General features: G+C 46.4%; 2 protein-coding genes and 1 pseudogene across 8 annotated transcripts; 2 read left to right on the forward strand and 1 right to left on the reverse strand.

Moving 5' to 3' along the window:
* Window positions 1-5,482: 5,482 nt before the first annotated feature.
* On the reverse strand, window positions 5,483-99,512 carry SNAP47 (synaptosome associated protein 47). Of its 4 annotated transcripts, none has more exons than XM_079772070.1 (5): window positions 99,362-99,512; window positions 79,147-79,692; window positions 38,585-39,075; window positions 24,026-24,150; window positions 5,483-9,202 (listed from the first exon to the last, which is right to left on the reverse strand). In XM_079772070.1, the coding sequence occupies exons 2-5, from the start codon at window positions 79,644-79,646 to the stop codon at window positions 9,056-9,058; spliced, it is 1,263 nt and encodes a 420-aa protein (XP_079628196.1). In that variant the 5' UTR covers window positions 79,647-79,692; window positions 99,362-99,512; the 3' UTR covers window positions 5,483-9,055. The 4 variants fall into 4 exon arrangements, with proteins under 4 accessions (XP_079628196.1, XP_079628197.1, XP_079628195.1 ...); XM_079772071.1 differs by having other exon boundaries at window positions 79,147-79,687; window positions 99,194-99,485; XM_079772069.1 differs by having other exon boundaries at window positions 99,194-99,484.
* On the forward strand, window positions 89,760-92,871 carry LOC307100342 (beta-1,3-galactosyl-O-glycosyl-glycoprotein beta-1,6-N-acetylglucosaminyltransferase 3-like; annotated as a pseudogene). Its single transcript has one exon. The product of its transcript is annotated as a beta-1,3-galactosyl-O-glycosyl-glycoprotein beta-1,6-N-acetylglucosaminyltransferase 3-like (transcript).
* Window positions 99,513-99,601: 89 nt separating the features above from the next.
* JMJD4 (jumonji domain containing 4) lies at window positions 99,602-108,270 on the forward strand. 3 transcript variants are annotated; one of them, XM_079772067.1, is made up of 7 exons: window positions 99,603-99,909; window positions 100,020-100,105; window positions 100,358-100,523; window positions 102,648-102,773; window positions 103,114-103,360; window positions 103,883-104,029; window positions 104,357-108,267. In XM_079772067.1, exons 1-7 carry the CDS (start codon window positions 99,818-99,820, stop codon window positions 104,666-104,668), a joined length of 1,176 nt encoding a protein of 391 aa, XP_079628193.1. In that variant the 5' UTR covers window positions 99,603-99,817; the 3' UTR covers window positions 104,669-108,267. The 3 variants fall into 3 exon arrangements, with proteins under 3 accessions (XP_079628194.1, XP_079628193.1, XP_079628192.1); XM_079772066.1 differs by having other exon boundaries at window positions 99,604-100,105; window positions 104,357-108,264; XM_079772068.1 differs by lacking the exon at window positions 100,358-100,523 and having other exon boundaries at window positions 99,602-100,105; window positions 103,200-103,360; window positions 104,357-108,270.
* Window positions 108,271-128,874: the final 20,604 nt, after the last annotated feature.

A 128,874-nucleotide genomic window follows, 5' to 3' on the forward strand; every position in this document is an offset into this window, starting at 1 on the left:
AGCTCTTGGTTTTATTGATTTTTAATTGTTTTTTAGTTTCTATGCTATTTATTTCTTCTCTAATCTTTTTTACTTCCCACTTTCTTACTCTGGGCTTTTCTTGTTGTTCTGTTTCTAGTTCATTAAGTTGTAGGGTTAAATAGTTTATTGTTAATTTTTCTTGTTTTTTGAGGTAGGCCTGTAGTGCTATGAACTTCTCTCTCAGGACTGCTTTTGCTGTGTCCCAGAGATTTTGTGTTGTTGTGTGTTCATTTTCATTTGTTTCCAGGAAGTTTTTGGTTCCTTTTTTCTTTTCTTTTCTTTTTTTTTATCTCGCTGTTAACCCATTCATTGTTTAATAGCATACTATTTAGTCTCCATTTGTTTGAAAATTTTGGGGTGTTTTTACTGTATTTGATTTCTAATTTCATCCCACTGTGATCTGAGAAGATGCTTGATATGATTTCAGTTTCCTAGAACTTGTAGAGACTTGTTTTGTGTACTAACATGTAGTCTATCTTTGTGAATGATCCATGTGCACTTGAGAAGAATGTATGTTCTGCAGATTTGGGGTGAATTATTCTATAAATATCAATTAAATCCATCTGATCCAGTGTGTCATTTAGAGTCAATGTTTCCTTGTTAAGTTTTTGTGTGGAAGATCTAAACAGTGAAGTCAGTGGGATGTTAAAGTCTCCTACTATGACTGTATTATTGTCCATCTCTTCCTTAAAGTCCTGTAGAAGTGGTGTGTTGTTTTTGTTTTTTTTTAAATATATTTAAGTACTCCTGTATTGGGTACATGTATGTTTACCAGGTTTATATCCTCTTGTTGGATTGATCCCTTTAGTATTAGGTAGTGACCTTTATTGTCTCTTGTGATGGCCTTCACTTTGAAGTCTATTTTGTCAGATAAAAGTATTGCTACTCCAATATTTTTCCCATTTGCATGGAAAAATTATTTTCCATTCCTTTACTCCCATCCTGTATCTGTCTTTTGTCCTGAGGTAGGACTCTTGTAGACAGCATATAATTGGGTCATGTTTTTGTATCTATTCAGCAACCCTATGTCTTTTGATTCAAGCATTTAATCCATTTACATTTATTATTAAGTACTTATTTATTGCCTTTTTAATTCTGTATGCATAGGTTTCTGTCTCCATTTCTTCTTCTCATTACAGCAGTCCCTTTAGCATGTCTTATAATGCTGGTTTGGTTGTGATGTACTCCTATAGCCTTTTATTTTTTATTTTTTTTGACCGGGAAGCTCTTTATTTCACTATTTTGAGTGCTAGCCTTGCTGGATATAGTAATCTTGATTTCAGATCCTTGCATTCCATTACCTTGAGTGGCCTGTAGAGTTTCTGATGAGAAATCAGGTATCAGCCTTACTGGAGCTCCTTTGTAGGTAACAGTTTGCTTTTCTCTTGATGCCTTTAAGATTCTTTGTCTTTAATTTTTGGCATTTTAATTATGATGTGTGTGGGTGTGGGCCTGTTTAGGTTCTTCTTGCTTGGAACTCTCTGTGACTCCTGAACTTGTGTGATAGCAAATGACTGCATGAGAAAGATGACCTCTGCAGCATGAGGGGATGTCTCAGCACAGGATACTGGGGTGTCTGCTTTCTGAGCTCTAATCCTTGAGCACCCCATCCTGGCTTCTTCTCACACAGCTTCAGTCCACTCTGCCCTCCCTCTGCTGGAGCACAAGGTGAGTGGCTGCCCAGGGAATTCTGTGTGTTGGCCCTTTAAGAGGGTTCCTGCATTCCCAGCCATCTCTCCCTGGTGGACAGTAACCCCACTGCTCTTCACAGCCAGATGTGGGTATCCTTCTCAGTTCTGGTGCCCTCTGCTGGGGGCCCTGGCTTGGGGATTAGACCCCAGAGTTCTCAATGGCAACCCCCCACAGTTGAGATATCCCTCTGGAACTTCAGTGCTCTCTGTGGAACCCAGCCAGGCCTTTCACACCTCCAACCCTCCTACCAGTCTCTATGCTGTCTCCACTTTCTGTTTTCGGTTACCAGGGTTCTTTCTAGCAAGTCTTCTGTTGATTATTCAGAAACTTTTTCTGTATTTTAGTTGTAATTCCAATTTGGTCCTGGGAGCATGTCTGTGCAGTATCCATTTACTCTGCCACCATTTTTAAACACCCTCTCTCCTGGAGTTTTGCACTCAGTCTTGTCCACACTGAGCCTCCAGCATTTATCAGTTATAGTTCAGGGTTTCCTGCCCCAACACTAGTTCCCCAGGACATTTCTGCTCATGGGTTTCTCTCTGGTAAGTTGTGATTTTTTATAGGTTCACCTCTGTCTCTCTAGTTGTAGGGGTTTGCCCTATGGCCTCATTTCTTAAAGGATCAAAGAAGAGTTGTTGATTTTCAGTTTGTACAGCTTTTAACTTGTTAGGATGGAGTGCAACTTCCCAGATCCTCATATGTCAGAACAAAATAGGAACTCTGGTGCTCTAATTTTCACATTTTTTCCTCTTTCAAGTAGGAGCACCCACCTCTATATCTGGAAATAGCTCATTTTTCTGACTTCACAAACTTGGAGAGGAATTCTGCCCCAGGATGGACTGTACTATCACCCATGTTGGACTTAGAGATTAAAGCTGATGATATATAGGTGAGATTTTTGGACAAAGATCTGATGTGTAATAGTTGAAAATTTTGGAGATGTTGGGATGGAGTAAATATATTTAATATGTGGGATGAATGTGAATTTGGCAGGAATAGAGTATCATAGGTGGAATTGTGCTCCCCAAAATATATATGTCCAAGCCCTAATTCTAGGAACCTGCAATTTGACATTAATTTGAAAAGGTGTCTCTGCAGATGCACTAAGGTTAAGGTTCTTGAGATGAACAGATCATGAGGAATTATCTGTTGGGAGGGAAGATTCTGAAGTCAGTGGAGAGTGAAGAGCCAGGAGATGGGGAGACCCCACCATGCTGTGGGGTCTGTGCACAGTGAGGGCTGTGACATGGAGACCCCATCATGCTGTGGGGTCTGTGTACACTGAGGACTAGGTGACAGGGAGACCTCACCCATGGTGATGTTCTTGTGTTGGGCAGTGTGATAAAGCAGAGCTGAGCAGGCAGTAAGCTGAAGGCAGCCTCAGGCCAGTCTGAGATGCCCCATAGGCAGAGTCTATTTTTCATGATCCAGAGGTGAGAGCTTGGATGAGATCCTATCACACACAGCTGCTGTCCTAAGGTACCAGCACCTTAGGTGATAGGATGTGATAGGATGGCAGCCACAGCTTCAGGATGCATGCCCACATCCGCAGGAGCCCTGGGTGTGCAGTGGTCTTTCCTCATGACCGCACACTCTAGCAATGCACAGTGATGAGGCTGCTGGTTCAGGAGTTTCTCTCATTTTGGTTTGTGCTGGAGAGACCAGGACACCCTGTACCTTCGACGGCATCTTCGACGGCATCTTGAAGGTACAGGACACCCTGTACCTTCGACGGCACCCACAAATCCCCCCATATTGCTCCTACCTTGTCAGGGCCATGTCCCACATGGATAAGATCACTGGGAAGAAAGGCGTTGTGTGAGTTCAGCAGGTAGCTCCCACCTCTGGTAGGAAACCAGTTAACTCTGAGATGGTCCTTGAATAGGTGGGTTTGCACCTGTAGACTCTGGTATGTATGTGCACCCTGAGCAGCTTTGGACTGTCCTGGCCATATCTCACAACCTGGGACCCTCCCTTTTCCTTCTCACCACTGTCTACCCTGCAGGCTCGCTCTCCTGAGTAGTCGGGACATATCGTGTAGATAGAGGACAGAAGCTGCCAGAGACTCAAGCATGGACCCTGGGTGGGTGCAAGTGTCTGTCCCCTCATCTGTAAGAGTACGAGTAAACAGACCTCCCAACTGGGGATCCTCTGAGCATTGGAGCAGACATGAACATCTGATTTTCAGATGAAGCACTTAGTGGGTACAAGGAATGGGCCCTGTCTGACCCGCTCCCATCATCCTTTTTTCTAATCTTCACTCCCTAGTGGAGTGTCTTAATGCTGTTGTCCCACATTCAGAACCAAACCACCCTCTGCAGCAGCGGTCGCCAACTGGTGGTCCGTGAGGTCTGAAAGATTGGCGACCACTGGTCTGGCGCATCACTTCCATTGGAAAATGCAGCCCAAGGCCCAAGCTACTGCATCCCAGGGACCTCATGAGGCTGTGCTTTGTGTTTGTCCTCACCCCCATGGTGCAGGAGCCCAGCGATGGCTGCTCCAGCACCCTTTTCCAGGGCATCTGCCCCAGAGCCTCTGGACAAGGGTTGGCCTCATTAACTTCCCAGCAGCAGCTGCATGTGCCGGACATGGAACAAAACGAGCACTGAGGCAGTGGGGCAGTTGAGAGTATGCAAAGGAGGAGACCCCCCAAGGCAGCAGCCTCAAGCTATTGGTGCACATCCAGGGACACCCACCAGGCCCAAACCCTCCTTTGTATCCAGCTGGGCTTCTGCAAACACACGATGGGCACGAGCCCTGTACTCATCTAGGAAACATGACCCTGCTTGAGCATACGGTACACTTCCCTCCCCAGGATTTTACCAGGTCAGGGAAGTTTTCTGCCATTATTTCTTCAAATATGTTCTCTATTCCCATTCTCCCTTTCTGTCTCTTCTGGCAAACCTGCTGTTCGAATTTCACGTTGTTCTACAGCTCCCTTAAGCTCTCATGTTTTTTAATTGTTTGTTTTTTTATGGTTCTCTGATTTTTTTTTAACCCTGTCTTCTAATTCACTGATTTGATCCTCATCTTCCCCTAGTCTACTGTGTATTCCTTCCAATGTGTTCTTTATTTATGCTGTCATTCTTTGTTTTCATAGTTACTATATTTTTTTCTCATGCTGTTGAGCATCTTTACCATCATTACTCTGAACTCTATACCAGATATATTTCTTATCTTCATTTCATTTAGCTCTTCTTCTGGAGAATTCTCTTGTTCTTTCATTTGCAGGTCTCTCTGTCTCCTCCTTTTGGCTGCTTGTTTGGGTTTGTGACTATGCATTACATAGATCTCTTTCTCCTCTCAATATCTAGTGCAGGACAGTATAAAACACTGTTTCTGACTAATTAGATCAGGCAAAGCCTCAAAGCCTCCAGAGACCACCTCAGCTTGCAGACTGATAGGAAGGGGCAGAGGTGGGGATAAGAGATGGTGAATAAAACTCAAGGGCACTGAGGAGCAGGTGCTGCTTAAGACTCAATGGGAGACCGTGCTGGAGAATCCTGTGGTACTGGTACCTTAGGGCAGCAGCTGTGTGTGATAGGATGGCAGCCACAGCTTCAGGATGCGTGCCCACATCCGCAGGAGCCCTGGATGTGCAGTCCGGGCCATAGAGCACAGCCTTGAGCCAGTCTTGCTCCTAGCTCCTGGCCCTGTAGCCCAGGTCTCTCTGTCCGGGCTCAATGGCCTTCACTCTAGAAACTATACATGGGCCTCTGTGGCTCTCCCAGCGGCAAGCAGCTCCTGGTGCCTGAGAATGGATGCTTCCCCGCTCCGCCTCACAGGCCTGCTTCTCACTGAGGAAGCTGAGGGCAGGATGAGACCAAATGATCCTCTGGGAAGCAGGACCACCCTTGCCTTCAGAGGAGCTGGAGGACCAGCCCTGTGGCTTTTAACTTTCAAAATGAATCAGAGAAAATTGCCTCTTCGACAAGCCCATTGCTATTCCACGTTTCCAAAAGGGTGCCAAAAGCTGGAAATATGTGGATGTGGAGATCAGTTGCAAATGTGAAACCTAACTACAATTTGGGTGTCTTTCAAGTTTTACTAAAACCTACAGCTAATAATTAAACTGGCAGCAGTGAAAGGGGTGGGGGCTCCTCCCAGGTGAGGCCGTGGGGCCTCGGAGGGGCTTCTTGTAAAGTGGTCTCACGCCAGGGTAAATGCCTCAACCAATACAGCTGCCTCCTGGAGAGCATTTTACCCAACCCCAAACCAAATCAAACCCCCACCCTGATTGCATACAGTCGAGTTTTCTGTGGTTTTTGGAAATAGCTCAAGGACTGATGGGTTTTTGTTTTTTCTTCTCTCCTAAAATTTCTGTGTGCTGATTTGGGGCATCCAGGGAAGATCACTTGTGAAAACCAGCACGGGCCTTTCCTCATTTGCCCCCCGCCCCTTCCACTTTGCCCCTATTCCAAGCTCTGCCTTTAACAGGAATGGGACCAAATATCTGCAAAGCTCTGGACAGCTAAGCACAGCCAGAAAATGAGGTGGCGAAGGTCTCCTGGCCGCAAACCTGGACTGGCATTGGCATTGGCATTGGCAGCAGTGTCATGCTGAGGGCTCAGGCCACTCTTCAGTTTGGGGCTAAGAAGGGCAGTGAGTCACCCTCCAGGACAGACATTGCTGAACTGTGGCTGTAGCCTTGGAGATCACACATGCTGGGCAGGTGAGCAAGCACAGCAGCCTGCTCCCCTGTGGCCTGCATGCTAAGGACCTACTTGAATTTTCACTGGTTGAAAGAAAATCAAAACAAGAATAACATTTTGTGACACATGGAATTCCAAGGTAGTTTTATTGGAACCAGCATACCCATTGCTCACAAGTCCAGGCCGTCTTCACGTAAACAGCAGACCTAAGATGTCGTGACAGACACCAATATGGCTCCAAAGATGAAGCAGTTACTCCCTGTACTTTTACAGAAAGTCTGCTGACCCCTGCCCTCAGCTAACAAAAGAATCAGCCCCCCTTCTTATTGATTTTTAGAGAGAAAAGAAGGGAGAAAGATAGAGAAGCAGGGGGAGCGATAGAGAGAAACATGGATGAGAGAGAAACATCATCGACTAGCTTCCTCCTGGACATCCCTGAGCCCGCAATCCAGGCATGTTCCCTGACCAGGAATCAAACTGTGACCTCTTGGTTCATGGGGTTGATGCCCAATCACTGAGCAACACCAGCGGGGCAGAATCAGCCTTTTCTGATGAAATGTCAAGAGTCGTTTCATTTAGTTGCATTCGAAGGACTTGCACTGTGTCTACCTTCAGAGAGAGAGTAACTAAGCTCACATTAAGTTTTAGGAACTGCAAACACCTTACAGGGTGACAACAAACTTACAAAATACTGACAGGGTAAAGGGCAGATTTTGGTGCAGGAATGATGCATGTGAAGAGCTCAACCCCACACATAGGTCCGACATCAGTGTCAGAGGGTAAGCTCCAACTCAGGAGAGGGAAAGCAGGACCAGAGACACCCTGCTCTATGCCAACTAATGATGATGATAATGGCTCTAGAGGGTCTAATGACCTGATCCGCTCGGTGGGAGACATCAGGGCACGTGCTATCTGGATGCAAGAGATCACTGGGCTGCCTGCTAACCTCCTTTCTCCGGTCTAACATCTGAGCATCATAAGGTCCGCTCCCCTCATGTTTTCCCTAGGGTGAAAGTGTAAGGTGAAGACAGTGCACCAGGTGAGGGCGACAGTGAAGATGAAGACAGAGAACTGGCAGTGGGAGCACTGGAGGGTGAAGTTGCATCGTCTTGGATGTGCTAGTCTAAGGAACTGGAATTTGTGCTCCTAGGTGGGGGGGGGGGGGGGGGGGTCAAGAAAGATAAGCATTCGTGCACCTGGTGTGGAGGGGCCAGGAAAGGGGGAGTTAGTGCACCTGGGGTGGGAAGCAGTGGGAGGTAGAAGTGAGCACCTGGGTGGGGAGCAGGGGCTGTGCGAGTTCTTAGTGTCAGGGTTTTTGGTGCTTTTGCCTCAGCTTGGCAACTGTTAGTGGGTTTAAACAGGTAGGTTTCTGTGGTTTGGGCTCGAGTCATCAACTCAGATGGATTTTCTGCTACTGGAAGCTTCTAAGTGCCTCAGGAGGGAGTGTAGCCCTGCAACACCCTGACCTTGTACTTCTGGCCTCCAGACCTGGAGAGCACACTCCTGTTGTCGTATACTCTGTGTGGACTTGCTAAGGTCAGCTCAGAAATCTAGCACTGCCCAGGGCAGTTCCCTGAACCCACCCAGGACTCCGAACACAGCAGCACAGGGCCTGAAGGTGCCGTCCCAGGAACTGTAGACACTCCTCAAGATCTAAGGAGCCTCTCTTTGTACAGCCTCCCAGGATGCTATTTCAAAGCGGTCTGGGAGATGCACGCTCCTCCACTTTCCCCTCATCCCCCAAGGGGCCCGCTCATGGACTCCAAACCAAGCAAAAAGCAGCATCAATGTGTATCCGCACAAAAAATCCTAACACTAGCATTTCTCTTTTGTTTCTGGATAGAAATGGGGCAGTAAAAGCAAAAATCAAAACCTCTTAAACAGGTGCAATATGTACTATTTTCACCGTTGGCTAAAAACTGGGCAGTGAAATAGTATTTCAGGTGTTTACTAGTATATGATGACCTTAAGGTATGCTAGACTCTTAGCTTCAGTTAGAAAATGAAAATACAACCAAAAAGAAACTGGCCTGCCACCAGAGAGATGGAACAAGTGAGGGTGGTGGGTCGCTTAGCGGCCCAGAGGGGAGCAGGCTCAGGCATGCGGTCCTGGAGAAGGGATTGTGCCGATACAAGGTACACCTGCAGTGCTTAGACCCGCAGTTAGGAAAAAGCAGATTTTATTCACATAGGCTTAAACCTTCCTTTTACGCCCAACAAAAGTGGAGAAGGATGATAATGCAGCTACTGGTGATGCTGGAGACCTGGGATAAAGCCATGCAAAGTGGTCCCTCAGCGCTGGGTGCAGACCAGCCTCTGAATGAAGAGCCACCACGCAGCTGTGCAGGGCTCACCGGGGCTCAGCCACGTGCCTGAGTGCATGGGTGCTCCTGACGGCACCAGCAGCTCGGGAGGCCTTGGCGGGAGGCCGTTTGCTGTGTCCGCAGCAGAACTCCTCTCCTGCAGCTGCACCTTCAGGGCCTGCAGAGGGCCCCTCCCTCCGCGGCTGCCCAGGGCCTTCACAGCAGCCTCTGTCCTGAGGCAGGTATGCCTGAGGCAGGACCAAGTTTCTCTCTGGCCCTGAGAATGACCTCCTGTGGTCGTCATCTGAAGGCAGCATGCAGGGGTTGAGGACAACATACTGAGATGCGGTTCTCATCAAAAGCTCTCACCTCTACCCTCCCTGTCCTTCTAAGTCAGTTTTTTCACTCGTCGATTGTGCTTGTCAATGGTTAAGGTTGCCCGGTCCACGGCAGTGGTGATGCCCTCCAGTGCCTCGTCCTGTCTCTCCAGCTCTGCCTCGGCATCCAAGGCAAGACCCTTCAGCTTCTCAAGGATCTAGAGAGAAGCACAAAGACAGGAGGGGCTTACTTTCCTTAAACTCTCAAAATAGACAATACTTCTTTCCACCATTTTTATAATGCTTAAGGAATTTTATAAGTCAGTGGGGATAACCCACCCTCTGTCCCACGATGGAGCCAAGCCAGAGCTTGGGTGTGGGTCTCAGCTCGGCTCTTCCACTGACTGGAGAACTGTTGGAAGATGATGCATTTGCCCCTGGCCTTGCTCCAGGCACGGGCAGCAGTCTGATCTCAAGTCCCTGGGGCATTACAGTTCCAGCCCACAGTATGCTGTGTCACCAATGCCTTACCACATCCATGAGGAATTCCAGCGGTAGTAGAGGGGCGACAGACACAGGAGAACCAGAGAGCTGGGGCCGACAACTAGGATCCAAGTTCCAGCTCCTGCCCAATCGTTATGTTAATTACCTGTCTGCACCCAAGTACCTAACTGAACACTGAAGCTCAAAAAACAATATGTAAAAAGAAAAGCAAAATCCTTTTGTCTGTGTGTTTGAAATATTTCACATACAAATACAAAAGGCAGAATAGAACATAGCACTAATAATTCAAATCACATAGCACAACCCCCCACCTCCCGTCCCCCATGCCCTGAGCCTGAGAAACTGAGAAACAAGGGAACTAACCAGGAAGCACAAGGCCTGGGGCTCCAGGAGGTAGAGAAGGGACCAGGGTGAGAACACACAGAGGGCACAGAAATGCCACAAACCACAGCGATGCCACAGGGGAGGCTGGTGGGCACCCACAGGGTGTAGTCTGCACTGAAGGCCCTCCCCCACTTGTGACTCATGCGTGTCAGCCTTCATACCAGTAAGAGTGGTAAACCAGTAAGAGTGGCCGTTTTATCACAAGTCTACTGAGACAAACTGCATTGTGAAATGTACTTTAACTATATTCTTACTTGAGCCTGGGTTGAAACATTTAATATTCTCAAGCTGACAAAAGGAATAGTTTTAAGAGAAATTATAATGACCAACTACTTGCTATAAATGTTAATGCCTCTTTTAGGGAAACTTTCAATCACTGGTTAGGCCAAGCAGCAGGAACACAGAATAGCAGTATGAGAGACTGCAGAGCCTTGCTTGTCCCAGGGGATCAACTGCCATGTCACAGAGATGGATGTCAGCAGTTATCAGCCTGGACGACCACCCCAAAAGACCCCAAGTCTAATCCTATATAATAAAACCCCAATATGCAAATCAACTGAACAGTGGGACAACCGGTTGCTATGATGTACACTGACCATCAGGGGGCAGACGCTCAATGCAGGAGCTGCCCCGTGGTGGTCAGTGTACTCCCACAGGGGGAGCGCCACTCAGCCAGAAGCCGGGACTCACAGCTGGCAAGCACCGCAGAGGTGGTGGGAGCCCTGCCTCCATAGCAGCGCTAAGGACCCCTCAGGGGATATCTGGCAAGAGATCCCGGACTGCAAGAGGGCGCAGGCTGGGCTGAAGGATCCCCACCCCCGTCCCCAGTACACAAATGTCATGCACCGGGCCTCTAGTATGTTGATAATACATCATGCCCCACAATGACAACAGCCCCGGGTCCCACCAGGTGGTCCAGGACAATGCTACCCCCAGGGAGCAGAGTGAATGGCCCCATATAGAGTCAGGAGGCAGGGACGGTACCTGGGCTGTCACATGGCAGCTCTACACTTAAGAGTCACAAGAAATGCCTGATCACCTGGCCACCACCCACTGCCTGGGGGGACTGCTTCATCAGGTTAACAAGAAACAGAGTCAAGACAGGATGATGACCAGAAGGATAATAAGATTAGCCAGGAATGAGGAGGCTCCAATGAGGTTACAAATGGGAAAACTGTGAGGTGCTGTGTGGTACCTCAGCCAAGCCTCAGCACGCTCAGCCGGCAGGTGCCCAGTGCCACCCCATCTGTGGAAGGGACAGGGACGAGCAGAGCTGAGGTCATCCCTGCAGTCACATACAGGTTGGTGGCAGAGGCAGGACTACCCCACATCTCTCCAAGCACAGCATCGTCACTGGATCTTTATCCTGAGACACCAGTAGATCATAACGGGGCCATCCAGCCCAGGCACCACCTTTCTGCACCCTCTGGGAGCTGGTGGAAACTCCATCAGTTGAATCACTTGAAAAACTGGACAGCGCTTTGGAAAGTATACCAAAGGGTCAGCCGGCTCTGGAGGGGCTGGGCTGGATGACCTAATACAGGAGGTCTTTTCCATCTCTCATTCAAATGATCTCACAGGGCTGAGGCCCAAACAGCGTACTAAAAAAATCAGAGCTCACCACCATGTCATGCAGGTCCTTTCATGACGTTTTCTCTGGTCAACTATTCCCTCCTAACTTACCTCCATTGTTAGTGTGATAAGTAGACTGCTCTATCAGATACTTGTACAAAATGTTCCCTGGAGATTGGCCTTTGCTGCACATGTGCAGCTGGTTTGAAACCCCGAGGTCTTTCTCCTGAGCTGAGTGATCAGGCTGCACAGACCCCTACAGCTCTCTCTGCACCCTCTGTCGTAAATCATATCAAAGTGTGGTCAAGTTCATTTCCAGTTGAACTGTCCTTCAGGCCCCGGACTGTAAACAGCCACCCTTGTGCTGTGCTGTGCTGAGGGTGGAAACGGGCTCAAAGCAGGCAGCCACGGTTCCCTTCAGTGCAGCTCAGGACAGAGAACTTAGAGAAGAGTCCACCGAAATCCACATCCAGACCAGGCCTATCAGACAAACACTGTGAGTGACTCTGGTGGCGCCTTCCCTCCACCCCAACAACCACTCCCACAGAAAATTAAATTGGCTTTAGAATGTGCACACAGATTTGCTTTCTGTTTCCTCATTCCCTAGTCATCCTAAGTAAGGCTGAGTTATGGGGCCTGGAGGTGTGCCTAACTATCCTTTCTCTGTTAATTCTCAAAGTCACTCTGCTTCACAAACTAGGCTGAGGGTGCTGGGTGACTTGTCTGTTTCCTAAGCTCTCAGGATGCATCTCCTGGTGTAACCCTGACATGACTGTCACACAGATAATAGAGGTCACATACCAGGACACTGAGAGAAATCGAAAATATCCCTTAAGAAAAAGGCAAAAGAGCCACCACCAGGATTGGCAAGCCATTTGCACACCAAGGGAGGACTGTGCCAGCTCATAGAGCCCTCAGCAAAAGTGGCAAGAGGTCCAGTATAAGGAGAGCCACACTTGTAATTTTTAAATTTTTTAAAACAGTCAAACTGCAGTTCTTTAATATCTCCCATGTTGAATAATTAAGTTCTTAACCGAGTTGTTTACAGAAAATAATGTCATGGTTGTCGAACAAAACTTCGGTTCTTGACCTGACAAGCGACAAATGAGAATGAGCGAATATGAGTCAGTTTACCGCTAACTTCGCGTTGTTAATATCTCAGGAAACTGTGCTGTAAATACTTTCTAATGGAAAAAATAATTTGGTTTTGGAACGAATCACTTCTCAAAGAGCCTTCTGGCCCTGGCCGGTTGCTCAGTGGTCAGAACATCGGCTCTCAGACCAAAGGGTCATGGGTTCAATTCCCAAAGGCACGTACCTTGGTTGCGGGTTCAATTCTAGGCCCCAATGTGTGCAGGAAGCAATCAATTGATGTGTCTTTCTCACATCAATGTTTCTCACCCCACCGCCCCTCCACTTTGTCTGAAAATCAATGGGAAAAATATCTTCAGGTGAGGATTTAAAAAATTAAATAAATAAAAAAGCCTTCTGGAACTAATTAAGTTTGAGAACCAAGGTTCCACTTACTCACATTTTAAAAACTAAAAAATGAGTGTAATTCATTTTAATAATATATTTTATTTAACCAAATCAACTTCACATATAAAATTGATATAATTATTGAGATATTTTATAATCTTTTTTATATGAAGTCCTAGCAAGCTGGTGTGAATGAGAAACAAAGGAAGTAAGCATGTGCTATATATATATATATATATAGCACATCTCAACTTGGACCAGCCATTTTTCAAGTGCTCTATTGTGCCACATAGCATTGTACCACATTGCCACATGACAGTCCCTGAGTGTCCTACATGTCCCTCGGCCGGCCACTTTCCTTAGGAGGATGAATCGACTGCCTCTTTCCCAGTCCACAATTAAACAGTGGCAAAAGCAAGAATACCTACTTCCCCGAGTCTATGTTCAAGCAGCACAGTAATAACAGGACCATACCATTTATTTTGTGAGCAAGAACAGCTGACATGCCTAAAGAAGTTGAGCATTTTACTGAGTCTGTAGTGCAAACAAGGGCTGGTTCCTGCCAAATTTTTTGATTTGGAAAATGTCTCCTGGAGGATGGCCTTACCTAAAGCACACATTCTATGCAGCCTGTTGAGACCCTTAGATACTCTGCCAAAAATGTACTTGAAATTAATTTTGCAAAAATATTAGAGAGATCTTTACAGCTACTAAGTGTACAAAAATAATTCCTGAGTAAACCTCTAAATTACTATACCTCAGAATACTGGTCCTGCGTCTTTTTCCTTTAAGACAGGGATTGAAGTAATTAAATGTCATTGCATGCATTCCATATAACATGGGATGGAAAGAATGGAGAATAGGAAGACTGGCCAAACCTTAAACACAGTTGTTACTTCTGTGGCCCAGGATGACAAGCTGTCTAGTCATCTACATAAGACGCCGCCAGCCTCTAAATATTAGCTGGCCTCTCAGATGGGCCCTCACTGGGTTCTGAGTCTAAGACCAGGCTCAAAGCGGACTCTTCGAGTCCATGTGACACTGATAAATAAACCAGGAGCCTTCTTTCCAGCCTTATTCAGACCTCTGTTGAACTATCTGGTTTAAAGGGCATTGAGTTTTACAAGAAAATAACCTTATAAACTCCAAAGAAATACACAGTGCATTTAGTACAGGAAGACACAAACACACATGTGCCAGCACTGCCCGGGCACAGGGTCATGAAGAAACAGGAGCACTCGGTTTCCTTAGCGCGAGGGTCACAGGCGCCCACAGAGCCAGTGCAGGAGGCTCGGTCCCACAAGCAAATGCTGGGCCCGCTCACCCACGTCAGTGATTAGGGGTGGGGCAGCCAAGAAGACTCAGGCAGAAGTGGGAGGCACTACATGGCCCAGGGCAGAGCAGACATTACTGGAAGGGTAAGAACCTCTACTTGGGTCACATACTATGGCGCCTCCATCCTCCAACACCACAGATCTCAGGACTGCAGCACAGGCACTGTCTGGGTCAACACAAGAACAGATATGGAGGCATTTTAGCCTTCTAACCACTTCCATTTTGTTTCTAAAAACAAAAAATAAGTTATGGAAAAATAGCTTACCCAGTAGAGTAGGTCCACTCACCAAAACAGACGTGTTTACACGTCTGTGCCTCACCAAGCCATCGGAACCCTGAGCTCCGCTGTGAGCTGCGCCCTGAGGGGCTGAGGCATGTGTGTCACTGAAGCAAGGGAAGAGCATGGTGCACAGAAGGAGAGCCTTGACATTTCCAAAATATCTACAAAATTCTAGTTGTTGTCTCAACTTACAGTCAGGAAAAAAAAAAGTTTTGCTCTACTTCATGATAAAAATCCAGGATTCTGAATATTACTATATTAATATTAAGCACTTAAAATGAGTTTAGTATTAGTTAGATTGTCTGCCCTCATCTTGTTATTAAGCTGACTCATTGCAAGACTGAATTTTCTTGCAGTGAGAAATTAGCAACCATTTAAGAACAGAGCTGGGATAAATCAAGCTGTCTGCAACTCCAAATAGTTCTACCAGTTGGGGCCATTAATATGCTATAGAGAAGGGTAAGAGGGAAAAATTGGCTTCTAGCACAGCTAAAGTTTTAGAGGTTGTAAAGAACATTCTGGGCTACAAACTGTCACATTCAACACTCATAGACCACCCCCCACCCATGTCCCATCAGATCCCCCTGCTGCATTCCTGGGCCCGGCACAGGGTTCTCTTGTAGGGCCCCCTGCGTGCTCCCTTTCTCATGCCCCCTCAGGGCAGAGGGTAGAGCTGAGCACAAAACCCGCTTGATGAATCAGGGCTGCAACTACACAGCAGGGAGTGGTCAGTCCTCAGTTATAAACGGCCTCTCCAACTCAAACACAGGTGAGCACCTCCCATGACTGGAAGGGGTCCTGGGAGCCAACCTGCCACCAGACCCTAAACAGAGCTTCCCATGACAAGAACCAGGTTTTTAAGAGAACAAAGAATCCCCACCAAGTAAGACACTCAATTAACTGAAGGTTCCTTTTACATGTGGAAGTAAATGCCTCGGTGGGGCAATTCTCAGAGTATGAAACATATGGAAAATGTATTAAGTTTGTGGCTTTTCAGAGCTGACAGGGTCACAGTCAATCAAAGCCCCACTGACATATTTGTCTAGAGCTCACGAAACAATTCCACCCCACACAGTGCAAGCCTCCTCACCTCATCCCTGCACAGCCTTGAGGAGGAACCCTGTCCGAGAAAATGCGACAGGAACACTGAGCAAACATGCAGCTTGCCGAAGGCCACACAGCTAATGTGGCAAAGGTACTCTCTGGCCACCTCAAGCCAAGTCTCCAACAAATAATCCCCAGACCTCGTGCTATAGATGGGACAGACAGACATATGCTGCTGAGGACACAAGGTTAAGCATTCTCCCCAACACTAGCTCACAAACCATACAAACCAACTTCCCAGCATGAACTAAAAACCACCTAATACCTGCTATTTTAAAAAGTTAATAAAATGACATTGGTAATGGATAAGACACCCAGACAAAAGATCAGTAAGGAAACAAGAGGACGTAAACAACAATATGCATCAACTGGACCTAACAGATATGTACAGAACACTCCACCCAAATCAGCAGAACACACACATTCTTCTTAGGTTCTCCAGGACAGACCATATGGTGGGCCACAAAACAAGCCTCAGACATAAAAAAGACTTAATAAAAAGTAAATTTCCTTGACACAGTGGAATGAAACTAGATATCTAGAAAACTAGAAAATTCACAAATATGTATAAACTAACATATTCTTTTGTAAATCCTTACCCGAGGATATTTTTTCCATTGATTTTTTAGAGTGGAAGGGAGACAGGAGGAGGAGGAAAGAGAGAGAAACATCAACAGGAGAAAGACACATGGATTGGTTGCCTCCTGCATGCTTTGAAACTGGGCCAGGGATTGAACCTGCAACTCAAGTATGTGCCCTTGCCCAGGAATTGAACCCGAGACCTTTCAGTTTGCAGGCCGACACTCTAACCACTGAACAAATTGCCAAGGGCTAAATTAACATATTTTAACCAATAGGCCAAAAAGAGAAATGAGTAAAATTCTTTGAGACAAATCAAAACACACCATACTAAAATACTAGCAAACCAAATCCAGGGATTTATCCCAGAATACAAAGGTGGTTCAATGTAAGAAAATCAATCAATGTGATAAGCCATGTTACTAGAACACCATCTCAATTGATGTGGAAAAGACACCGATAAAACCCAACATCCTTTCATGACAAAATCAGTCAGAAAATGAGGAACAGGACTTCTTCATGAACCTAAGTAAAACTGTGGACACTCAATGCTCAGTGAAGCCACCAGGTTGGTGAACACACTGATGTGCCAAGAAGAGTGGCACACCACTTCTCCTGGGGAGGGCACAAAGCTCCAGGTGGGCCCCTCCCAGACTTCACCCCAGATGTCTCTTAATTTGGCTGTTTCCAATCTGCATCCTTTGTAGTCATAAGAAGAGTGAACTCCTAAATTCTGTGAGTAGCTCTCATGAACTATCAAGCCTGTGAGGGTTCATGGGAACCCCCCTACATTTGTAGCCCATTGGTCAGAAGGTGGACCCCAGTGCAGCTGGTGTCTCAAGGAGGGGAAGTCTTGTTGGGGGCCAAGACCACTGTGGAGTCTGCTCTAACAATGGGTAGTTAGTGCCAGGATTGAATTGCAGTTCACTACCAGGGCTTGGGACCAGTATTGCGTCAAAGGGCATTATCAAGAAAGTCAAAATACAACCCACAGAATGAGACAAGTATCTGCAAACCACAGATTTGAAAAGGATTTAATATCTAGAATATGTAAGAAACTCCTACAACTTAAACAAAGAGACAAACAGCCAATTAATAAAGGGGAAAAGAACTTGAATATACATTTCTCCAAAGAGGACATACAAAGGGCCAATAAAGCCATGAAAAGATGGTCGACAATGTCAGTCACCAGGGATGTGAAATCAAAACCATAATGAGATGGCTCTTCACATCCACCAGGATGGCTATAACAATTTTAAATTTTTCAAAAAGGAAAGTAAGTGTTGGTGAGGCAACATTTTGAATGTAACTAATACCACTGAATTGTACACTTAAAATGGTTAAAATGGCAAAATTTGCATTATGTATATATTTTACCACAATAAAAAACCATGGTTATAATATATGTAATACATATTCATTACATACAATCCTATCTAATAAAAGAGAAACATGCAAATTGACTGTACCTCTGCTATGCCCAAAAGCCACGCCCACCAGCCAATCAGGAGCAAGTATGCAAATTAACACAACAAATATGGCAGTGGCCATGGAGCTGGAGCAAGCAGGAGGCTTGGGTTGCCCCCAGCAATGGAGGAAGCCAAGCTTCCTGCCCGCCCTGGCCGGCCCTGGCCTCCACTCAAGGCTACAAAGTTTCAATTATAGAAGATAAATAAATCCCAACAAAGATGGAGGCAGCTACGGAGCTGGAGCCAGCCAGAGGCTTGGGTTGCCCCTGGCGATGGAGGAAGCCAAGCTTCCCACCCTCCCTGGCCTGCCCTGGCCTCTGCTCTAGGCTACAAAGTTTCAATTATAGAAGATAAATAAATCCCAGATACCAGGGCCCCCACTTGGGTCACTGGGGGTCGTGGCCAGCCTGCAAACCACCACAGGCCCCTCACCCAGGTGCCCCACGCCCCAAGGGAACCCCCACCTGATCCGGGACACCCTTCAGGGCAAACCAGCTGGCCCCCACCCGTGCACCAGGCCTCTATCCTATCTAATAAAAGAGTAATATGCAAATTGACCATCACTCCAACACACAAGATGGCTGCCCCCTGTGGTCAAAGACGGCTGCCCCCATGTGGACACAAGATGGCTGCCACAAGATGGCCAGCAGGGGAGGGCAGTTGGGAGGGACCAGGCCTGCAAGGGAGGGCAGTTGGGGGCGATCAAGCCTGCAGGGGAGGGCAGTTAGGGGTGACCAGGCCGGCAGAGGAGGGAAGTTGGGGGTGACCGGGCCTGCAGGGAAGGGCAGTTGTGGGGGACCAGGCCTGCAGGGGAGGGCAGTTGGGGGGGACCAGGCCTGCAGGGGAGGGCAGTTAGGGGTGACCAGGCCTTCAGGGGAGAACACTTAGGGGTGACCAGGCCTTCAGGGGAGAGCAGTTAGGAGCGACCAGGCCTTCAGGGGAGGGCATTTAGGGATGACCAGGCCTGCAGGGGAGGGCAATTAGGGGCAATCAGGCTGGCAGAGTAGCAATTAGGCATCAATCAGGCTGGCAGGGGAGTGGTTAGGGCCATGGTCAGCAAACTGCGGCTTGCGAGCTACATGCGGCTCTTTGGCCCCTTGAGTGTGGCTCTTCCACAAAATACCAGGCCTGGGCAAGTCTATTTTGAAGAAGTGGCATTAGAAGAAGTTTAAGTTTAAAAAATTTGGCTCTCAAAAGAAATTTCAATCGTTGTACTGTTGATATTTGGCTCTGTTGACTAATGAGTTTGCCGACCACTGGGTTAGGGGGTGATCAGGCTGGCAGGCAGAAGCGGTTAGGGGCAATCAGGAAGGCAGGCAGGAGAGCAGTTGGGAGCCAGTAGTCCTGGATTGTGAGAGGGATGTCCCAGATTGGAGAGGGTGCAGGCTGGGCTGAGGGACACCACCCCCCCCGTGCATGATTTTCGTGCACCAGGCCTCTAGTATAACCATCCAAAGCCAGGCACTCAATAACAAAATAATCAAACACTTGATTTTAAGACTTGAGGATCATATAAGTGCAGACTGAGAAGACAGGAAAATGTTCCAGGGAGAACAAGTCATTCTTTTAATCCTGCCCCCCTCGTCCCACCCCCTGCAGCCATGCAGCTGCTTTAGAAGAGGCTCACCCGGACGCTGGTATGGTCTGGAGTTCTGGAGGTCCTTATCTGGCAGGTCCCTTCCTGTCCACAGTGCCCAGGGCAGTGGAAGGGACAGAATGCATCCCAAGATTCATGTGCACGGGCATCTAGACCATGTAGCCCAGGCTTAGCCATGGCTTCTATGTGAGGGAGGTCCCCCACACCTGCACAGCCTTCTGTCAGCTGCAAGGGACACACAGCCACATGCCTGGACAGGCCCTCCCACTCTGAACAATCATTGCCACAGACAGCATGGGTCTATGCTAGATAGGTGACCACATTCAATGTGACAAGAGCTCTGACAGCTGTTCGGAAATTTCAGAGGGACCACAGCAGGCAGGGTGGGGTGGGGGGTGTTGCATGTCTGCTGTCCTTCAAAGCAGTGCTCATTGTTACCAATGACCTAGTTAACCAACAGAGCAGACAGAAAAATCATGAATGGATATTTAAAAAGCTTGGCACTTTTTGTAATTCAGCTTTCATTTCATCATGGTAGTTTCAGAAGTAGACAGTGGGGACTGGAAGCCAGGGCCTCGCCTTTCAGTGGTGGCGGCTGAGGCCAGGGAAGGAGCAACCTGCCTGGGTCTATGGGCCAACAGGGCAGGGCCAGGAGCAGTGCCAGGACCCTGATTCCTAATGCAGGGCTCATCCTAGGGCACATGTCCTCTTATTAAAATGTCAAAGGTGTGTGGATGTCAGAAGTTACTAAGCACCTTTTCTCAGTTAACTAGAATGGCTTAACATTTAGAAATGACATAGGATGTGATGTAAGGAACATCCTATATAATAAAAGGGTAATATGCAAATAGACTGAACGGCAGAATAACTGGTTGCTATGACGTGCACCAGGGGGCAGACACTCAATGCAGGAGCTGCCCCCTGGTGGTCAGTGTGCTCCCACAAGGGGAGCACTGCTCAGCCAGAGGCCGGGATCACGGCTGGCGAGCACAGTGGTGGTGGCAGGAGCAGGCCTAAGCCATCAGTCGGACATCCCCCAGGGGCTCCCAGACTGTGAGAGGGCACAGGCCGGGCTGAGGGACCCCTCCCCTGAGTGCATGAATTTCGTGCACCGGGCCTCTAGTTTATTAATAATTCACAATTAAAGTAACAGATACTGTCGAAACCAGTCTGGCTCAGTGGATAGAGCGTTGGCCTGCGGACTGAAAGGTCCCAGGTTCGATTCCGGTCAAGGGCATGTACCTTGGTTGCGGGCACATCCCCAGTAGGGGGTATGCAAGAGGCAGCTGATCAATGTTTCTCTATCATTGATGTTTCTAACTCTCTATCCCTCTCTCTTCCTCTCTGTAAAAAATCAATAAAATATATTTTTTTAAAAATAAAATAAAATAAATAAAGTAACAGATACTGAAATAAGTGGCCCAGCTCATTGGTAATATCTGAACTGGTATCAAAGCCATTAAAAAAAACAACAAAAAAACAACAACACAGTATCATAACCACACCTCCTCTCCCAATTAATAAATGAAATTAGCACTCTGGAGAAGGTTCAGAAGGCAAAGGACAAGAAGAGAACCTGAAGAGGTATTCAAGTCTGAAATTATCCCACCACTCCTCACTCAAAAAATCCTCAGTGACTCCAAGCTGCTTACAGGACACACTTCTGACTCCCTGCCTGGCAGGAAAGTCCCACTGTCTGTGCCACACCCCTTGCAGGTCCTCCCTGCCTGTCCATCCTCGAGGGTCCCCCAGTCCAGCCACACTGTGGCCCTCTTCATGGGGAATGACAAGGGCATCAGCTCAAGTCTCCTGTCGTTGCTGTTTTCAGTGCTGGGGCTCACACAGCGCCTTCCCTGCAATCCACCAGGGTGGGAGCCTGCCCCAAACCTGCCTGGATAAACCAAAATACCAGACTCGTGCCAGCTTCTCATCTGGTTCTTTCCTGGTGAAAGAGGGAGGCAGGAAGAAGAAAGACCAAATGCAGGACAAGACAGAGGAGTTGATAGGTTCAGAAGTTATAAAGAAAATGCCATGAAACCGAGATGCCCTCAGAGGAAGCCAAATGTGGTTTGGTTTTGTCATCTCCAAATGCTGCATCAAACATGTGGCAGTGACAGACTGTAATAAAGAGCCACCGTTCTGAGGCAGGGGAAGTTGGCCCATCCCACATTAGACAGGAATCAGGGCACACTGCCAAGCCCGTCCCAGCCAAACCACGCTCTCCAGCCCCCACAGGGGTCCTCTTGCAGTGACGCAGCCATGGCCACCACAAGGAGCTGCCGCCCCAGGAAGTCAGGCGCACCATCTCTCAGCACCAACTGCAGTTTAAGTCACCAAGACCCAGTTCACATGACTTTAATAGCATTTGTAGCAGAAACCACAGCTGAATTGAGGATGCGTGTGCATTTTTTTCTCCCCAGAAATTTAACTCATTCCTCCATATGCTTGAGTTTCATTACACAGTGAGATCTCCTCTCTAAATAAGGAAACATGAGATTAACCTCTAAAAGATCATCTCTTGAAACTAGGCTCTCCCTGCAGGAGGGAGAGTGAACAGCTGACAGTAGAAAGCCCTACCCCTCCCGCAGCAGCCCTGTCCAGTCACTGGTTACTACTTCCTCAGCCCTGAGGCAAGTCCTGGCTCACTTGGCCACTGTTTCCAGCACTAATGCACAGGCTCGCTAATAAGACTCATTGACGACAGTCAGGACCAACTACACAGAAATGTGCTCTCAGGGGCTGTGGGTGCATTTATCCTGATCTCTCCCATCACTCATGGCTTTCACAGGAAGGGTCCTCTCAAATTGCACAGCCACCTTCAGAATTAACAGATAAAATCCCTACATCCCCCATCACAAAGCCACAGGTTCCTTCCTCAGCCTCAATAACGTCATGGGGGGAGGGGGCAGCTTCCAGATCCCACCAGCCTGAGACCATGCTCCCATCCACTCTCAGGAGCATGGGCACGTCAGCCTTTATAGATCAAGGGCTCTCAAGCCCAGAGCAGACAAGAGCCACGTGTTCTGGAAGCAATTAGGAACCTGCCACACTTGCTAGTAGCAGCTATAAAGCAGCATTTCTATGTCATTACAAAAAGTGACTAAGTTAGACCAGGAGGAAAAAGTGACAAAACATGTATATTTAAATTACCCCACAGTAAAGATGAACACTTTTTTCCCCAAAAGGAAAGGGCTAAGCTTAAGGACTCTATGCCTGGGCAGACACATATCTGTTACTTTAATTGTGAATTATTAATAAACTAGAGGCCTGGTGCATGAAATTCGTGCACTCAGGGGAGAGGGTCCCTCAGCCCGGCCTGTGTGTGCGGCACCAATGAACTGGTCTCTCCAAAGCAGAGCTGGGTCTGATGGGGCTGTAGAGCTATATACTGACCTACAGAGAGCATACTGGTCACCCTGGGGAAACCAAGTCAGGAAGATACAAACTGCAAAATGCTGATTTCAATGAATAAACTGCAAAGGAAAATGAAAAGATGACAGAGGCAAGCTATGCATTAAGGTGTTTCACCGGGCTCAGCGCTCAGGCCTCATGGGCTCCTGAACTACAAATGCACAACACACTCCTGAAGTAGGATGACAGGGAGATGTCTGATGACAGCAGGAATTACTTTTTATTTTTTCTTAAGGTAAGCATGGTATGACATTGGTTTTTATTTATTTACTTATTTTTATTTATTTTTTCAAAATATATTGTCATTGATTTTATTTGATACTTGTTTATTGTCACTTTAGGTAAATAAATAATTTAATATTGCTTCATAATGATATATGATCCAATTTATCCAAATGTCCAACTTTTTTAAAAATATATATTTTTATTGATTTCAGAGAGAGGAAGGGAGAAGGAGGGAGGGATAGAAACATCAATGATGAGAGAGAATCATTGATTGGCTGCCTCCTGCATGCCCTCTACTGGGGATTGAGCCCACAACCCAGGCATGTGCGCTGACACTCAACCACTGGTCGGACATAATGTTTTTTTTAAAAACAGTTATCTTTTAAAGATACATACTGAAATATTTAAGAATAAAAAATAATGTCTATGTACTTGCTTCAAAATTATTTAAAAGGGTAAAAAAGCCATTTTATTGCCCAGCAATAAGATAGGGAAGACAAATTAAAAGTATTTCTATCAAATATTATTTAAATTTCAACTTCCTGGATACAAAATAACCAGTCTCTTCAGAATCTAGTTGAGCACTTGAGAGAGATGACAGAACAAATGCCCTCAACTGGACGCACACACACACATGTACACACACAAAAAACAACTCACAGCTCACACACAGTACACATATACACACATGTATACTGCATAAGTTTACACACATACACAGACTCACAGCATACACATAGCACACACTCACAGCACACACACACGTACACCCACACAGCACACACATGTACAGCGCACACATGTACACACATGTACCGACTTAGCACATGTACACATAGCCCATGTGTGTGTCCATGAGCACTCATGCACACACGTGTATACATATGTGCATGGGTGGAAGCATAGGAAGGCTGTGCTGTCTGCATGCACAGAGCACAAGGACTCGGGATGGGCACTGTCTTTCTCAAATGGATGTCTCAATTGGGTGTTTCAGCAGCTCCTATGGGTGAGAGGCAAGCACAAGCCAGGGAGAATCCTTTTCAGGCAGGAAAGAGAAGAGAGTCACCTGTAAGGGAGGATGGAGCCCCCAAATGCATGTTACCTGTCTGAGTTCCTGAGTGTCCTCCTCAGAAATGAGTGGCTCGCTCATCTGTAGCTGAAGCAGCCTGCCCTCCTGGCTCCCCGAGGAGGGCTCTCGGTGCCTGGCACAGTCCACGGGCCTGGACGCTGAAATGCAAGTCAAACAGCAGTGACATCTTCCATAATGCACACAATGCAGAAGTACTCACGACTTTACAAAGATCGTTCCTGCTCTCTGGGCCAAGGACATCTCTCCATCTGCAGTCTCTGTGCCTGCTGGTCCCCTCCCTGAGCCTCTGCTAAGCTGAGCGGCTGTGGGGCCTGCCCAAGTCTTGCCTTCCACTCCAGTCCAGGGTGGTTTCCTTAACCCACCCCGATCTCAGTGGAACACTATAAATGCCTGGGGTCTGGTTCTATAACTGGCTCTAAGAAAGGCTCCTATCCAGGAGTAATCATTTTCTTAATGAGAGAAGACTACAGATTTAAAGTTTAAGATAGTAGTTGTTGAATCCTCAGAATCCCTCAGGACGCTCTGGGTCTAGAGAGCACTGGGATGGCCAGCTGACTGGCCAAACGAAGGTAACTGTGGAGCCACAAGGGAGGGAAAGTCTGAGAGCACAAGGCCAGGCACTGCTCAGAATGGGTTTCCGCTCAAACAGCACCTGCCTGGGTAATGTCCCCGAGGAGCAGAAGGGCAGCCTGAATAGAGGCTGCTAATCAGGTGGCTCACAGCCCCTCCCTCGGTGTGCCACCTGTCCTTTATTTAAAGAACTGACTCCACTTGAACCCTGGCCCTGGGAACCCAGATAAGGGCATCACTTAGAATCTGCTGCCTACTCTTCTGCACAGACCACCTCAGGTACACAGTAGTTACTGATTAAGATGCTGGAGAGGAGAGCAGGTGGCAGAAAGTGCACAGATCTGAGAACCAGCACCAGATGCTCCAAGCAGCCTTCTCTGCTTTAGTGGAATGGGGGCACAGCAGGGTAACAGGTGACCCCCACCTCCTTCCCCCAGCGCCCTAGTGGTGGTGAGCAGAGCCGCCTTTCATCAGAGTGGCTTGGACAGCTGCTAAGGAATGGAGAAGCAAGCCTGTCTCAGTAAGGCTCTCACTGGGCCTGAAGGGCTGAGGCCTAGCTGGTGGCCTTCAGGACACACCGACTGCACAGGCTTCTCCTTGGTGGGAGAGGTCAGCCACCCCTAACTTGCACACAAAAATGCCCCCGCTATTCTTTTTTTTTTTTTAATATATTTTACTGATTTTTTTTACAGAGAGGAAGGGAGAGAGATAGAGAGTCAGAAACATCGATGTGAGAGAAACATCGATCAGCTGCCTCCTACACAGATGTGCCCGCAACCAAGGTACATGCCCTTGACCGGAATCGAACCTGGGACCTTTCAGTCCGCAGGCCGACGCTCTATCCACTGAGCCAAACCGGTTTCGGCTCCCCCGCTATTCTTACTAAAAAAAAAAAAAATTCTTACAAGAAGAGTGCCTGGCCTCAGGATAAAAGCAGGTTGAGATGAGACAGGAAGCAGGTGTCTCAGGGTCCCGGGAAGAAAAGGGCCCAGGCCAAAGGAGTAAGCTCAGGCAACAGAGGAGTAAGTCTGCCGGAGCAAGACCCCAGCCCTCCCCCAGCCCATCTCTAACTGTGCGAGTGAGAAGCGCATCCTGTACAGAGCCACCACACCTGGACCACATCGCTAGGTCTGAAAAAGTTGCACAAGACAAAACATTACTGCAAACCATGCACTCGAATATCTGCTGTTCTAGGCCATTCTTTAGGGAAATGCTAGTTGAAGCCCTTCTAAACAATGTCATAACTTGTGTTCTATACTTGCTAAAGCCCCACCTACTCCAACATCCTGGGGGGCTTGTTCATCAGAACGGTCCCCATTGTTCCTATGTGGTCTAGTGTCCCTCACTGGGTCGTCACATATGAAAAGTCCTTTTCTAAAGTGTCGGTCAGCAGCAGAGCACTGTCAGAGCTGGGTTGGAAGCTATCATGGCAGAACAGAGGGCGTATCCTACTAGTTATTACTAGCCTAAAGGAGAGGCCACCTTACGCATGACGTTAAAGCGTTACCTGTGATGACACAATGGCAAAGTGTACTTCATAGGCCTGTGAGAACAGCAGTTCTCTGGCCTCACTCAGCATGCACCTGTGCTCAGTCTGTCCCCTACCCCACCCCCAGCATGCTGGCCCCACCTACCTCTCCACCCCACACAGGTCCTGCACTTGGCCCTTCCATCTGCAGCAATCCTAGTGTTATTCCATTTGCACACCTTTTAATGAACTTGCTTGGAACTGCCCTGCTGTTTATTTTTTCAGCATCACTCCAGGATCTCTCTGACTAGCTTCTGTGCCCAGGACTATATTCTGATGTCCATTTCAACACCTATAGCTATATTACTGACAGAGGCATACTCTTTTTGAATGTTTAGCCAAAGAGTATTATTACAACCAGAAAGCCAAAATGGAGGATATTTCTTCCTAGAATATACTAAGTCAGAGATGTTTTTCAGGACAAGCCATGGGCTCAGTGGGATCCCGCCCAGCACAAGGCTTTGGCCACCCCCAGTGCTGTGTTGACACTGGAGCTATTGACTCAGTTACCTCAATGCTTTGAAATATCTTCTGAGAAAAATTAATTTGGTTCAGTATAAGATGGTTTTTTACTCTAAAGTCATTAATTATCTCTTTTAACCAAACTAAGCACACATTGTTCCGGCTAAAAGGAAACTTACAGATGATTTCACTTCCCAGGAAGGAGGAGACATCAAGGAGGACCTGACTGAGCAGTAGGGGCGGCACCAGAGGGCAAGTGTGAGGCAAGATTTCCATGGGGTGAGTGAGCGGGTGACCAGGTGTCTTTAATTAGGTGGTCAGGGAAGGACTCTCTCAGAAGGTGACAGTCAGTAAACAACAAGGACAAAAATCAGTTCCAGAACCCTTAATAGTGCCAGGCATGGCCTGCTCTGCTGGAGAAGGATCTGTGGGCTTCCTCCCACACCTGTCACTCCAGGACCATGAGACAACCTGGGAGCATGCTACAACTGCTAAGAACGATCAAGACCACCAAAGCAAGGAGAGTCTGAGTAACTGACACAGTCAAGAAGGGTACAAGGACATGCGCTGCCTAAACGTCACGTGAGATCCTGAAAGAGTAAAATGTAAAACAATCTGGATAAAATATGGACTTATGAGAATAGCAACGTATCCGTATAGGTTCATTAGTTATGACAATAAAGGACACTAATGTCGGGTGACAACAAGAGTGTGGAAGACATGGGAACTCTGAACTATCCTTGTTATTTTTTCTGCAAGTCTGATACTATTCTAAAATTTGAAAGGTTATTTAAAGATACTATGCAGAAAAATAGCACTTTGCAACTGCTCTTCCCTAAGGTGGAAACTGCCCACCTGTGTCATTCAGGGCCCTCACAGCCCCACACAACACATTACCTCAGAGGTCTCTGGAAAGTTCTACTCACCCAAGGCAAATACCTGTCTCCTGTTACTAGACTGCCACCTACTGGCCACATATTTTACCCAAATACCTCATCAAGGAGAGGAATCCATTTCTGAGATGTCAGTCACTGTTTCCACCTCCACTGTCTGTGCAGTTTCCAGTGTGGAACAGCAAAGACAGAGGTGATGGCAGACACAACACAGGCGACAGTGAGAAATTGGCCCTCATCACTAGGCTTGCAGAGGACACAGAGAAGTTTCTAGCAAGTCAGATGCCATCTCGCTTACTAAACTCAACATGCTGGCTTCTTCCAAACGCATCACTTCTCATTACCTGAGCCTCTCCAAACCCACAGCTGTAAGGTACATCTACTCTGTGAGGTAGGGTGGTCTCGCAAAGGGAGAATGGAACTTCTTGCTCAGAGCAGAAGAAGACACTCTGCAGGGATCCCTCCCACCCAGAGGCTAAAGTTAGCACCGAGATGAAAACCCATCTGTCAGCTCATCCCACACACATTGGATCCATTACCGTGAAAGGCCAGGCCACAGCTATTCAATCCAACCCTAATCTAGGTGTTTATGGGAAAGTGTTTGTAGTGTGGATAGAGGAGGCCTACAATCATTGACTTTAGGTAAGGGAGACTGTCCTAGATAATGAGGTGGGCCTGATACAATCAGTCGAAAGGCTTTAAAAGCAGACCTATGGCCACCTGGAGGAGGAAGATGATGCTCAGCCTGTGGTCAGCAGTCTCAGCCTGTGCCCAAGAGGTCCAGCCTGCCCTTCCTGACGACAGGCCTATGGAACTTGCACTCACCTATCTTCCTACAGTCTGCCTGTGACTGCAGAGGCCCTGGACTCGCTTCCTGCTCCTCTCCAGCCCTGTCTGCCACCTGGGCTCTAGCGTCAGAGCCTGCCATCCTACCTTTCGTGGGGTCCCTGACAGCAGGCCCAGCAATTTTGTGCAGTGTGACCTCTGTGCTACACATAGCGTGCTCGCATCTGCTATCTCATTCATTCCATTCTGTGCCCTATTTTCTATCAGAAACCCCATGCCCAACAACCCACAAAACATGGTGGAGCTCTGTCACAAGGAGGGTGTAGAGGGCCGCCTGGGAAGACACATGGGTATTTTCCTTAATTATCGTCAGCTGAACTCAGGGTGTAGGCAGAGCCACGCCCTGGGAACATGCTTCCCCAATGAGGCTGGACATGTTAATCAGTCCTGACTTCATAGCAGCCCAGGTGTCGGCAGAGGCGGGACTAGATATGTAAATCTAGGCCTATAAAAACAAACGCGCTGTGTGGCTCGGGTCGTAGTCGTTGCAGCCTCTCCACCAGAGAGAATGAATGGTGTCCCACCCAGCTCCCAGCTTTAAATCTATTTCTGCGTCTTCTTTCTTTATTTCCATTATTTCTCAACCCCTGGCCGCCTCCACTTGGAACCAGTTAGTTCATCTCTCTTTCCATGCAGGACATGGAAAAGGGAGATCCCTGCCATGTCTGGCCCCTGCCGCATCAGGCCCCCGCATTTCTGGCGCCCAACGTGGGGCGAAAGAGGCAACAGGAGGTAAGAGGCAAGGGATCGCTCCCAAGAATTGTGCACGCCACAGATTTAAGGAATTGTAAGGTAGGAGTGTATTGTTGTGAATTGCATTAGCTGGGTGTAAAACATGGGTAATCCTCAAAAATGCTTTCAAAGATCCTGTTAAGGATAGTCAGATTCTTGATTTCTTTCTTAATTTTTGTTGTTGAAATGTGGGAAAAGGTCAGAAAGCAGTTGCATGAACGATACTCAACAGAAGGTCCAGAGAAAATTCCTATTCCTACTTTAATTCTTTTTTTTTTAAATATATTTTATTGATTTTTTACAGGGAGGAAGAGAGAGGGATAGAGAGTTAGAAACATCGATGAGAGAGAAACATCGATCAGCTGCCTCTTGCACACCCCCTACTGGGGATGTGCCCGCAACCAAGGTACATGCCCTTGACCGGAATCGAACCTGGGACCCTTGAGTCCGCAGGCCGACGCTCTATCCACTGAGCCAAACCAGTTTCAGCCCTACTTTAATTCTTGATTAAGCACAGGAGAGTTTACCGCAGACTTGTAACCAAGTAGAAAAGGATTAAAGGAATTTCTCAGCAATTGCCAATAATTCTTTATCTTAAAAAATCTTTTTCTTTCCTTAAAAATATAAAAATAAATAAAAACTGAAAAAGTAAATAAAATATAAATAGTAGAAGCCAGACCATCACTGAATCTTCCCGCTAAGAAGCAAGGAGGTGGGGGAAGGGAGACACGTGGAGATCCAATATGGACACCACTCCCCGAGAAAGCCATTTTAAAGGGCCTCATATTCCTCCATGTTTTTAAAGATGGCGGATACAGGTGGGCTTGCCAAGGCTCTTTTGAAATTTCCTGCCCTGAGGCAAGTAACCAGCAGGAAGTAGGTAGAAAGTTTACATGTGAATACCTATGGGCTTGCTTCTTGACTTCCCCAGTAGAAACATTTTTTTTTTTTTTTAAGTTAGCAGCTGTGCCAGGCCTATTAGCTGGAAACTTAAAACTTTTAAGTTCACTGATATAAATGTACTAAAATGATATAATACTGAAATGTTGATCTGAGTATGCCTAGTATAAAGTCTAGATGATAGAAGTTAATCTATTAATTGAATATGCCTTCTATTTTATTTGAAATATATCCTTAAAAATGTAAAAGTATTATTGATTTGAGAAATGCTAAGTATTTAATTTTGCTACCTAAAATTTAAAGCTCTGAAAGTTTAAGGTCTCTTTTCTTGCCATGAAGAGGTTTTAAAGCTACACCCTTTTTAATGGAGGAAGGGGTAGACCCTTCCCCCAAAAGAACAGGAAATCCAATTCCCGCCAGCAGCCATCTTTAAAGAATGTGTTAATTTGCATTTAAATGGCTACACCTTTGGTAGACGCCCTTCCCAGAAAAGGTCAAACGGCCAAAGGGTGGCTCCTTTGAAATCAGCTTTTCACCAATAGCCATTTTCTTTTTAAGGACAAGTTTAAAAAAACTGAGATACAAACCTACAAGTTTGTATCTCAGTTTCCCTGGGCAGAAAAAAAAACATGGTTTAAAGTTAATTATTAGATTTTAAAATTTATTCTTAAGAATATAAAGGTGTTATTAATCTAAGAACTGCTAGATATTTGACTTGCAAGCTCTGAAAGTTTAAGGTTCAGATTGAATTGGGAGAAATTATATAATTGTGGTAACTAAATGCCTAGAGTATAGCAACTTGTTTTTGAGAAAATAAAATGTGTTTTCTCTTAAATAATTAGGAATTCAAAATATGTTACTTCTTGGTCTGATTTTAAAAACAGGATTAATTCTGTAGAATTTCAAGAAAGACAAGCCCCAAGCAGCCTCCGTTTTGAATGGGCTGGGGTGGTTTTGGATCAGACCAAATAAGTATCAAATCTATAAGATTACTGAGTAAGTTTCTTTGCCTTTTTAGTTAAAGATACCTACTTAAGTTACTTTATAAATTAGCTTTTTAAAATATAATCAAGGTCTCATATAAATTAAGTTACATGAGAAGCCAATGTTTTTGTAAGTAATTGAATCCAAGTAATATTTAAGAACAGATTAGAAGCCACCATTTACTGCCAGACTTGGTAGCCTCCTGCATTCTTAATTAAGCTAGAGGTGGGGCAACATTTGCGGCTTGTGAATTCAGAAGTAAATTTGCTTTATTTTTAAAATGAAGATACCTACTTTAACCTTTTGCACTCGGATGTCGAGTGTGATTCTACACGGTTAGCATCGGTAGCAGGAACTGAGAAAAAAGCAAGCAAGTGCAAAGGGTTAATTACTTAAATAAATTAGCTTATTAAATTATAATCAAGGTTTTCAGCTAAATGAAAAGCCAATAATTTTATAAACAATTCTAATAAAGACTAGAAACAGCTAGTGATTGTCTGCAATGTGATTTTTGACTGTCTTTTAAAAGAACAGATTGAGCAGCCGCCATGATGGCCACATGGCTTATTGCTCGCCATCTTAAAATAACAAAGGCCAACCCCCTTCCTTTGAATCAGCCAATGTCTTTTTTTAAAATAAATCTTTATTGTTCAGATTACAATTGTTTCTCCTTTTTCCCCACCATATCTCCCCATCACCCAGTTCCCACCCCCCCCTTTGTCTTTACCTCCCTCCCCCGCTGTCCTTATCCATAGGTGTATGATATTGTCCAGTCTCTTCCCATACCCCCCACACAGACACCTCTTTCCCCCTGAGAATTATCAATCCACTCCCATTCTATGCCTCTGATTCTATTATATTCACCAGTTTATTCTGTTCCTCAGATTTTTAATTCACTTGACTTTTAGATTCACTTGTTGATAGATATGTATTTGTTGTTCATAATTTTCATCTTTACTTTTTTCTTCTTTTTCCTCTTTTTAAAGAATACCTTTCAGCATTTCATATAATACTGGTTTGGTGGTGATGAACTCCTTTAGCTTTTTCTTATCTGTGAAGCTCTTTATCTGCCCTTCAATTCTGAATGATAACTTTGCTGTGTAGAGTAGTCTTGGTTGTAGGTTCTTGCTATTCATCACTTTGAATATTTCTTGCCACTCCCGTCTGGCCTGCATAGTTTCTGTTGAGAAATCAGCTGATAATCGTATGGGTGCTCCCTTGTAGGTAACTAACTGTTTTTCTCTTGCTGCTTGTAAGATTCTCTTTGTCTTTTGCCCTTGGCATTTTAATTATGATGTGTCTTGGTGTGGTCCTCTTTGGATTCCTTTTGTTTGGGGTTCTGTGTGCTTCCTGGACCTGTAAGTCTATTTCTTTCATCAGGTGGGGGAAGTTTTCGGTCATTATTTCTTTAAATAGGTTTTCAGTATCTTGCTCTCTCTCTTCTTCTGGTACCCCCATAATTCTGATGTTGGTACGCTTGAAGTTGTCCCAGAGGCTTCTTACACTATCTTCAACTTTCTGAATTCTCCTCTCTTCTTGCTTCTCTGGAGGAATGTCCTTTGCCTCTTTGTATTCCAAATCTTTGAGTTGATTCTTGCGTTCCTCTAGTCTGCTGTTGGGTCTCTGTATATTATTTTTTATTTTGGTCAGTGTATGTTTAATTTCTAGTTGGTCCCTTTTCATATCCTCGAGGGTCTCATTAAATTTATCGGCCTTTTCCATGAAATTCTTGAAAAACCTTATAACCGTGGTTTTGAACTCTACGTCCATTCGTTTGTTCTCCTCCATTTCTTTCATTTGGGATCTGTTTCCTTGCCTCCTCATTTTCGCTGATTCCCTGAGTTGGTTGGGTAGCTTTGTGTACTAGATGTCTTATTGGTTCAACGGGTCAGCCTCCCAGTTACCTGAGGTGGACACTCTTGGTGTACCCCTTTGTGTACTGTGTGTATAGCCTTGTTGTAGTTGTCTTGATTGTTGTTGGTGTCACTGGGAGGAATTGACCTCCAGGCCAACTGGCTGTGAGGATCCGCTGTGTCTATAAAGGAGGAATTGCTGTGCTGGAAACACATTTATGGGGTGGGACTTGTTCCATTAGGGCTTTGGTGCTCACTGAGTCTGTCTCTTGAATGTGTCCCTTATGAGAGTGGTTGAAATCTGGTGTCGTCTCACACCGACCACTAGATACCCTAGTTTCTGGATCTCCAATGGGGTGCAGGTCAGCTACTGTCTGAGGCCCCCCAGCAGGAGCTACAGCAAGAACTAGTTTTCTCCTCTTTGCTTGAGTGGTTTTGGAGCAGTCTGACTGGAGCTGCAGTTTATTTGGTTAAGCTGCCACAGAACAGGCCATTTATATGCAAAAGCCGCTGTGTGGAGCCTGGGCGGGTTTGTAGAAGTGCAGGGCGGGGTCTCTGGGCGTCACTAGGCTAGAGCGTGGCAAACGGCGATGGCTGCCATCAGCCGTCTCTGCCTTTCCCCATTTCCAAGTCCCTGCGTCCCGCACTCCAGCGCAGTAAACACTGATTGCTGGGCGCATCTCTGCAAAAAGTCACTCTCACTTTCCACCCCGATGGCAGAGAGTCCAGCTTCTCCCCGTAGGCGTCTGGGTCCCCCGCGTGCCCCCAGAAACTGGATTTCAGAGTGATTGGGAGCTTATCTCCCTTCGGGTTGAAGAAAAGCCGCGCATCCAGTTGCCCGCCACCAGCCCGATTCACGCGCCTCCGTACCTCAGCTTTTCAGCGTTTGTGCTCCTTTCTCTCCTTAGTTGTAAATCTACCACTCAGCCAGCTTTCCCGTGGTTCTGGGTGGTAGACGTTTTGTCTTTTAGTTGTATTTTTGAAATTTTTGTGCGAGGCGGCAGTTTAGTTGTTTAACTTTGCCGCCATCTTGGTTCCTCCAGCCAATGTCTTTATAAGCAATTTAAATAAGTCTTCTATGAAAGTTAGTTAAGACTTCCCATGATCCCTCTGTATATACAAATAAGCTTAAGAGGATACTTTAAAAATATATTATAAATTTAAAAAAAGGAGAAATTTTAAAATTTTGAATTCTCTTTCACTAATATTTACATATAAACTAAAATTGTTGTTAAAATGTTAAATCTGAAAGTAAGTTAGCAGTCAGCCTTACTGTAAGAGTACTTGTAATATAGCTAGCTAGTCGCCTGAGAATTGAATTTCAAGCTGCAGCCCTACAGGTTGCTTGTTGTAAAAAGAAAGACAAAGATTCTTAAATGAAACTCTCTGTAGCCTGAAAGTTATTCTGGAAGGAAATAAAGAGGTTTCCTTCAAATGTCTTAAGAATTGTAATTTGAAAGCCTATATATTTGACCTCTTAAACTAAAGTAAATAATTTGTGTTTTTCCTCTCTGATAAATTTTATGTAAAGTTAAATATTAATTGCAGAAAATTAATGTCATTTATTGCCCATAATCTAGGACAAGTAAAGTTAAAAAATAAGCCTTATTTTCAGATTAATTTAAATTGGCTAATTGAAATAAGTGAATATTCATAAAAACTTAATTGTACTGGACAAAAAACTATTCCTGAAGTATTAACAAAAAGCTTTTATTGATGGTTCATCTCATAGTAAAATTGTTAAACATGCTATGAATCCAAAGCAGTCGTATTTCTGTGCAAAAATTAAAAATAAAAGGTTATCACGACTGCATTAAAAGTTTTTATAAAAGCTTCAAAATAATTAAATAAAAATGGGATTATTAAAATAATATCTTGTAAGAAATATCCTGTAAGTAAATTACATCATGCCTTAATTGCTTTAAAATTTTTTACTCAAAAATTAATTTCCATTTATAATGCTAACAGTTAGAAACCCATGAAAAACATACATGGTGTCAAAATAAGCCAAAAGAAAATTGTTTGGACAAAAATCAAAAGGATCCCAAGTCTAATTTATAGAAAAGATTTCTTTATTAACCTTTGGTCGAGAATATGTTTATATTTCCAGAAAACTCCAAGCCCATATGGATTCCTGCAACAACGGATCCCAGAGAGGACCTGATAGAACTGTTCCAGCCACAGAATAAGCAGTGGCCCACAAGAACAGAGGTGAAATAGTCCAGAAATAGAGATGGTGAAGACACCTTGCCATGCTAGCAGTCAGCACCTGTGCATTACTGCATGTTGTCCAGGACCAAGGGCAAGGAAGGTCAGTGTGCGCGCTTCCAGACCATGTGTGCACACCCTTCTGCATAGAAGTCGATGTTTAATGTTTTGTGTTCTACCAGGATCCCTGACTTGAGGGGCTTGCCTTAATTTTAACACAGGAAATGGTATTCACTACCACATTAAAAGAAATGTTATACCTCAGGAATTAACCATTTTTACAGATGGATCCAGTTCTGGAAAGGCTGGATCTACTGCAGCAGGGAAGCAAAGGTCCTTCAAACCCCTTATATTTCAGTAGAAATACAAGCTCTTATTTATGCCTTAACAGATTTTGCTACAGAGCCCATCAACCTGTAGTAATAGTGCTTATGTGGTAAGTATGAGCCAAAAATTATTGAAACAGCCACTATAGGGCACACTAATTCAGAGGAACTTTTCATTTAATTTTCAGCCTTTAAAATGTTATTAGAGAAGGACAATTTCTGTTTTATTGGAAGCAATGTCCTCAGTCTGTTATCCACCTTTCTGTGCCAACTTTAGGGGTAAATCCCTGAGGACTTAAACCTAATCAAATCTGGTAAAATGGATATCACTCAATAGTGGAAAGAGCCAATCGTACTCTTAAAATCATTTACTAAAACAAAAAGGGGGAGACAGATGTTATGTGTCACCTCAAGAGAGGCTCAGTCATGCTTTTTATACTTTAAATTTTTTGAATTGTGATGCAGAGGATCGTACAGCAGGTGAAAGGCATCAGGCCTCCTGTACAGTAGCCTCCACCGAGTTAGCTAGGTGGAAGGAAGCAAAAACCAGACAAGAGTTTTATCAGATTCAGTAATAATGTGGGGAAGAGGTTGTGTTTTATACCTTTCCAGAAGGAGCAATGCAGCCAATTCGGGTGCCAGAGAGTTACGTTCATCACCACAATGGACCCAGAGAAGCTTCTGTGTCCCTTCATTCAAAAGGACTAAGTACTGCCTGATGACAGCAAAGTAGAAGAAGAAGAAAACTGAAAGCTACGCAAGGGACTGAGGTGCCAACATGGAGTCATCTGAAGAAGTTACTGACTGAAGTGCAGCAGATTGTGGAAAAGCAAGAAGTGGAAGCTACTTCTTCAACCTTGTTCCTGCTTATGCTAGCATCTGTTAGCTGCCAGTCTTCTGCAAAGTCTTGCGCAGCCAAGTCCAAGGACTCTGAGTAAATATACACCAGCAGCAAAAGAGACTTTCTTTCATTTAGTAGCAAAAAAATGTTAACATGTCCATAGTTCTGATTTCTCTTACTGTTGTTTTGCATTGGCATTGTTTTGTTATTATTTAATAGCCAGAGTTTTGCTCTTGACATTCAAGTTTTAAAATGATAACATGTATGTAGTTTAGTTTTTGCATTGGCACTGTTTGCAATTATTTTAATATTAGAGCTTTATTCTTAATGTTTAAATTTTACTTTTATTATAGTAGCTTAAAAAACAAAAAAGGGTGAGATGTAGAGGACCGCCTGGGAAGACACATGGACATTTTCCTTAATTATCATCAGCTGAACTCAGGGTGTAGGCAGAGCCACGCCCTGGGAACATGCTTCCCCAATGAGGCTGGACATGTTAATCAGTTCTGACTTCATAGCAGCCCAGGTGTCGGCAGGGGCGGGACTAGATATGTAAATCTGGGCCTATGAAAACAAACGCACTGCGTGGCTCGGGTCGTCGTCGTTGCAGCCTCTCCACCAGAGAGAATGGATGGCATCCCACCCAGCTCCCAGCTTTAAATCTATTTCTGCGTCTTCTTTATTTCCATTATTTCTCAATCCTTGGCCGCCTCCACTTAGAACCGGTTCGTTCATCTCTCTTTCCCCGCAGGACGCAGAAAAGGGAGATCCCCGCCATGTCTGGCCCCCGCCGCATCAGGCCCCCGCAGAGGGCTGTGGGTTTTATTTAGCATTTTTTTCCAAGACTATAGGTGCCTAATACCATGCCTGGCACTGCAGTGTTCTCAGTGCTGGCGGAACCGGTGGCTGATGGTTCTGTGTCTTGTCCCTACAGAGCCTCCTCCTCTCACTGCTGAGGCCTCCCCCACGGGAAAATGCAGTGGGTGACTCAGTCAAAACTTGGGGCATCAGAGCAGCTGCCCAGCTGGACTTGTATGTGGCCTTGCCTGACACATTGGCTGCCACAGCCCACCATTCTTGGCTCTTTTATGGGCCAGCTTCTGAGTCCTGCTTGAGTGAGGGGCCAAAGAAAACCAGAAAGTAAGTTTTTAAATTAAGTTTTTACATTAACATTTCTAACATTTTGGCTCTCATGAGACCAGATCTGTTATCAAGTATATATATTTTTTGAAACTCGAAGTCATCTAGAATAACATCAACATATTCATGTGTTAGGAAAATAGGTTAAATATTAGAATTAAAACCAATCACTTAAGAGAAAGAAGAAAAGGAACCAGAATAGTAACAAACATCTCTCTTACTTTAACAGACATGCAGGAATCAAAGATACTTGTTAAAAAAAAAAAATCACATTAAATACAGAAGTAATATTACCTATAATTCTAGTATTAGAAAATATCAGAATATTTTATGACTTTAGGATTTCTTAAATTGGGCTCACAAACAAACTTAAGGGGGGAAATGGTGGATCTGACCACAGCAAAATTAAAGATTTCTGTAAGCCTGGGAAAGCACTGGCAGCCTCTCAAATCAATAAGGAATGAAAACCTAGAATATATAAAGAACTCTTGCAAATCAGACAAAACAGCAACAACAACAAAACACACAGAACAGGCAATCCACAGAACAAAACCTGTGGGATTAAAGAGCAAATAAGCATCAGATGCTCTATCTCACAATCAATGAAAGAAATTAAAATACCATCAAGATGCCACAGAATAACTTATCCCATGCTAGGGAGGACACTGGGACCCAAGAACTTCGAGATGTGTGGACATGTAATATATCTGCATGTCCTACCTCCCACACTCCACCCCACTGGCCATGCCAGCTACACCTTCCACACCTGAGACCTGCAAGAGAACACCACAGAGAAAACAAGTTTTACAGAACAACTCATGCATGCCCCATAAACTACCCAAACTATGCTGCATAGTTTTCAAAGATTCTGATACCTGAACACACACCTGGAAGGTGGTCTGGGAAGATCTCAATCAAATGTGAAGGAAAACAGGAGTGAGGGTCAGTAAGTTACTGGTAGGAGGAATGGAGACTCAGCAAAGCAGGTGGGGGCTGCTGCTAGTTAAGACCCTGAAATGCTAATTCTCAAATCAAATAGAGGGAAGAGTGAAAACACTTAACTCAGACCTTCTCTTTGTTCTGAAAGGGTCATCAAAACCCTTTCTGATCTACTTGGAAACCTCTACAGCTTTCGAGTGTATGATAAACCGAAGTGATTTGAGATTCACAGTTGGCAAGTACTAAGAAAAATGGTCTGAAATTATTTTTATTTACAACGCATCATGTTAAGTACATACCACAGGCAGACTGAGATTTCCCAGGTCTGTGCTGTGTGATGGTCACTTACCTGCCTGCCAGACTGAGTAGCCCTTCTCTGCTGGGGAAGAGGTTCCCGTGCTTCTGAGCATCAAGGCATCTTCTAAAAACTCGATCTTCTTGCTGAACTGCATTTCCAAAATGGGGATAACTTCTGGCATCTTGGCAGATATCAAACGAAAAGCTATGTCTGGCTTCCCAATGAACCGCTGGCGGATGCTAACTTCATAATGTGTGTGAACCTTAATGTCATCTACATCCTCTCTTTCAAATCTGTGTAACAGCAAAGAATTTGAGTCATGGATTTCCAACCCAGAAACAAGGATGGTGAGCCTTCCTGGTTTAACGTGAGATTCTGTTCCTTGGGAAATAACAGCAGGAATTCTGATCACTATTCCTTCTTTTCCAAGAGCTTTGGTACTAGCCATTGAGGAGCCTCCCCTGGAGTTTGTGTCTGATGGCATCTTCCAAAGCTTGAAGCTAAAGGGCCACCAAGAAGGAGATTCCAGTTCTTTCAGCAACCTAGAAGATGAAACAAAATACAAAAAACTAGGTCAAGCAATTTTTAATACTTTTTTTAACTGCTTTAGCCTTTATAAAGCACTTGTACCATTTATAGTTTTCTTTTCCACAAATACTCCATGAAACAGAAAGAGCAGAAATGGTTATCCCCACGTTTTAAGAAAAGAAACCTAGGCTAAAAGCAGTAAGGTTATTTGCCTATACTGCAGGGGTCCTCAAACTTTTTAAACAGGGGGCCAGTTCACTGTCCCTCAGACCGTTGGAGGGCCGGACTATAGTTTAAAAAAAACTATGAACAAATTCCTATGCACACTGCACATATCTTATTTTGAAGTAAAAAAACAAAATGGCAAAAACACACGCATGTGGCCCGCAGGCCGTAGTTTGAGGACGCCTGGCCTACAGTATGTATACAAAGCTATTTGTAGTGGACACATATCTTTTGACTCGAATATTACTCTTACCACACTTAATCCTAGGTAATTCTGACTCAAAATAAATCCTGTTCTTAATCTCTCGAGAGGTAATAGAATTCTGGCAGTGACCTGTACTGTCCAATACAGTAATAGGCATATACGGCTACTGGGTACCTGATATATAGCTAATGTAAGGCAGAACTGAATTTTAAACTTAAATGTAATGTGTTCCTAGCTACCATATTGGACAGCACACTCTAAAGTAACCACTAATAGATATATCTAAAAAGTCAATAAAAGAGGAAAAAAATAAAAGCAGGACTGGGAAAGCAAAGGAACAAGGATCAAATAAAATAAAACAAATAAGATGGTGGAATTAAACACAACCATATTAGTAATCATATTAAATAAAAATAGACTAAATTTTTAATTAAAAGTCAGATTATCAGCTTGAAAAAGAAACAAGACTCAACTATATCTTGTTTACAAGAGACACTGTGAAATATGATGACACAGATACATGAAAAGCAAAGGGATTGGAAAAAAGATATATCACGCTATAAGAAAACTTTAAAACAAACAGTGTACCGGGAATAAAGAGGGACTGTGCATAATAAGAGGGTTGAACCAACTGAAAGACTTGATAATATTAAATATGTATGTATCTAATAATAGAACAAAATTCATTAAGCAAAAATTGATATTATAAAAGGAGAAATAGATAATCACAGCTGTAGATTTCAATTTCAATTAATTTTTCCCTATGATTGATCAAGCAAGAAAACAAAAATAATTAGTAAGAATATAGAAATTTTGAGCAATATTATTTAACCAACTCAACCTGATTGGTATTCATAGGAACAGTATCAATTGCTGAATCATTCTTTTCAAGTGTATTCAGAACATTAAAAAAAAAAAGAGTGCCCTGGCCAGTACACTCAGTGGTTAGAGCATTGGCACATCTGACAAAGGGTCTCAGGTTTGATTTCCGTCAATGGCCATACCTGGGTTATAGGTTCGATCCCTGCCCCAGTCCAGGCGTGTGTGGGAGACAAGCAAAGTATGTGTCTCTCTCACATCGATGTCCCCCCACCCCTCTCTTCACCATGCTCCCTCCCTTCCACTCTCTAAAAATCAATAGGAAAGATCTTTGGGTGAGGATTAACAAAAAACAAAAACAAGAGTATAACAAGCCACAATAAATATCAAGTATTGAAATCATACAGAGTATATTCTCTGTCCCCAGAGAAAGAACACTAAAAGTCAATATCAAAAAGCCAATTACGCCCTAGCTGGTTTGGCTCAATGGATAGAGCATTAGCCTATGGACTCTGAAGGGTTCGATTCCAGTCAAGGGTACATGCCCCAGTTTCGGGCTCGATCCCCAGTGGGGGGGGGGCATGCAGGGGGCAGCCAGTCAATGGTTCTCTCTCATCATTCTATCTATCTCTCCCTCTCCCCTCCTCTCTGAAATCAATAAAAAAAATTTTTAAAGATTAAAAAATAAATAAAAAGATTTTTTAAAATCTTAAAAAAAAAGCCAACTAAAACATTCTCAAATAGTTGGAAATTAAACACAATTATAAATAAAGGACATAAAAATATGTGACGTGAATGAAACTGAATACATAATACACACAAAAAATGGAATACAAATAAAGCAGTGAAGCAAGGTAAATTTATTGCCCCCAAAATGCATGCATTTGAAAACTTTTTGGAAAAGTTTAAAAATCAGTGATCTAAGATTCTATTTTAAAAAGTTATAATTAAACCCAAATGAAGTAGAAGAAAGAAAAAGTAGAAATCAATAAAATTTAAAACAAAAAATATTATCAAAGCCAAAGTCGGTTCTTTGAAGCAATTTCAAAAAGTAAACCCCTAGCAAGAAATGCTCAAGAAAAAAATAAAATAAAATGCAAATTACCAATATCAGGAATAAAAAAGGGGGCACCACCATAGATCCTTCAGCCATTGAAAGGCTATAGAGTAGAGGTGGAAAACCTTTCTGCCAAGGACCATTTGGATATTTATATCATCATTCACGGGCCATACAAATATATCAACTTAAAAATTAGCCTACTATATTTGGTCAAACATTTAATTAACTCACCCCTTAATGCCCTGGCAGGGCCAGATCAAATGATTTTGCAGGCCTTCTATGGCCTGCAGGCCAGACATTCCTCACCCCTGCTATAGAGGATGTAATTAATACTCATCCGATAAATTTGACAACTTATATGAAATATACAAAACACTTGAAAACCCAATATGTGAAACCGAGGAAAGAAAAAGTTTAAGAATAAGAATAGCTGCCCAGCCAGCGTGCTCAGTGGTTGAGCATCGACCTATGAACTAAAAGGTCACAGTTCAATTCCCATTCAGGGCACATGCTCGGGTTGCAGGCTCAGTTCCCAGTGTGGGACGTGCAGGAGGCAGGTGATCCAAGATTTTCTCTCATCATTGATGTTTCTATCTTTCTATCCCTCTCCCTTCCTCTCTGAAATCAACAAAAATATATTTTTTAAAAAATAGCTCACAAAGAAATTGAATCTGTAATTAAAGAGCTTTCCATGGGGAATAGGGGTGAGCTATGGTTTAGATGGCTTCACTGATGAATTCTGTAAACATATAGAAAAAAATAATAATTGTATTCCAACTCTTTGCCCATTCAGTTCACAAGACCACTCTAATTCCTATTCCCAAACCCGGTAAGGACATTATAAGAAAACAAGAACATAGCAATATCCCTCAATAACACAGATGCAGAATTCCTTATGAAAATATCAGTAAATCAAATCTAACAATATATAGAAAATACTACATTATGATTAAGTGGTATTAATTCCAGGATGCTGATATTGGTTTAACATACACAAATTAATCATTGTCTCTCACTGGTGGAAAACCAGAGGGAAAACTGTAAGAGTTTCACAAAAGATGCAGAAAAGGAATCTGCCCCACCCTCCTGCTGATCTGTGATCCAGTCATTATGCGGTCGGTCATTATGCTTCATAGCATTAACAACCATTTCCATATTACATCGTTATTAGATAGGGTATTTGTTTGTTTATTGGAAAATACTTAAAATTTTAAGAAACGAACACATTTTTAAAAGAGCTTTGATGGGAGATATAGCCGTTCTAGGGCTCCCAGTCCACATCGAAGACCAACAATATATATTTTAAATGCCAACTTTTCTAACCAAAAAAAGTATGAGGAAACCAAAATGTGACCTATACACAGGAAAAAACCCCCACAAAAAACTAAACAATCAATAAAATCCATTTCTGAAAGCATTCATATAGTGTAATTAACAGATATAGATTTCGAAACACTTATTATAAATATTCAAGGAATTAAAGGAAACCAAGTTAAAAGGCTTAAAAAAAAGCATAATGGTGATGATTCATCAAATAGAGACTATTAATTGAGGGAAATTATATACAAAGGAATCAAATGAAAATCCTAAAATTAAAAAGTTATAACCCAACAGAGAGTCCAGGAGCACATGGTTTTAGTGGTGGGTTCTACAAAACATTTAAAGAAGAATTAATACCAATTCCTAGCAAACTTTACCAAAGCTAGAAGAGGAGAAAGCAATTTCAAACACATTTCATAAGGCCAGCATCACCTTGACACTAAAATCAAACAAGGACACAACAAGAAAAGAAATTTCTAAGCAAATATTCCAGGTGAACACAGATGCAAAAACCTCAACAAAATATTAGCAAACCAAATTCAACAATATGTAAAAAAGATCATACACCATGACTAAGTAAGATTTATTCCAAGATGCAATGATAGTTTGACAACCAAAAACCAATCAATGTGACATATACCATGTTAACAAAATAAACAATAAAAATCGTATGATCAACACAATAGATGACAAATTATCAACAAAGTGGCTATGGAAGGTTTGTACTTCTACATAATAAAGGCCATATATGACAAAAACCACAGCTAACATCATAAGCAACAGTAAAAAGCTGAAAGCTTTTCCTATAAGATCAGGAACAAGACAAGTATGAGGTATGAGATATATAAGAAAACTACTTTTATTCAATATAGTATTAGAAGTCCTAGCCACAGCAATCAGACAAGAAAAATAAAGAGCACCCAAACTGAAAAGGAAGAAGTAAAACTATTTCTATTTGCAGATGATGTGACATTATATATAAAACCCCAAAGACTTCAACAAAAAACTGTTAGAATAAACAATTTCAGTAAAGTTGCAGGATACAACATTAATATACAAAAATCAGTTGCTTCTATACACTAATATCAACTATCAGAAAAAGAAATTAAGAAAACAATCCCATTTACTATTGAATGAAAAATAAAACACCTAAGAATAAATTTAACCAAGGAAATGAAACACCTGTACAATCAAGACAATAACACACTGAAGAAAAAAACTGAAGACACAGGTAAATGTAAAGATATTCTGTGCTCATGCGTTCAAAGAAAACAGTAGTTCTGCTCTTATCCATCATTTCCTTTCTTCAGTTTATTACCCATGGTCAGCAGTGATCAGAAAATATCCAGAAATAAACATCCATGAGTTTTAACCTGTGTGCCAGACAACTGGATATGCCCTCGGCTTTATAATAGATCTCTATTTGGTAAATCTAAGCTGTACAGGAGGATGAGGTTAAAAATGGTGGCAGAGTAAGTCGATGCTGCAGAGACATGATCCCAGGACCAAACTGGAATTACAAATAAAATACAGAAAAACTTCCAGAATAATTAAAGGAAGACTCAGTGGAGGTTAACCCTGATAACTGAAAGTGGAGACTGCATAGAGACTGGTAGGAGGACCAGAGGCATGAAAGGGCTGGCCAGGCTCCCACAGACAGCAACTTAAGTTCCAGAGAGATATCATAGCTGGGGGTGGTGCCACTGAGAACTCTGGGATCTGATCCCTAATCTGAGCCCCCCAGTAGAAAACCAGAACTGAGAAGGGTACCCACATAACATCTAGCTGTGAAAAGCAGCAGGGTTGCTATCTGCCAGGGAGAGACAGCTGGAAATTCAGACACCCACTCAAAGGGCCAATGCACAAAATCCCTGTGGAGCCACTCACCTTGTGCTCCAGCAGAGTGGATTGGAGCTGTGTGAGCATAAGCCAGGATCAGAGGCTTTGGGGTTAGAGCTCAGAAGGCAGACACCCAGGTTTCCAGTGCTGAGTCATTACCTCATGCTGCAAAGGCCATCCTCATGCAGACATTGGCTATAAAGGCGGCCTTGCCTGAGGGGAAAACAGTTGACACACCCTATTGGAAAACACCTTGCCTGTGGTGGGGAGTTAAGGAGGCCCATTAAGAGTCCGAGAATAACAATTAGCCTCCAGGCAGAAGCAATTGCCCAACCCTATAGAAAAAAAAATCTTGCCATACCTGTGGATGATTGCCTGAGGGCAATTCAAGAAAAAATCCTATCAGTCTATAGACGAGGGTGGGCTCCAGAGGCTTTGAGTTTTTGACTGATCTAATTAGTCAGAAACAGCATTTGACACTGTCCTGCACTAGAGATTGAGAGGAGAAGCAGATCTACCTAATACATTGTCACGAACAGGCAGCCAAAATGAGGTGACAAAGAAACAACCCCCAAATGAAAGAACAAGAGAATTCTCCAGAAGAAGAGATAAATGAAATGGAGAAAAGAAACTTATCGGATATAGAGTTCAGACTAATGATGGAAAAGATGCTCAACTGCATGAGGAAAAATATTATCACTATGAAAACAGAAATACAGAATGACAGAGCACAAGTAAAGAACACTTTAGAAGGAATACACAGCAGATTAGGGGAAGTTGAGGACTGAATCAGTGAATTAGAACACAAGGTTGAAATAATCACTCAATCAGAGAACCAAAGAGAAAAAACAATTGAGAAATGGAAGACAGCTTAAGGGAGCTGAGGGACATAATAATCCTAATATATAAAAAGCAAGGGGCCATCACGACCGAAACAACCAGACGGATGACCCAACAGCAGGCTGTGTGGGGCGACCAGGCTGGCAGGGGGGTTAGTGAGGCATGACCAAACGACTGAACAGCAGGCTGCATGAGGTGACCAGGCCGGCGGGGGGGGGGGGGGGGGGGGGGGAGGGCAGTTGGGGGCGACCAGGCTGGCGGGGTGGGGGGAGGGCAGTTGAGGGTGACCAGGCCTGCAAGGGCGGCAGTTAGGGGTGACCAGGCTGGCAGAGGCAGTTGGGGCCGACCAGGCCAGCAGGGGGGGGAGGGGGGACAGTGAGGGGCGATCAGAAGGGCAGGCAGAGGCAGTTAGGGGTGATCAGGCTGGCAGGAGGGGCAGTTAGGGGCGATCAGGCAGGCAGGTAGGTGAGCAGTTAGGAGCCAGTGGTCCCAGATTGTGAGAGGGATGTCCGACTGCCGATTTAGGCCCAAACCCCGGGATCAGGGCTAAAGTGGCAGTCGGACATCCTCCGAGGGGTCCCAGATGGGAGAGGGTGCAGGCTGGGCTGAGGGGACCCCCCACCCTGCACAAATTTCGTGCACCGGGCCTCTAGTCTATAATAATAAAAGTGTAATATGCTAATTAGACTGGACATCCTTCTGGACAACCTTCCAGATGAAGCTGGGGCTGCGAGGGAAGCCTGAGCCCCGAGTGCTTGCTGGTGGCTGGAGGGAGGCCTGGGTCCCGGGTGCCAGAGGGAAGCCGGTGCCGGCAGCTGGGGAAGGAAGCTTACTCTTGTACAAATTTCGTGCAACGAGCCTCTAGTATTCACATAATAGGAGTGCCAGAAGAGGCAGAAAGGGACAGAGAACCTGTTTGAAGAAATAATGGCACAAAACTTACCTAATCTGGTGAAGGAAAAAGTTCAGGAGGCACAGAACATCCCAAGCAAGAAGAATCCAAACAGGCCCACGTCCACACACATCATAATTAAAATGCCAAAAGTTAAAGACAAAGAGAGAACATTAAAGGCAGCAAGAGAAAAGCAACTGTTACTTACAAAGGAGCTCCCATAAGGCTGACACCAGATTTCTCATCAGAAACTCTACAGGAAAGAAGGGAATTGCATAAAGTACTAAGATAATGAATAGCAAGGATCTGAAACCAAGATTACTATTATCAGCAAGCTGCCTACCTCAGAACAAAAGACTCACACAGTAAGAGAGTGGAGGGATAGAAAAAATTCTCCATGCAAATGAAAACAAAACAAAACAAAAAGCTAGGATAGCAAAACTCATATCTGACTAACTTCAAAATATAAGCCTTCATAAAGACAACAAAGGTCACTATATAATACTAAAGGGATATTACCCTGGTAAACATATATGCACCTAAATATATATATTAAAAAAAACTTCTAGAAAACTTTAAGGGAGAGATCGACAACAATAGAGTCATAGTAGGGAAATTTAGCACCCTGCTGACTTCACTGGATAGATCTTTCAGGCAAAAAATTAACAAGGAAACAGTGACTAAAGCAGCAGTCACCACCGGTTGGCAACCGCTGCTCTAAAAGATACACTGGATCACATGGATTTAATTGACATTTACAGAACATTTCACCCCAAAGCTGCTGAATATACATTCTTCTCAAGTACACATGTAACATTCACAAAGATAGTTGACATGTTAGGACACAAAACAAGTCTCTACAAGTTCAAGAAGATTGAAATCATATCAAGCATCTTCTCAGATCACAGTGGAATGAAATGAGAAATCAACAACAGTAAAAACACCGAAAACATTCAAACGCATGGAGGCTAAATAGCGTGTTATTAAACAATGAATGGGTTACCAACGAGATCAAGAAAGAAACAAAAAACTTCGTGGAAACAAATGAAAATGAACACACAATCATCCAAAATCTCTGGGACACAATAAAAGCAGTCCTGAGACGGAAGTTCATAGCGCTACAGGCCTATCTCAAAAAAAAAGAAAAATTAATAATAAATCACATAAGCCTGCAACTTCAAGAAATAGAAAAAGAACAACAAGAAAAGACCAAAGTAAGTAGAAGGGAGGAAATAATAAAGACCAGAGCAGAAATAAATGAAAAAGAGACTAAAAGAACAATACAAAAAAATCAATGAAACCAAGGACTAGTCTTTGAAAGGATAAAAAAAAAAAAAAATGGATGAACCATTAGCCAGACTCATCAAGAAACAAAGAGAGTAGACCCAAATAAATAAAATCAGAAAAGAAAGCAAAGAAGGAACCACCGATACTACAGATACAAAGGATTGTAAGAAAATACTATGACAACTATATGCCAACAAGCTAGACATGTGGATGAAATGGACAAATTCCTAGAAAAATACAATCTCACAAAACTAAATCAAGAAGAATCAGAAAACCTGAATAGGCCAATAACAGCTGATGAATAGAAGCAGTAACTAAAAAACACACAGCAAACAAAAGCCCGGGTCCAAAAGGCTTCACAGAGGAATTTTACCAAAGAAGAACGAACACCTATACACCTCAAACTATACCAAAAAATCCAAGAGGAAGGAATATTTCCCAGCTTTTTTTTTTTGTTTTACGAGGCCAGCATTAGCCCAATTCCAAAAACAGATAAAAATACCTCAAAGAAAGGGAATTATAGACCAATATCCCTGATGAACATAGATGCTAAAATCCTCAACAAAAGATTAGCAAATCAGATCCAGAAATTTGTTAAATATATATATATATATATATATATCATACACCATGACCAAGTGGGATTCATTCCAGGGATGCAAGGCTGGTGCAATATTCGCAAATCAATAAACGTGATACATCACGTAAACAAATAGACAAAAACCATATGATCATATCAATAGACACAGAAAAAGCATGCAACAAAATCCAACACCCATTTTTGATAAAAACTCTCAGCAAAGTGGGAATAGAGGGAGCATATCTCAACATGATAAAGGCCATATATGATAAAACAACAGTGAACATCATACTCAATGGGCAAAAACCAAAACCATTTCCCCTAAGAACAGGAACAAGACAGGGATGTCCACTTCCACCACTCTTATTCAAAAAAGTACTGGAAGTGCTAGTTACAGAAATCAGACAAGAAGAAGAAATAAAAGGCATACAAATTGGAAAGGAGGAAGCAAAACTCTCATTATTCACAGAAGATATAATATTGTACATAGAAAACCCTAAAGACTCCCCCCAAAAATCTACTAGGTTTAATCAATGAATTCAGAAACGTAGCAGGGAAAAAAAATACACAGAAATTTATGGCATTTACATACACCAAAAAAGAATTCTCAGAAAAAGAAAATAAAAACCAATCCCATTTACCATTGCAACAAAAAAATTAAGATACGTAGGATTAACATGTACTTGAAAAACTATAAGACACTGAAAAAAGACATAGAGGAAGATATAAACAAGTGGAAGAATATGCTGTGTTTATGGATTGGTAGAATTACTACCATTAAAATGTCCATACTATCCAAAGCAATCTATAGATTTAGCACAATCCTTATTACAATCCCAAAAACATATTTCACAGATCTAGAACAAATATTCCATAATTTCTATGGAACCAAAAATGATTCTGAATACCTGAAGCAATCTTGAGAACAACAACAAAGTTGGAAGAATCCAGTTATACTACAAAGCTACTATAATCAAAACAGCCTCAGCCTGGGTCCCGGGTCCGGGTGAGGCCGTGGGCCCCTGGATCCGGGTGAGCCTGGGTCCCGGGTCTGGGTGAGGCCGTGGGCCCCTGGATCCGGGTGAGGCCACGCGACCCTGGGTCTGGGAGAGGCCACGCGCCCCTGGGTCCGGGTGAGGCCACGTGCCCCTGGGTCCGGGGGAAGCTAGATCCCGGGTCCGGGCGAGGCCGTGTGCCCCTGGATCCGGGTGAGGCTGGGTCCCAGGCCCGGGAGAGGCCACGCGCCCCTGGGTCCGGGTGAGGCCATGCGCCCCTGGGTCCAGGTGAAGCTGAATCCTGGGTCTGGGCGAGGCCGTATGCCCCTGGATCCGGGCGAGGCTGGGTCCCGGGTCCGGGTGAGGCCGTGGGCCCCTGGATCTGGGTGAGCCTGGGTCCCGGGTCCGGGTGAGGCCGTGGGCCCCTGGATCCGGGTGAGGCCACGCGACCCGGGGTCTGGGAGAGGCCACGTGCCCCTGGGTCCGGGTGAGGCCACGTGCCCCTGGGTCCGGGGGAAGCTAGATCCCGGGTCCGGGCGAGGCCGTGTGCCCCTGGATCCGGGTGAGGCTGGGACCCAGGCCCGGGAGAGGCCACGCGCCCCTGGGTCCGGGTGAGGCCATGCGCCCCTGGGTCCAGGTGAAGCTGAATCCTGGGTCTGGGCGAGGCCGTGTGCCCCTGGATCCGGGTGAGGCTGGGTCCCGGGTCCGGGTGAGGCCGTGGGCCCCTGGATCTGGGTGAGCCTGGGCCCCGGGTCCGGGTGAGGCCGTGGGCCCCTGGATCCGGGTGAGCCTGGGCCCCAGGTCCGGGTGAGGCCGTGGGCCCCTGGATCCGGGTGAGGCCACGCGACCCTGGGTCTGGGAGAGGCCACGCGCCCCTGGGTCTGGGTGAGGCCAAGTGCCCCTGGGTCCGGATGAAGCTAGATCCCGGGTCCGGGAGAGGCCGTGTGCCCCTGGATCCTGGTGAGGCCGGATCCCGGGCCCGGGAGAGGCCACGTGCCCCTGGGTCCGGGTGAGGCCATGCGCCCCTGGGTCTGGGTGAAGCTAAATCCTGGGTCTGGGCGAGGCCGTGTGCCCCTGGATCCGGGTGAGGCTGGGTCCCGGGTCCGGGTGAGGCCGTGGGCCCCTGGATCCAGGTGAAGCCGTGCCCCTGGGTCCGGCCGAGACCAAACCAGAGGGAGTCGGACCTGCATTACCACCATTTGTCCACCATCCAGAGCTGAGGGGTCAGTGCCGACATGTACTCATAAGGAACTGGTGGACATTGATATTGGGTCTCAAAAGAACTGTTGGTCCAGAAAGAAACTCACTACAGACTGATTCATTTGCCTGTCAGCATAACTATTATTGCTCGTCGCACATTCAATTCTTATAAGTATATCTCTAGTGACACATGATTTTGCTCATCTAGGGGAAATGATGAACAACATAGACTGATGAACAAGAACAGAACCAGAAACAAGGAGGCATCGATTGGACTATCGGGCCTCAGAGGGAGGATAGGGGAGGGTGGGGGGAGGGGGGAGAGATCAACCAAAGGTCTTGTGTGCATGCATATGAGCCTAACCAATGGTTAAGTTCAAGAGGGGGTTGGGGCATCCATGGGGAGGGGTGTGGGATGGGAATGGGGGGATGAGGACAAATATGTGACACCTTAATCAATAAAGAAATTAAAAAAAAAAAAAAACAAAAACAGCCTGGTACTGGCACATGAACAGGCATATAGATCAATGGAACAGAACAGAGACCCCAGAAATTGACCCAAGTCATTACGCTCAATTAATATTTGACAAAGAAGGCAAGAGCATACAATGAAGTCAAGACAGTCTCTTCAATAAATAATGTTGGGTAACTGGACAAGAACATGCCAAAAAATGAAACTAGATCACCAACTTAGACCATACACAAGAATAAACTAAAAATGGATAAAAGACTTAGATGTAAGCCGTGAAACCATAAAAATCCTAGAAGAAATCATAGGCAGCAAAATCTCAGATATCTCTCACAGCAATATGTTTACGGATACATCTCTTAGGGCAAAGGAAACTAAGGAGAAAATAAACAAATGGGACTACACCAAAATAAAAAACTTCTGCACAGCAAAAAAAACCATCAACAAAATGAAAAGGTAGCCTGTATGGGAGAACATACTTGGCAATGATTTTTCTGATAAAGGGTTAATATCCAAAATATATAAGGAACTCATACCACTTAACAAAAGGAAGACAAAAATCCAATTAAAAAATGGGCAAAGGACTTAGACGCTTCTCCTAAGCAGATATACAGATGGCCAAGAGACATGTGAAAAAATGCTCAAAGTCACTGATCCTGAGACATGCAAATTAAAATGACAATTAGGTATCACCTGACATCTGTGAGAATGGCTACCATCAAGAAATCAACAAATGACAAGTGCTGGCAAGGATATGGAGAAAAGGGAACCCTAGTACACTGCTGGTGGGAATGCAGATTGGTGCAACCATTATGGAAAACATTCTGGAGTTTCCTCAAAAAATTAAATATGGAACTGCCATTTGACCCAGTGCTCCCACTTCTAGGAATATATCCTAAGAAACCCAAAACACCCATCAGAAAGAATGTATGTACCCCTATGTTCATAGCAGCACAATGTACAATAGCTAAGATCTGGAAATAGCCTAAGTGCCTATCTATAGACTAGTGGATAAAAAATCTGTGGTACATTTATACCATGTAATACTATGCAGCAGTAGAAAAGAAAGAATCTCTTACCCTTTGAGACAGCATGGAGGGACCTGGAGAGTATCATCTAAGTGAAATAAGCTACCCAGAGAAAGACAAGTATCACATGATTTCACTGACATGTGGAATCTATGTAACAAAATAAACTGATGAACGGAGTGGATTCAGAGACTTGGAAGCATGGAACAGAGTGTGGGATCTCAGAGGGAAGGTGGAGGAGGGTAGGTGGGTGGGAGGTAATCAACCAAGGACCTTGTACGCATATGTGCATGTCCCTTGGACACAGACAATGGGGCCAGCATCCCTGCCGCCTTTCACCGCTGGATGTTATGTGGGGTGGGGGGCGGGCTTTAGGAGATCAATGGGGTAATAAAGGGGACATATGTAATACTTTCAACAATAAAGAATTACTTTAAACTAATAATAAATCTAAGTTATAAGGGAGTAGAAAATAATGAATATGCAAAAGGGAGGGAAAATGGCGGCCAAATAGGCAGACCTGTGTGCACCTCATCCCAGAGCCAGAGTGGAAATACAACTAAACTGGAGAATATTCACCTGGAATTACCAACTGAGGTCCAGCTGAGGAGACTTACATCAAGGGAGGACAGAAAACACCTGGAGACCAGTAGAAAGGGCAAGGTCTTGAGGGGAGCTGACCCAGGTCCCAGCGGGGGAAGGCCACCAGGCCAAGAGAGGAGGTAGCGCTGGGCTACAGAGGGTCTGTTTTCTCAGAAGATAGAGGCCCAAACCCAGGCTGGGCTCCACAGCATGGAGCACCAGAGCCGAGACCCCCCCCCCCCCCCCCCCGGCCCATGTAACATCCAGTGGTGAAAGGTGGCAGGACTGCTGGCTGCAGCAGAGCCTGGAACCCGTAGACCAGAGCTGGTTGGAGAGAAAGCCAGTTTTGTGATTTTTTGTTTTGTTTTTTCTCTAAACCCAGAGCACAGGAGTTTTCATTTGCAGCTACTCACTTGAGGCTTTGGTGCAAGGAGGAAAGTGCGGACTTGAGGTGCTAAAGAGAAGCTGGGGTGGGAGGCAGTGCAGGGAGACAGAGAAAAGCAGTAGCCAGGATTCCTGCATTTGGTCGTTTCTATGCACCCAAACCAAAATAGCCATTTTTCCTGAGAGGAGCTTTTCAGAGGAAACAAAAGCAGAGGCCAAGCCTATGGGTTTGAACAGTCTCAGGGAGCTTCAGTGACTGGATTGGGGGAGGGGTCTTTCTCTTCACCATCCCGGGAACCTGGGAACCTGACGGTACTTTCCCCACATGGGAGAGCTGGTAGAAACTCCAGGTTTCCAGCTGATCCCACTGGGTTGCATGCAAGGATCTCTGCCCAGCCGAGAGCAGAGTAATATTTTGGGCCACTTGCAGAGGAGTTGCTCTGGGACAAGGAAATACACCAACCACATTCCTTGAAATCTGAACCAGCACCTCCCCTCCCCCCCACCCCGCCCCCCTCAAAGTTAATTCAGAAACAAAGTTTTGAGTGATTAAGATTGACAGCTGGGCAGAGACTGCGCCTGGAGAACCAAAGGAAATTTGCTGACCCAGCCCTGTGCTACTGCTAACAACCGTGCTTTAGAGGGCTGATTGTCCCCTCCTGCTTGCAGCCATGTTCTGTGGAGATGGACACAAACTGTGGATCACTTGGAGCTTCAAGCAGGTTGCTGAAAGCCAAAGGAGGACAATTTCTGAAAGTGATTAGTTAGCACCTAAATATCTCATGAAAAGCCCAGAATTGGCAGACAGAACAGTCAGCCACAGTCATCAGAAGAGTAGGATCTAAAGGGAGATGCCATGGAGCACTAAACTCAGCTGAAAAGAATGCCACTTCACTTTTTTGTTCTCTTTTTTCTTTCCTTTCCCCTTTTAAAAGCTTTTTCTCTTTCTCTTGTTTTTTTATTTATCTACTTTAACTATCTCCTTAATTGATTTGCAATTATTCTAGTCTCCATTGTTTCATTCATATATCTAGTTTTCCTCTTCCCTTTTCCTACACACAATCTCCCCCCACCCCCCCCCCTTTTTTTTTCTTTACTTTCTCTTATTTTCTTTCCCTCCTGCTGTCTCGTCATCCTTTTTTCCTTTTCTTACTTTGGGTCTATCTGTTCTCTCCTCTATTTTCCTTTAAAAAAATTTTTTTTGGCTGTTCTTCCTCTATTTTAAACTGTTTTCCTTCATCTATTCCCCTAATTCGTTATTCTTATTTTCTTTATTTCAGCTCTGCACCTACATATTCCTCCCCCCTTTTTTTGCCTTTCTTTTCTTCCTCCTTTATTTTAAACCGTTTTCCCTCTCCTAATTCCTTATTCTTATTTTCTTTATTTCAGCTCTGAACATACATATGCCTTTATACCCACCCCATGTTGTTTGTTTTTTGTCTTTTTTTGTTTGTGTGGGGGTTTGTTGTTGTTGTTTGGTTGGTGGTTTTGTTATTTCTCTCCTCATATTTTTTTTCTTTCTTTTCTTCTATCATTCCTGCTCTCTTTCCTAATTCTCTCTTCCCCAGCTTTTGTTGTTGCTGTAGGGTCCTTGTTTTAGTTCTATGTTTCTTTTGCTTCACATTTTGTTGTGTTGTATTTTGTTCTGTTCTGTCAGCACCTCCACAACAGCTCACACAATGTGGTCTGGGGTGAGCCACAGAGTCAGCCAGCCTGAGAGGCGATTCCATCCATGAATGGTACAATCACATTCAAGACACAACTACACTAGGAGAACCCAAATAACTCAAGCAAGAGATTTTTGTAGAGCAACCAGCTCAGGAGATGTAAGAAACTGCACCACTTGGTCTCACAAAGTATCTACTACATAACACCACCCCACAAAGACTGGGAGGCATAGCAGTTTGACCTAATACATAGAAACAAATGGACAGCAAAAATGGGGAGACAAAGAAATAACAACCAAATAAAAGAAATGGAGGAATTTCCAGAAAGGGAACTAAATGAAATGGAGGAAAGCAATTAATCAGGCAAAGAATTCAGAGTAATGGTAACAAGAGTGCTCAGACAATTCAGTGAGAATTACAAGCAGCTGAATGAGAAGTATAAGGAAATTAATGAGAGTATTAAGGACCTTAATGATAGCTACACCAACAAAAATAGAGGTTGAATCAACAAATAAAAATCAACTGGAAATGAGGAACACCATAGCTGAAATAACATCCTGGAAGGATTCAACAGTAGACTAAAAGAAGCTGAGGACCAAATCAGTGAATTAGAGGACAAAGTAGAAAAAAAAGACAAAAAAAATAAAAAAGAAGACAAAGTAGAGGGAAAAAACACACCCATTCAGATCATCAAATGAAAAAAAAAATTAAAAAGCAGGAAGAAACTTGAAGGCAGCTTTGGGACAACATGAAATGTAACAACATGCACATCACAGGGGTACCAGAAGGAGAAGAATCCGAACAAGGACTAGAGAACCTGTTTGAATAAATAATGGTGGAAAATTTCCCAACCTGGTGAAGGAGAGTCACTCAAGTTCAGGAAACACAGAGAGATTCCAGCCAAGATGAACCCCAAAAGATGCATAACTGGGCACATAATAATTAAAATGGCAAATGTTAAAGATAAGGAAAGAATATTAAAGTCTGAAAGAGGCAGAAAGTTACCTACAAGGGAGCTCCCATTAGACTATCAGTTGTTTTCTCAATAGAAACATCTCAGGCCAAAAGGGAGTGGCACAAAGTATACAAAATAATGAAAACCAAGGGACTAAACCCAAGACTACTCTATCCAGCAGGGCTATCATTCAAAATTGAAGGTGAGATAATGAGCATAAGCAGAAATAATAAGGCTAAAAGAATGTATTACCACCAAATCAGCACTTTAAGAAATACTAAAGGGACTGCTGTAAGAAGAAGAAATAGTGAGAAAGAGAAGAACAGAGGCATAAAGAGTAAGAATGGCAACACATAAGTACCTATCAATTATAACCTTAAATGTAAATGGCTTGCTTTTTTCTCGATTCCTTTATTCTACTCAGGATTTAATGCTAACCGTGTCGAGTCACACTCGACATCCGAGTGCAAAAGGTTAAATGCTCCAATCAAAAGACATAGAGTAGCTGAATGGATAAGAAAAGATGAACCATATATATGCTGTCTACAAGAGACCTCAGAAAAAAAGATTCACAGAGAATGAAAGTGAAGGGATAGGAAAAAATTTTCTATGCAAATGGAAAAAAAAAAAAAGCTGGGGTAGCAATACTAATATCTGACAAAATAGACTACAAAGTGAAAGACATAACAAGAGACAATGAAGGCCACTTGATTATACTAAAGTGATCATTACAACAATATATGGTAAACATATATGCACCCAATACTGAAGCATCCAATATATATAAAAAACTTCTGGAGGGTTTTAAGGGAGAGATTGTCAATAATACAATCATAGTAGGGGACTTTAACACCCCACAGACATCACTGGCTAGATCTTCTAGACAAAAAAAAAAAAAAAAAAAAAAATCAACAAGGAAGCAGAGATCCTAAACGACACATTAGATCAGATGAAATTGACATTTACAGTCAAGAGCAGAAAGTTTCTGCCATTATTTCTTTAAACAGGTTCTCTAGTCCTTGCTTGGACTCTTCTCTTTCTGGTACTCCTGTGATGCAAAAGTCCTAACGTTTCGTGCTCTCCCAGAATATTCATTCTTCTTAAGTACACATGGGACATTTTCAAAGACAGACCACTTGTTGGACACAAACTAAGACTCTACAAGTTCAAGAAGAATGAAATCATATCAAGCATTGTCTCAGATCACAATGGCATGAAATTAGAAATAAAGCACAATAAAAACCCTCAGAAACATGCAAACATGTGGAGGCTAAACAGCATGTTACTAAACAATGAATGGGTTACCAATGAGATCAAGAAAGTAATCAAAAATTTCCTGGAAATAAATGAAAATGAACACACAACAACCCCAAATCTCTGGGACACAGCAAAAGCAGTCCTGAAAGGGAAGTTCATAGCACTATAGATCTACCTCCAAACACAAGAAAAACTTTTACTAAGTTATCTAACCATATAACTTAAAGAATTAAAAAGAGAACAACAACAAAAGCCCAGAGTAAGTAGAAGGAAGGAAATAATAAAGATCAGAGTGGAAATAAATGACAGAGACAAGAAAAAAAAACAACAAAAGGTCAATAAAACCAAGAGCTGGTTCTTTGAAAAGATAAACAAAATGGATAAATCTCCAGTCAGACTCATCAAGAAACAAAGGGAGAGAAACTAAATAAACAAAATCAGAAACAAGAGAGGAAAAGTAACAACTGACCCAACAGAAATACAAAAGATTGTAAGCAAATACTATGAATAACAGTATTCCAACCAGCTGGAAAACCTGGACGAATGGACATATTCCTAGAAAAATACAATCTTCCAAAACTAAATCAGGACACCTGAATAGGCCCATAACTACTGATAAAATTAAAGCAGTAATCAGAAAAACTCCCAGCAAACAAGAACCCTGGTCTGGATGACTTCACAGAGGAGTTTTACCAAACATTCAAAGAACTAACACCTATACACCTCAAACTATACCAAAAAATCCAAGAGGAAGGAATATTTCCCAGCTCTTTTTTTATGAGGCCAGCTTTAGCCCAATTCCAAAAACAGATAAAAATACCTCAAAGAAAGAGAATTACAGGCCAATATCCCTGATGAACAGATGCTAAAATCCTCAATAAAATATTAGCAAATTGGATCCAGCAAGACTTTAAAAAGATCACACACATGATCAAGTGGGATTCATTCTGGAGATGCAAAGCTGGTACAATATTCAAAAATCAGTAAACATCACCTAGACAAGATGGACGACAAAAATCACATAATCATATCAACTGACACAGAAAAAGCATTCAACAAAATCCAACACATTTTTTTGCTAAAAAATCTCAGCAAAGTGGGAATAGAGGGGTCATATCTCAACATAATAAAGGCCATATATGACATACCTACAGTCAACATCATACTCAATGGGCAAAAACTAAAACCATTTCCCCTAAGAACAGGAACAAGGCAGGGTTGTCCGCTTTCACTACCCTTATTCAAATTAGTACTAAAAGTCCTAGCCACAGCGATCCTACAAGAAGAAAACATAAAAGGCATCCAAATTAGAAAGGAGAAAGCAAAACTCTCATTATTCACAGATGACATGATATTGTACACAGAAAACCCTAAAATCTCCCCCCAAAAAAACTACTATGTTTAATCAATAAATTCAGAAACGTAGCAGGAAAAATAATGCACAAAAATTGATGGCATTTTCATACACCAATAATAAATTCTCAAAAAGAGAAAATAAAAAAGCAATCCCATTTACCATTGCAACAACAACAAAAAAAAATTAAGATACGTAGGAATAAACTTAACCAAGGAGGTAAAAGATCTGTACTTGGAAAACTATAGGACAATGAAAAAAGAAATAGAGGAAAATATAAACACATGAAAGAATATGCTGTGTTCATGGATTGGTAGAATGAATACCATTAAAATGTCCACACTACCCAAAGTAATCTATAGAGTCAACGCAATCCCTATTAAAATACCAACAGTATATTTCACAGATCTAGAACAAATACTCCAAAAATTTATATGGAAGCAAAAAAGATAGCTGAAGCAATCTTGAGAAAGAAGAACAAAGTTGGAGGAATCACAATACCAGATATCAAGTTATACTTCAAGGCCACTGTACTCAGAACAGGCTGGTACCGACAAAATAAGAGGCATATAGATCAATGGAACAGAACAGAGACCCCAGGAATTGACCGAAGCCATTATACTCCATTAATATTTGACAAAGAAGGCAAGACCATACAATGGAGTCAAGATAGTCTCTTCAATAAATGGTGTTGGGTCACTGGACATGTACATGCCAAAAAATGAAACTAGATCACCAACTTACACCATACACAAGAATAAACTAAAAATGGATACGGTAAAAGACTTAAATGTAAGTTGTGAAACCATAAAAATATTAGAAGAAACCATAATCTCAGATATCTGAGGCAGCAAAATCTCAGATATCTCTCGTAGCAATGTGTTTATGGATACATCTCCTAAGGTGAAGGAAACTAAGGAGAAAATAAACAAATGGGACTACATCAAAATAAAAAGCTTCTGCACAGCAAAAGAAACTATCAATAAAGTGAAAAGAGAACCCACTGTAGAAGAGAACATATTTGGCAATGATAAGGGGTTATAAGGAACTCAAACAATTTAACAAAAGGAAGACAAACAATCCAATTAAAAATGGGCAAAGGACCTAAATAGACACTTCTCCAAAGTAGACATACAGTAGGCCAAGAGACATATGAAAAAATGCTCAAAGTCACAAATCATCTGAGAGATGCAAATTAAAATGACAACGAGGTATCACCTCAGACCTGTCAGAATGGCTATCATCAACAAATCAACAAAAAACAAGTGTTGTCAAGGATATGGAGAAAATGGAACCCTAGTACATTTCTTGTTTTAATGCAGACTGGTGCAGTCATTATAGAAACAGTATGGAGTTTCCTCAAAAAATTAAAAATGGCACTCCCATTTGACCCAGTGAGCCCACTTCTAGGAATATATCCTAAGAAAACCAAAAACACCCATCAGAAAGAATATATACACCCAAATGTCAATAGCAGCACAATTTACAAGATTTAGAAACAGCCCAAGTGCCCATCAGTAGATGAGTAGATAAAAAAGCTGTGGTACATTTACACAATGGAATACTATGCAGCAGTAAAAAGGAAGGAAGTCTTACCATTTGCAACAGCATGGATGGACCTGGAGAATATTATGGTAAGTGAAATAAGCCAGTCTGAGAAAGATCATATGATCTCACTCATACGTGGAATCTAATGAACAAAATAAACTAATGAACAAAACAGATCCAGAGATATAGAACCATGTACCATACTGAAGAATTTCAGAGGGAAGATGGGGGTGAGGGGAGAGGTTGATTGGGGAACTTATATGCATATATGCATATCCCATGGACACAGACAATAGTGTGGTGAAGTCTTGGGAGGGGCGGGTACTGGAAGGAGGGGGTCAATGAGGATGAAAACAACAACAAAGACAATAATAATAAGTATCTTCAAAACAAATAAATTTATTTAACTCTAAATAAATAGATAAATTGCATGCCATTCTGAGTAGTGTCATGAAATATCAAGCTGTCCTTTATAAAGGGATAAATCATCACTTTATCCAGCATATCTATACTGCACATGCTACCTGCCTGCCACTTACTTAGCAGACATCTAGATTATCAGATCAACTCTCGTGGTACTGCAGTGCTAAAGTTCAAGTCACCCTTATTCTACTCAAAAATGTCCCCAAAGCAAAGGAGTAGTAATGCTGGCAATTTCAATATGCCAAAGAAAAACCGTAAAGTACTCCCGTTAAGTAAAAAGGTAAAAGTTTTGGACTCAATAGGAAAAAAAATAAATTTTATGCTGAGATTGCTAAGAACTATGGTTAAGAACAAATCTTGTAACCATAAAATTGTGAAGAATAAAGAACTTTGTGCTAGTTTTGCTGTCCCACCTTAAACTGCAAAAGTTAAAACCACAAGTGTGTGATAAGTCCTGAGTTAAGCTGGAAAAGATTGAATCTGTGGGTGGAAGACATGAATACAAAATATGCCAAATGAAGGCAACATGTTGTGCCAGAAAGCACTGAGCCTATCTATAAAGACTTCAGCAAGGAATCCCCTTATATGAGTGACACAAAGCCATCTACTACTGTGATTGATGGATGGTTACACATATGCAGGAATAGGTTTGGACTGAAAATATAAGTTAGTGTAAATGCTGCACCTGCCAATGAAGAAGCTACTGCCATAGCTCCAGAAGAGTTGAAGAAAATGATTAAGGAAGGAGAAAGGATACCACCCAAAGCAAGGCTTCAAATGCAATGAAAACGGGCTCTTCTGGAAGAAGATGCTCAATCGAACCTACATTTATAAAAGTGTAAAGGGAGAGGGCGAGCTGCAGTGGTCTTTGGCTCCTGCCCTCAAACAGGAAGATCTGGGCTCTGGAGTTAGGGATTATGAAATCATACACCATGCTCGTCCTACAGACATGCCTGCAGAACACACCTAGTTTTGAAACACCTGCAAGAAAGGGCACAATACTTTTCTATTAATGAAGCAGATGCTTCGTCCTACTCTGAGAACCAACACAATGTCTTTACTCCCAGTGGTGGTGTTTCTGACTGCTGTGCTGCTTCCACCGTTACCTTCAGAAGGAAAGGATCCAGCCTTTACTGCTTTGATAACCACTCAAACACAAGTCCAAAAAGGTACTGTAAATACACACAATGAACTAAGAAAATCAGTCTCTCTACTTGTCAGCAACATGCTAAAGATGGAATGGAGCAGAAAAGCAAAAAGCCAATGCCCTTAAGGGGGCAAACAAGTGCACTTTAGAACACAGTAATGCAGAGGACCAGAAAACCAGTACAAAATGTGGTGAGAATTTCTGTCAAGTGGCCCTACAACAAAGAATAAAGCTTAATACTGCTGACTAACCATAGCTCTAAAAATAAGAATGTACTACCCCTATTAAAATACCAACAGCATACTTCACAGATCTAGAACAAATACTCCAAAAATTTATATGGAATCAAAAAATACCTCAAATAGCTACAGCAATCTTGAGAAAGAAAAACAAAGTTGGAGGAATCAGAATACCAGATTTCAAGTTATATTACAAAGCCACCATAATCAAAACAGCCTGGTTCTGGCACAAGAACAGGCATATAGATCAATGGAACAGAACAGAGACCCTAGAAATCAACCCAAGTCATTACGCTCAATTACTATTTGACAAAGGAGGCAAGAGCATACAATGGAGTCAAGATAGTCTCTTCAATAATGGTGTTGGGAAAATTGGTCAGGTACATGCAAAAAAATGAAACTTGACCACCAAATTACACCATACACAAGAATAAACTAAAAACAGATAAAAGAGTTAAATGCAAGTTGTGAAACCATAAAAATCCTAGATGAAACAACAGACAGCAAAATCTCAAACATCTCTCATAGCAATATGTTTATGGACACATCTCCTACCTAGGGCAAAGGAAACTAAGGAGAAAATAAACAAATGGGACTACATCAAAATAAAAAGCTTCTGCACAGCAAAAGAAACCATCAACAAAACAACAAGAAAGACCACTGCACGGAGAACATATTTGCCAATGTCATATCCGATAAGGGCCAAATCTCCAAAATTTATAGTGAACTCATACATCTTAGCAAAAGGAAGATAAACAATCCAATCAAACAATAGGCAAAGGACTTAAATAGACACCTTTCAAAAGTGGACATACGAAAGGCCAAGAGACATACAAAAACATGCTCAAAGTCACTAATCATCCGAGAGATGCAAATCAAAACAACAATGAGGTACCATCTCACACCTGTCAGAATGGCTATCATCAAAAAATCAACAAACGACAAGTGCTGGCAAGGATGTGGAGAAAAAGGAACCCTCATGCACTGCTGGTGGGAATGCAAACTGGTGCAGCCACTGTGGAAAACAGTATGGAGTTTCCTAAATAAATTAAAAATGAAGCTCCCATTTGATCCAGTAATCCCACTTCTAGGAATATATCCCAAGAAATCAGAAATACGAATCAGAAAGGACATATGCACCCCAATGTTCATAGCAGCACAATTTACAATAGCTAAGATTTGTAAACAGCCTAAGTGCCCATCAGCAGATGAGTGGATTAGAAAACTGTGGTACATCTACACAATGGAATACTACACTGCTGTAAAAAAAGAAGGAATTCTTATCATTTGCAGCAGCATGGATGGAACTGGAGAGCATTATGCTAAGTGAAATAAGCCCGTCAGAGAAAGATAAATATCAGTCATTTGTGGAATATAATGAACAACATAAAATGATGAACAAAAATAGATCCAGAGACAGAGAAGCATCAAACAAACCATCAAACTTCAGAGGGAAGGCAGGGAAGGGTGAGGGGAGGTGGATAAGAGATCAACAAAAGAACTTGTATGCATGCTTACGGACACAGACACTAGGGGGGTGAGGGCAAGTGCTGGGGGGTGGGGCGTGGCCGGGGAGAGGTCAATGGGGGGAAAAGGAGACATGTAATACTATATGTAATACTTTAAACAATAACACATTTAAAAAAAAAAAAAAGCAGTGGTACATTTATACCTTGGAATACTATGCAGCAGTAAAAAAAGAAGAATCTTACTCTTTGAGACAACATGGAGGGACCTGGAGAGTATCATGCTAAGTGAAATAAGTCAGTCAAAGAAAGACAATTATCACACGATCTCACTCATATGTGGAATCTAAGTAACAATATAAACTGATGAATGGAGTGAATCCAGAGACACGGAAGCATGGAACAGTGTGTGGAATCTCAGAGGGAAGGTGGGGGAGGGTGGGGGAGTGGGAGTTAATCATTAATCAACCAAAGACCTTATGTGCATATATGCATAACCCATAGAAACAGACAATAGGGTGGTGAAGGCAGACTTTAGTTGACATTAAAGATCTATACTGGCACCAGCAAGAACACTGCCTGCACATCCACAGCTCCCTCCCCCTGATTTCTGTTTTGCTTTTCCTCTCCTTCCTGATCAAAAACCCTGCCCGCACTAAGATGTTAACTTAGTTTTACAGGACAGGAGTCCACCATCTTCTCAGGTCACAGGCACTTAAACTACTTTTTTCCCCACCAACACCTGTCTCACAAGCTTGGCTTTTGTTGTAGCAGACAGCTGAATATGCATTCAGTTTCAACCCTACTACCTGGTCAAATGCAATTCAAAATCGGTAGGATGACAGCCACGATTTTGTCTATTGTGTAGGACCAAATAGTTCAAGTACAGTTGTACGTTATACCCAAGTTATTCGCTACTCATCTTACCATACTGGATAAGGAACTGCCTATTGTCCCAATCAAGACAGTCTAAAATACTATGTTTGTCAATATTGTCCTGTTGATAATGTTATTAGAACGAATACCTCTTACAAACAAGAAACATCTTGTGCCAACTGCCCTGGTAACTGTGACAATTAACTATGCGCTAATAGTTGCCAGTATGAAGATCTCCTTAATAACTGTGATTCCTTAAAGACAACAGCTGGCTGTAAACAGGAATTGCCCAAGGGAAAGTGCAAGGCCACTCGCCAAAATTTACTGAAATGCTCAAGGTTCACTGCACAAGACTAAGTTCACTGCTAAGTGGTAAGGGATGCACCACTTAGCTGACACACCGCAGAGGAGAAATTGCAGTCTAGTTACAAATTTGGTTCCAAACAGTTTTTCTCTTGAATCTTTGCAGAAATCTATCTCATACATCAATTTACAAAAGCAGCATAGTCTATGATGACAACTTTGGATTTTATAAATTTGGTACTTTAATAAACTGAATCAAGTTAAGGATTTTTAAAATTGTATAACCTTAAGACTTAGATCACTAGAAGTTTGAATTAAAATGAGGAATTACACTGCCCAGGCGTTTTGCTTAGTGGTTAGAAAGTTGGCCCGTGGACCCACAGGTTGTGGGGTTTGATTCCTGGTCAAGGGCACCTACCTTGGTTAGGTTCAGTCCTGCCCCTGGTTGAGGCGCATTCAAAAGGCAACCAATCAATGTGTCTCTCTCACATCAATGTTTCTCTCTCTCTCTCTCTCTCTCTCTCTCTCTCTCTCTCTCCTCCCTCCCTTTCACTCTCTCTCTCTAAAATCAATGAAAAAAATAGCCTTTGGCGAGAATTAAAACAAACAAACAACAAATTGCGTTCTCTGAAACAAAATGCAAAAACCAACTAACATCACTGACATTCCCACTACATTATTTTTTACATGTATAAAGAATGAATTCAAAGATCACCATCTACTTTTTCTTATGGCCTCCTCTTTTAAAAAGTAATCAACTCTTAGAATAAATAATTTATCTAAGCAACCACATAGATCTGATTCTTGTGCTTTATTTTATAGTATTTACTAGAGGCCCGATGCACGAAATTCATGCAAGGGGCTCGGCCCTCGCAGCCCCGGCTGCCTCGCAGCCCCACCCCTCGCCCACTGGTCATTCTGGAAAGTTGTTCAGGAAGGTCATTCTGACATCTGGTCTAATTAGCATATTAGCTCTTTATTATATAGGATAATTAACTCCAGCTGTACTCAGCCCAGATAATAATTATTCAGAACAAAATTCTAAAATATTTGCCTATAAAATTAAATTTTAAACTTTAACCAAAAAGAGGAAAAAAGTAGAATGGAGGCACCAGCATAAGAAGCATGTTGAGAGCCATCTTATTTATGGAACAGTTCCATCAATGCATCACCAGAGCACAGTACAATATGAGATTTTGAGAAAGAGATCACATTCACATAAGTTTTATGACAGCATATCATTACAATTATTATTGTTAATATCTTATGGTACCTAATTTATAAACTCAACATTATCATAGGTACGTACACATAGTGGTTTCAGGTATCCACTGGGGGTCTTAAAACATAGCCCCCACAGATAGGGGGCAACTACTGTATTGTTAAAATATCCAAACTACCTAAAACAATCTATAGATTCAAAACAATCCTTATCAAAATGCCAATGGCATATTTCAGTAATAGAACAAACAATCCTAAAATTTGTATGGAACTACAAAAGACTCCAAATAGTCAAAACAATCTAGAGAAAGAACAAAGATGGAGGTATCACACTTCTGGAGTTCAAGCCACATTATAAAGCTATAGTATTTAAAACAGAATGGTACTGGCATGAAAACAGGAACATAGATCAATGGAACAGAATAGAGAGCTCAGAAATAAACCCACACAATTAATTTATGACAAAAAAAGCTAGAACGCACAATGGAGAAAGGAGAGTCACTTCAATAAATGGAACTAGGAAAACTGGACAAATACATGCAAAAAAAAAAAAAAAAAAAACCAGAAAGGAAGAAACTTTCTTATACCATACACAAAAATCAAGTCAAAATGGATTAAAGACCTGAATATAAAACCTGAAACCATAAAATTCCTAGAAAAAAACATAGTAGGTAAGCTCCCAGACATTGGTCTTGGCAATTATTTTTTTAAGATGACAACAAAAGCAAAAATAAGTGGAATTACATCAAGCTAAAAGGCTTGTGCACAGCAACAAAAACCACCAACAAAATATAAAGGCAATCTACAGAATAGGAAAAAATATTTGAAAATCATTCATGTATTTGATAAGGAGTTAATACCCAAAGTATATAAACAACTCAGTAGAAAAAAAAATCCAATTAAAATATGCGAACAGTATTTGAATAGATATTTTTTCAAAGGAGATATACATACAGATGGCCGATAGATACATGAAAAGGCATTCAACATCACTAATCATCAGGAAAATGCAAATCAAAACTGCAATGAGATATTACCTGACACCTATTAGAGTGGCTAATATCAGAAAGACAAGAAATAACAAGCAATGGCAAGGATGTGGAGAAAAAAGAATCCCTATGCACTGTTGGTGGGAATGTAAATTGGTGCAGCCACATGGAAAACAGTATAGCAGTCCCTCAAAAAATTAAAAATAGAACTATTATATAATCCAGCAATTCCACTTTGGGATATGTATTTGAAGAAAACAAAATAACTATCCCAAAAAGATATCTGCACCCCAATGTTCATGACAGCATTATTTACAATAGCCAAGACACAGAAACAACCTAAGTGTTGATTGAGAGAAGAATGGATAAAGAAAATTTGATATGTAAATATACAGATATTATTTAGCCATAAAAAAGAGGGAAATACTGCCATTTGTGATAACATGGATGGACTTTAGAGCATTACTCTAAGTGAAATAAGTTATGTGAAATCTGAAAAATCTTAGCCAAACTTTTGAAAACCAAAAAAAAAGAGAGAACATTTTGAAAACAGCAACAGAAAAATGATTTATCATGAATAAGAGAACCATAATAATATTATGATGACCTCTATCAGAAACAATGGAGACCAGAAGTTACTGGGATGATATATGCAAAGTTCAGAAAGAAATAAAACTATCAGTGGAGAATTCCATATCCAGCAAAACTATCCTTAAAAAAAAACAAAAAAACACAAAGCAAAATAAAGACATTTCCAAACAAATACTGAAGGATTCACTGGTCGCAGGCCTGCCTCCCACAAAAAACAACAACAAAACAAAACAAAAATGAAAACGAAAACCTAAAGAAAGTTCTTGGGCTGAAATGAAATGACACCCCCAGAAGAAAACTCAAATACCTACAAAGAAACAAAGAACACTGGTAAAGGGAATCATGTAGGTATTAGATAATATAAATGTTCTTGTTTACTTTTCCTGATTCAAAAGACAACTGCATAAAATACTGCTTTTAAAATTATACCGGAGGATTAGTAACATATAAAATACCATATACCTCCTTGGGAGGAGGCTGCATGGAGCAGCAGTGGCTAGGTACCCAGCCTCACCACCACCCAGACTAGCCGCAGCCTAGGCCTGAACTCACAGGCACCCCACCACAGACCCTATCCGCACCCCAAGGACACAACCCAGACCCCAGGTGCCCACAGCAGACACTGCCTGGACCGTGCACCTAAGTAAGTGAACACCAGCAGGACACTGTGTGCCTTCAGCTGACATCTGTGGGACCTCGCGCTACCGCCACAAGGAACAGCTGCTGCCACCACAGCCACTCCCTGGGCACAGCTCCACCTAGGAGAGCCGTCATCTTAAAGGGTTTACAAGGTCCTCCTGGGGAGGAGGCTCTGGGGAACAGCAGTGGCTAGGCACCAAGCCTCGCAACCACCTGGACTCACCACAGCCTAAGATCAAACCCATGTGCACCCCGCCCCAGGCCCCATGCACCCACAGAGGTCACAACCCAGTCCCCATGCACCTACAATAGACACCTGCAGAACCTCTGCACCTCTGGCACATACCCAGCCTGAACCTGTGTGCCTGATGGGAACACAGCCTGACCTCTATGGCACCACTGTGCAACCACTGTGCAACCACTGACCCGGCAGGACTCTCGCCCCTGCCATGTACTCACCCACTGCCACTGCTACTGTGCTGCCACCACCACCCTTGAGCCCAGCTGCTCAGCTCCACCGACCGGGCTCTGGGGCAGGAAATGCTGAAGGCTAGGAGGTGGGTGTAACCTCCCCAGACCTGGACCTATTAGAACTTAGGACCTGAGGAGACTGAAGAGGCTGCAGATCTGTAGGTGAGAGGGGAGTGCTGGGACTGAGAGGAGGCCCGAGGGCACTGGCTGTGGAGACTGCGGAGCGGGTGCAGCAGTGGAAGCCTGGGGCTAAAGTACCTGGATAGAGTAGTGCTGGCACCCCACCATAGTGCACCCTGGGAAACTCCTCCTGACCAGTGGGAAGGGCCATACAGTGGAGCTCAGGGCCAACCTACACTAGAGGGGTCTGAAGGACACACCCAACATTGAATCTGGCTCTATTTCTTGGAGGAGCATGTGCTAGTGAGCAGAAAGGGGGCTGGACAGTAGGTCCAGGAAGGAGATCAGCCCTGCCCACCTAGAACACAGTGGAGGTTCCCTCTTTCCCTCTGGCAAAACAGCTGCTTCTGACGTGACCTGCAGTGACCTGAGGCAAGAGGCAACAGACTGGGGCAGGAAATCTGTGCCCCTGCAGGTGATAGAGAGGAGGTGCCAGCAAACCAGGCAGAGCTGAGGTATTAGAAGAAGGGCTTGCCCCACCTTCCTATAAGCTACTGGCACCACCCAGAACACGAGTCTGATCAAACCATCCCGGCCAAGACCAGAATACCCCAACAGAGCCCAGCACTGTCAGGGAAGGGAGTACAGCTCAGAACAGGGACAATCAAAGCGTGAGACTTGAGGCAGACCCAGCCTCTGGGCTAAGGAGTCCCCACCTGCTCGACCACCAGGGGCTTCAACCTCTAGGACCTCAATCAGGTTGCCCAGAGCCAGAAAGGGACAGTGACTCACATTGACCTGCATGAGAAAAGCTCCCAGGAAGCCCAGGATACAAACACCAAGGGACCAGACCAAACAACATCAGAGAAAAATCCAGCGAGCTCCACAAATAGTAGACCCAAAGGATTTTCAGTGTGTGAATGTGTGTGTTTTTATTTGTGTGTGTGTGTGTGTGTATTTTTGTTTTTGTTGTTTGCTTAATCCTTTTTTCTTCTATTTTCCTTGCATATCTCTCTTTCATTTGATTCTATTCTACTTTTGTATATTCTCATTGTTATTATTTTCTTATTTTACTTTGTTTTTCTTATTTTTTTTCCATTTTACTCTTCCTATCTACACTGAGTAGCCAGATTATTATGATCTCTGAATGCATAATAATCTGGCCACTCAGTATATACATATTAGAGGCCCGGTGCATGAATTCGTGAATAGGTGGGGTCCGGCCAGCCTGGCCTTAGGGAGGGGACATGGGCGGTTGGCCGGCCTGCCTGCTGGTCGAACTCCTGGTCAAGGGGACAATTTTCATATTAGCCTTTTATTATACAGGATATATACTGAGTGGCCAGATTATCATGTGTTCAGAGATCATAATAATCTGGCCACTCAGTGTATATCTTAATATGTCCATTATTACTATATTTTAAATTCATTATTATTTCATTTATTTTGTTTCCTTTTCTTTTTTCTCCCTATACTAGTTCTTTAGCTTCTTCTTTGCTTCCATATAGCCATTTCTCCCCCCATCCCCCCACTCCTCCTTCTCCTTTCTCTCTTTTTCTTTTTATCCCCTCAAAGTCTTGGGTCACATATTTGATGGACATTAAAGGAGAAACTGACAGCAATACTGTCATAGTAGGGGACTTTAACACCCCACTGACATCACTGAATAGATCTTCCAGAAAAAAATAACAAGGAAACAGAAGCCTTAAATGACACACTAGATCAGAGGAATCTAACAGATATTTACAGAACATTTCACCACAAAGCAACAGAATATACACTTTTGTCAAGTGCACATGGAACAATCTCAAAGCTAGACCACATGTTAGGGCACAAACAAATCTATATAAATTCAAAAAGACTGACATAATACCAAGCATCTTCTCAGATCACAATGACATGAAGTTAGAAATCAATTATCATAAAAAAAAAAAACTAAAAACACTCAAATACATGGAGGTTAAAGAGCATGTCATTAAGCAATGAATGGGTTACCAATAGTATCAAGAAAGAAATTAAAAACTTTCTGGAAAAAATGAAAATGAACACACAACCACAAAAAACCTATGGGACACAGCAAAAGCAGTCCTGAGAGAGAAGTTCATAGCACTACAGGCCTACCTCAAGAAACAAAGTACTAATGAACTATCTAAACCTACAACTAAATGAATTAGAAAGAGAACAGCCAGAAAAGCCCAGAGTAAGTAGAAGGAAGGAAATAATAAAGAACAGAGCAGAAATAAATAACATAAAGACTAAAAAAACAATGAAACCAAGAGCTGGTCTTTGAAAAGATAAACAATGTTGATAAACTTCTAACCAGACTCATCAAAAAACAAAGAGAGAGGACCCAATTAAAATCAGAAATGAAAGAGGCAATATAACAAGGGACACAACAGAAGTACAAAGGATTATAAGCAAATACTATCAACAGAAATATGCCTACAAGCTGGACAATGTCGATGAAATGCACAAATTCCTAGAAACATATAATTTTCCAAAATTCAATCAGGAAGAATCAGAAAACATGAGTAGGCCAATAACAACTGATGAAATTGAAGCAGTAATTTAAAAACTTTAAGCAAATAAAAGCCCTGGTCCAGATGGCTTCACAGGGGAGTTTTACCAAACATTCAAAGAAGAACTAACACCTATCCTCCCCAAAACATTCCAAAAAATCCAAGAGGAAGGAACACTTCCAAGCTCTTTTTATGAGGCCAGCATGATCCTAATTCCAAAACCAGATAAAGACACTACAAAGAAAGAATTACAGGCCAATATCCCTGATGAACATAGATGCTAAAATCCTCAACAAAGTATTAGCAAATCATATCCAGCAATATATTAAAAAGATCATGCACCATGACCAAATGGGATTTATTCCAGGGATGCAAGGCTGGTACAATATTCCAAATCAATAAACGTGATTGATCACATAAACAAACTGAAAGACAAAAATCACAAGATCATATCAATACATGCAGAAAAAGCATTTGATAAAACCCAGCACCCTTTTTTAACAAAAACTCTCAGTAAGTGGGAATAGAGGTATCATACCTCAACCTAATAAAGTTCATATATGACACACCTACAGCCAACATAATACTCAATGGCAAAAACTAAGTGTTTCCCTTAAGAACAGGAATCAAGACAGGGATGTCTGCTTTCACCACTCTTATTCAACATAGTACTGGAAGACCTAGCCACAGCAATCAGACAAGAAAAAGAGACAAAAGGCATCCAAATTGTAAAGGAGAAAGTAAAACTGTCATTATTCACAGATGGAATGATATTGTACCTAGAAAACTCTAAAGACTCCACCAGGATGTTACTAGATTTAATACATGAATTTGGCAAGATAGCAGGATATAAAATTAATATTCAGAAATCAATGGCATTTTTATACAGCAATAATGAACTCTCAGAAGGAGAAACTAAAAAAGCAATCCCATTTACCATTGCAACCAAAAGATACCTAGGAATAAACTTAGCCAAGGAGGTAAAAGACCTGTACATGGAAAACTATGACATTGAAAAAAGAAATACAGGAAAATACAAACAAACAGAAATGTATACCATGTTCATGGATTGGAAGAATTAATATAATTAAAATGTCTATACTACACAAAGCAATCTATAGATTCAACGCCATCCCTATTAAAATACCAACGACATACTTCACAGAACTAGAATACTCCAAAAATTTATATAGAACCATAAAAGACCCCAAATAGCTACAGCAATCTTGAGAAAGAAGAAGTTGGAGGGATCACAATACCAGATATCAAACTATACTACAAAGCCATTATAACCAAAACAGCCTGGTACTGGTACAAAAACAGGCTTATAGACCAATGAATCAGAACAGAGACCCGAGAAATTGACCCACACCATTACGGTCAATTAATATTTGACAAAGGAGGCAAGAACATACAATGGAGTCAAGACAGACTCTTCAATAAATGGTGTTGGGAAATCTAGACAAACACATGCAAAAAGATGAAACTAGACCACCAACTTACACCCTACATGAATAAACTCAAGATGGATAAAAGACTTAACAGTAAGGCATGAAACCATAAAAATCTTAGAGAACACGAGCAGTAAAATCTCAAACATCTCACGTAGCAATATGTTTCCGGATATATCTCTTAGGGCAAAGGAAACTAAGGAGAAAAATAAACAAATGGGACTGCATCAAAATAAAAAGTGTGTGCACAGCAAAAGAAACCACTATCAAAATGACAAGGGAACCTACTGTACGGGAGAACATATTTGCCAGTGATGCATCCAATTAGGGGTTATAAGGAACTCATATAATTTAACAAAAGGAAGACAAACAATCCAATTAAAAAATGGGCAGTCGACCTGAATAGAGATTTCTCCAAAGAAGACATACAAATGGCCAAGAGACACATGAAAAAATGCTAAAAGTCACTAATTATCAGAGAAATGCAAATTAAAACCACAATGAGATATCACCTCACACATGTCAGAATGACTATCATAAAAAAATCAACAAACAAATGCTGGTGAGGATGTGGAGAAAAGGGAACACTAGTTCACTGCTGGTAGGAATGCAGACTGGTGCAGCCACTATGGAGAACAGTATAGAGTTTCCTCAATAAATTGTAAATGGAACTTCCCTTTGAGACAGCAATCCCACTTCTGGGAATATATCCTAAAAATCCCAAAACACCAATGCACCCCTATATTCATAGCAACGTTATTTACAACAGCTAAGATTTGGAAACAGCCCAAGTGCCCATCAGTAGATGAATGGATAAAAAAAGCTGTGGAACATTTACACAATGCAATGCTATGCAACTGTAAAAAAGAGGGATCTCTTACCCTTTGGAACAGCATGGATAGACCTGGAAAATATTATGCTAAGTGAAATAAGCCAATCTGAGAAAGACAAATATAACATGATCTCACTTATTTATGGAATCTAATGAGCAGAATGAATTGACCAACAAAATACGACCCAAAGCAGGGAGGCATGGGACAGATGTGGGATTCGGGGGATGAGAAGAGATAAACCAAAGAACTTATATACTTACTAGAGGCCCGGTGCACAAATTTGTGCAGGGGTGGGGTCCGTCGGCCTGGCCAGCGATTGGGGCCATCTTGCCCAGTCCCGATCGGAGCCGGCCGGCCGGGGGGAGAGAGGGACTGTGGGAGGTTGGCTGACCGTGGGAGGTAGGCTGTGGGAGTACACTGACCACCTGGCCAGCCGGGGGGAGGAACCACAGGAGGTTGGCCGAACAAGGGAGGTTGACAGTAGGAATGCACTAACCACCAGGGGGCAGCTCCTGCGTTGAATGTCTTCCCCCTGGTGGTCAGTGCACATCATAGCTACTGGCTGGTCATCCGGTCGTAATGGTCACTTAGGCTTTTATATATATAGACTAAAAGCCTGGTGCATGAAATTTGTGCACGGGGAGGGGGTGTTCCCTCAGCCTGGACGGTGCCCTCTTGCAGTCCAGGACCCCCCAGGGATCAGGCCTAAGCTGGCACTCATACATCCCTCTTGCAGTCTGGGGCTCCTGCAGTCCAGGACCCCTCCCTTCTTACCACCCACCTGCCGTGGAGGCGGGAGAGGCTCACGCCACCTCCGCCATACTCCGCCGCACTTGCCAGCCGTGAGCCCGGCTTCTGGCTGGGGGGTGGGGGGGGGAGGAGAGTGCCGCTCAACCAGAAGCCAGGCTCACTGCTCCTTAGTGCTGGCCCGCCCCCTGCCCACTGGTGTGGGGGGTGACCTGGGGCCAGCCTGGCTGGGGGAGAGGCCATGGGAAGTTGAGGCGCTGTGGCCACACCCTGTCCCATCTATGCGGAGGCTCTGGGACTGTGCCGCCCCGTCCCCCCGCCACCTCTGTGGAAGGCATGGTGCCAGGACCGGGCTTGCACCGTGGCCTCTCCAGCCACCTCTGCAGAAGGGGCAGTGCCAGGATGGGCAGAGGTGCAGGCCCGGTCCTGGTGCTGCCTCTCCTGCTGCCTCTACAAAAGGGGTGACGCAGGGACCGGGCCGCACCATGGCCTCTCCCGTGGTCTCTGTGGAAGGGGGGGTGCCAGGACCGCCATGGCTGGCCTGGCGGCGCAGGCTCACTGGCCCTGCCCCCGCCCACTGGTCATTCCGCAAGGTCGCCTGGAAGGACGTGCAGAAGGTCATTCGGCTGTCCTAATTAGCATATTACACTTTTATTATTATAGACAGGCATAGAATGGACACAGGCAATTGGGTAGTGAAGACATGGGTGGTTGGTAGGGGCTGGGAGCATTAGGGTAAAGGGGGAAAAAAGAGGAGATATCTGCAATACTAACAACAATAAAAAATGAAATAAAAATAGAGAAAGAAAAACTAAATCCAAGGTTCGACTGCCTGTCGCCATAAAATCCAAACTTGTGAGGCAGGTACCAGTGAAAAGAGAGGTTTATTAAAGTGCTGGTCACCTGAGAAGATGGGGGACTCTTGTACCAAAGCCCATCTTAGTATCTCAGTGCAGGCAAGGTTTTTATAAAGGCACAGAGCACTCACTACAGCAGCAGGCATGGGAACCCTATGTCTTCTGCTAAGCCTCACTTTACAGAGGTGCAATGTCTCAAACAGTGCTATTCTTCACTGAACAGGTTATTATATAACTAGTGGCCCGGTGCACGAAATTCATGCACATTAAAAGGGGATTAATTAGAGGAAATATTTTAATATTGCTATTTGCCCTTTCTCTATAATAGAAGTGTCAGAGATGAAAGAAGACTAGTAAAATGTATATGAAAATCTTTCTCCTATCAAGAGTCTGGGGCGCACCGTGGGACCCAGATTCAAGTCCCTGCCCACCTGCGGCACCTCAAAATTGCTTGAGACCCATACCGAGCTGGCCCCACCCCCATTGGGCGAGATCCAGACCCGGCCAGCCCCACCCCCATCAAGCCTCGCCGGGCGGGGGACGCAGCCTCAGGTCCCCCGTCAAGCCCCGACGGGTGGGGGCACAGCCTCAGGTCCCCTGGTCTGGCGCTGGGTTGGGGGGCACAGTCCCAGGTCCCCCACCATACCCTCAGGTCCCCTGACCCAGTGCCGAGGTGGGCGGAGTGGCCTGAGGTCCTCCGTCAAGCCCCGCCAGGCGGGGGGTGCGGCCTGAGGTCCACCAGCCCGGACCGGGGTGGGGTGCGTGCCTTGAGGTCCCCCATCAAGCCCTGCCGGGTGGAGGGCGCAGCCTCAAGTCCCCCGGTCCGGCGCCAGGAGGGGGGCCCAACCTCAGGTCCCCCATCAAGCCCCACCTGGTATGGGGCTCAACCTCAGGTACCCTGTCAAGCCCTGCTGGGAGGAGAACAGAGCCTCAGATCCCCCGGCCCGGCGCTAGGCGGGGAGCACAGCCTCAGGTCCCCAGCGCCGGGGTGGGGGTCATGGCCTGAGGTCCCCTGTCAAGCCCCACCAGGCAGGGGGCGCAGGTTCAGGTCATCTGATCCAGCCCAGCGCCATGCAGCCTCAGGTCCCTGCTGATTGCTCCTTAAGGCTCATTATGGGAACTCGGCCTCCACTGTGGGCGCAGCCATCTTGTGTTATGGAAACCTCACATCCGCTGTGGGCACCGCCATCTTTGTGATGGTGTGATGGTCAATTTACATATTCCCTCTTTATTAGATAGGATACTGGAGGCCTGGTGCATGGATTCGTGCACTGGTGGGGTCCCTTAGCCTGGCCTATGCCCTCTCAAAATCTGGGACCCCTCGGGGGATGTAGTAGTGCCGGAAGCAGCAGGTGGCTGGGGAGGAGCCCAAGCCAGGCCTGGGCACCTGCCGCCACCGCTGTTCAGTAGCGTTGCCACGGAGGCAGGAGAGGCTCACGCCGCCACAGCGCTTGCCAGCTGTCATCTGGCACCCAATGGTCAGCTGAGTGGCACTACTGCTGTGGGAACACACTGACCACCAGGGGGCAGCTCGCATCATAGCGACTGATCGACTGGTTGTTTGGTCATTCGGTCGCTTAGGTTTATATATATACTAGAGGCCCGGTGCACGAAATTCGTGCATGGAGGGGGGTTGTCCCTCAGCCCAGCCTGTACCCTCTCCAATATGGGACCCCTCAAGGGATGTCCGATGGCCCTCTCACAATCCAGGACTGCTGGCTCCCAACTGCTTGCCTGCCTGCCTTCCTGACTGCCCCTAACCGCTTCTGCCTGCCAGCCTGATCACCCCTAACCACTCTGCTGCCAGCCTGTTTGCCCCAACTTCCCTCCTCTGCCGGCCTGGTCACCCCTAACTGCCCTCTCCTGCAGGGCTGATCACCTCCAACTGCCCTCCCTTGCAGGCCTGGTCCTTCTCAACTGCCCTCCCTTGCAGGCTGGGTGCCTCCCAACTGCCCTCTCCTGCTGGCCATCTTGTGGTGGCCATCTTGTGTCCACATGGGGGCAGGATCTTTGACCACATGGGGGCAGCTATATTGTGTGTTGCAGTGATGATCAATCTGTATATTACTCTTTTATTAGATAGGATAGAGGCCTGGTACAGGGGTGGGGGCCAGCTGGTTTGCCCTGAAGGGTGTCCCGAATCAGGTGGGGGTTCCCTTGGGGCGTGGGGCGGCCTGAGCGAGGGGCCTGTGGTGGTTTGCAGGCCAGCCACGCCCCCTGGCAACCCAAGAAGAGGCCCTGGTATCTGGAATTTATTTTCCTTCTACAATTGAAACTTTGTAGCCTGGAGCAGAGCCAAGCCTGGGGCTCCAGCAGCCATTTCTGTTGGGGTTATAACTGAAACTTTGTTGCCTTAAGCGGGTGGGCCCGGCCAGGGTGTGCGGAAAGCTTTGCTTCCCCTGTTGCCGGTGGCAACCCTGGCCTGCTCTCTCAAGCTCCATTCTGCCGCCATTTGTTCGAATTTGTTTACCTTCTATAATTGAAACTTTGTAGCTTGAGTGGAGGCTTAGGCCTGCAACAGCTATGGAAAGCTTGGCTTCCTCTGTTACCTAGGAAACCTTGCTCTCTGTGGCTGTAGCCATCTTGGTTTGGGTTAATTTGCATGCTTGCTCTGATTGGGTGGTGGGCGTGGCTTGTGGGCGTGGCTTGTGGGTGTGTCTGAGGTATGGTCAATTTGCATATTTGTCTATTATTAGGTAGGATATATGTGGTCGCTTAGGTATACACACACACACACACACACACACACACACAGAGTGGCCAGATTATTATGATCTCTGAACGCATAATTATCTGGCCACTCAGTGTATATTCTATATAACAAAAGGCTAATATTCAAATTGTCCCCTCAACCAGGAGTTCGACCAGCAGGCAGGCCGGCCAACCGCCCATGTTCCCTCCCCTTGGCCAGGCTGGCCGGACCCCACCCATGCACAAATTCATGCACCGGGCCTCTAATATATATATATATATATATATATATATATATATATATATATATATACACACACACACACACTGAGTGGACAGATTATTATGCATTCAGAGATCATAATAATCTGGCCACTCAGTATACATATATTAGAAGCCTGGTGCAAGGGTGGGGTACCTTGGGGTGGTCTGCGGAGATTGGGCCCCAACTCGTACCCCCAGCCTCGCAGCCACACCTGGCACCCTGCCTTGGCCTAGCACTGCCCCATCACCTGCTGCACCATCCCGCCTGTGGGATGATTGGTTGGGGCCGGGCCCCGCACCCAGTTCCCTCAGAGCCTGGGAGCTGGTGGCGGCCCCGCTCCCACCACTGCCACTGGTCACCATCTGTGGGATGATGGGCAGGGTGATTGGGCCCCCGCTCGCACCCGCCTTGGCCTGGCACCGCCCACTCACCTGCTCCACCATCCCCCCGCGGTCCCGCTTTCATTGGGGCCCATCGGGGCTGGCAGCACCTCCACTGCCTCCCGCTGTCAGCGCCGTGTCACCGACACCCACCATGTTCCACACCGCCCCCTGGTAGTCAGCACTTTTCATAGCGAACAGTCGAACTCCCGGTCTCCTGGTCGAACTCCCAGTCAAACAACCACCCGAGGGTCCAATTTGCACATTAGGCTTTTATTATATAGGATAATCCTATATAATAAAAGCCTAATATGCAAATCGACCAAACGGCAGAACAACCACCAGGGGGCAGACACTCAACACAGGAGCTGCCCCCAGCCCGCAGACCCCAGGGCAGCCAAGGCTGGTGCTAGCGGAGGCCCTAGATCGCCCCTCCAGGCACCCCACAGATCGGCCCTGATCGCCGGCCAGGCCTAGGGACCCTACGTGTGCACAAATTTCGTGCACCGGTCCTCTAGTAATAATATAATAATGTAAAAATATTATTTTTTAAATGTCACATTACTAAGTCATGAGTTTATTATTTTACTCTTTAAACAATAATATTTTTAATTTTTTAGTTTTAAAAAACATGGTTAATAGAACATAACCCACAGAAATAAAAGCTCTTTGGGGCCTCAATTTTTAAGAGAGTAGAAGGGCCCAAGACCCAAGTTTTGAGCGTTGCTGGTCCAGCAGCTCAGGTGGTAACTTCTGGAGCCAAAATGCTTGTTAAAAGCTGGCTGCTCCACAGCTATATAAAAAAATAAGCTACTAAAAAACTAAACTATATTAACAAACTTAGTGTGTGTAATCTCAAACAAATTCTTTGGCCTCTCAGACTCAGTTTCCCTCTCTTCTTGGCTTATCTGGTGATTGAATAAGGTATCCTCATTAAATACTTACAATAAATCTGGCAACAGTTCTTTTACTGTCTGTATGCCCAGAGCATCCAGCCCAGCATAACTGTCCACAGCAGGAATAACCCATGTTTTCTGAATGTGTATTAACCCTACCAGACCGCTGTACCGATTTTTCGGTAATTTCCAAATCTGCCGCTATACCGCTGTACCTAATTTTTGGTACTTTGCCTAGTACCTATTTTCTACAATGTCTCCAAGTTCCATCTTATTCTAACCACTTGTTTGCATGTAACTAACATTTTTCTGTATCATGTTTATTTTTTCTCTTTAATGCTCTGGAGCCCAGGTATAGGGGACAGTTAGGTTCAGGGCCTCAGGTCTGGTAGGTTTAAATATGGGATATGAAAGACACCAAAAGAGCAGCTTAAGGCTGCAGTACTTTTCTCTACCTGTCAGCCACATCCAGGTCAGACTCCATATTGTCCAGGCTGCTCGTTATGCTGTCCAGCTGCTCACCCTGGTAGTGTAGGACTCTGGCTGCATCTTCTAGACGCTTCTGGGAACAGGCCATCAGACCAGTCAGCTCCTTCCCCTTGGTCATGCTGGAGGATGACGCCTCCACAGCAGCTCCTGGCTGAGACAGTAGCAACTCTCTCCAGAAGTGTTCGATGATATGGAAAACAACATTCCGACTAGGCTGCAAGGAACTGAACCAGTGCTTGACATGGTCCTTTTCCAGGATGGTGATAGAACTGAAGATAAAATGAGAAGCTTCTTTCTTGATCTCAATTATATCAGCAAGAGGAAAGCTGACAAGAAAGTCTCCAGTTTTATCAGTCAGAAATTTTAGTGAGAGTGAAGTTAACCAAAGTTTTCCAGGAACCCATCGCTTCTCAAGTTCCAAATAATAGGAGCATGGCCAGGTGTGGACACAGAGGTCTCTGCTCATCTGGTTCCTGGGTCAGTCTCCACAAAGGCCAAGACCACTCTCTGCTCTAAAGGAAAAGGGACAAATTAGTGGGTATGTCAGGCTAAAATGTGTCATCACACTTGACCTAGAGACACTAGGACATCAACGGTAAGGGAATGGTTTGGATTCAGAACAAACCTAAGCCACCAGCACATAACAGGGTCCTTGCCTAGCAAGAGCTCTCACCCCACATGTGATAGGCAAGACGAAGTCTTTGTCCTACTTAGCAGAGAGGACATGGCCACGTCTCAAACTTGTGTTCTTCCTAAAGCCCCAGGGTCCCTGAGCTCTATGCCCACCAGAGCACCCCCCACTCAGACCAGAGTCCAGAGCTGATGTAACTGAAGGAAGAAAACTGCTGGAAACCACTATGCCAAGAGGTGTGATAACCTCTATCACTACACATTCTTTACAAGTTTCTAAGCTAATGAAGAGTCTCCATTTGAAATTTTTATAAACTCAATTTCACAGAGAAAATATTAAACTGATCAGAACAGATACTACACTTTATCTTAGCCAAAAAGCCAAAAAGTGATCACAGAGAAAATAATCTGACAAACTTTTCCACTCTTATAACCCCAAATAGTTTTTATAGAGTTCCATACAATCATGGAGTGATATGTGTATACTTATAGTTTTACTAGAGGCCCGGTGCACGAAATTCGTGCACAGGTGTGGTCCCTAGGCATGGCCAGCAATAGAAGCACGAGTATCTGGCATGGAAGGACAGGTCCCAGCTGACCTCTGGGCCCTGGGCAGCACCTGGGCCCCCGGGTCCCACGTACTCCCCTCTGCCTGAGTCATCAGGACCCCCGCCAACACTGCTGGTCATCTGCGGGGCAATGAGGCCCTGCTTGCACCCGCCTTGGCCTGGCGCCACCCGCTCACCTGCTCCACCATCCCGCCACAGTCCCGCTCTCGTCGGGGCCCATTGGGGCCGACAGTGCCTCCACTGCCACCCGCGGCCAGTGCCGCGTCGCCAACACCCGCCATGTTTCACACCACTCCCTGTTGGTCAGCGCACGTCATAGGGAGTGGTCGAACTCCTGGTCAAGGGGGCAATTTGCATATTAAGCTTTTATTATCTATATAATAAAGAGGTAATATGCAAATTGACCATCACTCCAACACACAAGATGACCACCCCCATTTGGACACAAGATTGCCGCCACAAGATGGCCGGCAGGGAAGGACAGTTGTGGGCAATCAGGCCAGCAGGGGAGGGCAGTTGGGAGGGACCAGGCCTGAAAGGGAGGGCAGTTGGAGGCAATCAGGCCTGCAGGGGGGTGGCAGTTAGGGGCAACCAAGCCTACAGGGGAGGGCAGTTGGGGGCGACAAGGCCAGCAGGGGAGGACAGTTAGGGGCAACCAGGCCTACAGGGGAGGGCAGTTGGGGGTGACCGGGCTGGCAGGGGAATGGTTATGGGGTGATCAGGCTGGCAGGCAGAAGCGGTTAGGGGCAATCAGGCAGACAGGCAGGCAAGCGGTTGGGAGCCAGCAGTCCTGGATTGTGAGAGGGATGTCGCAGATTGGAGAGGGTGCAGGCTGGGCTAAGGGACACACACACCCCCGTGCACGAATTTCGTGCCCCGGGCCTCTAGTATAGGATAGTTTTATCCATAACTAGAGGCCCAGTGCATGATTTAATCATGCACCTGGTGCACCAGCGGGCTGTCCGCCGGTGCCCCAGGCCTTCCGAAAGCCTCCGGCGCTGCGGAGGCTTTCGAAAGGCCTTGCGCCGGAGCAGACAGGCGGCCAGGTCCCCCGCTTTGGCCTTTGATCGCGGGGGACCTGTCCGGCTGGCTGTCCGCCGGCGCCCCAGGCCTTCCGAAAGCCTCCGGCGCTGCGGAGGCTTTCGAAAGGCCTTGCGCCGGAGCAGACAGGCGGCCAGGTCCCCCGCTTTGGCCTTTGATCGCGGGGGACCTGTCCGGCTGGCTGTCCGCCGGCGCCCCAGGCCTTCCGAAAGCCTCCGGCGCTGCGGAGGCTTTCGAAAGGCCTTGCGCCGGAGCAGACAGGCGGCCAGGTCCCCCGCTTTGGCCTTTGATCGCGGGGGACCTGTCCGGCTGGCTGTCCGCCGGCGCCCCAGGCCTTCCGAAAGCCTCCGGCGCTGCGGAGGCTTTCGAAAGGCCTTGCGCCGGAGCAGACAGGCGGCCAGGTCCCCCGCTTTGGCCTTTGATCGCGGGGGACCTGTCCGGCTGGCTGTCCGCCGGCGCCCCAGGCCTTCCGAAAGCCTCCGGCGCTGCGGAGGCTTTCGAAAGGCCTTGCGCCGGAGCAGACAGGCGGCCAGGTCCCCCGCTTTGGCCTTTGATCGCGGGGGACCTGTCCGGCTGGCTGTCCGCCGGCGCCCCAGGCCTTCCGAAAGCCTCCGGCGCTGCGGAGGCTTTCGAAAGGCCTTGCGCCGGAGCAGACAGGCGGCCAGGTCCCCCGCTTTGGCCTTTGATCGCGGGGGACCTGTCCGGCTGGCTGTCCGCCGGCGCCCCAGGCCTTCCGAAAGCCTCCGGCGCTGCGGAGGCTTTCGAAAGGCCTTGCGCCGGAGCAGACAGGCGGCCAGGTCCCCCGCTTTGGCCTTTGATCGCGGGGGACCTGTCCGGCTGGCTGTCCGCCGGCGCCCCAGGCCTTCCGAAAGCCTCCGGCGCTGCGGAGGCTTTCGAAAGGCCTTGCGCCGGAGCAGACAGGCGGCCAGGTCCCCCGCTTTGGCCTTTGATCGCGGGGGACCTGTCCGGCTGGCTGTCCGCCGGCGCCCCAGGCCTTCCGAAAGCCTCCGGCGCTGCGGAGGCTTTCGAAAGGCCTTGCGCCGGAGCAGACAGGCGGCCAGGTCCCCCGCTTTGGCCTTTGATCGCGGGGGACCTGTCCGGCTGGCTGTCCGCCGGCGCCCCAGGCCTTCCGAAAGCCTCCGGCGCTGCGGAGGCTTTCGAAAGGCCTTGCGCCGGAGCAGACAGGCGGCCAGGTCCCCCGCTTTGGCCTTTGATCGCGGGGGACCTGTCCGGCTGGCTGTCCGCCGGCGCCCCAGGCCTTCCGAAAGCCTCCGGCGCTGCGGAGGCTTTCGAAAGGCCTTGCGCCGGAGCAGACAGGCGGCCAGGTCCCCCGCTTTGGCCTTTGATCGCGGGGGACCTGTCCGGCTGGCTGTCCGCCGGCGCCCCAGGCCTTCCGAAAGCCTCCGGCGCTGCGGAGGCTTTCGAAAGGCCTTGCGCCGGAGCAGACAGGCGGCCAGGTCCCCCGCTTTGGCCTTTGATCGCGGGGGACCTGTCCGGCTGGCTGTCCGCCGGCGCCCCAGGCCTTCCGAAAGCCTCCGGCGCTGCGGAGGCTTTCGAAAGGCCTTGCGCCGGAGCAGACAGGCGGCCAGGTCCCCCGCTTTGGCCTTTGATCGCGGGGGACCTGTCCGGCTGGCTGTCCGCCGGCGCCCCAGGCCTTCCGAAAGCCTCCGGCGCTGCGGAGGCTTTCGAAAGGCCTTGCGCCGGAGCAGACAGGCGGCCAGGTCCCCCGCTTTGGCCTTTGATCGCGGGGGACCTGTCCGGCTGGCTGTCCGCCGGCGCCCCAGGCCTTCCGAAAGCCTCCGGCGCTGCGGAGGCTTTCGAAAGGCCTTGCGCCGGAGCAGACAGGCGGCCAGGTCCCCCGCTTTGGCCTTTGATCGCGGGGGACCTGTCCGGCTGGCTGTCCGCCGGCGCCCCAGGCCTTCCGAAAGCCTCCGGCGCTGCGGAGGCTTTCGAAAGGCCTTGCGCCGGAGCAGACAGGCGGCCAGGTCCCCCGCTTTGGCCTTTGATCGCGGGGGACCTGTCCGGCTGGCTGTCCGCCGGCGCCCCAGGCCTTCCGAAAGCCTCCGGCGCTGCGGAGGCTTTCGAAAGGCCTTGCGCCGGAGCAGACAGGCGGCCAGGTCCCCCGCTTTGGCCTTTGATCGCGGGGGACCTGTCCGGCTGGCTGTCCGCCGGCGCCCCAGGCCTTCCGAAAGCCTCCGGCGCTGCGGAGGCTTTCGAAAGGCCTTGCGCCGGAGCAGACAGGCGGCCAGGTCCCCCGCTTTGGCCTTTGATCGCGGGGGACCTGTCCGGCTGGCTGTCCGCCGGCGCCCCAGGCCTTCCGAAAGCCTCCGGCGCTGCGGAGGCTTTCGAAAGGCCTTGCGCCGGAGCAGACAGGCGGCCAGGTCCCCCGCTTTGGCCTTTGATCGCGGGGGACCTGTCCGGCTGGCTGTCCGCCGGCGCCCCAGGCCTTCCGAAAGCCTCCGGCGCTGCGGAGGCTTTCGAAAGGCCTTGCGCCGGAGCAGACAGGCGGCCAGGTCCCCCGCTTTGGCCTTTGATCGCGGGGGACCTGTCCGGCTGGCTGTCCGCCGGCGCCCCAGGCCTTCCGAAAGCCTCCGGCGCTGCGGAGGCTTTCGAAAGGCCTTGCGCCGGAGCAGACAGGCGGCCAGGTCCCCCGCTTTGGCCTTTGATCGCGGGGGACCTGTCCGGCTGGCTGTCCGCCGGCGCCCCAGGCCTTCCGAAAGCCTCCGGCGCTGCGGAGGCTTTCGAAAGGCCTTGCGCCGGAGCAGACAGGCGGCCAGGTCCCCCGCTTTGGCCTTTGATCGCGGGGGACCTGTCCGGCTGGCTGTCCGCCGGCGCCCCAGGCCTTCCGAAAGCCTCCGGCGCTGCGGAGGCTTTCGAAAGGCCTTGCGCCGGAGCAGACAGGCGGCCAGGTCCCCCGCTTTGGCCTTTGATCGCGGGGGACCTGTCCGGCTGGCTGTCCGCCGGCGCCCCAGGCCTTCCGAAAGCCTCCGGCGCTGCGGAGGCTTTCGAAAGGCCTTGCGCCGGAGCAGACAGGCGGCCAGGTCCCCCGCTTTGGCCTTTGATCGCGGGGGACCTGTCCGGCTGGCTGTCCGCCGGCGCCCCAGGCCTTCCGAAAGCCTCCGGCGCTGCGGAGGCTTTCGAAAGGCCTTGCGCCGGAGCAGACAGGCGGCCAGGTCCCCCGCTTTGGCCTTTGATCGCGGGGGACCTGTCCGGCTGGCTGTCCGCCGGCGCCCCAGGCCTTCCGAAAGCCTCCGGCGCTGCGGAGGCTTTCGAAAGGCCTTGCGCCGGAGCAGACAGGCGGCCAGGTCCCCCGCTTTGGCCTTTGATCGCGGGGGACCTGTCCGGCTGGCTGTCCGCCGGCGCCCCAGGCCTTCCGAAAGCCTCCGGCGCTGCGGAGGCTTTCGAAAGGCCTTGCGCCGGAGCAGACAGGCGGCCAGGTCCCCCGCTTTGGCCTTTGATCGCGGGGGACCTGTCCGGCTGGCTGTCCGCCGGCGCCCCAGGCCTTCCGAAAGCCTCCGGCAGCCATGTTACAAACGCTGAGCTCGCGGCGCCAGAGGCGCCGCGAGCTCAGCTTCCTTCTGGCCCAATCAGCTACCCCGGCCACCCTGAGTCCCGCCCCCTGCACCTCCTGCTGGCCCAATCGTGGGCGTAGCGGAGTGATGGTAATTTACATATTACCATTTTATTATGTAGGATTAGCAGTTATCAATGCAGTTTGAAAAGTCATGACGGATTTGAAACAACCCTTATAGAGCATTTAGCCTAACCCTGTGATACAGATGAAGAATACAAGGCCATGAAAGAATGAGGACCCTGTACAACAAGCATGTTAAAATTGCGGCCTAGAGGCCACATGCAATCCAAAACGAATATTTTTGCAGCCCAGCCAATATAACGGTATGTAAGAAATGTTTTAATAAAAAATTTCATAAGTTAATTTTTATAATATCCTGTTATACATAATTAATAACCAACTACAACATTCACTAATGACTGATTACTATAATCATGTTGCATTCATTTCCCTTACATGCCTGTGCACCATTTCTCTCCACTAATACTAGCAGTGAATATTTTAGCATCCCATTGCCATGTCATTAGTATTGGACTGACTTGTTTGGTGTGTGCAACAGGAAATATTTCACTTGCAGAGAACAAGAAAAATAGGTTTATTTGTGTTACATTTATTAATTTGTGCAGTTATTCAGTGTCTGGTAAGTTAATGTTCAAGAAAAAATACTAATTTTTATTAATACGTTCTATTATTTTATGTTAACAATTACTCATTTATTTCAGCCCTTTGTATTCAGCATGTCTCTATTGAAATAAACCTATGTTTCTATGAAAATTGAAGCTTTTTTTTGTGGCCCACATAAACTTAAACCTTGTTTATTTGGCCCATGTTAGCCTTTGAGTTTGACATGCTTGCTGTACAAGGTCAAACCACAAGGACATGACATTGACATGGCTAGAGCTAAGCCTTCTAAGGCTCTTCCAAGTACAGGTCCACCTGCAATACTGCACATCTTCCACTTCTCTCTGTCTCTCACATACACACTCTTCAATGATAATACAATTTCACTTATAAAAATGAGAACAAATCACTAATATTATCTCTTAAAATGCTAACAAGTGTGGGCTTCCTCAGTCTGGCTAGAGGCCAAAGGGATTCTCTGCATCTGGTCAACAAGTTTTAGCCACCACACCACACTGGGCTGCAAGGACAAGAGAAATGGCACTGACATAGTCCCAGGCTCCTGGAGCTTAGAACCCAGTGGAAATCTATGGATTTCCTCACTGAGCTACATTCTAAAGACCCAGACTCTTCAGTGTAATTGTACAGACACCACATCAGGCAACACAAGGCCTGACAACAAAAAAGGTAGAACCTACACCTAAAGAACTTGTGTGGAATTGATTCCTAATTATAAAGAAACAGTAATTTGAGAAAGGCAACGTATCATCAAATACAAAGGCAGTTAACACAAATGAAACCCCAAAGTTCATAGGGCTGCAGACATGATCAGAACTATAGCAACAGTCTAATAGGCCTCCTGCCTTTGGCATTTGCCACCCCAAAGCATCCTGCACTGCCACCGCAATCTCTCTAGAGTGGGAGAGCCTAATCCACCCAGCCCTTACCTCTCCCTGCCCCCACCCCTCATAAGGCTGTGTAGACCTGGCACACTCACTACACCTGTATGAGGCAGAATGACCACTTATTTGACTGTAAGCTCTCAGAGGACAGGTATTTTGTTCATTTGTGACTAAATGAATGGAATAGAAACTCATGGTTTATACTGTTTGTCCAGTGAGGACCCTCAGCCTGGCTGAGATCAATGTTGCAGGCTGGCTTCATCCTGCTGTTTAGAGCCCTACTGATGGCAGCCTTGATACTGTTATACAAACTGCACAGATCTGGTCCCAGTCAAATTAACCAGAGTGGCTGGTGGAGTGAAATGGGAATACTCTCAAGGCCAAGATGATACAGAAACAAGAGGTGGACATTATTGAGAGGCAATCTCCATGGTATTTCTCCACATCTGGTATCAGGGTCTATCCCAGACTATCTTTCTCATGGTGTCTCCCTTCTGGTTGATCTGGCTAACAGGATACTGTCTTCTTGGAGACAAGGGTTAGGAAGGTTTGTTAGCAGCCCCCTTACAAATTTAGAAGGTTCCTTGCTGTGACACAAACCCACACTGTGTGCAGCACGTACTGAAGCCCGGAAAACCTGGGGCACAGGGAAACAGATGCACATAAAGCCTACTGTACCATGCATAACAGGCCCTTTCTCTCTGACCAGAGTCCCTATTTGCTGACACATCTAGAAAAACTGTGGCAGGGTCACTGCTAGCCTGCCAGTCTCTCATCCTTCATAGTTACTGACAGTGATGTACACCAAAAAAGATCATTCTACTCAGGGTATGGGTTCTTCACACCAGAATTCTATATAATAAAAGCCTAATATGCTAAATGTCCAGTTGACCAGTAGGCCATTCAACCAATCAAAGCACAATATGCTAATGATATGCTTAGGCCACTCAACGGCTCGCTATGATGTGCACTGACCACTAGCAGACAGACGCTCCGACCGGTAGGTTAGCTTGCTGCTGGGGTCCAGCCGATCAGACGTGCCAGACACACCCTAGAGCCCTTCCGCGGTCCCTCCCTGGCTGGCCAACCTCCCACATCTCTCCCTGGCCCTGATTGTGCACCGGAGAGGTCCCTTGGCCTGGCCTGTGCCCTCTCGCAATCTGGGACCCCTCGGGGGATGTCGGAGAGCTGGTTTTGGCCTGATCCTGCAGGCCAGGCTGAGGGACCCCACTGGTGCACGAATTCATGCACTGGGCCTCTAGTCTCAAATTAAACTAAATATTTAGGAAGCAAACTCCAGAAACCCACTCAATTCATAACACCTTAGGATATTTCTATTGGACTTAAAGGAATACTAAAGCTTTCCCAAAATTTTGATTCACTTTAAAAATAAGCATATTGATGGCCGGCATAGCTCAGTGATTGCGCGTCAACCTATAAACCAGGAGGTCACAGTTCGATTCCTGATCAGGGCCTGGGTTGCAGGCTCAATTCCCAGTGTGGGTCTTTTAAGAGGCAGCCAACTGATGATTCTCTCTCAGTATTGATGTTTTTATCTCTGTCTCCTTCTCTCTTCCTCTCTGAAATAAAAATAAAAAATAAAATAAATAAATAAAGCATATGAAAAGTTCAGAAACAGAAAGTCAGAATGCTGGTTACAATTGGGTAGACAGCAGGGAGCCTATATATAGGTGCCTCTGTGGCTGGTGATGTCCTACTTCTTGTCCTGGGTGTACTCATTTTGTAATAATTCAAAATTGTGCATTTTCTATCCTTGTGATTTATTCATTATTTTGCATTAATACTTCAATAAAAGGTTTATTGACTGTTTAGCAATATAAACTGTATTAAAAAGTGCTAATATGAAATTAAAATGTACATATAAAAGGTATACCAGAACTGAATTTCAACTGGATGCTACAATTTCACAAACATCTGAAATCATTGCCCTAGGCCAGTGATGGCGAACCTATAACACGCGTGTCAGCACTGACACGCGTAGCCATTTCTGATGACACGTGGTCGCTGAGGCGAAACATTTGCGAAATAATGTTTTTTCCTCAAAGTGACACACTACCCGAGTTATGCTCAGTTTTTTGGCGAAGTTTGACACACCAAGCTCAAAAGGTTGCCCATCACTGCCCTAGGCAGAAGCACAGTTGCCATCATTTGCATGTGACCCCTTGTCAGTTACTTAGCCTCTCTGCCTCCATTTCCTGATCTGTAAGTGGAGATAGAATTGTCCTTATCCTGCACCACAGTGGTGAAGTTTAACTGATTTAATATATCAAAGGCACTTAGAAGAGCACCTGGCTCCTATATGCTACATGTGACATTATGATCATATTTAATCCTACAAAATATCTAGAACTAACTCTGCTCATCGTTTAGAAGTGGGAAAAGTCTACAACTTCCTCTGGATTTTTTTTTTTTATTATTTCTCATATGACTGCTAGAACATCGTCTTGTCCAAATTCTGCCATTTGGCCTAATTGGTTTTCACGATCTGATCAGAGTTGGCTACAGACAGCACCTAGCCACAAAAACAAACAGACACACACAAACATGACGATGAAGAAAAGAAAAGATGGAAGAATGTGCCCAGTGAACACAAAGTTAAGGTGCCAGGTTAAAGCAAGACAACTCGATCCCACCACAGGACAAATAAATGTAACTTCTATGTTAATCCGACTCAAGTACTTCACTAGTGCATCCTAGAACTTCTCTTCACCACAGGAAGGGCAGGCCCACTCATCTCCGATGTACACACATGCCAACCGGCTCCTGGTACTCATCGGTACAGATCACCAGCTGGGCTAATTACTAATATCTGAAATTAGGACAAGCCTAAAGATCTGCCATATTAAGTGTGAGAACTCTGTCATCATTGCAAAATAAAATATGGTACTAGGAAGTAATATCTATAAAGATATCAGGGCTGGCGGGATCACAGAAACCATTTGTCCAATTCACATTTCATAGATGAATGTGCATAGCATGTCATGGCAGAAGCTCTGAAGTCCACTGAGAGGCTGGCCAATATTCACTCAAGAGTACTAACATCAAGTGTTTTGCACAAGTGTCAATTCTGAGAAAGAATCAGCCTTAGGATCTGAATATTTTAGGTGATACAACACAGTTCAGACACCAGAGTAATACAGGTAAGGAGACATAACACTTACAAATAAGAAACAGTATGACTTCACATACTTGCACTAAAGAGCAAAGATAATGTGTGGTAATCCTGGAACAGACTGCTGTGGATTAATACTATAGGGAAGGCAAGCCTTCTACTTGAAAAATGTGGTAGAAGTGGAGCAGAAAGCAGCAGGCCCAGTGCACCTTTCGCATTGATAAGCATCACCACCCCAGGACACAGAGGAGGACCTGAGGCTGGCAGGGTCAGAAATTTGCCCAAAGAGATGAACCCAAGAATCTGTCTTCTTAGCCAGGATGACAATTAATGCCAGACCAAGGAGAATCTCAACACTAAAAATGCAGGCAACGGAAAAAGGCTGGTGACTGTATCCATCGTGACCACGTAATGAAGCTTCTATAAATGCCCAAGAGGATGGGGCTACAAGAGCTTCCGGGTTCATGAACTTCTGGAGATGTGTGGAGAGTGGCGCACCTGGATCAGGCATGAAAACTTTGGGACCCTTCCCACATACCTTTCCCTGTGCATCTCTTCCATCTAGCTGTTCTGAATTATATCCTTTTTATAACAAACCAGTGACCTAAAATTGAGGAGCCGGAGACAGTTTTTTGGACGCCCTGTGAATATCAGAAAGTATATTTTGGAGGGGTTAAAAGAAGACCAAGGGATATGGTTTTCACATCTGCTTCCATGGAACCCAACCAATCTTCTCTGGGAAATAGAAACAAACCACGGCAAGAGATCTACCCTAAATAGGAAAGAAGCTATTAAAGGATTCCAATCTCCTCTTCCTTCCCTGTGCCCAAAGTCTACTGATCTCCCATACCATGAAGATGATTTGGTGGAAGAAACTCTGCCGGCAGCATAACCTGTGGACCCTGGGCTGCTATTTGCTGTTGGCCATTCTTGCTCTGAGATTCTCTCTCAGATTGAAATGTGACTTTGATTCCCTGGATTTGGAGTCCACAGACTTTTGAAGCAAGCACTGCAGAGACATCTTGTACAAGTCCCTGCAGTTGACAGCAAGGAGATCCATCAACTGTTCTAGAATCATCCGAGGGGACAAGGAAGCAGTGATTGAGGCTCTCCTTGACAGGCTGGAGGTCAAGAAGCAGGAGCCTTTCATAGACACTGACTACATCAACATGACCAGAGACGGTGAGTACCTTAAAGCCAAAAGGAAGTTCATACCGTACCCACTCAGCAAAGAAAAGTCAGATTTCCCTATTGCATACTCTATGGTGGTCCACGAGAAGATTGAAAACTTTGAAAGGCTGCTGAGAGCTGTGTATACCCCTCAGAACATATATTGTATTCACGTGGATGAGAAGTCCCCAGACACTTTCAAAGAGGCAGTCAGGACAATTATTTCATGCTTCCCAAATGTCTTCATGGCCAGGAAGTTGGTTCGGGTGGTTTATGCCTCCTGGTCCAGGGTGCAGGCGGACCTAAACTGTATGGAAGACTTTCTTCAGAGCTCAGGGCCATGGAAATACTTCCTGAATACATGCGGAACAGACTGTCCTATAAAGACCAATGCCAAGATGGTCCTGGCCCTCAAGATGTTGAATGGGAAGAACAGTATGGAGTCTGAGATACCTACTGAGTACAAAATATCTCGCCAGCAATATCACTATGAGGTAAAAGACACAATATACATAACCAACATGTATGTATATGTAAGATGAAGGACCCTCCGCCTAATAATTTACCTATGTTCACGGGAAATGCCTACATTGTGGCTTCTCAAGGCTTTGTCCAACAGGTCTTCAAGAACCCCAAAGCCTGGCAACTGATTGAGTGGGCAAGATAATTATATCCCTGATGAACACCTCTGGGCCACGCTTCATTGTGCCCCATGGATGCCTGGCTCTGTTCCCTACCACCCCAAGTTTCACATGTCAGACATGGCTGCCATTGCCAGGCTGGTAAAGTGGCAGGGCCATGAAGGAGACATCAGCATGGGGGCACCTTATGCACCTTGCTCTGGAACCCACCAGCGGTCTATCTGTATTTATGGCATTGGAGACCTTCATTGGATTCTTCAGAATCATCATCTGTTGGCCAACAAGTTTAACCCGAAGGTGGATGATAATGTTCTTCAGTGCTTAGAATACTTATGGTATAAGGCCATCTGCAGACTGAACTCTGAGATACACTGAGAGAACTGCTACCTCAGATTGAAATGCGGGGCAAGAATATGTGCAAACATGCCCAGAATGTGCTGGGACAGTGCGGGGTGGGAGACCAGGTCTGTGGAATCCATGGCATCCCGCAGGGTTAGGGCGCTGCTATTGGAGTGTGGGTAAGTAGATCTGTTGCCTTGCAAATTGCTATCCCAGATGAACACTGACTTAGCTCTCCCCATTCCCAGTAGCCTCTCCACTGACTTTCTCACAGAGTGAGCTAGCTATTTGGGAGAGCTAGGGAGGGAAGTGTGACAGGGGACCCTGGACTTTGGTTGAATGCTTGGTGTCCAGCTTTTCCATTCTGAGGAGATGCCATTCCTAATAATTCTAGGCTTGGTAGTGGGGAGGGGAGTTTGATGGAAAGAGGGCCTTCTTTTGTACTATTAACTTAAAAATAAATAGCTCCTGATTCAAACTTCTACCTCCGTTTTCTGTTTTGGAAGCCAGAAATAAGACAAAAATGTGATACTTTTTTTCATTACTATTGGTGGCATTTAAAATCCCTCGTGGCTGGCCAGAGACTCCCCATTATTCCAAAATCATCATGGCAGGCTGTATAAATAGCCAATTCAAAAAAATATAGAGGTACGGAGCTGATGCTTTCATTGCTGAAAGCCCTCCTCATGTTGTTTACATTGCCAGATTTGTGACTCTTCTATATGGGAAAAGGCAGGGTGATTTAACCAATCTGACCACCGTATCTTTATGGGGAAACTACAACCCTAATTTAGTTGGCTTCACAGCCAAAGCTTAACGTTCTATAACAAAGATAATACCTAGTTTAAGTAAGGTTACCATATAATTTTTTGTCCAAACTGGAACACTTTTACAGGAGGGAAGGCGGCTATACTATTAAAATTATGTGGGGAAATAAGAATAAACTATGACTGTTTAGCTAAACCAGGAAATCAGGTTATTTCCCATTTACTAGTAGGCCTTTTGAGTGAAAACTCTTTTAAGTATGTGAATGAAAGAGTCACTATTTGTGGTTCTCTGGCTTATACATTTCCTCATGGGGAGACAATTATGTGTGTGTGTATTTGCCACCACTCCCCCAAAATGTTACCCAGTGAAACGATGATCTCTGAAGCCCCAGAGATAATTGTCATAGTATTATGGAAGGCTATTGGCTATTGGTAACACTCTCCTGTGATGGAGAGGGGATACTACATAAAAAGAAGCTATAATTATATAGTACAGTTGATCTTCTGCATACAATGTGCTTTGGAAAAGTGATTTAAATACAAATTAATTTGTGTAATTTGAAAAAAAAAAAAAATACAGGCAACGACAGGGAGAACCAAGATGGTGGCATAGGTAAACACCTGTACTCTCTGCCTCCCACAATCACATCAAAATTACAACTACAATACAGAACAACCATCATTCAGAACCACCTGAAAGCTGGCTGAATGGAAGTTCTACAACTAGAGAAGTAAAGAAGAAAGCACATCGAGACTGGTAAGAGGGGCAGAGACAGGGAACAGGCTGGTCTGACACCCACATGTGACTTTTTTTAATCTGGAGGGAGATCATCTCTGCGAAGGCCACCAGTGAGAAGCAGGGGATCCCAGCTGCAACCAGAACCCCAGCCCCAGGTTCCAGAGCTGGGAAGAGAAGTCCAGTAACTTCAGGCTGAGTGAGACGGAGGCTGCGGGAGAACCACATGTTCCTTTTAAGGGGCCGGCACACAAACTTACTTAGAGTTGATCCCTCTGAGCTCCAGCGCTGGGAGGCTTTGGGAGACCCAAACACATAAGGGGAGGAACTGTATTGTCTGGCATCGGAGCAGGAACTCAGGGGTGGCTTTCTCCCAGATGGGGGTGCTTCCAGAGGTCATTGTTCCTGTGCTGGGCCCACCCCATTGCAGAGATGGCTGGCAGCCATATCTGAGTTTCCATCAGTGTGACTCACACTTCGCTGAACTCTGGTGATTCCCAGAGACCCCACCCTAACCAATTTGCAGCCCCACCCAAGCCGTTTGTAGCAGCTTTTCCATATGAATGGCCTGTCTGGCTCAGACTTTGCTAAAATCTCTCAAACAAACTGCAACTGGCATCAGCATGTCCCAATAGAAGGCCCAAGACCTGGCACTAGCACAAGTCTGCCTTGCTTCACAGCTGGGCCTCATCTGGGCATTTCCAAAACCAATACAAATAGCAGCTGTCTGTGGATCTCTCTGTAGCTCCTGCTGGGTAGCCCCAGGCAACGGCTGACTTTGCACATCTCTGGAGGACCTAGAGCCAGTGCATAGCTTCAGACCCTAACAGATTACAACTCTACACATCCACAAGCAATCAAGGGGCTGACTCAGTGAGCACCACTGAAGCAAGTCCTGCTCCATAGGGGTGTCTCCTGCACAGCACCTCTTCCACTGTAGTCACAGCTGGTCCTCACAGCCAATTGGCCTGGAGGTCAACTCCTCCCAGTGACCCAACAGCAATCAAAGCTCAAATACAACAAGACTATGCACACAGCCCACACAGGGATGTACCTAGAGTGCCCAGCTCAGGTGACGGGAGGCTGAGCCACTGGGCCCTACAGGACACCTAATACACAAAGCCACTCTAAGAATTCTAAGAGACATTTCAGCTCTGCCTAATACATAGAAATAAACACAGGGAAGCAGCCAAAATTCGGAGACAAAGAAACATGTTACAAATGAAAGAATTGGAAGCAAACAAACTAATGGATACAGAGTTCCAAACAATGGTTAGAAGGTTACTCAAGGATCTTAATGAGAGCTTCAAGGGACTCAAAGAGAGCTTCAAAGGACTTAGTGAGACTTTCAAGGATCTTAATGAGAATGTCAAAGACATGAAAAAGGACCAATCAGAAATTAAGCATACACTTACTGAAATAAAGAATAATTTACAGGGATTCAACAATAGAGGAAATGATTCTGAGAATCAAATCAATGATTTGGAATATGAGGAAGCAAAAAACAACCCAATCATAAAAGCAAAAAGAAAAATGAATTAAAAATATGAAGATAGTGTCAGGAGCCTCTGGGACAATTTCAAACAAACCAACATTTGCATTATGGGGATGCCAGAAGTAGAAGAGAAAGAGTAAGACATTAAAAACTTATTTGAAGAAAGAATGACAGAAAACTTTCCCTACCTAGTGAAAGCAATAGGCTTACACGTCCAGGAAGTGCAGAGAGTCCCAAATAGGAAGAACCCAGAGAGGCCCACACAAAGACACATCAGATTGAAATGCCAAGGGTTAAAGGCAAAGAGAGAATCTTAAAAGCAGCAAGAGAGTTACCTTCAAGGGAGCACCCATACAACTACCAGCTGATTTCTCAACAGAAACTATGCAGGCCAGAAGGGAGTGGCAAGAAATATTCAAGGTGATGAATAGCAAGGACCTACAACCAAGATTACCCTACCCAGCAAAGCTATCATTCAGAATTGAAGGTCAGATAAAGAGCTTCACATACATGAAAAAGCTAAAGGAGTTCATCACCACCAAACCAGTATTACATGAAATGTTGAAGGGTATTCTTGAAGAAGAATAGGAGGAGCAGGAGGAAGAGGAGGAAGATAAAAAATATGAACTATAAAATGGCAATAAATACATATCTATCAACAAATTAAATCTAAAAATCAAAATAAACCATCAAGAAATCTAATGAACAAAATAAACTGGTGAATAAATTAGAATCAGAGTCATGAAAACATGGAACAGACTGACAAATCTCAGAGGGAAGGGGGTAGGGGGCAGGAAGAGATTAACCAAAGACACAGACAGAAGGGTAGTAAAGGCCTGGGGTGGGGTGGGGTAGGAACCAGGGTGGGGGGGAGGCCAATGGGGGAGAAAAATGGGGACATCTGTAATACTCTCAACAGTAAAGATTTAAAAAGAAAAAAAAGGGGGGAGGGAGATAAAAATGCAGGCAACAACAGCCTCACACTCTCATCCCAGGAGACTCTGTGAAGGAGACAGAAAGTCCATGCTCTTATGTCACTGGGAAGCCAGCAAGGAGTTCCTCAGCTTCTGACTCCTGACCTCTGAACCAAGGACAGTGGTATCTTCTTGAGGGGCCTGACCTGTGAGCTCTCCACACACACTGGACCTTGCAGCAGCTCATCGCGGGGGCAAGAGTAGCTGGGCCTGCCTTTCCTCTATGCCCACAGCTCAAGCAGGATAGAGGGATCCTTAAGGCACCTGCATCTTCATCAGCCCTTTCTCCCTAGTGAGAGGAGCTCTCACCTGGGTATTCTGAGAGAAGCACAGAGAAAATGCAGAGCATGGCTGCGTGGGACTGACCTCTCAGGACAGGGTGCAAGTGCCACAGGCCCCAGCCAGTCATGACCAACAATACCTACCATGCACACAACCTGCTGGATTGTGAAAAATGCAAAAGGTCTCTACTTTCAGAATTAGGGGATGACTATGACATCAGTGTCACCATGGTTTTCAGTGTTTCCATGTCTGACAAATGTTGGGGGCTGAGTACCTCAGGCCTCCATCACAGCGGCATGCTCACAACCCTGGTCGACCCTGAACCTGCTGCTCCAGGACACTGAATGGCCTCTGCCCCAGTGACACCATCTCTCCCAAAATGGAGCCTCATCATGGAGCCCTCATCCACCACAGAATTCACCACAACTCCTGAGAGCCTATAAATGTGCTCACATGGGGGACAACTGGGTCTGCATCCTGGAGAAGCAAACGTCCTGCGGAGAGTGCCTTGTGCACAGTGCCAGCACATCCAGGCACCCAGGGAGTATCTGCTGAGTGAATCCCATGCCATGTGGAAACATCAACTGTCCACTGTGGACTGCTTTCCTCCTTCATGTGCTGATGCTGGTCCGATGTATGCTGAGTTCTGGAGTCCTTACTTGGTCCTCACCCGCTGTAATCTAGAACCTACATCTTCTAGTGAAAGACTTACAGACTTGCATGGACCCTGAAAATAGAGCTGAAATGGGAAGGGAAGGTCATGGCAAGGCTCCCAAGGATGTCCAGAGCTCATCGGCAGAGTGATGCTCTAGGTTACTGGATTTAGTATAACATTAGCATGTTATTTAGTATAACATTAACTATAGCATTTAGTATAACATCTCTTTCTGCTCTTGCATCAGAACTGTGCCTACAGTGAAAAAGTATCAAGTAAACACCTATTTTTAGTTAATTTCCAGAGTAACAGCACCAGCAACATTTTACACACCTTCCAATAACTCCTGACCACAAGAAGGCTCAGAGTCAGAACAGTGGGAGCAGTGTCTCCAGGTGCCATGGCCAGCCTTTTCCATTACCTTCATCTCCTGCTCCTCAGAGGCACCCACTTTCAACCTGGGAGGTTCCAAGTGCTGTTTGGATGTTTTACTGTAGCAGCATGGCGTATTCACAGGGCGTGCCCCATCTTCCTAGCTCCTCAGAGTAAATAGGACTTTATGTAATTCCCACTGCATTTCCTACAAAAGTAAGCACTACAAAGTGCTTACTTTTAAACTCCCTCCTGCTGTTTTCTCGCTGACCCTCTGAGGGGTGTGTCACAGGGAAGTACCCACCCCCGGGATGTGACTCCCCAGGATGTGACCACAGTATGTCTGAGTGGGGCCCAAGCATGCACACTTCTGACCAGTTCCAGGTGATGCCAAGGCTGCCGTCTAGTGGCCTTTGAGGGACACAGACCTGCTCTCACTGGTTCTGTTAGAGACTCAGTGGTGGTTGACACTGCTCGTGCCAGAAGGTCACCGTGTGGGCTAGGGGAAATACAACACAAATGCCTGGAACAGCCAATGCTCAAAAAAATGGCCCATCTCCTACCTTGAGGGACAACGCCAGGAAGCATGTGGACCTGCTGGCCCAAAGCCTCACCCTTCTTAGAAAATTTACTCTCAACCACACACCTTCAGGAGCTGGATTCCTCCCAGGCAATACCCAACTGAATTTCATTTCTCCCATGGGGCAAACTTTGACCCATATTTCCCAAATCTTTATACTAGTATACTTATGAATACTTTGCCCTATGCCCCCCGAGATCCACAACTGTGTGAGTGTACAGGGAGGGAGAGAATACAAAGGAATGAATAAATGAATGAACACATATCTGGAATGAAAGCTCTACATCAAAACGGAAAACATGCTCATCTCTGGATGGGGTTATGGTTGACTCTTTTTCTCCATTTAGCCTTCCCCTGTGTTCTCACCGTCTGCCCTAAACTAACCAGCCCAATGAAGAATGTCACACCTTAAACACACAGGCAGATGGGACACAGATCACACAACACCTCCCACTGCTCCACTTGCCACACAATATCCACCCCCAGTCCCATTTCTCCCATGTTCTTTTTTGTTGTTGTTAATCCTCACCCAAGGATATTTTTTCCATTGCTTTTTAGAGAAAGTAGAAAGGAAGAGGAAGGGGGAAGGGGAGGAGGAAGTGGAGGGGATGGAGGGGAAGGAGGTGGGAGGAAGGGGGAGGGAGAAAGGGTAGGGGGGAAGGAAGCTGGAGAGGAGGGAAGGGGAGGAGAGGGGAGGAGAAGGAGAGGGGAAGGAGGAGAGGAGGGTAGGGGGAAGGGGAGGAGGAACTGGAGGGGAAGGAGGAGAAGGAGGGGAAGGGGAGGGGGAAGGAAGCTGGAGAGGAGGGAGGGGGAAGGGAGGAAGGGAGGAAGAGAGGAAGGGAGGATGCATCTTTCCCTCCAGGAAATGAGATGAGAGAGGTCTTATTTGCTTTTTCTTCTGCCTTACTATGTTGGAGATGTGTGAAGTTCTGCCCAACTCTGTTCTCTCTTGCTGATGCTCCACATACATGTATGCAATCTGACAAGTTCACACAGTAACGAGTCTGGTTTCTTTCCTTCCATGCTGAGGTGGGTATGTTTGTGAGGGTAGGACTGATTTCTCCGATATGCCGAGACGTGACATGTCACCCCCACCACCTTTCCACTCATGTCCCTCCATTTCAGGCCTGCGGTATATGCAAGCTCAAATACTCATCGTTGATCACCACACCCTCTTTTCAGGTCTTCCTATTCCTCCACAATCCCTCCTAGCATCTTCCAGGCACCTACCAACCCCTCCAAGTCCCCGCTCTCTCTCCAGCTCCCCACTTCCCCCATACTTCAGGTCTCCACCATCCCCCTAGGCTCCCATCATCCCCTCCAGGTCCCCATGGTTCCTTTCCCTCCATCACCATAGGCCCCCATTATCTCCTCTAGATTCCCACAATCTCCCTAGGCCCTCTTATTCCCCTTAGGCCCCCACCGTCCTCTCCAGGTCCCCCATCATCCCCTTAGTCCTTCACTACCCCCCAGTACCCCACCTTTGGCCCGCCTGTCGTTTATCTCAGCCCGGCCCGCAACCCACCACCTACCGCACTCCCTGGGGCACTGGAAAGAGGAGGGGTCCTCACTGCCAGATACACTAGGGACGACGCGCTCCTGAGTCTTGAGGCGCTTAGATGACGAGACTCAGGGTGGGCGCCGTTTGAAAACCTCAGGCGCTGTGTGGACCCGGAGGGCTGCCCCAGCGCCCGCCCTACCTGCGCCGGTGAGGGCCGCCGCGTCGTGCGCATGCGCTCAGGGCCCGGCGCTCCGCCGCACCGGCTCCGGCAGGAACTCTGCCTGGGGCGTCTTGGTTCCCCTCCGCAGCGTCTGGCGCTCGTGTGTGCCTCGCGATCTCGTTCCTGCCAGCGCGCGGGTACCCAAGGCTTCTGTGCGGAAGTAGTTTTAAGAAGTACTTCCTTTCACCTCCCAGGTTAACACGCAAGGCTGTGGGAGGCCCGAGGCCGGCTTCCGGCTTCCGCCCTCTCCCGGCGGCGGCACGGGCACTCCGTCCTCCGAAGCCCCCGCACCTCAACCCCGCCTCAGCCCCTCAGCTCTCGGTAGACCCTCTCCTCCCCTCCCGATCCTCCCCGCCCGAAACTTCTCCATCCCCCGATAGAACCCTTTGTTCCCTCCTGAGCCATCCCCTCCGCCCTCAGCAGCCCCGCCCCCCCATGGATGCAGAGCCTGGCCTGGCATGGACAGGGAGACGCGCGTGTTCGCCGAGAGCCATTTCCGAGGCCTCCGGGGGCGTCTCCCCAGCAAGGTCTGTCCGACCCCGGACCGTGTGGACTTCATCGAGAAGCCCGACTCCTTTTCCTACACGGACTTCTTCAAGGGTTACCTGCTCCCCAACGTGCCCTGTGTTTTCTCCAGCGCCTTCACTGAGGACTGGGGCAGCAGGAAGCACTGGGTGACGCCCGGTGGGAAGCCCGACTTCGATTACCTGCTTCAGAGTTATGGTAAGGACTGAGGGCGAGCGCAAGCACAGGACTGGAGCGGAGTCCTCTTACTCATCCTGCCAAACTCCCTTCATACCACCAGGGGCGCCAATGCGGGTAGCCACTGAGGGTTTGGGGAGAAGGCAGGAGTGGGCTCCCCAAGGAATTCATGCGGAGACGGCATAAGCAGTGTGTTGGAGGGGTGGACAGGATCAGAGACAATGAAGAAGCTGGAGGACTCAGAAAAGTATGTGCCTGACCCTCCCTTTCCAGGAGATGTAGTTGTACCTGTTGCAAACTGCGGGGTCCAGGAATACAACTCGAACCCTAAAGAACACATGCCCCTCAAAGATTACATCAGCTACTGGAAAGAGTTCATCCAGGGAGACTACTCCTCTCCACGGGGCTGTCTCTACCTCAAAGACTGGCACCTGTGCAGGTAAAGGTGTGGTGCAATGGCCACGGCGCTGCTTTTTCCAGACTTGAGTGAGCCCTGGCTGCACACCGGGGATCTCCCTGGTTAGGAATTTTAATCCGTATTTTTAAAAATCCAGCTCTGCGGCACAGTGTGGCCATCCCATGGTGTGCACGCAGTTGGCTGCTGTGGAGAAGCGGGATTGGTGGAGGTGCAGGTGGGCTCTGGGAATTACATCTTGGTCACATTTGCTCAGAGCTGAAGGCTCCACTTACATCCATCTAACTGGCAGCACCCAGCCTGCCTTCCTCTGCTCAGATGCCCCTGGGAATCAGCCTCCCTTTCCAGCCCTCTTTCTCTAGGTCCAGCCTGTTGTGCTGCCCGTCTCCTGACTGGCTGCCTGCCAAGCCCTGCATCCCGCTGCTAGGCTCACTCAGGTGCAACTGCTCTTTAAGCTGTGGCCCACCTGCTTAAAATCTCATCACTGCTGCCCTAGCTGGTTTGGCTCAATGAATAGAGCTCGGCCTGTGGACTGAAGGGTCCCAGGTTCGATTCCAGCCAAGGGCACATGCCTGGGTTGCGGGCTCCATCCCCAGTAGGGGGCGTGCAGGAAGCAGCCAATCAATGATTCTCATCATTGATGTTTCTATCTCTCCCTCTCCTTTTCTCTCTGAAATCAATAAAAATATATATTTTTTTTAAATCTCATCACTGCTGAGCACACCAACTCTCTAAAGAGGACTTTTCTTTGCTCCCTCCTACACACTTCCACCTGGGGAGCTCAAACGATGCTGTTCTGAAAACATCTCACTCTCACTGTTGTGACCGCTTTCTGAGGGGGTCTTCTGGTTTTGTTTCCATTTTCCCCACCCAGGGGCATGCTTTTCACCAGCAGAAACCATCCTAATCAGACTCCCCTTAGCTGGCACAAAGGTGTAGTTAGTTGGATGAATGAGTGCACAAATTGAATTCTTGTTTTGCTGATGTGGAAACTCAGGCTCAAAAAGGTAAAATGAGACTAGAACTCAGGCCCATGTGATTCCAAGACCACTGCTAGAGTACACGAGACACGCCAGCGCCAGCCCCCACCCACCGCACCCATAGCATGTCCTCAGTGTTCCTGCCACAGCTCTTTGGATTGGGCATGGAACTTTCTGTGTAGACAGTGGTTAAGGTGCGACCAGACACTGACCCTGGCTTTCGGACACTCATAGGCCCTGATGCTTATGCAGTGTGGATTTGAGCTTCAGATAAGCAATGAGTGTGTGTGTGTTGGGGGGGGGGGGGGGGGTCTTTCTTTGTTTGTTGTTTTTGGTGTAAATATATCCCAAGTATTGCATGGGGCACACTTGTACTAAAAACTTTATTGTTTGTTTGAAATTAGGTGTTGACTGAGTGTTCTGGCAACAGTAAAATGAAAAGAGCAGAGCAGGCCTGGGCTAGGCAGACACGGGAGGCACTGTCTGAGCAGGGTGTGTGAATGGGCAGGAGTCTGGTGCTGGGGGAACTCCAAGTGGTTTGGTGGTACTGGGTTCTCCTGGCCTCTGACCGAGCATGAGGTGTGAGCCTGCCCGGCATTCTGCCTTGGGCTGGTTTGACATGCTCCTGTGTTTGAGAGCCCATGGCTGGGTTGTGGGGTCCACCAGTGGAGTAAGGATTTGAGAGGCTGAGGGTGAAGAGGACCTTGGTGTTCATGGCAGTCCTTGTGCCAGGGCCTGTGGCCTTGTGTCTGCTCAGCAGAGTCAAGGTCCCTGGTGTGGGTGAAAACACCAAAGCAACCCACAAGTTCAGAAAACAGTGTCATTCCAATGATGCATTTAGAACCCAACTCTGAAATCCAACAGTCTGAAATCCCGGACCATGCGCTGGAGGGCCCAGAGCGCGTGGGTTGCTACCTCCGTGGGTGGTCTAACCCTGTCACAGCACCCCTCGGCCATCTCATCTACTTACTACCCTGGTTCAGGTATTAGGGCGAGTTCAGCTAGGGTCATCTGACGGTCAGACCAGGGCTGGGTCATCTGAGGTGGCCCCACTCAGCCTGGCAGTTGGTGCTGGCCCTGGAAGGCAGCTCAGGGGCCCTCATATCAGTGCCCATTGGGTTTGGGAGCGTGGAGATGGCTGCATCCTCATGCCTCTTGCTCTCTGAAGGTACTCCTCTGCCGAGGACTTATTCACCCTGCCCGTGTACTTCTCGTCCGACTGGCTCAACGAGTACTGGGACACCCTGGATGTGGACGACTACCGTTTCATCTACATGGGGCCCGCTGGCACCTGGTAACCATGTCCGCTCCCACCCACTGCCCTGCACCTTGTCCCTGATCACTCTCCTGAACCATGTTGCACTCTCAGAGCCTCTGGGAGATTGCCCTTGGCCAGGCCATGGAGTCAGCTGCCAGGTGTGGCATTTCCAAGCCCATTTCCTTCTTCCATGGCTCTGCTCAGAACCCGTGTCCCTCCTGCGGGATATTCGGAAGTGGGGAAGGTCTGGCTCACCCCTGTGGCTCACAGATAGGTGTGAGCGCTGGGGACCTGGGGCCTCTGAGTGTGGCCAGTCTATTTGGAAGAACCAAAGCCCACACCCAGACCACGAGACACCAACAGGGACTCTTCGCAGGTCGCCGTTCCATGCCGACATTCTCCGCTCCTACAGCTGGTCTGTCAACATCTGCGGGAGGAAAAAGTGGCTCTTCTTCCCACCAGGGCAAGAAGAAGCCCTGCGGGACAGCCACGGTGGCCTACCCTACGATGTGACCGCCCCTGAATTCCTGGATAGCCACCTGCACCGGGTGCTGGAGGTCACGCAGGAGGCAGGCGAGATGGTGTTTGTGCCCAGCGGGTGGCACCACCAAGTCCACAATCTGGTAGGGTGGGCACACCCTGCTCCACGTGCCCAAGAGGTAGTCTGGGCAGGCACGGAGACATGCCATGGGGTTTTACCAGGCTGGCCTTGACCCCCTTTCGAATGGACCCTCAGCCTGCTCTTGGACTGTTCTTGATGCTTCCTGAGGAGAGAGGGCTGGCTCCATAGTTGGCAGGTTGTTCCTCTGGGAGAGCCCGGGTGTGTGATAAGGCCGGCCATAGTGAGGCTGGGCCCATGTGTAGGCTTGTTGACCCCACACAGCACTGCTAAGGGCTCCCTCCCTCCCACATTACTTTCCTCATCTGCACATAGTAGGGTTGTCCAGGGCCCCTGGGGAGCCCCACCCTGGACTAGCTATGGACTCAGATGGTCCCAGACTCGGTTCCCTCTTACCTGCTGACACCCACTGGGAGATAGGAGGGAGAGCTTTCTCAGCTGAGGAGGGCTGGGAGGACCTCAGGATGGGGGAGGGGACACTGCCCCAGTGGGCTTGTGAGGACAGCCTGCAATCTGCCTCTTCCAGGAGGACACTATCTCCATCAACCACAACTGGATCAATGGCTGTAACCTGGCCAACACGTGGCGTTTCCTGCAGCAGGAGCTGTGTGCCGTGCAGCAGGAGGTCAGCGAGTGGAGGGACACCATGCCAGACTGGCACCACCACTGCCAGGTGGGGGGTTTGGCCCGGACAAGACTGGGGACAGGGAGGGGCCAAGGCATGGGAGGGAGGTTGGCGGGAGCTCACCAGAGACAGGGCTGCAGTGGGGGGAGGGGTGGCTACCTGGTCTGCTGGGAAGAGGGTTAGTCTGGGGCTGAGGCAGATCACTGGGGCTCAGACCATTCCATCACTGGCTGGCCCCCAGGTATCTGACTCCATCCTCAAAGACTAGTCCATGGCTTGGGATCCTTGGCAGCTGGGACTCTGTCCACAGTCAGCAGAAACTTGCCTGGAGTTGCAGGTGAGCAATAGCTCACTGGCCTCTCCTCTCTGCTCCAGGTCATCATGAAGTCCTGCTCCGGAATTAATTTTGAAGAATTTTACCACTTCCTCAAGGTCATTGCTGAAAGGAGGCTCCCCCTAATGAAGAAGATAGGCCCCGGTGAAGTGCAGTGCGGTGAGGGCTCTGGGCTGGGCCCGCAGCACACCATTTTTGACATCAGCCGGATCGCTGAGGTGCTGGCGTCTGTGGTGGTCAACCCCGACTTCCAGAGAGTGGACACGAGCAAGTTTTCGCCGCGGCCAGAGGACCTCCTACAGCAGCTGCAGGAGGCCCTGGCCACCACAGAGCCCCTTTCGTGTGCGCCCTGAGCGTTAGTTGGCAGCCTGACAAGGACCCTTGAGGCCCTGCTCCAGGGTCCCTTCCAGAAATAAAGCTGCATCCTCTGTGTGGGCTGGGACATGTGGCCTCCCAGATATGGTTCCTGCTCTTAAGGGTCTGGTTCTGTTCTGGCATCCCAGACTCCAGTGCCTGTCCAGAGGGTCCAGGTTCCTTGTCCTTGTGAGGCCCAGCAGGACTGGGGACTCAGGTCTGGCGAGGGGGTGGGTGGAGAGTTGTTGGTAGCTTGGACCTGTGGCGAGGCTGTGGTTATGCTGGGGACTCGGGAGTGTGAGCAGCATGTGGCTGATTTTTCTTGGTGTCCCTAGCCCTCCCTCAGCAGAGACCAGCACCAAGCTGTTGGGCTTCCCGTCCACAGCAGCACAGGGCAATGGATTGTTTTGCAGACCCACTCTACAATAGCATCACACACACCCCAAGTCCACGCCGATTCCTCTGGAAGCAAGCCCCCTGGGGTGGGGTAGAGACTGGGGCCCAAGGCACCTCCATGCTGCAGGGCCTGTGTCTCTATCCCACATTCGAACCACTGTTTAAATAGCTCCCTCCTTTCCTCCACTGGCCCCTGGCCCCCCTTGGCAAGGTCCTGAGCCAGAGATGTCATACCGGTCTGTGCTCTAAGCCAAGCCTTCAGGTATCACAGGCACTGTATTCAGGGGACACTCAGGCCCTGCTGGCAGTAAGTGGCAAGTCAGAACACCCGTTGCCTCCCTTCTGCTTGCTGCAGCAACACCTTCCCCTTCAGAGACTCCATTCAGGGAGAGCCCTTTGCTCCCAACCAGCAGTAAAGAGAGCCCTGATTAGGGCCTACCTGCAGGCCAGATGGAGCCCAGGCCTCTTCCACACCTTGCACATCCATTCTGCACCATCCACCTACTTGTTGCACACTTTGCAAACTCATTCAACAACAACTCTGCACACTCATTCTTTCCATCCTTTTCCCCACCCTTGCACATCTCTTCTGTGCCAAGCAAATCAATTGTTACACACTGTTACACATTTTAACCTCTGCAAGCTTATCTGCACCATCCAATTTCTACCCCCTGCACACCTGTGTGTCACTGTCATGGGATGAGTGCTCTCCAGGGAAACGGAACCAAGCTGTATGAAAAGAGATGGGGCTGGTGAGTGTGAGTCTGCGGAGAAGGCTGGACTCGGGCAAGGTTTCTGTGTTGCAGTCTGGAGGCAAAATTGCTCCTTCATAAACCTTGGTCCTTGCTCTTAAGTCCTCAACTGCTTGGACAAGGCCCACCCACATTATGGCAGGGTCATCTGCTTTACTCAGTCTGCTGAGTTAAGCATGAATCTCCTCTAAAAACCTTTGACAGCATTATCCTCACTGGTGTTTGACCAAGTGGCGCTGTGGCCTGCCACATTGGCATATAAATGTGACCAGTGTAATCACTCTTCTTGTTCATTTGGACTCAGCAATCACTGCTTCCTCCAGCACCCGCTTCTGAACACGCCCACACTGACATTCAGCAGTCTCCTCGCACAGTTACTGCAGGCAATCCAGTAACCCCCCCCCCCCCGTGGTGTCCGCACCTGCCCCCATGCTCTTCCATTTGACTCAGTACAATTCCCTGAGTGTTTTGTTTGTTTTTAATCCTCACCCGAGGATATTTTTCCATTGATTTTTAGAGAGAGGGAAAGACAGAGAAATATTGATATGAGAGAAACACATCGATTGGTTGCCTCCTGCATGAGCCCCAACCAGGACTAGGGCTGGGGAGGAGCCTGCAACCAAGTTACTTGCCCTTGACCAGACTCAAACCTAGGGCCCTTCAGTCTGCAGGCTGACGCTCTATCCACTGAGCCAAACCAGCTAGGGCTCCTGGGTGTTTTTCAACCACTGGTTTGCCACGGCGTGTGACTAAACTATTCATATCACTGTGTAATTCTGCAACCATCCTTTGCACATTCATCCTATACCAACCAACATCCACTGTTTGCATGCCCTCTCTACCATTTAATCACTGCACACTCTGTAATTAAAAAGTCACGGTGTCAATTCTCCAACCTCACACTTTGCACACCCAGTGTTTGCCATTCACAGTCACCTTTTATCCACTCACCATGTGCAGCTCAACAACCAATCTGCATGCATCTCACTCCATCCAACTTTTCCTTCAGCACACCCTCTGTGGCATTTAACAACTGCTCTTCTAATGCTCACAGACTCACTTTGCACAGCCACCATGTGCTGTTCAACAGTGTCTTGTTGCACACTCCCTGTGCAAGAGCCACTCTGAACACTTACTGGTTACCAACCACTACTCACCATTCTGCTCTTTCCAGCTTCCATCCTGCACCACTGTGAGCCAGTGCTTGCACACTCACTGCAAGTCAACAACCATTGCATGCATCTCAATCCAGTCTTTCCTTGCACATTAGCCCTACACTATCCACATGCGGCTCGCGAGCCGCGGTTTGCCGCTCTGTTGACTAATGAGTTTGCCGACCACTGTCCTAGTTCATAGGTCGAAGTTCAACTACTGAGCCACAGTGTTCCTCTTTTAAATGCTTAGGTCAGTGACTCGCATGTGGTTCGCGAGCCACTGCACTAAGCCATCAATAATCACCTCACAATCACTGGTTGAACAATCACTTGCACCATTTTGCTCTCTCCTATGTCTTCTTGCACAGTCACTGGGCCCTGCACAGGTGACAATTGTAGCCATCATGGGGGAAGGGATAACTCAGCTGCCCCACATTTCACTCTGCTCCTGCCTTTACAAGCTGTGTATTCTGGAGCTGTTGAAAAAGTGATAGGTTAGAGGTTGTGTCTGTCCCAGAGGCTCCCTACTGGGTCTGCTGTTAGCCCTTGAGCCGTGATCCTGGGGAAAGCCCCAGAGAGTGCTCACGGGAGCTCAGGACAGGTGTCTTGCCCTAGGGTTGGAAGCACTGCAGTATTCAGTTGGTAATGATGTGTTCCTGCTGCCTGTGGACATCAGTCCTGCTTGCACCTCCTCCCCTGCCCACCAGGCTACATCTTTCAGCCCACCCCACTGCAAAGGTTACACCCCCATGACATAACCAAAGCACATTCCTCAGGGCCAGCAGGAGGGGAGTGAACACTGTCCCTGACTTGAGGGGGTGGGCGGGTAGGGGCTCTCTCCCAGAACGATTCAAATCTAGGTGAAAGGCCAACTGCAGGGCCCTTTGGGACAGGGTGGAGTCCTGCCTGCCCTCATATTCTTGGCTAATAATCTTCCTCTGGCCTTTTCCTTCCTACATTGTATGTTTTAATCTATTTTACAATTTTTCCCATTTAGTGCTGATGACTTCCAGTTTGACCTTAAAAACTACAATTCTCCAATTGGTAGTCAAAAGATACCTCAGCAAGGGAAGCAGAAAGTGTTCCTTTTTCCTCAGAGTGTAGAAAGGCAGCCACTGTCCTGGGACAGCAAGTGGCCCTGACAAGTGCTATTTTTAAAGACGCCCAATTTCAGGGGCTGTAGCTCTGCCTGTGTAAGTACCTTCAACCTCTAATCCCAGGAGTTCTGAGGGGCTGTCTCTGCTCCTGGCCCAGGTTCGCAACACAGGAATGAACCTGACCTCTGAGGAAGTGAGACTTGGGCATGTGCCTCAGGTCCAGGGAGGGAGCTGGCCCTTTCCCACCTAAAATAAACGAATGGTTCTGCAAAACTTGCAAGGAATGAGTCTGATTTAAATTAACAGGAAATGAAGAGCAAAACCACAACTTCCAGGCTATAGTAGAAACATACTTCAATATAATACTCAAGTGTAGCTTTCACTTTTTACAACAAATACTGTAACAAGATTTTTTTTTTTACCTTTTATATAAAAATCCAATCCTACCTCCTCTGAAATCTTCCCTTCCCACTGACCCCACTTCCTGTGGTCTCAAAGTCCTTTGTGCCTGGCACCTGCAGGGGAGCCAGAGAACATCAGTGGGACTTAGCTGTCTCCTCTTCACCTGGTGAAGAGCCACTTATGTGATGGGTGGGTCTCTCCCAGAGGAGGGGTAGGCAAGACTTGATGATGGGACCTTTGCAATTCCATGTGCTGACAAAGGCTGGAGAGGTGAGAGGCTGGGCCAGGACCCTGGGAAGTTCACAGGCAGGTGATGTAGACATGAGAACTGCAGTCTTCAGACCTAGTGGGTGAGTGGGTGCTCTGGCTGCCAGTAGGCCTAGGTGACAGGGACCCACCTGTACCTGCAAAGGGATGATGGGAGGGTAGAGCAGCTCCTTAGCTAAAGACAGCTAGTCCTCTGGTTCCCAGAGAGCCATAGGCACCCAAAGCAGCAAGTGAGCCCTGGGAATCCAGGTCAGCCTGCCAACAGTCCGGCATCATACACAGCCAGAATAGAGGTCCAATGGTGAGACGAGTCTGGAAGTGGCCTAGGCTGGCAGGTTGGGAGGGAGGTGCCTGGCTGGCTAGGGCCACTTCTGTCTGTTTATCAAGTGTTTATAACAACAGAACCCTGTGCCTAGTTGAAACCAAAACTTGTCAAAAGAGCTGCTGAACAGAAATTGGAATGGAGGCCCAGGTGACCAATGAGAGCTCCCACCCCAGTCTTAGGGAGACCTTTCTGCTCAGAGGAACCTAGTGAGAACCCTAATCCAGGCAGTTTGAATCTTTTAAAAAAAATATCCTACCTAATAAAATGGTAATATGTAGATTACCATCACTCCGCTACGCCCACGATTGGGCCAGAGGGAGGCGCAGGGGGCGGGACTCGGGGTGGCCGGGGTAGCCGATTGGGCCGGCAGGACGCTGAGCCGGAGGCTTCTGAAAGGCCTGGTGCACCAGCGGACAGGCATCCAGCTCCACTGGGATCGAAAGCGAAAGCGTGTAGGGAACACTACATGTGCATGATTCAATCATGCACTGGGCCTCTAGTTTTTAATATATTTTATTGATTTTAGAGAGGAAGGGGGAGTGAGAGAAAGATAGAAACATCAATGATGAGAGAGGATCATTGATTGGCTGCCTCCTGCACGCCCCCTATTGGGGATCAAACCCACAACCCAGGCATGTGCCCTTGGCCAGAATCGAACCTGGCTGGCTGATGCTCTACCCATTGAGCCAAACCAGCTAGGGCCAGTTTGAATCTTTTAGGTTCTCAAATAAAAGGGATTTACACTTCCACATACACATTATCCCTAAACATCCTCTCTTCTTTCCTTCCTTTATAAGAAGAGCTCCTGGAAATTTAAAAAACTATGTAGCAAAGACAATTCCCTGAGCAAGACACAGCTCATCCAAGTAGAGTGGGGGCTGCCAGTCTGGGAAGAAGAGGGAAGGCAGACTGGGCAGCTTGTAGCTTTGATCATTTGTCACTTAAGATTTCTCTAAAAAATTTCCAGCCAATCTTGTCCCAATTAACAGGAAGAGGGAGTTATGACTATGCACAGGTTGGGGGAGCAGTTTGAGAGGCAGGAGGTCCTGATAATGGGGTGAGGATGTGGTCATGCCCAGGTAGATCTAACAGGTCTATGGCCCCCATCCTGGTCTCTCCTGCTGGCACTTAGGTGCTTCCAGGCTATGGGGTGGATGGGGTACATTTTTGCTCTATACCAGCCCAGGCTGTCTTTAGGAAGCCAGGCTCCTGCTGCTCGTTCTGTCTTCACTACATCTCCGAGGGGAGGACACCCTGCCTGCCCCAGAATGGACAATGCAGGGGATTCTCATGGGCCAGGTGAACAAAAGGACTGCTTGGCCTCAGGTCCAAACTGCTGGACCAGAGACTGACATGCGATTTCCCACTGTGCCCATGTATCAGTCACTGTTAGTCACAGTCGGGATTTCCCCTGGTGCCTAATAGGCAATAGCTCATGCCCCAGGAGGTCTATGAGGAGTGCCTGGGAAAACTGATGGATTCTTACGGAATGGACGTCAGTAGCTTCACGTAAACTAGAAAGCAAATTGTCCTGTCACTCCCTAACCTGTCAGTCTGATGTGGTCTCTCAGAGGTCCTGTCACTGAGTGGATGACAAAAGACGGCTGTGCAGGGGGATGTCCTGGAGCATTCCTTGGAAGCTCAGACTTGGCATGGCCTCAGCTCCAGCCTAGTGGGCAGAGACTCCACTGGGAATGGAACCAGGCTCCTCGGATACCCCGTCTATCGCTCTCCATTCATGGTTTATCCCAGAGGGGGGCGTGGACACAGCTCAAGAGCCCAGAGGATGAGCTCTGGTCAGTGGTGGGGCTGTGTGTGAGGGGAAGGCAGCTGGGACAAAGCCTCTGGCTCAGAGTGGCAAGTGGCCTCTCCTCTGTGGGTCTCGGTCTCCTTCTCTGGGAAATGGAGGGATGATGATCTTGTGCTCAGGCCTCTCAGGAGGTGATGAGATTAAAGTGAGGAGATGAGTGTGGGAAGCTTTGTGCCAGCTCTTCCTGGAGGAGTGAGGGGAGAGCAGTGATGAAAGTCAGATGACACTGAATCCTCAGGAGCTCCTGAGAGGCAAAGGGTGACTTCTCACACTTTCCAGAAGTCACCCAAGGCCACTCAGTGAATGAGTGTTGGAGCTAGGATTGTTCTAGGATCCAATCGTACTGGGGTTAGAGTAGCATTGGTACCAGATGACTCAGGTTTGAGGCCAGCAGTGTGTGCCGCGCCAGCACGGCCACGGGTGAACCTGAGTGGGGGTGGCTGAAAGTCTTAGAAAAGACAGACAAGAGAATGAAAGCTGGGTCCCAGTGGGACGCTGCTTCCCTGAGAGACAGCACCGACGCCCACAAGCCGAGTCTTTATTTTATAGCCAGATGCCACGAGGCAAAATAAGGGCGTGGTCAAGATGTTTACAACATTCTCGTGAGTTTCAATCCTACTCAACTACATGCACCTGAACTCTATCGAGCCCACATCACTCAGGCACGTGGGGCCACGTGTTCGGACCATAGGTTCAAGCTTACAACTACAGCTGTTGGCTATAATTGTGCTGGGAGGGCCCTGCCCTCCAAGCTGGGACTTGCACATGGCAATGAGAGGACTGTGCCCTCTCATCAGTCTAAGGCTTGAACCTGTCCAAACTCTGTAGCTGCTCCCCACAGCAGTGAAGGCAGAAATGTAGTGAGGGGAGGGTGGCCTCACTGACCCTGTCCTCAGCCCTGGCGGGAGCAGCTCTCCAGGTGTGCCACCCTGGTGAGAACCTCCAGAGAGACCAAAAGAGGCTGCAGAAGATGAGTGTGTCTGTGGAGGAAGGGTTCCAGGGACACTGAATGGAGGATGATCCGGAGGTGGTGAGCCTGGGGTTCCCAGGATGGAGACTTTGGAACAGAAAACCTCATACTGAGCCCCGAGCTTTCAGCATATGGACAACCTCTATCATGAGAGCCTCACAGCTCACCTGTGAGCTGAGGCGTCATGGCCATCTTAGTGATAACTAAACAGAGGGCCCACATAACACATGCATCCAAATCACCTGGTGACGCACAGAGCTGTCTGAATGAAGTTTGTCTGAGCTGGACTCAGCCTCTCCTTGACTTGCTACCCATAGAGAGGGGAACAGTGAGGTCTGGCCCCTCCCAAATAATAAGCACATATGTAGCCTAGTAGTCCCTTCTGCCTGAGGCCTCAGCAACACGCCCCCCAACACACACACACACACACACACACACACACACACACACACTCATGGCAGAGAGGTTCAGCTACACAACCCCTGAGGCTCAGCTCCTATGTTTTCTTTTACCTGGAGACCAGAGCCTGGCCTGTGTGTGTAAGGCCCTGTCCTGGGACCTGGCAGTAGTGTACCAGGAGGAGGGGTGGGGCCTAGGGGGTTAGTCATGGCTAGGGACTCTTTCTGATGGACTTTCAGAGGAATGAGATCAACCACCTGAAAAAGAACAAGGTGAACAGCTGTGGCACTCTCTGTGGGGGAGGGAAGGAGAGAGGAAATGAGAGAGACCCTCAACCCCCAGGCACAGCACTCCTTAGCTCCATCTCCTGCATCTTACATTTACTGGGAGAGTTTGATAACAGAGAAGTGGGAGACCCTCCAGTTGGTGGCTGGGGGTACAAAGTTGGCATCAGGAATAACTTCCTGGAGGAGGGGCTGTTGAGCCCAGGTAAGGCCTGGATGAAATTGGAGGGGAGGGGGGATCCCATGTGAGCAAAGATCTGGAACCCGTTCCCTGCCCCACTCTTTACCTACAACAAAGCCCCTATAGTACCCCCACCCAGGCTGTATCTGCATCATCTCCTTCCCTCTGGTCTCAAAAATACAAAGTAATGACAGAGACCATGCCGCTCCAGGTGGCTGCAGAAAATTACAAACTAGAGCCTGAGGAGCAACTTGGAGCCTGGATCCAGGACATGGAGCTGTGCAGAGAAAATGAGAGGTGAGGTTGGGCAGAAGATGGGGGAGGGCAGGGGTGGACTCTTCCTGCGGGCCAGTCCAGAGAAACTATGCGCATAGCTCCCTGGTCAGCCCCTGATTTTGTTGCAGGGTGACCACTGGGACCCCTGACACTAGGAGGGAAAACTGAGAACGTGGCTTCTGGTAGCCTCATAGATGTTACTCTATGCTGCAGATACATCCTGTCCTGCCAGCTGGAGCTCTGGTATTAGTTATCCAACAGAACACTCAAGGCCAAGAAGAACCAGCAGGCATCATCAAGGTCAGGAGTGAGTGAGTGTTCAGGCTGGCAGTGCAACCTCTTCCTCAGCAGTGAGGATGCAGCCAGGCCCTCAGGGTGCACTGGGCCAGCTTCTCCTGAGCGGAGGTGAAGGAGGATATTGGGAGGCTTTTATTGGTGTCCCTTGAATGCCAGGGGAAAAGAGAATAGCCCCACACTATCTCCCTGATACCTTTTTCCCAAGGACTATTTAGGTAAACAATATTTGTTATCTATATTATAAAAGGCCTGTGGCCGTAACACCATAATGACCAATGACCAGACTCACCAGGAGGTGCATTGATGGGTCCTGAGGTGGCCACGAGGGGCGGGACTTCTGGGGTCCCAAGGTGCAGGCGGGAGTGAGTCTGGAGTCCCGCGGCCCAGGGGGTCTGGGTCTCACACAATTTCATATGCTGGGCCTCTAGTAAATAATAAATGCTAGGTTTGAATATTATTTTTCTTTCAGCCTGGGAGTTATGGTTTGATTCTTTCACTTTCTATAGTAGTTCCAATGAGATACAGACTCAAACATTTCTTCTTGAACTAAGAAATCTTGCAGCGTCACCAGCTTATTGTGTGTGGAAGAAGGGAGAAGGGCCAGCTCCCTCCCTGGTACTGAAGGGCATGCCCAAGTCCTGCTTCCTCAGAGGACAGGTTCATTCCAGTGTTGTGAACTTGAGCCAGGAGCAGAGACAGCCCCTCAGAACTCCTGGGACTAGAGGCTGAAGGTACTTATACAGGCAGAGCTAGAGCCCCTGAAATTGGTCATCTTTAAAAATAGCGCTTGTCTGTCCATTAGTAGGTGAGTGGATAAAAAGCTGTGGTACATTCATACCATGGAATACTATGCAGCAGGAAAAAAAGAATCTCTTACTCTTTGAGACAGCCTGGAGGGACCCGGAGAGTATCATGCTAAGTGAAATAAGTCAGAGAAAGACAAGTATCACACGATCTCACTCATATATGGAATGTAATTAACAAAAGAAACTGATGAACAGAGTGGATCCAGAGATAGGGAAGCATGGAACACAGGGTGGAATCTCAGAGGGAAGGTGGGGGATGGCGGGTGGGTGGGAGGTAATCAACCAAAGACCTTGCATGCATATGTGCATAACCCATGGACGTGGACAATAGGATGGTGAAGGCCTAAGGCGGGGGAGGGTGGCTGGGAGTGGGCTGGAGTGGGTCAATGGGGGAAAAAAGGGGACATATGTAATACTTTCAACAATAAAGATTTATTTTTTTTAAATAACACTTGTGAGGGCCTTCCTTCCCCAGGACAGTGGCTGCTCTTCTACCCTTTGAGGAAACAAACACTTTCTGCTTCTCTTGTTGTCTTTTGACCAAATATTAGAAACTTGTAGTTTTCTAGTTCAACCTCAGGAATTGCATCAGCACTAAGTGGGGGAAACGTGTCAAGAGATTGAACCGCACATGTGCAAAAGACCAGGCCCCAGGAAGGTCGTCTGCTGGTGGACTAAGGACAGGCAGGACTTTCCATCCTCAGGCCCCCAGGGCTCCGTGTTCACCCTGTACAGAGATTTGATTCCTCCAGGACCCTGGCTCATGGTCTCCCAATTCCTTTTCCTGCAGATTTCTTCTCTGGGGGAAAGATCTGTGGTGCAGCTTTTAGGGCCACAGCTGGGCCTCATTCCATAAACATTTATGCTCGGTGTGCATAGGATGTGTAGCCTCCCTGCCCTTCCTTATACAATTCTGTCTCAGGCAGAAATTCCCTAGAGTTCCCAAATCTCTGTCAGCTACATCATGACCCCTCTCTCCTGGCTAGGACCTAATGGATCCAGGATGGGTTCTCATTTGCCAGGATAGGTGTCTGTATCCTTGGCCTGGAAAAACCCTACATGCCCTCTTGCTGGCCATGGTGACTTCCAGGAAGGGCCATGTGGTTCTGAAGTCTTCAGATAATGACCAATTTACATGCTCAGTCATGTAGTCATGTTGTTACTGACATGCCCTAAATTGGTAGTTGGGCCCAGGACATACATGCCCTAAATTGGTAGCTTGTCACCTCCTGGGATGGCTGTGTTCTTTTCCTATCTTGTGCTGTGGTTATGCCATGGTGTGTGTGTGTGTGTGTGTGTGTGTGTGTGTGTGTGTGTGTGTGTGTGAGAGAGAGAGAGAGAGAGAGAGAGAGAGAGAGAGAGAGAGAGAGAGAGAACCTTTCCTCTTGGAAGCTTTGAAAAATAAAGTATGAGAGAATGGGGAAGGGGGTCCAGCTTATCCATGGGCCTGTGTGGACACAGCTTTATCTGTTATAAAACTGAAATGCTTTCCTGGGTGGGAAAGACACTGCTCTGAGCTCACCCCAAGTACCCACTCCCTGATCAGGAGCCAAAGGGATACCAACTGGCATTTTGAACATCCCCCTGGAAACACCTTATAAAAGCAAGACCAAGGTGAATCGCTCATCAATTCTGAGTTATCTTCTTCATCTGAAAGCTGCAAGTGTCCCTTAGATGCACAGCAGGGCTGGTCTCTGCCAGGGAGGCCATTTCTGTGTAATCAGGAGCTGAGTATAAATCCTGATGCCCGAGAGCCCAGGTCCCTTGTGACAGGGCACAGCCATCCAGGAACATGATTTGCTAAGGAAAGACAGGTAAGACTGCACCTCCAAAGAGAAAGAGATGTGCCAGGTTCCAGGGCTAATTGTCCCAGGGGAAGGCAGGGTACCTGAAGGGTTTCCGCTGCAGGACTGTGAAGGCCTTGAGAACCTATCCTGCATCTACAAATATTTAATAACTCTTGTGCCTAATAATACCGCAGAGGAGGAACAACCTGTTCTGTCTTGGGGCATCCATTTGTCAAAAGTGTCCCCACAGACATGAAGAAGAGAACCACTTTTGCAGCAATGGTCACATACTATTCAACCTTTGTTTTTACATTTATGTAAATTTAACTAACAGAAAATATACACAAACACTCAAACTAATTCATCACTGAACAAGAAAGAAGTATAACAACCAAATTTATTATTTTGCAGCTGGTCACCCTTTTGGAGCTGGTATGTATAATTACCTTTTTCCATTGCCCACTCCATAGTTCCTTTGCCCTTAGCAAGCACCTCAGCTGGTCATGTGTTTTTTTTTTTTTTGCCTAATTGGATGATCCCAACTTTCATTCCTGAAGGGGCAGGGCCATCGGTAGTCGTGCCTGGATTGCTTTCTTGTGGTTTTCCATTGACTTTTATCACAGGGCATGATGATAACATGAAAGCCCTAAGGAATCTCCTGTATTCCTTACCTTCATGGTGGAACAGAAGTCCAATTTCCCCTTGGTAATCAGGATCAATCACCCGACAGTACAGAAGCTCCCTTCTTTGCCTGTTGATTAAGCGGCATGGGGGACTGTAAATGGCTGGGTGTCAGTCTTAATTTCCAGTTCAATGAAATCAATGTGTTTCCTGGTGGAAGTTTTCTTAACCTTTGGAACACAGACCCATAGACCAGCAGTCCATGAGGTCACACAAATACGAAGCATACATTATGCTAGTGGATTGTTAGGCATAACAGTGGTAATAGTGGGTGGTGCCACATGCATGTTCACCCTTCGTTGCTGAAATTGTGAATCCTGGTTATGGGAAAATTAGTGCTGTATAATGGAACCTGAGCAGCTTCCTGGGGACACTGCCCCAATCCTGCAAGGTATTGCCACTTAGGTAGTGCTAGCTACTTAGTCTTCATAAGCCCATTCTTCTGTTCCATCAAGTCAGCTGCTTCAGGATGATGGGAACCCAGAAAGACCAGCAACTTTCATGAGCAGGGGCCTATTACTACACTTCATTTTTGTGCAGTGAGTTCCTTGATCAGAAGCCATGCTGAGTGGACTACTGTGATGGTGGATAAAGGACTACAAATGTTAGTTAACAGAAACATTGTGTGAAAAGAGACAAATCTGTGTCCAGAGTAGCTGTCTAATTCATTAAGAACAAAACACTGCCCATCCCATGGTAGACAATGTTCAGTATACTTCCCTGCTACCGGATAGCAGCCTGGTCACCCTGGGGAGTGGTGCCATATCAGGGACTCTGTTTTTGTCTAGGTTCCTGGTAAACTTACACTCAGCAGAGCCTCAGGAGGTCAAGCTTGAGTGGAAGTGCATGACGCTGAGCCCATGCATAACCTTCATACCTGCCATTATGACCACTTTATTCATGACCCCATTGGGCACTGACAGGAGTGTCTAAGGGAAGAAACTGAACAGGTCATCCTACCCACTAGATTATTGAAATCCTCCTCTACTGAGGTCACTCATTAGTGAGCATTCTTATGGACCGCAGTAGATTCACATGTTTTGCCCATTCAGGACTTGTGAATAATAAATTTTGGTCTTCAAATTTTACTGGTCGTATTTACTAAAGTGAGATTTATAATCCTAGTAGAAACCACAACAGCCAGTCTAGACTACAAGATAGGCTCTAGACAGGGAAGTATCAGTGAGCACTAGTCAAAATAGTATGAGGCCAAGCTAATTGCTCAGACATTCTTATAGCATCACCATCAATAGGCTGACACTGACAAAACATATAGCTACTTGTAAGTATGAAATACAGTATTGATAACTCCAGTCACCATGCTGTACATTATATCCACAGAGCTTATTCATCTTTCAACCCAAAGTTTGTAGCCTTTGACCAATCTCTACCCATTTGCCCCACCCCTCAACCCTGGCAACCACCATTATCACTCTGTTTCTATATGTTCAGTGGCTTTATTTTCTATTTGTTTTTTTAAAAATTATTGACTTATTTTATTTTTTATTTAAAAAGATTATAGAAGTTCCAACAGGTCATTTTATTGATTTTTAATTTTTGATCTTCATTTTTTTTTAGATTTCACTTATAAGTAAGATCATACAGTATTTGACTCACTTTTTATAAAATCCTCACTGGAGGATATGTTTGTTGATTTTAGAGAGAGAGGAAGGGGAAGAGAGAGAGAGAAAGCAAAACATCTATGTGAGAAACATCAATTGGTTGCCTCCGGTACACACCCCAAATGGGGACCAAACCCACAACCTAGGTATGAGCTCTGACTGGGAATCGAACTCGCATCCTTTTTGGTGTATGGGATCATGCTCCAACCAACCGAGTCACCTGGCCAGGACAGTATTTGACTTTCTTTATCTGACTTATTTACCTAATTTAATGCCCTCAAGTTCTATTCAAGTTGTTGCAAAATGGCAGGATGTCCTTCTTTTTTATGTGTTCATCTTAAATACTCTTTATGCCAGCTCTGGGGTTCCTTGAGGATCCCCATACTTCCAACTGGCCTTGGGTATCTCTCTTACTGTAGGAGGAGCCAGATGCAACAATGCATCTTTCCCCTTGGAAGGATACTTCACCATGCCCCACACCACTGGACCCCTAGAGCTTTCACTGAGAACGAAGGCCCCTAGCCCTGGCCAGCGTGGGTCAGTGCTAAGAGAGTCTGCCCTCAGACCAAAGGGTCGTGGGTTCGGTTCCTGGTTAAAGGCACATACCTGGGTTGCAGGTTAAATCCCCAGCCCTGGTCAGGGCAGGTGTGGGAGGCAATCAATGTGTCTCTCTCACATTGATGGTTCTCTCTCTCTCTCTCTCTTTCTCTCCCCTGACCCCTCTCTGAAAATCAATGGGAAAAATATCCTCGTAAAAATATCCTTGGGTGAGGTTTAACAAAAACAAAAAAAGGCTCCTGAGTCTTTTGGGGCATATCTCCCACCCTCTGACATGCAAATGTCCTACCAATAAGTTTAGACTAGTTTCTACTTCTGAATAGAGCCAATCAGAATATGTCATCATTGTGGAAGGGAAAGGCAGGCGAGATTCCTGTGAATTAAATTATGACACGGGCAGCAGAGTTGATCTGTCCCTGAGGTGGGACAGGGAGGGTGTATTAGTGACCTTGATAGCTAAAAGCATGGAGAAAAAGGCATCTGCCAGAGCAAGAGTTACAGACCAGGGACCAGGGGATGGGTTTTGCCCTTCTCCAGGTTGCATTGTCTTCTGCACAGGCCAAACAGGTGAGAAGAATCGGGGTCACTGCAGATTCATTTTCCTATATACGTGTTCACCTGTTGATATCACATGTATGTGATCTGAGAGACGGGACCTGGACTTAGTTGGCCCACATGTCTCACGAAAGAGGACCTCTGAGGTCTCTCTTTGTCTGCTCCCACTTTAACCCCCACCCAGCTTTGCTTGTCAACACCCACAAGGACTGAGGGATCCCAACCCCTCTCCATGGACATTAGTGTTGTTTCCAGTTCCCTGCTATTTCAATCAGTGCTGTGAATGTCTTGATGTCTTGAAAATACATCTTTGAAAATTATTTCTGTGTAAACTCTTAAGATGAGCATTGCCAGAAAACGGTGTATGCCTGTGGAACTTGGATGGGTCTAGTGCAATGTTCTTACAGAAAGGAGGGTCCTTTCACACTGTGGGGGATCTAGTGGGGCCTCGGCTTTCTCACACTGTCCCCCGGGTGAGAGCCCTGTTGGTCGGCTGGTGACGATGCTCTCCCCACAGTATTCACATGTGCATGTGTGCCCATGGGGTCAGGCATCTCTGACATACTGGTCATATGTGTTGTCTTTTGTTGGAATTGCATGTGTTCACTCTCTGTCATTATTACAGCATTGACTCTTGAGGAGTTTTTGCATCACAGGGATGGTAAGCCTTTCTCTGGCCTTGGGCTATGAAGAATATTTTTGTGTTTGTGGTTTATTTTTTCCAGCTTTCTCCATTTTTCTTGATTTTGTTTTGGCCACAAGAAGAGCCAGCCGTTTCCTGTCTGTCTTCTGGTCTTGATGTCACACATAGAACAGTGCTGTTTACCCTGAGATGTTGCACATATGTATTTAAAAGGCTAGGTTTCATACATCTAGTCTTTAATCCATCTGGTATTTTACTTTAAAAAACAAAATACTATTTTCAGTTAAAGCAGAAATAAAAATTACTGAGTTCCTTCAAAAATATGTGGACAGACACAAAAGGGGTCCTATTGCGTGATTCCATTTACAGGAGACATGTAGAATAGGCAAAGGAACAGAGACCAAAAGCAAGTTAGGGGTTGCCAGGGGCTGGGGGGAGTGGGGGAGGGAGGAATGGGGAGCGAATTCTTTTGGTACAGAATTTCCTTTTGGGGGGATGAAATATTTCACACTTCCATAGTGGCAATGGTTGCAGGGTATTATGAATGTACTTAATGCTCATTAATTATACAATTACAATGATAATGTGAAAACGTTACCTTTAATTTAAAATCTAAAATATGTCACTATAAAAATGTAAAGACAAAATTTTATAAAACCTAACTGCAAACAATAAAAGGGGAAGGGAAGGAAAGTTCTGGTCAGGGTGAGGTTGAAAGTATAGTTCAGGAAATGGTGCTGAGGGGCTCTCCAGGGCTGGCCCTCCCTGCAGGAGTGCTGGGTCCTGTGTGGGCTCCAGGTCTCCTGCAGGATCTCCAGATGCCAGCTCTTACCCCAGAACTGCAGGTGCAACTGATATTGATATTGCCGGCAGCTCTGGAGCAGCTGCTGGAGGTGGACAGTTTCCAGGACCTGCAGGTGCTTTTGATTCTGCACCTACAGCTGACTCTCCGGATGCACAGAAGCTGAAGCTGGAACTTGGATAGATCCCTGAGCTAGTGCTAGACCTGGAAGAGAAGAAAAGCTTACCCATCTGCCTGCCTTTCCACATGCATTCCAAAATAAGACTCGTATTAGAGTCTTCTGGAGAAGTCATAGCCCTGGAACCGACAACGGGCTATCTTCCCTGGCTGCAGCCACCAGATAGGTGGTCCAAGGCCAGTCTTTGCTTCTGGCTCCATGTCAGCCTCTGGGGCTCCTCCTTATGTGTCTGGCACTGACCCCTCCCATGCGCTCACAGGCACCCTCCCACACTCCCTTCTCCCTGACAGACTGCCTCTATGAGGTCGAAGTGATCCAGTTGAGTCACCAGAAGTCAAGCAGGACGATCTGGGTGCTTGGCTGACACAATGTGTTAGGCATAATCAAATAATTGAATCGATGCCCCCTCCCCTGGGCACTGACCTTTAGGCCACTTCACAATGGACATTCCCTTTTGCTTAGACCACATTCCATTTTGCTAAGATCACATTCCACTTTCTGCAGCCATTATCCGTCCCCTCTAGACTTTCCTAGGATCCAGACCTGCCCCAAGAATGCTTCGCCCAGAAAAAGCCCTCCTAGAGTCCTTTAAAACCTCTAACTCTCTGTCCCTGGGCACTGGCGCCATTTTGGGGCTCAGCCCATCTGGTATCCAGATGACCTAATACATTTATAGTCCCTTACCACTTGGGCCTCATGCGTTACTCCTTCGGCGACCCTAATAGAATGTACTACACAGAGGCCCTGGGTAAGGCCTGGACTGGTGAACTTCCCTGGTCCCAGTTCTGAAAACACCTTGGCCAAATTCATCCAGAGCCTGTGCTGGCCCATGTTGGCGGGTGGCTCATTCGCTCCTCACTTCGGGTGGAATGGGGATCCCGGCCGACCTGCTCATCAGCAATCTGCATGGAGCTCTGCAATGACAGTGACTGGCAGCCATCCTGGGAGCACAGAACCCAGCCCGGCCGTCGTCACTGTTTCTTCTGCTCACCTGACCTTCTGCTCCCAGGTTAGGCACAGACCTCCACCCTGGTGAAGTGAGATTCATCTGTGGGGCTTGGGATAAACCTCGGGCAGAAGGGTGCCCCTCTGCACTCCACATCCCACCCAGCCAGCCTTCACTGGGGTGTGATCATGACCAGCCCACCAGGCTTCTGAGCTCTCCTCAGCCTGCTCCTGCTCAGGCCGTGCTCTCCCCACGTGAACCCCCTTACTTACACATATGTAGGGGGACAGAGGGCTGCCAGGGGGAATCACAGTGGTGGTCTGGCCTGGCCGGGTATGCCCTAGGCCTACCTGTGCTACCCTTGTTCATCTCCACGGAAATGGCTAGAGGTGTCTGGTGTGAGCCCTGGCCCACCATCTACTGCAGAGGAAGAACTTCTCACAACATCCTTTCCTGAGGTCACAGTCTCAGAACATAAAGATGCAGCAAATGAACATGTTGCTCTCTCTCCAGCATCTCCCAGTCAAGGGAACTGGTGCAGTGTTCGTACAGAATGGGAAAGGGCCTCTCTAGAACGTGGCTGTCTGGTTACCAGGGTTCCAAGTTCTGTTGGGCTCTCTCATCAAGAAGTGAGGTCACTGCCTGGGGTTCCCTACCTGGGCTTCCTCCTCAGACCAGAGCTCCCAATGACCTCTCTGGTCTGGTGACTGCTCACCCTCCACCCCACACCATGTCCATACACAGAATAAGCTGCAAACATAATGCTGCTTTCCCCTAAATATTTTAGTGTATATTTTCTAATATTTTTATTTTACATAGTCATGGTAAAGTGATCCAAACAGAAAAGTTAATGCTGGTATGGCACCATTATTTAATCCACAGTGTTTAATTCACAGGATTATTCAATTTTTACCAATTATCCCAATAATGTCCTTTACAACTCCTTCTCCCACACCCTGTGCAGAATCTAATCCAGATTCCACATAACATTGAGTTGTTATATCTCTTCAGTCTCCTTAATCTGGAACAATTCATATTTTTTACTTTAATTACATTTATATTTTTAAAGAGAAATAGATTATGAATTATGTATAGTATACTATAGATCAGGGGTCCTCAAACTTTTTAAACAGGGGTCCAGTTCACTGTCCCTCAGACTGTTGGAGGGCCGGACTATAGTTTAAAAAAAACTATGAACAAATTCCTATGCACACTGCACATATCTTATTTTGAAATAAAAAAACAAAACGGCAAAAACACCCACATGTGGCCCGCGGGCCGTAGTTTGAGGACGCCTGCTATAGATTATGTATAGTATATTACAGATGATGTAAGAATGCATGAGTCTAAAGTAATAAACACAGATATAAATAAGAAAAGCTCTCCTTTCAGTAATATGACAACTAATAAAAATGCAGAAAAATGACAGAATTAGAGAATTACCATTTTGCAACCATTATAGTAATAATTGATTCAGGCATGAATTATTAATGGATAGTAAAACTAGCAAATGAAAGTTCAAAGAAAAAATATATGGCTTTAAAATATTGCCCCACTAATCAGTTATCTATCTATTTTGTATAATAAAGAGATAATATGCAAATTGACCCTCACGCCCTCACACAATATGGCCACCCCCATGTGGTCAAAGATGGCCACCACAAGATGGCCAGCAGGGGAGGGTAGTTGTGGGGGACCAGGCCTGCAGGGGAGGGCAGTTAGGGGTGACCAGGCCAACAGGGGAGCAGTTAGGCATCAGATCAGGCCTAACCCAGCAGTCGGACATCCTCCGAGGGGTCCCAGATTAGAGAGGGTGCAGGCTGGGCTGAGGGACACCCCCCCCAGTGCACAAATTTTGTGCACCAGGCCTCTCATATATATAAAGGGCTAATATGCTAAGTGTCCCTCCACCTGTCTGACTGATTGCCATGACACGCACTGAACACCAGGGGGCAGATGCTCAATGAAGGAGCTGCCAAGCTGCAGTGATTTGGGAGCGGCGGTTCTCACATGAGGCACCCTGGAAACCAGAGGGGAGGGAGCCTAATTTCTTGTGGGGCTGCACAATTCCACCTTCGGCCATGGGTTATATTGTTGCTCGGGCACTGTTGCCCTGAATCTGGTTTACTGCACACTTGCATTTACATTCCACACCCTGTACGATAGCAACTTTGCGGAGTGCCCTCTCTCACTCCGGGACCCCTCGGGGGATGTCGGAGAGCTGGTTTCAGCCCGATCCTCGCAGGCCAGGCCGAGAGACCCCACCTGCTGGAGGGATGCTGCTCACTCCACAGACACCCTTCGAGCCATGGCACCACCCCAGGTGCAGCCGGCTGGGGAGGGACCACAGGAGGTTTGCTCCAGGGCGTGTCTGGCCCATCTCGCCCAGTCCTGCCCTGCCGGCCACTTTCTAATTAATTTCCTTTCAATGTGCACGAATATGTGCACTGGGTCACTAGTTAATTATAAAGAAAGGGACAGTAACTTTATAGTGGTACCATGTAAACCAAGTAGTCAAAGTTAACATTACCAATAATAGAATAAACCATCATTGATATGATGCATTAAGGAAGGGTAAAACTTCACTTAGCTGGTATTCCTGCTAAAAAAATAAATCTATTCATGAGGAAACAGACAAACCCAAATTGAGGATATTGTACAAAATAATGTTTGCTTTTTAATGACAAACTTGCTCAAATAGAGGGTGGCATCAAAAGTTGCATTATCAAAGAACACCACTAGATGTCACTGTGGTTTTACCAGTTGCACAAGTTTTATCTGTTTTAGTAAAGAATATCAAAGTCCTTTGTGGCTTGCCTCTTTACTTTGATACCTTTGAAGACAGATACATTTATCCAAGTCCAATATATAGCTTCTGAGAAGCCTGCAAGTTAAATAACGGTAAAAGCATTGGAAGAAGAGGCAGCCAGCTTACATTAACACCTGTCTCTGGCATCACAAATGACCATTGCTGGTCATTTCTGCCCTGTCGCTGGTCCTTGTTCTCTTCATTTGTAAAATGAACAGATTTGGATTGTCTGCTCCTACTCTCCTGCAGCTCTGACAGTCTGTGATTTTTTAAGGTGACATGTTCTCAACTGAAATCATTTCAGTGCCCTTCATAAGATTTTTGCCCAACCACATTGGATCCACTATTAGTTTTCTTTGCTTTTTTTCACCCAGTACTCTACCTAATATTTATCTTTACTCAGCTTTTAAAAATGTAGATAAAGAAAAAGAGTTGACTCTGTTTTTTAAAATGTAAATAAAGAAAACAACTATAGACCAATAACAAATGGAAACCAATTCACTTACCATAAAGAGAAGGTAACTAAAAAATAAATAGAATAGCACCAGCTTGTTTGGCTCAGTGGATAGAGCATCAGTTGGTGGACAGAAGGGTCACAGGTTTGATTCTGGTTCAGGTCAAGGGTGAGTGTGGGAGCCAACCAATCAACGTGTCTCTCTCACATCGATGTTTCTCTCTGTCTCTACCTCTCCCTCCCACTCTCTAAAAATCAATGGAAAAATACCCTTAGGTGAGGATTAATAAAAACAAATAAGTAAATAGAAATAGAATAAAAATAACATAATGCAATTAAATTGGAGCTAGATGCTATTGTCTGCCAAAGGGTCAGAGCCTGTTTCTGTTTGTTTTTTTTTCTTTTTAAAGGGAGGGTTAAAGAGAAGTTGAAGGCAGATTAGCCCTGCCACTTTCCTCTTGATGTAAGCAAAAGAATTGAGACCTCTCTGTCTGTGCGGTTCAGTATTATTTAATTCTGTACCCACAAAATCAACTATAATACTTCATATACCATCTATAATCCAGTCCTATGCTTTCATAAGCTGTTCTAAGTTTTATTATTTCCTCCCTCCTTTCCTTTGATTTTTCCCCTCTTTTAACTCTTGATTCTTCAATATTTATAATAGACTAGAAATAAGGTAATTAGAAATCATACATTATCAAACTTTTGCTTCAAACTATATTTAAGCTTTTGTTTTCTTATTTTTAAAAAAATATATATTTCTATTGATTTCAGAGAGAGGGAAAGAGAGACAGAAACATCAATGATGAAAGAGAATCACAGATCTGCTGCCTCCTGCACTATAGCGCGTGCATGGGCACGCACTCACACACACACACACACACACACACACACACACACACCTTCTGGGGATCCCTCACTGGGGATTGAGCCGGCAACGCAAGCATGTGCCCTGACCAGGAATCAAACTGTGACCTCCTGGCTCATGGGTCGACCCTCAACCACTGAGACACACTAGCTGGGCTGTTTTATTTTGATATCCTTCAGTTTGGTATTGGTTTAACCCCCTTTAGGGTTTATTTAAATTTGTTTTTTATATTCAGTCTACTTCTATTGAAACTGCTCACTCCCTTTGACAGAGATGATATATATTCCTATGCTGTCAATGTTGTTGAAGCATTTATATGCCAACAAATGACTTGTGATTTGGCATCTTCTCCTTTTAAAGGCTTTATGATAGAATGTGGCAAAGGTCAGAATTCTGCTGAGTACAACCTGAGGGGATGCTTCATATTCTTTGAGCTTCATCCAAATTCCCTAGGACATAACAGAACACTGGTCCCCTTGAATTTTGGTGCAGAAGGTTTTTCTTCATCCTTCACAGAGAATCAGAACCAAGATGTTGAAGGCTGAGCCATCTAATTAATTGCAAGCTTTACTCCCTTACATCAGTGTATCTTTTCCAATGTATAACCTGTTATAATTACTAATTTGCTGGCACAGCTAGCATAGAGGTTTTTATAGGAGCTGAGACAATTTCTTAGCTACCACTGTTACTAAATAATTTAAAAAGGAAGGGAAAGACGAGAATTTCCATGAAATATGTTTTGTTTTCTTAATGCTTGTGTTGCCATTTAGGAAAACCATTATAAGGTAGGAAGTCAGGAAATGCATTCAATACACCAATTATTTTCTGCATTATAATTATTTTTTCATAATTTCTTTTTCTTGGCAAGGTGGATTTAATTTGCCATTAGACACCCAAAAGCTGAGAGGTCAGTTACACTGTTCAACAAAACAGAATGCTTTTTGTCTTGCATGGAAAGCTATTCCTATCTGCAAAAACACTATCTAGCGTGCCCTCGGCGGTCCTGGATCTGTCTTGTTTCAACAGTGTTTGGACAGAACAGACCCAGGGACGCCCCTTCTTCCAGCCTCCGGCCTCCCTACTGCGTCTTCTCCAGTCAACACCTTCAGAACCACCTCCGGGACCAGCCAACACACCGGTTTTTCCTCTACCTTAACTCCTATTGCCGAACAACCATGAGCTCAGAATTATTCCACCGAGGTGGAGGCTGCAGTCAACCGCCTGGCCAACCTGCATCTGCCGGCCTCCTACACCTACCTTTCTCTGGGCTTCTGTTCCAACCTTGAGGCTCTCGACGGCAGCGTGGGCCACTTCTTGTGCGAGTTGGCAGAGAAGAAGCCCGAGGGCCTGAGCATTTCTTAAAGTTGCAAAACAAGGGTGGCGGCCACATTCTCTTCCAGGAGGTGCTGAAACCTTCCCAAGATGAGTGGGCAACACTCAGGACGCCATGGGAGCCGCCCTGGCCTAGGAGAGGCACCTGAACCAGGCCCTTTGGGAGCTGCAGGCCCTGGGTCCTACCGGTGCAGACCCTCATCTCTGTGACTTCCTGGAGAACCACTTCCTGCATGAGGAGGTGAAACTGATCAAGAAGAGGAGGTGAAACTGATCAAGAAGATGGGCGACCACATTACTAACATCTGCAGGCTGGCAGCCCCTCCCCCCGCCCCGCCCCCCCAGGCTGGGCTGGGCAAGTATCTCTAGGAAAGGCTCACCCTCAAGCCTTTGGAGCCCAGAGGCCTTTGAGGGGCCCCTCTGCATCCCCTGGTGTCTCTGGCTTTTACCTGAGCTTCTCCCCAAAACTACTAGCCATTCTTTTAACCACCCTGAAGCCCTCTCCCATGCATTGGACCAAATGAAACAATAAAGCTTTTTGCAGGAAAAAGAAGAGATTATTATTATTACTTAATTAATTAATTTTCCAGAACAAACTTGCCCCAGGATGGAGAGGTATGCCTGGGATGCTGAGTTGGAAAACGTGGGTCGAGTGTAGAAAGGCTATTTCAGGCAGGGCCGGGGAGAGAGCAGAGTCCGGGAGGCCAGATTCAGGAGCGGTGCGGGCTGCAACCGGCCAGCGCTCAGAAGGGAGGGCCAGGTCTGGAGGAGGCTGCGCTCCCGGGCTGCAAAGGAGGGATGGGAAGGCAGTTGGGGAGGTTGGGGGACAGACGGACAGGGACTTCAGGCAGAGAAGTTGGGAGCTGAGGGAAACCTGCAGTGTGTACACCCTTCTATAAAATGGTCTTCTGGACTCTGGGGCCTCCATCTCAGGCCTCCCCCACCGCGACCCATTCCTGAGCCCGGTCCTGCCCCAGAGTGCAAGGATGGGGCGAGGTGGCCCTTGCGTCCAGGACTGACCGGTGGGACGCGGGCGGACTCCGTAGGGGCCACCGCTCCCTCTCCAGGCGGTTTCCAGTCGGACAAGGCCGACTCGGAGCCAACTTCCCGCGGGTCGGTTGCGCCTCGGGCTCCAGGGAGCTGCCGGCCTTGGCGGCCCCGGGACGCCGAGCGAGCGGGCGGCGGCCGGGCACTCCCCGCGAAGCTCGCAGCGCCAGCCGGGGCGAGTTCAGGGAGCCAGAGCCGGTGCCGAGCTGCTGCTGAGGCCCGGAGGGTGGGTTGGGGCGCCCCGGAGGTGATCCTCGAAGATCCGAGGCACCCTCCGGGGACGGGATGCTGTCGTCAGAGGCCGCCTGTGCCGGGGGGAGCTTAGTCCTCGCCGCCCCAGGGGCCACTGAAGGGCGGAGGCTCCCGGGGGGCGGGGGGCGGGAGTAGCCGGGAATGGCTTCGGAGGGGCCCACGTCCTGCCAAGGACGGTAGGTCCACGGTGGCGGGGTCGCTCTGAGGTGGCCGTCCCCTGGGGACCTCTGAGGAGCCCGCGGAGCCCCAACC

The sequence above is a fragment of the Cnephaeus nilssonii genome, assembly GCF_951640355.1.
Source record: "Cnephaeus nilssonii genome assembly, chromosome: 5".
Classification (NCBI taxonomy): Eukaryota; Metazoa; Chordata; class Mammalia; order Chiroptera; family Vespertilionidae; genus Cnephaeus; species Cnephaeus nilssonii.

Excerpts from the sequence above, each read along its gene's own strand:
- JMJD4 (XM_079772066.1), top strand. The coding sequence starts at position 99,841 with ATGGACAGGGAGACGCGCGTGTTCGCCGAGAGCCATTTCCGAGGCCTC. Across the intron at positions 103,361-103,882 it reads ACCACCAAGTCCACAATCTG|GAGGACACTATCTCCATCAA; the intron begins GTAGGGTGGGCA and ends TGCCTCTTCCAG. Across the intron at positions 104,030-104,356 it reads ACTGGCACCACCACTGCCAG|GTCATCATGAAGTCCTGCTC; the intron begins GTGGGGGGTTTG and ends TCTCTGCTCCAG.
- SNAP47 (XM_079772070.1), bottom strand. The coding sequence starts at position 79,646 with ATGAGCAGAGACCTCTGTGTCCACACCTGGCCATGCTCCTATTATTTG. Across the intron at positions 24,151-38,584 it reads CTACTCAGTCTGGCAGGCAG|CGTCCAGGCCCGTGGACTGT; the intron begins GTAAGTGACCAT and ends CTTGCATTTCAG. Across the intron at positions 9,203-24,025 it reads ACACTCAGGAACTCAGACAG|ATCCTTGAGAAGCTGAAGGG; the intron begins GTAACATGCATT and ends GCTTCTCTCTAG.